At 39.9% G+C, this 130,168-nt stretch overlaps 1 protein-coding gene across 2 annotated transcripts; it reads left to right on the top strand.

Annotated features, from left to right (window-relative positions):
• The first annotated feature begins 10,994 nt into the window (after nt 1-10,994).
• On the top strand, nt 10,995-82,372 carry LOC115046495 (chemokine-like protein TAFA-2). 2 transcript variants are annotated; one of them, XM_029506918.1, is made up of 5 exons: nt 10,995-11,093; nt 46,602-46,702; nt 74,783-74,932; nt 77,999-78,123; nt 81,750-82,372. In XM_029506918.1, exons 2-5 carry the CDS (start codon nt 46,603-46,605, stop codon nt 81,759-81,761), a joined length of 387 nt encoding a protein of 128 aa, XP_029362778.1. In that variant the 5' UTR covers nt 10,995-11,093; nt 46,602; the 3' UTR covers nt 81,762-82,372. The 2 variants fall into 2 exon arrangements, with proteins under 2 accessions (XP_029362778.1, XP_029362779.1); XM_029506919.1 differs by lacking the exon at nt 10,995-11,093 and having other exon boundaries at nt 46,493-46,702.
• The last annotated feature ends 47,796 nt before the right edge of the window (nt 82,373-130,168 follow it).

Raw genomic sequence — 130,168 nt, 5'->3', positions numbered from 1 at the left:
GACTGTTTCACACTTCATTGAGATATGCCAGGAGGATTTATGTTAACCATTCAAATGCTATATGTTCAACGTGAGGCAGGATATTTTACATCAGGTTACATTCTGCCTCTCAGTTTATTCTTATTCACGAATTGTCATTTATATGCATTTTTAAGTCCTGAATTTAGCAAAGACCCTATCTGACATATAAAAGGCAGCAAATAATCTGTGGACGATTTGCTCACTCCCTTACTTCAGACTACCCAGTTTGTGATCGGGCAGTCGCTGACTGTCCATGAATGCAGCACGGTGTCTTGGGCGGGTTCTATGCCAGAGCTTGGACGCCATTGGCTGAAATGATTCAACCGTTACAAAGTTCCCGCCCCTTTACGGTTTTAGAAAAATGACATCACTCACAAAGAGGTGGCCAGCAATTTAAATTGTCATTACTTAGCTTTATTAGTTATTTCACAAATAATCTTTCAAAAATGTAACATTATTCAGAGTTCACCACTATCCGCATTACTACTGCTACCACGACCACGATTACTACTAAAAAAAATAATGTTTTGTCTACGTGTGATAAGATGAACTTTAATCCAAGTGCCTTTCCCTCACAGTGCAACAGGAAATCACACAACAGAGATTTGAACTTTTTAACATACCGTTCTCTCAGAAAGGTCATAAGTTCAGTCACCCTACAAGGCTGTAACTGAAAAAACACAGCAGCTCCAGGGTAAGGCGAACATTTCATGCTCTCCAGAAAATATATTATGAGGCATTCACAACCATATCAAAACACTTTATTTTCACAACAGAAACTTTTATTGTTCCCAAAGAAAAACACCTTGCAGGCAAAATTCTTGTATGCCAGTTTTGTTTCTCATGGGGAAAAACTGTCAACAAAGACTTATTTGTGAAATGGTTGAAGCCACAAGCATCCAAAACAAACTAAATGTATTTGACTTCTCTGCAACCTCGCTCATTGACAATTGATTTTGGACAGTTCTCTGCAGTTTCCATGGCAGTGCCCACATACTGTAGTTTCAGAAAAAACAATGTGCTTCAACACCCTCAAGTCCCATACAAAAGTGATGCTATTTCTGCAAGCTATCAGGGAAAGAGAGCTGCTGGCTGATGTGTGCTGACTGGAGAAAGATGAGTGTTTGATGTGGAGCCACAACTTCAGAGAAAAAATAACGTTGCATATGGATTTACAACATCCCTTCATTCTCTCTCTGTCCTTGTATAAACTGCTGTTTTAATGCAATGGCATGCGTTGCATCAGCCAGTTTTTAAACTTAAGTGGTTGCTCAGGCAAGGGTTGTTTGGAGACATAAATATTACTAAGGACTTCAAATATTTACTTGTATAATGATAGCGGGTTTTGGCCTGACTAAAAAACCTTTTAGTTTCATGTACAGTATTCTTAAACCAGTACAAATAATTGAAGACTAACTCTTCAATTCAGTAAGTTTCTTTTTTGCCGTCAAAAACTAATTGAAGGTGTTCACCATATCTATAGTGGCATATATAAATCCAGAAAGCAGCACACTGCATCTTAGTCATTCATAAAGGTTTGACAATAAGATCTTTGCCTATGACTGTATAACTTCCCATAAGGTTTTTAAAAGAAAAAAAAAAGAACAAAACACCTCCGTCCTTTGTGTCATGAGGGCAAATTCAATATTCAACTATGACATTTTAATTTTAAATATAACATTGGGATGACTGGGAGTCTAACAAAAGTTGCATTTACATTGACCTAAGCTTTTCATTGATTCATCAAAGCTTATATCATCATGTTCCCATGCTGGTGATTTGTGATCAAAGGCCACAGAGAAAATTCTGAATGGCTGCAGTGAACCATCGTCCACTGAACCACTGAATCCCCAACAGAGGTCCACCCATGAGTGTATCCACATGTCCTTAGGTCACCCTCCACTTGAAATGTGGGGAACCAATGCCATCTCGTGGTGTAGTCCACTTGGTACAACCTACACCCACGTTATTTTCATTACAAGATAATTTTCAGAAATAAAAAGATGCCTGGCCTCAGTTTCACGCAAATAAAGTCGTTACACAATCATCATCTATGCAGTTGAAAGAGCAGCTTCATCATCAATATCTTGACTCTTCATGTTAATGGTGTTCATTGTATTCTTCAGAAGAAGTAGTCTTATTAATTACAATAATTTTGTTAACTTCATAAATCAAAATTGAGCTTCTCTTGTTATATTCTGAATCATTTAATCAAGAGAGTAATTAACTTATATCAGAATCAATCCTTCATATCAAAACAATTGTTTGTGATGTTCATCAAGAAAAACCTAAAAGAAGCTATAGTTCTGGTAGATCAGATAATAATGAGTAAGGCCAGACTGCTAACAAGCCTCATAACGAACAACATACATGTCAGTTCATTTTAGTGTCTGCTACACAGTTAACACTTTCATAAAAAATGTCTGACCACTAGATGGCCCTGAATTCCCACCAATAGTGTGATTGACATCACTCCTCTGTATATTTTCTTTCTTTGTGATGGCGTAATAATCAATTTTATTTATATAAGGTGTGTTATGAGTATTTTTGGTCCGACATATCATTAAGCATCCCTGCCTACTATTTTTGCACACTACCCCTGTAGATGATAACTAAAGGATTTTTAAACTAGGTCAATACCAAATAAAAAAGGATCATATTTCTCCACAATATGACATTTATAACCACTGAGCTCATCTGTGATCCTCCTACTCTTACTTGGAGCCCATTTTTCTTCAAAATAGTGCTATTAGTAGCAGGGAATGTGGGCTCATTGGTTCCCTCCTCTCCAAAGTGTCTTTTATCACGGCTCCCTCTGGTGTTTATTTCCTTAGTAAGCTGGAGTCAGTTGAGTAAAAGACACTACTGGGAACAGAGAAAGAGTGAAAGAAAATTCCCCTGCTTCCTCTCAAATGAAATGCTCCCAAATCGCAGCCAATGGCCAGCATGGATGATCATTAATCATATGTAGGTGTTACCATCAGGTGAAAATAAGGAGGTCTGGGGAAGAAGTGTGAAAAAAGGGGGAAGCAGGTGGGAAAGGAGTAGTGAGGGAGGGGGGAGATGGGTGAATGAATGCACTGTAGTCACTCTGGCAGTGTATACAAATGGACTGAATTGCTTTCAGTGTCCATGCGATGCACACTGATGCCTTTGTGGGGTTAAAGACGCATCTGTATGGATGGGATATCTCTCTATAAGGCTATTTATGAATGTGAATCCAAGCTGGACAGCAGACCGTGTTTTGAAGGAATTTGAAAACAATCGCCTCCGTCTTATAAGGCTTTACAGGGATGAGCGAGACATGTTAACATAAAAAGCAGGAAATGAGGAGATAGTAAAAGTTTTATCCTATTCCATACAGACCGGATTTCCAGGGGTGCTGCTGAAATATGCAAAGCTCAAGGCATGCATCCGTACTAGTGGTTGTGTCAGGCCTTCTAATCCAGCTCATGTACAGTGAGCGTAGCTGGTGCTTGATGCAGGGATGGGTTGAGGACGTTGTATCTGCTTGGAATTTTCAATGCAAATGGAAGAAAGGTCTCTAAACCATAAGAAACATTGGTCTTTTTCTCTTGCTTGCTGTGTCTGTGCTCTTCATCTTCTAACTTTGTTCCAGTGCAGAGTAAACCTCACAAATGCATTCGCAGAAAACTTTTCTTTCTGGTCACCAAATAGAGCCTTTTCTGTCTGATCCCATCCTGATAAGAGCGAAAGCTGTTTACGAGATTTAGAGAAAAGAAAGAGAGCGACTGAGGCTGAGGCTGAGAGGGAAAGACAGAAAATACGAGCATGAGAGAGGATTAAAAAAAGAAAGACAGAAGGAGTGAGATATTCCTGTCCCTCAACTGGCAGCATGGAACATAATCCTGGATTTTTATGGCCATTGTTTTTCCGGAAAATCTTTTGGATTACGAGCGGTTGTTGTATTATAACGCCTGTATCTCATTGTGCTCTGACGATTATAAACATGACCCCATGGCCCTGCTGTTCAGATGATTTGATGAGAATGAGAGGCCAAGATACAACGAAAAAGAAGGAGATAGAGAAGAAAGATACCCTTTTCTCTTTTATTCACTTATGAACTTCATTAGTTCATATTGAATGTAGAAGCCATCTCATAAAAACAGCTTTTCTTTGCCATTGTAAGGTCAGAATGTCTCACAGCTGTGTCATTATGATAACCCTCACCACTGAATATTTTAAAAAGCCAAGGAAAAAAAATGTCTTGTTGCTGCCTCTCTTGTTGCACAGCAAGAGCTTTCCAGCTGGTGTGAATATCATCTTCCGTGTATGAGATAACTGACTCCCATCCACACGTGGATATCTGATAAGTTCAAAGATCATAATGCTGGATCTTCTTCTTCTTTCTGAGTGGCCTCGGAGGAACGCAGAGTTATTTTACCTCTTTTGAGGACAGACAGTTCGTGCAGCACTGTCCCTGGTGCAGTCCTGTTGCACCAAAGCAAATGAAAAGCCTGACAAGTAGGAAGGGTGGGGGGAAGGGAGGTCAGGATATGACATTTTAAGATGAGAGGAGACTAGACTAGACATCAAGGAACGAGACAATACTCCTTGTTTGCTTCTTCAAGATGAAATGTGGCACATGTGCTGGAGTTATCAAAGTTAACCTGATCTGAGCTGTTTTCCCCAATGTCTCTCTGTCTCCATGTGTGAGGATTTAACTCCCGTTTAGACATTAAATAAGGATTTGTAGCGTGGAATATGATCACATATACCTTTGACATCACTATACAGCACAGGGGATGAAGCTAATGAAATTGTTATGAATATCGTTGCATATATTTTTTAGTTAAGTATATTTATTCACGACTGTAACACATGTTGTAGTAACACAGCGATCAAAGGCGGCATTACAGTGGCACAAATAAATATTCATGGTTCAAATAACTCTCTGTAATGTGTGATGTGAAAGGGGCTGCTCATGCTGTGAACTCCCCTCTCCGCTCTTTAAATGTCCTTCAACTTTTTTTTTTTTTGGTCCATCATCTACAATTTTGCTGTTTTGCTTCACATCATCAGACCTGTTCACAGAAACACCATTCAGCTGTTTGGAGAACAACAGCTGGTTGTTTTGAATCAAACAGCACCAAAAACCTCCCTCTGTACTCCTGGTCCGGGATAATGAAGTGTGATTGATGCTGCAATACTCCTATTTGTAGCCTGTTGCTGTTCTTGGGGTTCAAGAGAGACACTACTCCAAAGGAATGCTAATGTTCCTCTTTGAATGAATGATTAAGCAGCTAAAACTATTACTATCCTCCCCTCTACGCCCCCTCCCTCCCTTTGATAGCATGTGGGAGAACCTGCCAGATAATGTAAAAACTTTTGCCTTCTCTACAGCCAGTGTTTGATTTGCCATTTCTGGGATACTGGTTGGTGTGCACTCTGGAAGACGCCCTGCTCCTTATACAATTAGAGAGCTCATTCTGAACAAACAAAAACACAAAGCTCATTAGTTTTGGTGAGTTTAGACCAATGAAAATACAACTGTGAATATATAAAATGTGTTGAAGGTCACCCAAAGCCCCATCTACTGGTAGAAATACAATTGGAATCACCTTTGAAAAACCATTCACTTCAACAAAATTTGTGAATGCAGCTTCACCAGCATTTTTCCTCACCCAACAGGACAACCAGAGCATCACAGATGTCCTTTTGTAAAGCAACATCCTGCAGCTATCCTTAGAGAATGTGCAGGTGCTGCCAAACCAGCTGGAAAATGTTGTCGGTGATGTTGCTGTTGAGTCTGAAATTCAACTGTCTATAGTCACATCCCAGCAGCTAATGGCTTCCCGCAAGCCAGAATCTTTTTGTATAGTTGAATCAGTAGTGGACAAAGAGCTGGTGTGTAAAAGCAACAGTTGTTGATGAAAGCTGATGAACCCCTTTCAACCCCATTTAATTTCCCGAGTTGAATCATTTGAAAAAACTCCATTTTGCATTTATAAGGGCACAAAAAAAAAAGAAAAAAAAAAGCAAAAGCTGCATTTACTGTATTTCTCCTGTAAATGTAAAATTAGCCTGTCCCGATTTTTGTGATGCTATCCTTCCAGTTCTGGTGTAATGTTACCAGTAAAAAGACTTTCATGTATTGTAAATGGCATTTAAAGTGAAGTAGTTATACGGAAGGTAGCAGAGGGTGTTTCTTTGGGTATCTGTTGTGTTACTTCAATGGAACTAATTCTAAGTGTAGTTACAGTTACTGATAATGACATTCTTGAGCACAGCTAATCCAGCTTTCATGCTGCAGTATAAGACCATCAATTAGCAATGAAGGTGGAGTCTGCTCTTTCATGCTCAGTGTAACTTTGAAGGAATTAGTCTGTTTGAACATTTAAATCTTTGAGTGAATGAGAGAAAGACAGATATAGGCTGCAGTAGAAAGAGTTCAGTTGGTAGGTTGCACCCTGCTGCTCTCTGATAAAGTGTTCTTTGCCGAGGGGAGCTCTGTCTTTCAAGTCAACTTACAGCTTGTGATAAGTGATCTACTTTAACTTTATTTTACACCATAACTCAGATCATTCGGAGTTCTAAGGGGCACTGTCTGGGTAAAGAAAGAAAAAAAAAAAAAGACTTCTTCTGCACTTTAAAATTTTATAAATGAAAGCGAGATTTCTAGTTTAGTGGAACTTACAGGACATAACTTTTAACCGTTCTTTAAAGGCAGCATATATTTTTACAAAGAAAAAGTACATTAACGTCTCAGCACTATAGAAGTATAGTCAGAGATACTGTATCAGTGTCCACTTTTCATGCGCTGCATGAAACTGCATGCCCTCTACATAACATTACAGTGTGGGAGGAAAAGATAAAAAAAAAACAAAAAAAAAAAACAAGCAAACAAACAAAGTGCATGACTGACAGAGTGAAGATGATGCACAGAAAGACAGGGGGGAGCGCTGTACAGAACATTAGTGAGACGAAGGATAGAACAGAAGAACTGCCATCCAAATGAATAACACAACAAGGAACAACACTGACTGCTACACTTTCCAGCTGCTGTCTTTCATATGCTAATGTTGGTATTACTGCCTGCCAATGCAACATACAAGACAATATGCGAGTCCGTGTGTGTTTGCCTGTTTTTGTTTTTTGTGTGTGTTTATTCCAAATGAAACGATGTGCTCAGCACTGTGTGCCACATGGTATTGGCAGCAGGAGTCATCTGGCAGTGTAAATGCACATGTGCACACATAATATAGTGTAAAAAGCTTTCATCCTCTCTTTGATGTTTTCACATAAAATGAAATGCACAGCAGCAGTCTGCTGGAGAAGTTGTGTGATGTCAGAGAGAATTTATTGTTACAGGTGGAGGCCAAGGGAAATCACTTTTTCACTGAAACAATAACTGATGATTTTCTGTATTCTTTTAAAGCACAGTTAACTTATCCTCAAAAGCAAAGATAAAGGTTCATACACTAAAGCTTTTCTGTTGTATTCAAACTTCTACTGTTGTCCAATAACTAAATAAATACAATAAAATAAATAAAAAACTCAATGACCTAGGCACCACAATTTATTCTGGGTCAATCCCGCAAACATACAGTCCTGTTAGAATAAATACTCAGGGCAGAAAATAGTTCCATACAAAAGCATTTCTCGCTACTGTGTGAGTGATGATTGCTAAGAGTGACAGTGGCCAGCTGGATTATTCAATTAAACTGTGGCTTGTTGTTTTAGATTTATATCTTCACGAGGAGCTGGTGGGCTCAGCTTCAGAGCTGCAGGCAGGCTGAGGGAGCTGTAAAGCACTGAGGGACACACTGACACAGGTTGGTTTTGATCTTTTCTTCACAGGATTTGTTGACTGTAACAAATATAAAGAAATCTAACAGCCTTATCCTTTACCTTGTTGACAAACTCCTTTTTTTTGTGCAAAAGCCTGAAAGACCAACCCAAAATAAATCGTTTTTGTTTTTCAGCCCTTTTGATCCCAGTCCTGATCCTCGTCTCTTTTCGAATGGAATGAACCTGGGGGGTTGCCAGATGATAAACAGGTGGGAAGAAGAAAAAAAAACAAAACAACAACATTTATTGTACATAAGATTATGAATTTTCTTTTTTAGGTATACATTTTTCGACTTGTGAATACGTGAATGTGACCTCTGGCTTCTAAAAATCATTTGCACAAAAACCCAAGGAAAAATTTCATTGTTTTGCTTTCCAATCAAACAATGAGGAGGGGTCATTTAGTATACATTGCTTCATTGCAAAAGGTCACAAGCCAAATTAATTTGAAAACCTTGGTGCTGCTGAACCATATTTACACAGACACAACATAGTTCAAATATATTTGTACATATATGTATTTATTTCATTTCTATGCTGTTGAGTTTTGCATGCTCTGCTACACTACTGTTACAACATGTTTTTGGGACCACGTGGATCACAGAGCTTTGAGCTTTTAAAGAGAATGGTTTGTTCAGGCTGAGGGAAGATTCAACTGTTCCCAAATTGGTAACTGGTTGTAAAGTGAGTTGACCATAATAAAACAAAAAACAAAAATCCATCATGAGGCTTATATGTCACAGCTGCCACATGGCACACTGTCTACAGTCATTAATTTCTCTGATTATACAGAGCCATGTGGCACTCTCCTCATGTCTGTAAGGATTATCTCATGGTCCAGCAACATTTTGTCTCAATTCCAGCTGTATTACTGAGCTGATTTATTATTCACTTTGGTAATTGAGGGACGTGTATGACAATAAATGTGATTAGACTATTTCGAGCTGCTCTATTAATATGCCCATGTGTCTGCATGTATGTGCACGTGTGTGTGTGTGTGTGTGTGTCCGCGCACAGATATGGGCTACTCCATGAACAGACAAGATCCAATGCAGTCATGGGATTGATCTGTACACCATCTCTCTCCAGAAATTGACTATCTATTCTGTGACAGAAATTCACAAAGGTCTCTGACTGGCACATGTTAAATCCATCTCTGTGTTGCTGGGACTGGTGTGTGTGAAAATGTGTGTGTGTGTGTGTGTGTGTGTGTGTGTGTGTGTGTGTGTGTGTGTGTGTGTGTGTGTGTGTGTGTGTGTGTGTGTAAATGCCACAGATCTCGAAGGAATTAGCTTGATTTTTTATGGCTTCCAAGCAGCCCTGGGATCTTGAATGCATGTGTGGTTCTGTTTGTTATCATACAGTCCACGTGATGAGTCTGAATGTGCTGCCAGTGAATGGCAAATAACATGGCTGGTTACCCATGATTCATCCATGGTACCTGAGAGAGCGAGGGATGAGGGAACAGGACAAGAGTAGGAGGATGCCTTCCTACATTGACAAGACTATCTAGGCTCAAACTATTACAAAGTAACACACAGAGATTGACATAAGGTAAAAAAAAAAAAAAAAAGAGAGCTGGGGCCCGGAGAAGAGAGGAAAGAAGGGTGCTGAAGACTCAAGAGGGAGAGGCAAGATCAGTAATGTGAACTCTTTGTCAGAGTAACAGATTAGCTCACTGGGTAAAATGATATATGACTGGCACCAGGCCTCCTCACATGCACTTGCACATGCACGAGCACACAATCACACCCCCACTGTGGATCAATTACCCTGTCTTCCATGCGCACAACCATACATCATCCCCTCGATTACATCTCACACAAACACACAGAGTGCCACTAGTGTGCTGACTCCTATATATACAATACACACACAACTACAACTTCAGCTGTACTGTTTTTCACTGAGCCTGGGTGTGTGTGTGTGTTTGTGTTTGTGTTTGGGAGTGTGTTGCCCTATGCCTTACTTTCGATTACTGTCCATATGTTTCTCTTGCACTACAAGGAAAAAATGCACGGCACATACACATAAATGCACAGTCACACACACAGTTACACCCCAGAGCCACTGAGGTTGCTTCCCTAGATGAACTGCACTGGTCAGAGTCACTGAGCCTGGACAAAGTTATTTGTGAGTAAACTTCTTTGGGCAGTTGAGGTCATTTCAGTAGGACACACACACACAGGCCGGCTTGGTTTGGGCATGATGTCGATCACCCCTCTGCTCCTGTTGGGAAATACCCATAGCTCAGCTAAAGTGAGTTCAATTTAATTTGAACTTCACACACACACACAGAGAGAGAGAGAGGTGGTGGGAGAGAGAGCCATTATTGTTTTGTCCTTCATGAAGTGACAAAAAAATGCCAGACTTGCTGCAAGTCCAGGATTTAGGCCCCTGAGAGGAAATGATGACGCATCCAGAGATGTGTGTGTGTGTGTGTGGGGGGGGGGTGGGTGTGTGTGTGGGTGGCTGGGGGTTGAGTGACTGTGCGTTTTTTGTACTGAGGTTTTAGCCCATGTCTCCTCCTGCTCGCCGCCCAATCTATGCCGACTAGATAACTAATATCATGTGTCCAACAGGTGTAGTCCATAAGGTCTTCACATTAGTGTGGCGTATCATTTGCCTCCATTCCCTGCGCCTCTCTGAGCGGCTGCTCTGTCCTCAGGCCGCCAGGGAGCGCTGCTCCCCTTCAGAGCAGCCGGTCCAGGCGCTCTCCTCCATCCCCCAGACGGACAGACAGGAGCGCACCAACAGTCTGCCTCACCCCCCGACCGCACCGCATCTCTGTCCCGCCACACTGGGCTGCTTTCTAATTACCATTTCCCACCTCCGAAGAGAATAAAGCGGGAATTAAGTAGAAGCCTGAATGAGGATTTTTCAAACTGGATGTAAGTAAAGATCAGTAAGTCGCCCCCCCCCTTCTGATCCGCTGCGCCAAGGAGGAGAAGAGCGCAACTTTGAGAGGACCTTATTCTGGCACCGGAGTACCAGCTGTGGGAAGCGCACTGGTCCCCCCCCTCCCTCCCTCCCACTCAGGAGATCACGTCTCCCTTTCTCTGTATCCTGGCTGCGGAGGTGGATGGTATGGTGTAACTTTTCCGCTCCAGTCGAACCCGAGCGGCCGGTGTGAGAGAGGAGCTGTTTTATGCCACCGGAGAGGAGATGCGAGCTGCTCCTCCGCGTCGGATAGCGGAGCGGCTATGAGGAGAGAGGTCTACCTGCTGGGCTAACGGATCGAGAGCACACCGCACCAACAGGTAGGGATCACCTTCCAGCCATCACACCTGGACAACACGACACTGTGGTGCATCATTACCCGCATGAAAAAAGTGTGGCTGATAAAAAGTAGATTACTGAGGCACCTGCCACGCACCCGTATGAGTGTTGTCTCTGGAAACAGGTTACACTTCATCCTTTCCATTTTAGAGAAATCGGCTATTTCATGCATGAAGACATTAGAGAGGCGCAGCGAAGACTGGTCCGGTTGGATTTGAGTTTTATTATCGCGGTGGTGATTTTAGAGCAAAGACAAATGATTGCGGTTGTTCCAGGTCTCTCTCCCTCCTTTTTTTAATCTCTCTTATTTGTGCTCGCGCGAGCACACGCGCGAGGGGCACGCAGGTCTTAGGTGTGAGTATCTGGGCATATGGCGGCGGGTACAGTGCGCTACTTTAGGCAGAGCTGATGTTTGAGGAGAAACAGCTGACTTCCTTCCTTATTAATTATTGACTCCAGCAGCCGGGATATTTCCAGTGGTACTAAAGACCAACGAAGTTGGTTGTCTCCTCGATCCAAACAACAGATTAAAGCCCTTGGGCCGCCCCAGCCTTTGACATGACGCACCATCAGGTTACCTGTTAGAGACCTGCGCTGAACACTGGTTTTCGGTGTTTTTACAAGGCGGGAACATGATGAGCTCTGCTCTTACACAGAAGCAATCAGGAGGTGTGTGTGTGTGTGTGTGTGTGTGTGGAGCATGTTGGGAAACTCATTAACCGTCGCTGGGCGTCATTTGCGCAACGCCATGCATCACCTGATGTTCAGTAGACTGTGATTCATACGTTATAATTTAATGATGACAAAATAGTGCATCACAGAGGAAGCTGGGGTGTGTTGCGGGTGTTAGAGCGACTTCTTATGTGCTTTCTATACATTACTGTACTGTCAGAAGTAGCAAAGGAACATTACTTATGACTGCTTCCGGTCTTTTCATAACCTCAGCTGTTTATGAACACAAGTAGGTTTGATTCAAACAAATGAGGTTATCCAAACTGAGAATATGCGCAGAACATGCCTCTGCTCCATCTGTCATTTGTCTCTTACTGCTCTCACCAGCCTCTGTGAAGAACATGGAGGAGGCAGGCAGAGAAGAGGAGGGAGGAAGTTGGAGAATAAGGAAAAAAAGGACTGACAGAGATCTGACTGACAAGAGAGAAAGATGCAGGGAGGTGCCAAGTGGAGCAGTAAGGACGATTGGATGTTAAGGGTTATGGCGAGATACATGGATGCATTAAAAGAAACAAATGTGTGGTCAGTGATTAGTTGCGCCTAGAATGGCTCTAAAATGCATTTTTAATGTGGCCTCAGGCTGATGAATACCATCATTGAATATTACATCACCAGTTGATGCAATAAATGCTTTGGGTTCTCTGCTCTCATCACTAATCGCAGATGTATAGATGTGACAGGGAGAGGAGATGGTAGGACGAACAAATGGGAAGAGTAAAATGGAGGAAAGTGGTGGATATTCAGGTAGTGTTTAGATTTCTATCTTCAATTGTGTATGCATTTGTGGAAGAATATTACAACAAGCAATTCAGCAGACATTTTCAGCCACTCCCCTGTAACATGATGCACAAATGCTCCATTAAACAAAACACAAGTGCGGCTCTCTACTACTGGATAAATTCAATTTCAGCTCCCCCCCAAAACAGTTCAAAAGTCCAACTGCAATCATATGAGAGTTAGAGAGGATGATATGGCGAAAATGATGCATTTTTTTTAATGCATTTGTGCATAAAGTGCATAAAGTTTAACACATTAAGAAGATGAGTTTTAATTTGTCCAAAGGCTTTGGCCATTGGTCACCTTTTTTACAAGATTTTGGCTTCAGGAGTATGAACAGTAAAAAGGCCTGTGTGCTTGATAATTCATGTTGTGGTTACTTAAATCTGTTGCCACAGGCACTATGATATGACTAAACTAACATCAGGGGAATACAAACTGGCCCCAACAAGGATAACACTACTTAGGGCCAAGACATTGTGGCTAAGTGTGTTTTTACAGCTGAGGGGTCAACCTGTCTTCAAACCTACAGCAGGAAGTCATTACCTTCTGATGTAAACCATAGCATCTGAGCAGCAGCAGGATAGTCAGGCTGTCATTGTCACTGTTTACAGTGTGGGACAGTCACAGTTAAAAGAAAGTATGCTGAGCACACAGGACACCAGGAGGCGTTTCCTGTTATATTTACTGCAGAGGCTGCCTAACAAGGAAACATGGCTGAGTTGTAATGGGCTGCTTGTACAGATGACTCATTTGGTGATTTTTTTATAGGAGGAATGGTTTTTCAAATGATTATTCTCTCTGGCCTTTTTTCTTTATTACACAACAATCAATAGAAAGGTGATTTAAAAAAAAGTTCTCTCAAGTAAACCAATTAATTGTTGAAAAGTATGGAAAAAGGCCATTACAGTATCCTTGAGCCTCCCTGGCAGGATATGAGGCCACTACATTAATGCTTTGTTGTGTCCAACCATCAGTCCAAAAGCCATGAATATCAAATATATTATAAAACAAAGTCTAGAATGGTAATAATTGCTCACATTGTAGAGCCTGGAAAATTAATCATTATTTAATTTGATTAAATGCACACCACACCATGTTTCCATTTCGCACAACTTGTGCACCTTAAAATGCTTCCATCGTTCCTGTGTTTCTCTCACTTCTTTTTAGCCTTCTCTTCAACCAATAAGCCCCATAGGCAATGGAAATAATGTCAAAGCTCCTGTACAGAGAGAGACAAAGAGACGAACCATCAAATATAAAAAGTACAGTACTTGTTCTGTAAAAGCCGATTTCTTGTTTCATGTGCCACCTCTTGTAGCTTTGAGTGATGAGAAGAGGAGAGAATGAAAAAGAAGGAACAAGAATGAGAGGCAGAGATCTAGACAAAGGGGGTGGGGGGCAGAAGGCTATTGGGAATAAATAAAAATATATAAAAAGCATGTTTCCTATAAAAGGTGTTGTGTATTTCACTGACCATCCTCAGCAGCTGTGTGTGGTGTGCTGAGGCCCAGGGGGGATGAGTAGCCACTCTAAATGTGTGTAACCCACATAAAGAAATTGTTTCTGGGAGATTGGGCCCCGTAAATTCATTCCTAGCCGCCAGCCCTGTTCTTATCCCTCCTCCCAAAGGTGAGTTATAACATCCAAACACATATATTTTTTAGATTCTTTCGCTCTCTTTTTATACACAAACACAAACACACACCTCTCAAACCTTACTCTATCTGTTTGCTCAGGTTTCACAGACATATACAGGATCTTTCTGCCTCACACACACACACACACTTTTTTTTTTCTGAAATTACACATTCACACAAACACATGCAAACATGGCTTTGCTCCCAAATGGCTTATGTGGGACAATAACAGTGACAGCTACAAAAATATTGGTAGCTGCGGTGGAACAGAACAGCAGCAGAGGGAAAGAGCGGCAAATGCTTCGCTCACAGCTGCAGGATTACCTTAGCCTGAACAAACTCCATTACTGCCTCTATTACCCAGGTATACACAGCGTGGCAAAAAGCACTTTGCTGAAACGCTGTTTGCCCAGCACCTCTGTGTCCCGCACACTGTTTCCCTTGACTACAGGGCAAGACAGGGGTGATACCTGATGCAGAGGAGACAGGAAAGACCTGCATGGAGAAAACATGAAACCTTCTATATCTGTCAATACCTGTCTCTGTCTCTGTGTGCAACAGCTGGTTCATTAATTCAGCCTGAAATGAGATAAAATTAATGATCAGTCAAGTCAGTGAGTTGATGGCAAAATGACTAATTCAGTCAACGCGGCCATTTCTCATTTCTTTAAATAGCACTGTTTTTGGTCAATGTTTCATTTTGTTGTTATGTTAAAAAGATATGAAAAATGATAAAGCTAACATATAATTGCAGTTATAAATAATAAATAACAACCATTTATATAATTAGCTTACATTTGAATATGTGATAGTATATGGCAGACAAATAAAGATTTTAACACATCACATTGAACTGTTACAGATATTTCAGAAACTGGGATAGTAGTCAGGACATTTATCAAATTAAAAAGGAATGTTAGGGTTTTTTTAATCACAGAAAAATCAGCAATTATAGGCTTTTGGATAGATTAAAAGCATATTCATCTAAAATTATGAATAAGTAATGCAACATAATCAGCAATAAGCACATCAATTTGAATGGTAGTCCCTTTTTGCAGCAGCAGCAGCAGCTCGAAGGAGGTATGAGGAAAAGGAACTAGTACAGTTATTAATGGAACTAAACATATTTGAAATCAGGTAATCAGTACAATAAGTTGACTGTAGGTTAACATGCACAACCCTGATGATAAATAACAGTGACAAGACTGCTTTGCTTCAGAAAAAAAAGCTCATTTGAAATGGAGAGACAGAGCGAACAACAGTGAGGCACCACAACAGAGTTTGGTGAAGAGAGATGGCTATTAACAGTGTAAATGAAGGGAAACGTGTAACAGCAGGACCCAAGAGTCACTGGTGAGGGTGATGGATGGCTTCTAACTTAAATACATGGCAGTTCATCACTAACCTTAGACATAAACACACAGACACACTCTTAGACACACTCATGCTCCTGCTCATTCTCTCCCTTATTAACCTTCTGCACATCCACTCGTGTTGTTTTGCACAAGCCTTTTAGCATTGCATTGCCGGTACAGCAATCACTTGTATAGACTTGAAAAACACTCATGACTAACCCCCCCCCCCCCAAACACACACACACACACACACACACACACACACACACACAGCATCACTCACCATTGCCCGATCACATCCCCTCATTAGTCCAAAGAGAGCAGTCTCCAGCTCAGGTGGCTTGTTCACTCCGCTGCCAGTTCAATCTGTTATGGCAGTTTCATACAAAGGAAGCAATGCAAAATGCATAACCACTCACACATTCATGGATCAGCAGCCGGCTATTTGAGCAATCACATAATGAATGCCACTGTACTTTTTCATACTGCTACTAAGTTAGCATTAGTTTTGCGTTGCACAACACTGGCAACTTCACTGAGATGTCATCAGTAATATTCAGAGAACATCCGATTGTGGTTGATTCTGAAGCATGAAATTAATTGGGTGCAGGTGAACTACTGCTGCTAATGAGTGGTATTGCTTTCAGCAGCAGTTAGAAACACAAACAATGACACTGTAGCTTTGGTGGCATCAGAGCTGACTCATTATGGTTGATGGTAAAGAGGAGCTGCTAGCCACAATTTAGAGCAAAACCACACAGAAAACTGGCTCTGGCAGCTTTCCTCATCGACAACAGCTAGAGAGCAATCGCTTTGGTCATTAGGCCAGCGTAATTAGGCTTGGCCTTGGTGTGTGCTTGTGTGTCCTAGCTTTCTTATGGCATGTCTGTGTGAATCTTATGAGTAAGGAAAAGTAGGTATGAACTGCAGAGACACTGATGAACTGAGCCGCTGTTGACAGAGTATAATAATAACTCAGTCACGCTGACTTTTCTTTCTTTGAATAATTTCTGCTCCTTTCTGCCAGTTTGTAGCTCTGAGCCTGTCCTACTGGCTGCCTGTGTTTGCCCTTTTATCTTGTAGTCTTTTATTATAGTCTTGCTAATAGCTAGTGGACCCACTAGCTATTTAATGGCTGCCTCATTAGGTTTCCAGCCAAACCAACTGCATATACAATTAAGTCTAAATATGCAATTATATATTCAGTATGAAGCTTTATATACTGAAGATTGGTATGTTTGAGTTAGAGCAGCAGTAATTAGAGCAGTTTTGCGGGTGCTTGTTGTGACATTCACTAATGGCAGCAATAAAGAAGATAATGAAAAAAAAAAAACATGCACCATCTCACACACACGTTAGCACTTGACTACCACATGACAAGGCATGGCAGATGGATGAGGCTACACGCAAAAAATGCTGGAGGGCAGTTTTTTCAAATGTGTGAATGTGGGGTGAAAGGTGAAATATTCAAACTGTAATAAACAGTTGAAAATAAAATATCTACAGTCTATAACCCCATCACATCATCTGGTGTAATTTGCCATGAGGTCTGGGGAGAGTCTGCTTTTAAAATTGGAAAGCAGATATTCAAAAAAAACAAAAAAAAAAACAAGAGCAAATGAAAAGCAGTGTGTGGAAACAATTGAGCTTCTGAAGTATAACTTGGTTCACCAACTTTTGACTCCAACTAGAGAAGACACTGTTTACTCAGCCATTGAGTTAAAACTACCAAACAAACTCCAACCAACACACTGAGGTTAGCTGTCTCATCTCTCACCAAACAGAAAGATCACAAACACACAATACGAAAACATTGAAATGTAAACAAATGTAAACATCACAATGCGACATAAAGGTCAAATATATTTAACAAAAATGTAGAAGATAAATTTAGAAATACCCTCTAAAAAATATATATAAAAATATAAAAAAAATATATATACACACATACATATATACATATATATATATATATATATATATGCATATTCAGAAACACTATGCATTAAGAAGTTTGTCACTTTGGCCTTAACCGTAAATGACACAGTCTTGTTATGGCGCTTGAGAGTGCAAGACTTTTTCTCCTAATCCAAATGCCTCACCCTCCAACCCAGAAATGCCGCACACCAGCACTTCAATAGATGGAAAAAAGACCAAAAAACCAAAAAAAAAAAAAAAAAAAACCCCCAAAAAAAGCCCACAGTGGAAAAGGGGAAGGAGCTACTGTAGTTGGTGTGCTTCAGTGCGTCATGTTTCTCAACAGATCCTATTGAAGAGAGCAGGCGAGGCTCCCAGTGTGTGTGCGAGACAGATCTGACAGTAATACAAGAAGCATCTGGCACCCCCTCCCAGGGATCACATCCTTAAGACGGTTTCTCTTACTAATCCCTTCCTAATATGACTAATATTATGACACTGCCATTAGCCATAGAACTGTGAGGGCACACACAAGAAGAAAAACTATAGCAGCTCTCCTGTGTCCTGTGGTGGATTTTAACTACAAATTTTAACTATTAATCTGCAACATTTTAACATAAATTATCATCTGTGAGTGCTCTATTGAGTGACCTAGCTTTTAAATTGGCTATTTGTCGACCAAAATATCCTGCGTTGCATTGCTTATTCCTGGTGAAACCCATTTGTAGGACAGGTAACAATGCCCTTTATATTTCCACCAGCAGCTGTAGTTGTTCATTACAGGGACTTGTTGCTCAGCTTAGACTCACTGTTAGCCCCAAGGGCAGAAAAGAAAAAGGTATGTGTCAGTGCCCAAAGAAAACGAGACTTAATCAACAAATAGTGAGAAAGATAAAGCAACAGTGATCGCAAAAAGATTAGATCTTTTGCAGTAAATGCAACATGAGCAGCACATTCTCCAAAGAGCACAAAGGATGACCTAACATTTTATGATAAATAAGAATTTCAGTATTTCTAAGTATTTAGCTACGTGCAGAATTAAAGTAAAAAAAAAAAACAATCCCTTACATGTTTCTAGATAACACTTCACTCTTTCAGCTCTAGTCAGGATAAAACTTGAGCTGTGTGGAAGACGAGACAGAGAAAGGCTCTGAATACAGAACAAGAATTCTAATTTTAAAGCCATGAATTACCAAAAGACTGCTTTCAATTTGATTGAATCCAACTTTATTAGCATTCTGCCTGCCTTTATGTGATGAGGCAGAGCCGGCCTTGTGTCCTCTCCCAGGCTGCAGCTGTGGCAGAGGAGAGCACAAAGAGGAGCTTAATTTGTAATGCTGATGGCTTTAGGGCTTTTGGTCTCAGGGAATTACTTTGTCAATTATTTTAGTCAATATGTCTTATACACATTTTCTCCTAATATCTCAAATATATATGTTCTTGACTTGACATGTCTGTCATAGATAAACAGCCAACAGCGATTTTTTTGACATTACTTTAATTCTCAAGGTTTCTTATGGAATGAAGCTTCGGAAGAGAAATTGAGATCATTAACTTAAGAATAACTAATAACAAAAAAAGAAAAAAATGTTCCATTACAAGCACACCAGTATGATGTAGGAAATACACTTTAAACAGCAAAAGTAAAAGTACTCTTTCTACTGCAAATGGCATCAGATATATATACATTATTACACTCAACTTTATTAACTTTATTTTACCCTTTATTTGTAAATACTGATGCAATTATGTGTAAGCAGGACATTTATTCAAGTTGCTCCCTAACGGTTTGGTCCCTCTAAAGCATCACAGTAAAGATCTGAAGCTTTGTGAGCTGATTAATCAAAAGAAAGAGAGATTGAAAAAAAAAAAAAGTTTTGCTACATCAAATCATTTTCATTCTTATCTTATCATTTTCAATCTTTTTTTGTATTTTACTGGACACTTTTACTTTCGTATATGATCATTTAAATGAATTAAAATCAGCTGTGAAGTTCAGAGGAGAAATGTCTCTGAATAAACTGTGAACAACTCAAGACATAAAGAGACAAAAAGGTTCAGTGCTGCAGTGACAGTTCGCAAGCCAGTCACTATAATCCCCTGTGTTTCTCACTCAAAGTTTAATGTAAAGAAATTTGTAACGATATCTAGAAAGAACAGTATTTCCCTCTGACGGTATTCCTAGTGTCATCGTTGTTTATCAGGTTACGCTCCTCGCTGTGTACATACAGTATAACATCTGTACAGCACCTTTTATACACACTTTCAAAGCATTAGTGAGATTCTCATCGATCTTTCTTGAATTGCTTAAAAGTAGAAAGGAGGTGGTCAAAAAGATGACAGTTTCTCTGTTGTACACTGAAGGCATTCGATTCAGCTGGGGGCATTCTTTCGATGGTGTGCTGAGAAGTGACAATGCTCTTTTGAATCTGTATATCCCTGGCTGCACTAATGAGGCCCCTGAAGGCCCCAGGGCCCCTCTTTGAGAATTGGGGAGCTGTCTGTGGTGCTGACCAGTGAAGCAGAACTCATTGACGGAGCTGTCCATGGTGCTGCAGCGATAGCACAGCGCACACACTGGCGTAGAGTCAGAACGGAAACTGTGTGTGTACACAGTGACAGAAATGCATGTACGTATTTCTTCTTTCTGTCAGATTTACAATTCTGAGCATATGTTCTGCTACGTATCATGAATATCAATCTTTGTGGAACCAGGAGCACATACCAGTTTTTAATTTTATATATACACATGACACTACTAAGTGGATGAATGCCAACAAAAATAATTAAAAGGGAGTAGAACTTCAGAACAGCTGCTATTTGCACAGCTGTTGCTATTTGTAGCACACCTACCACTGGATCACTGCATGCAATTATAAGCTGTTACTGTGCTAAAGTCGCCAGTATTGAAAGCCAGAAAGATGAACAATGATTAATTTATATTATTTATAATATTGAAACAGACATCACAAATTGCTTCACAATTAAAGATAATATTAAAACAGAGAGCTGTGCAAACGTCAAAAAATGATGAACCAATCAGTGAAACTGGCAAACAAGCTAAATAATGGTGTATTATAGGATTATATATCTCACCTCTATATTCACATCCTGTTGCCTTACGTGCGAAGGGACTAGAGACGAAGAGAGGTGTTTGCTTGGCATGAAGTTTGCCGTGTTTCAGATATTCACATTCACTCTTTATAAATACCAGATTATATTTACTGCACAGTGGTCCCTGTAGCCTACTTGGTGTGAGTGACATTAATGCTGAAGATCACAATCATTTTTAATGTGTCACCGCCCTAAATTCTGGGCACTCACATGACTGTGAGGATGCTGCCCTCTGCTTGCCTGTATGAGGCAGAGGTGGAGGTGTGTGGGAGGGTCACCTGCTTTAAGGACAGATTTGTTCACAGTTTAGACTTCACAGCATGGGGAGGTGGCTGATGGTTGAATCTCCTTGACATTACATGGTCCCCCTTTACCCCCAGAGGTGTTTGGAAAAGAGGGGATTATGCAATGAGGCATGGTGTGGAGAAAATCCATCTGACGAGGAGTTGTTTGCTCACGGGGAGAGAGGGGTGGGCAGTGGGTAGCAGCAAAGGAAATTCAAGAAGGAATTCTTAAAAGAGAGAGAATAAACAAAAGAAGGAGATTTGTGAAGAGAGCATTGCACGGTGTGTGTGTTTCATGCAGTATAAAAAAAAACTGCAGAATGCATGAGATTTGAATTCGCATTTTGTTCCTTTTTTGGAGGAACTCAGCGTCTCCCTGTGTCATCCCAATTCAATATAAACTTGAATTAAACTTAAACTTGAAAACAACCTGTTTAAATATTGAACGACTCCACTCAAACTTGCCCTCTCATTCCCTGAATTTCTGCGCGTCTGCTAATGCAAGTGAATGCATATGTGCATATACCCCCGCGCATGTGTGAGTTTGTGTCTTGGACCTCATGAATAGATTATAATTCTGAATGGACATTGCTGAGCTAATGCACTTGTTGTCCATTCTTCTCTTTGTTGTCACTGTTTCCGTCTATCTCACTCTCATTTTTTACCCATCTGTGTAGAGTGAAAAGGGCGCTGGGGAAGTGATGTGACGAACCTGTGTGTACGGATGTAAATGTGGGTGCAGGGGTGTGCACTTGTGTGTGCATGCAGGGTAAGCCTAGGTGTAAGCTTTTAGAGGTCTGAGCAGAAGGGTGAGAGTGAGAAGGAGAGGACAGATTTGAGCAGTTATCTCTCCCTGCAGACCTCCTGTCCTGCCTGCCCACATATCCACAAACACACACACAGCACACCATTCCCATCTGTAATCATATTTAGCATGGCTCTCTAAACACATACCCAGTCCAGTCTGAATGGACTACCACATCCAGCGAGAACGGAGTGCCTGTGTGGACTCTAGCTGTGTCTAGCTGCTCTGTATCGTTTGTGCAGTAACAGCAAAATTGTTCCACTGTACCTCCTATTGCTCAGAAGCCCTGAGCTGCAAGCAGACAGAACGCTGCCCAGGATTGTAGTGTTGATGCTATTTTTACAGCAAGTGTGATGAGTGCTGTTTAAAAAAAAAAAAAAAGGAAAGAAACTAACAAAAAAAAACCCTTCCATTCTCTCTCTCCAAGATACTTTAATTAGAATGATTGCACTTCCTGCTGTCTCACCTGTGACTTTGTTACATTAAGGAATACATGTTGGGGAAATAAAGGCAAACTAATAGACTGAGAATTAAATTTGCTATATTTGCTTAGTTTCCTGCAAAAAAAAACAAACCTTAGTGTATTTGTGAGTGTGTGTGTGTGTTTGTGTTTGTGTGAGTGCACATGCATGCTATAGAGCATTGCAGTAGGAGTGAAAATCAATGCAGAGAATATAGTGGCAATTACCACAGCAGCCTGAAAGTGAACCTAGTGGAGCAAACTAACTAATACATGAATAAATAAACTGAGTGAAATGGAGATGTGTGTGTGTGTGTGTGTGTGTGTGTGTAGACTGGTCTGTAGATCTAGGACAGTCTTTTGCTGTGCCAGCCAATTAACGAAGTGTGTAAACTGAGCTCATTAAAGAAACACAGCATTGGCCAGACACAAACCGACACTTTAATAGACACACGAACCCCCACACGCACGCGCGCGCGCACACACACACACGCACGCGCAGATATATAGTCTCAGTATCAAACCACACACTCTCCTGTTACAAACATACATTGCAGGGCAATGAACTGTTTTTTTTTTTTTTTCCCCACAGCTCAGTTTTCACTACAAAGTGTCTGGCATTATCTGCTTTTTTGTTCTTTCTGTTGTTTATGTGTCCTTTTGGTATCCACGTGTGTAAGTCTGTGTGTGTATGACTGTCTGTTTGGACAAGCTGTCAAAGATTGATTTAGAGTTTGTTTCTTTGAACCGACTGCCAAGTGCTGCCTCTCTAACCCTCCGTGATGAGAGTACAAAAGCTTTTCAAGGTCCACACCTACCAAACATTCTTCTCCATCTCTCCCTCCTTCTCTGTCTGTCATCCTTCTCCCAGTGACTCTCTCCTACTCAGCTTCATTTCTTGTTTTACACTTATCCATTTCAGTCTGGATTCTCTGAATAAGCCCTTCAAGTGGTAGCACAAATGTGAGACCTCCATTAGCACCGCTGTGTGATAACACAGGATGTTGTGAAGATGCTGTGTTGTTTTTATGCCCGCTGCCCATGTCTCTTAACTTCCCCTGCTGTGAAGAATAAGCATCCAGGAGGCTTTGGTGAACACATTTTCTCTTACTGTGCTTAGTAATCATGATTCATGGAACAGTAAGAACTTTTATGAACGTTAGAACTGAAGGAACAAGTATTACCACATTTACTGTAACTGGATCAGAAGGTGAAGTTTCTACTATTCATTCAGCGTTGGAGAGTTCAAAGTCATGTCTGTCTATTTGTAGAGCACCAGTGCTCTGTGTCTCAATTCAAAACAACTTCATTTAGTTTCATTCCATGCAGTGTGATTTGTTGGCATGAATGTGAATGAAGAGTGATTACAATGGTAGATAGAATGTCATGAATTTTACATTGGAAAACACTGAAGCACGGCCACGTTAGCTTTGTTAATCTTTTGAGTCAGTTGCCATAATAAATACGAAATATTGGCATCTAAGGTGTGTGTTGCATGTTCACAGTGGTAGATATGCGTATGATTGGATTTGTATGTGTTCCTAAAGCCACCCGGCAGATGTGGCTCAACTGATAAACCAACTTTATCTGTATGTTCGACTGAATGCAGCATTATTTCTTATTTACAAATTGAAATATAACGCCTTTGTAGTCATACATTCTTGGCTATGGACAGTTTACAAAGGAAACAATTGAAAGATGACAGTTGAAACGGGGTGACGGTGCTCCAGAGGGCGTGAGGCGTCACTAAATGGTTTCATGTTTAAGGAAATTATGTGAATCATATTCTATGGGCAGCACCAGATTTTAACAAAGCTGAACATATGAGAATTTGGACTAACACAGTCGATGTCTCAGCTAACTGACATCATACAAAAATCAAATACGGGAAAAATGGCGTCCGTTCATCCAGTAAAGCTCCAGAGACTTAATCAATGCCAAGGCTCACTGAAGCCGCTCTGACCACACGTACTACCAAACCACCAAAACGGAAATTGGTCACCGTCTGTATATTCACACAGGAACTGGAAGTTTATACAAGAGACATGCTTTAGTTACACCCTTTAAAAAATCTGTTTGTGGGGGTGTTGTAGAATGGGGACATTGTGTGGGTCTGTGTTCTTATTTTTGTTCCGTGTGTGTGCGTGCGTGCAAAGCCTGATAATGTGCTGAGTGAAGGATTTGGAGGATATGGAAATGAAGCTGCTGTGTCCAAATTTTTTTTATTGGAGCTTCCAGTTGGCTGTGCAATCCAGTGCAGCCAGTTACACCTCTGTAAATTACAGGGACGACAGTGATATTTTTATTTTTACATTGTTAAAAAAATAAAAGAAACATTTGTGCTCATTACATCAGCATCTCTTTGAAGCTGCACCATAAATGGTTAACCTCGCTCCCCATTCAGAAATATAAGACCGTTCTACAGCACACACATCTATTTACAACAAAGAAATGGCCAGTTAAGCCTTAAATGTTAGGTCATCATCCAACAGATGGGGGATTTAGCTACAAGCTACAGTACATGCTATATTGCTGACGGGGAATCCAAGAATTTTGTCATTTTGAAAAGCCCGACTACAGACTGGTAATCAAAGAGCCAAGAGCAAATCCTCCCCCGAGGCAAACATTCATGTATTCACATACATTTATACAGCAGTATAGCCTGTGGGCCACCAATGACTCCGACTGTACCCAGCATGCAGCAGGACTAATCAGCAGATAATGTGCTCTAACAGTTTGCTGTAAGAGACGGAGGTTCAAAAAAGCATCCACAGCCCACTTGCACTTATTTGCTCCATCCATCCATCCATCCATCCTTCCATCCAGTCATCCATTCATCCATCCCCAGCAGAGTATCTGTTGGGCTTTCATTTAGCTACATGACAGTGGGAGTTGCCAGAGTGGCGGCTGTGGGGTTTGGTGCGATGCCAGTGGAGCCAGGTGGTGGCAATCTGTTGGAGATTAAACTGCTTGGTGACCAGCTACCCCGCTCACCCAGGCCCCGACAGAGGCGATTCCCCTGGCTGATTGACCAGTGCGGCAGGTGTCAGCGGTATGGGTGGCGGGTCGAAGCTCAGCTGCATCCTCCTTTTCCATGGCTGGAGAGAGCTGTGGGAGGTTGTTGCCTATTTATTAACACTTGCCAAAACATCATGCCATGTCAGTGCAACTTCTCTGGATTGAAATAGGATGCATACAATGGAAACTGCACAATGAACTCTACAACCTGACTTTTTAATGCTTTGCCACTAAAAGACATGCGTATGCACTTTAGGATATTGATTAACCTATATGTTGGATATATAGCTGTCACTGGTATCTGGTTAATATAACATATATATACAGTACAGGCCAAAAGTTTGGACACACCTTCTCATTCAAATGAATTGGAAAGTGTGTCCAAAACTTTAGCCTGCACTGTATATATATACACATACATATATAAATCACTGCTTTTGAAGCTCACATCATTTACATGGTATAAATTCTAAAAAAATGTAAAGGGTTTTGACATGGGTTCAAATATAAAGGATGGATGTTTTTTTTTTTAACAAATCTACCAAACAAATTCCTAATCTTTTAACATTGCCCTGCCATCATGGAAGAAAACTGAGTGTATTTGCTCCTATGCTCTCCTGATGTAAAACAGTTTAATTACTTTCAAAACAGCCACTCCAACAAAGGATGTAAACGCCACACTGCTCTGCAGAATCCCTCTGTTGCTGATGATGCACGCTGATACTGGGACATTTATTTTCTCAATGACGCAGGAATGTGTTTTAAATGGGCCATAAAGCAGGGCAACCTAAGGACCTTCTTCATTTGTGAACATGAATTTGAAACCAGACATACATAGAAGAGTCAAAAGAAGATGCTGATACTAGTATGAAGCCATTTCAAGCTTTCCCTAATATTGTCTCACAGTAGGGACGAAGCTCTGAATGAGTGATCTTGAAATGAAATATGAGGAACCTACTTTTCGGTCTCTTTTATAAGGTTTTTATTGAAGGTATCTCCTTTTGTTCTGGTGCTTTAGCTCTTTTCCTCCCGCTCCCTGTCATTCTATTGCTCTTGTGTGTATGATCAAATCTATGCAACACACTGGAGAGCTGTAGACCTTTACCTGCTCTGGTCTGGCTGTGTTAAAGGTCAGATATGAGTGGATCCCATACACTAGTCTCAGATGCCGGTGCCTCCCTCCTCCCACTGCTTGGATTTGTGAGGCTAGAAGTGATAGCTTCCAGGAAATCACTTGTCCTCCAAGTCTGTCAGTACCAGTCTACATCTCTGTCACGGGCGGCATATGTGTGTGTGTTCATGTGTGTTTGAGTATGTATGAGCGAGAGCAGGTGTATGTTTGTGTGTTTGTAATATCAATAACAAACGGATCCTCATGTGTGTCTGCACATCTCTGACTGCCAGATGTGTTTATAGAGTCTGAGAGTGTATGTGTGCAGATTTATGTGTGGGAACCAGGTGTGTGTCTGAGTGTGTAAGAGGTCTCTATTGACAAGGCTGATGCTGTTTATTTTGGCAATATGCTGTCAGGGGCATTTGGACACTGGCTGTGTGTGTGTGTGGGTGGGTGGGTTGTGTGTCCAGGAGGTTTGTGCTGTTGGTGGGATGGCGTGTGCAGTGTGTGCAGTTATACATCTGAACTGCCGTCACACCCTGAAGATAGTGGAAGATAGTCTGCAATCGGACATAATGGAGGAGTGTGAATGGATGTGCATGGATGCATAAAATGTGTGTGTCCACCAGGAATCAGGTGAGATTATGGATTTTTCACTTTTCTGACGCAAACAGACGCACACTTACACGTGCACATCCAAATTCTTCCATGCAGCTTGGCAATACTAAAAATCTTATATACTGTTTTTCATTAATGCCAACTCTTTGTCAGCTGAAAAACAGACAGCTGCTTCTGTAATTCTTCAGTCTGCAGGATCACTTAATTGTTCGCCTGCTGTTGTTTCTAATGTAGCCTTATCTGTGAGATAGTGCCCAACAGCTAACTACAGCTGCTAGACAGTATAAGCAGTGAGGGGGCACATACAACACTTTCACTTATTGGACCCGCAAGAAATTCCTTTAGGTGTCTTGTGTGTGCTTTAGGTCCTCTGACAGAAAAGCACAAACAGCACATATGGCGATTAAAAAAAAAAAGAAGAAAAAAGAAGAAGACTTTACTTGCTTTAAAAGGCTTTAACATCCATCTTCTCTTTGGGGGAAGGTTCTGTCTAAGTACACTACCAGTCAAAGGTTTGGACACACTTTCCTATTCATTTGAATGAGAAAGTGTGTCCAACTGGGGAGAACTGGGGAGAACATGCAATAGTACTAAGAACTGTTCTGCTGCCCTGCTGTGAGTGGAAAAAACTGTCAATACATCGACTCAACCAAGCATCAGCCAGAAATTGGTGCAAATTAATTCTGAATGTTGTACAGAGGATTCCGCTGTCGCCTCAAAGCAAGAAGGCTCTGGATTCAAACTCAGGGATCTTTCTGTATGGAGTGTGTTGGTTCTCCTGGTGCCTGTGCGGGCCCCTTTGGGTTTCCACAGTCCAAATATCTGCACACTTAAGTTAAGTGTTGACTCCAAATTGCCCATTGATGTGTGTGTGTGGCTGTGAATGATTTCTTCTGTCTATGCATCGGTCCTGTGATAGACTGATGATGAGTTCAGGATGTACGTCCACTGTCAGCTGGGAATGGCTCCACCCCCGGTTACTCTGATGGATAGGTATAGATAATATATGGATAGAGTTTTAAATGTGTGTAACTGACAACAAATCACTGACTATCATTGATTGCCAATGAGGCTTTTCTAGTTTGTTTTGCTTAAAATGATCCTCCTTTTAGACTTTTATCCACCCATACCTATATCTGTATATAAGATAATAATACTTTTTTAGTCTCCTCAATGCATCTCCTTTACTATGCTATAATTACTATAATACTATATAATTACTGCACCATAATTTAAAATTATAATCTGTTTTAGGAGCTAATTAGCTCTACAGTGAAGCCAAACATCACACATTTAGTTAGTTATCTGCTTCATTTAGCCTCACATCTAAATTACATCTTTTGGAAGGATAGTGAAAAATATTTTTGATATTGATTAACCTCAGTAAATACCAAGATGTCCAGCGATTTAGTAGTTCAGAACAAACTTGATGCCTAATGGTTAAAAACAAAGATATACTCTTGATGTGTGAAGGTCCAGCTGGCGTAAACTAAAGCAAACACTCTCAAGCAACTTGCTGTGAATTTGAAAGCTTTGAGCGTATAGAAACACCACAACACAAGGTTTCAACTGCATACTATAGAGCGCACCTGAATATAAGCTGCACCTGCTAACTTTAAAGAGAAAAACAGTTTTGTACATATATAGACCGCACTTGTTTATAAGCAGTGTTCGACATATGGAAGGAAATGGCACATGGCAATAGTTATGTCACACATAACGCCAGATCGATCGCCTTTCACTTGAAAGCTGCATCATATGCATTGTTTTAAATGGTAAGGGTGTGTGCATGAAGCACAAAATAAATGACTGATCTGAAGAATTAATTTGCGTTTGCGTTTAATTTAATTCGAACAATTTCATTGGTCCACTGTGACCTGTTGGGTCTGATGGGACGCTAAATGTATTGGCGACATGATTGTTACCCGTAAAAATCCATAAATTAGCTGCATTGTTGTTTAAGCTGCAGGGTTCGAAGCGTGTGAAAAAGGTAGCGGCTTATAATCTGGAAATTACAGTATGTGTTTTAACTTTGCAGCGTGGTATACTTTCTGCGAGCGACAACAAAGTCTTTGAAGATAATAGTTTTAAGTACTGATGAAACTGCTGCGTAGCTGTTCATCACATCAGTGTTCAATCAGCGGTCTACACAGTGCTATCACACTGTAGGCTCAATAGTGGGTGGTAAATGTCTAAATGCATCCTCCCTTTCACAAATCCCAGGATTCCACATGCTAAGGAGCCACTGAACTGAAAATGAGATTTCAAACAGCCACTTGGTGTTTCTTTAACTGACAGAAGTGATGAGGAGCTATTTTCTCCATTTCTTTTCTTCTCTTTTCTCAATTATTCTAACACATGTTTGAATGCACCAGATCATTTTCAAAGGTTTTCAACCTGGCTCAAGCAAACCATTTTCTTCCGCCTCCAAGTATAAAGCTTATATAAGTGAGTGAAAATGAACCGTTTGAAGTGTGCCTGAAAATTAAGGCTGTTTGACGCCGAGGCTCACAGCTCTAAGTCTTTGATGAAAAATATGCGACCTGCAGCAAAAGATGAAAAATAACTCGTTGCTTCAATTACCACATACATCACACAATGAAACGAACTATGATGCAATTGTATCTCATAGTCTTGTCAAGCCAACTAAAGGCCAGCGACTCCAAGACATTCTGGAAATGAACCCATGCAAATATAAATAAAAGGATGTAAAAATAAGTGTTTGAATAAGAAGGGTTGTGTATGGCAAGATGAATAACATGAATACATTAGAGATGGGTGAGTGACGCATTTCACATCACTCGTGATGTTTGAGAATTATTTGTTCATCTGTTGCAGATGCAGATACAGAGGAGTCACCTATAAGGTGTCATACTGACTTGCGCTAATGTATTCACGTTCATGTATGTGTGTATGTGTGAGAAGAGAGCAGAACACAGTGCATTTCATTAAATTTATATAAATAATATCTAAACCCTGGAGAGGGGAAGCTGTCATGGGAATGCAGAAGGGAGGGGAGGAGGGATAGATTGCTGTGGTATGAGAAAAGGGGAAGAAATATATAGGGAGGAAAATCCCAAGTGAAAGAGCAGCCAGTTCATTAGCAGCATAGGAATGTGTGCCTGTATGTGACAGCAGCATGCCATGTGTGTGTTGTGTGTAAGCATGCACATGCACACTGAGCAGCAGGGTGCTAAATAGGACACATTTCCCAGAATGAAGAAAAAAATGATTTTTAGCAAGATCGTTGTTACCTAAGTATTTCATCGTCACTTTTTTTTTTTTTTTTACATCTGCATGATCTGCAGCATATCTGAATGCCGATCGGTCTCAGTGCTATTGAAGTGCTGCACTGCTTTAATGTGGGTACACAGCCTGTGTACTTTGACTTAGCACACTACATCACTGGCTTGTCAATTAGATGACTTCTTGATAAAAGCATGTTTCCATCTCAGCGTCTGGGGGAGGGGGGGCTAGTGAAAAGGGAAATTCAAATATAACCTGACAGACATTTGCTTTATATATATATATATATATATATATATATATATATACACACCTCCTTTCTCCCTATAACCCACACTAACCCACAAAATGTCAACCTCTTTTGTTTTTCCTGCTTTGTTTGTTTTGTTTTGTTTTTCGTTTTTTCGTTTTTCGTCATTTAAATTTTTACAGAATTCTTAAGAAACACATAAACGTGTACAGGTTCAAGGTACAGGTATTGTCTTGTTTTTGTTTTTGGTCATCAAAAATAAGGTTATAAAATCCAAACAAATATAACACATACAGAGAATCCACATTATAAGAGATCCAGTCCACAAAGTAAAAGATACAAGTTGCTGCCTTTAGTCTCTTGTCTTGTGTAACTCCAAACAAATTCCCAAGAGCTCACCCCGTCTTCCTCTTTGCCTTTCAGTCTACAGAGCATAGCTTCATAGGATGCCATCTCCACCATTGCATCCAACCACTCCCTCAGATTAGGAGTCACAGCTGATTTCCACTCTCTCAAAATCACTCTAGAGGCTGTAATCAGGCCCACCATGATAACAGAAAATGTTCTTTTAGATACATTTTGGAATCAAGACCTGTCCCCCAGTAGCATTACAGGAGTTTGGGGGATCATTGAACCAGACCATTCACTCAGGAAGTCCACAACTTTAACCAAAATGAAGCCACTAATGTACACTCCCATATACAGTGCAAAAAGGTTTTACATTCCCAACACTTATTGTCATTCAACAGTTTCATTTATGTAATGTCACAGAGGTGTGGTAATATCTGTGTATAATCTTGCAGTGTTCCCTTGTGCCTCTCTCACATACTTCCCACCGCCTGCCAATATATCCCGCCATTTCTCCTGTGCAATATTTGTTCCCGGGTCCCTCTGCCACAACAACTTCACATTAGTGAACTCTCCACTTACTGAAAAATGTGTTAGTTTATAAAATTGGGAAGCTGTGCAGCGCTCCAGTGGCATATTCATATAGTCCATAATATAATTCTCTGCAGAGTTAACAATTCGAGATTTTACACAATCCCTGATTTGCTTTGTTTGTTGTAAAATTTCTAAGCAGGCCAGGCCTGTTTTATCCATCCTCAGGCAGATTTCTCCGGTGGTTCTGAGCAAGACAAAAATGAACTCACACACACACACACACACACACACACACACACACACACACACACACACACACACACACACACATATATATATATATTCCCTCAGATTCTTTCAAATTTCATCCATGTTCTTGGGTGAGGTTTTACAGTGTCATTTTATAGGAAGATGATTGGATCAGACTCAAGGAAGCAAATTCCAAACAGAGATGCACAGGAATGACTGTGTGTGGGTCTGCATGTGCGCGTGTGTGTGTGTGTGTGTGTATACATGCCTGATAGTGTGAGCGAGGGTTGTGTTCCATTTGCAGAGACCAGCATTCTGTGATCACAACTCTGATAAGACTTGTGGGAAACCACACTAACAACAAACTACCGCGGAATACCAACTAGAGCTGCACACACACAGTTGTGGCTGTTTCTGTGACACACATCTACACTCAGACACACAGACATACTTGCACGCATACGTGACAGGAATGCACTTCACTCTTCCTATGGATGTAGTTCTGAATTTGATTAGGTGCCTTTGCTGTGGCCACATAAATGTGTTGTTGCTGTGAATGTAACGCATCCATGGAAACAGGGTAGTATGTGTGTGTATATGCTTGTGGGTCTGTGTTGGGGTGAGTGGGGCTAAGCAGTATAAATGATTTAGTCAACTTACAGTGACAGTGGAGGAAAATGTCTGCCCAGATTAATAGGATGTTGAGAACCTAATCAGTCTTAACCTCAGACACAAACACACACAGTCTAACTTTGCCCTTTTTCTGCTTCTACGACACACATTGATAACAAAGATAACAAAGTATGAAGCGGCTATAATCAATATATGTATAATAACAATGCATCAAATGACAACGGGGAAACAATGTCACAGTGTGAAAGGGGTTGGTCGTAATGTTGAACGTACAGGAGCACCAAAGTGCTTCTCCCCTCAACTCTATTGGGCTTTATATCGAGTTTCAGCTCATTGTTTATATGTCCGGTTAACAGCTCTTCTGTTGTGGTCCACTCTCACCAGTTTCAGTGTTGTTTGCAGCTGCAGCAGGCAGCTTTGTCAGTAAAAAAAAAACCCAATGTAATAAACCATTGTACTTGCTCAGCACCAAATGCAACTGGAAATGGATGATGATTTTACTGCATATCTGCTTTTTTGGATGTGGAGAGAGAACATCCGTTTGTTAACAAGGAGGCCACATCAACGCAAAAAGGCGATGATATTTCCCTTCTGTGCTCACAACCTGCTCTCTAAGTGGAGAAAACACTGATCTATATGTAAAGTGCCTTGATTTAACTTTGTTATGATTTAGCGCTATATAAATAAATCTGATTTGATTTGATTTAAGCTAAGCTTTGGCTTTAATAAATAATACCAGTGAACTGGAATAGCATCTTGTTTGACTGTTTTTTTGTTTTTGCTCCACATGAGTGAGACGGAAGAAGAAGAGGCATTATTTCACTCCCCCCCCCCAAAAAAAAAGAAAACTAAGCTTTGCATTTGGTCGTCTGTCTCCTTGCCAGTCCAGCTGCTGATCTGCTTGCCCCAGTGGCTTCACTTCTCCATTATCATGCCTGGTGGAGGGATGTGTGTAGAAGTCAATAGCTCACACTGATATCTTGGCAGTAACTTTGCTGGATCTGTGTTTTGGTGTGTCAGTGTGCAGGAGTGTGTGTGGCAAAGGCCCACATCTGCCAAAACTTGCTGGCAGGCTAAAAAGATTCCCGCTGGGCTGAGTTTGCTATGACAGGATGTACTGTAGTTAAGTGTTTAGATACTAACCTGTCTGCTCCCCTATGCACAGTTCCCCTGTGCAGAAATGGCATAATTAGGATGGAGACAAAGAAGCCATGCTCTCCATTCACACATACACACCTGCACTTATGAAGATTAGAATATGATATGCTACTTCTGTGTTTTTGTTACCTCAGCCCATGATAAATGGCATTTGAGGCAGTGTTTTTTTGTTTATGTGAATATGTGTGTGTGTGTGTGTGTGTGTGTGCGTGTGTGTGTGCGTGTGTGTGTGTATAGCCAGAGCCCATCTGTTGTTGTGCATGCTAATATGGCAACTGCATCTGTGGGGATCTGACAAACACATTCAGAAAGAACACAAAGACACAAAAATGTATACTCACGCACACACACAGATGCACCCACAAACACAAACACACACAAACGTTGAATCTCCACATACTGGACAGCTAACAGTTCATCTGACATTGGAATTAAAACCAGTGATTATGGATCTGTCACCACACCTCTCCTTCAGGCCGTTTACTGACCTCCACAAATACAACCATTAAACTGGGAGGGAGGTTGAGAAGGAGGGATGAAGATTGGAGGGGGGTGGGGAGCAGGGGTGGAGGGGTGGATAGATGTGCACAAAATAATGGTTTGCAAGCAAATACAGGAGAGAGTAGAGGGAGAGTGATATAGAGATTGGCAGCGTTTATAGGTATGGGAGCGTGTCTGTGGGAACTGATTCATTTGTGTGAGTGTGTGTGTGTCTGTCGGTTATGAGTCCAGGTAGTTCACCTTACACCACAGTCTCCTGTGTTGACCTTACCTGCTGTTTCACTGTTGCATCATTAGAATGAGTTATACACCATTACTGCCCTGCTGCTGCTGTTATATAGCTACTGGCTGCAAACACAACGCACACGGGCAGTCATGGCAACCTATATCAAAACAGCATGCATAAGTTATATGCACCACACCGTGAGGGGAAATGGGAAAGATATGAGGAGAATTATGGGGAGTCCAAGTTGGAATAATTCATGCAATTCCACAATATGCCAATTGTTGGTGTGTGTCATCAGGAAATGTAGTGAAAAAACATGTGAGAATCAATTGTAATCCACTATTAGACCCCCAAAGATTTGTTCGTGCATACAGCACACAGAACTGTGCCCAGAAGAACTGCTGAGGAAAGATATGAGAGTTGTCATCTCTCTTTTACAGGTAATTTTCAGCTTCTGTATTTTATTTTTTTCATTTTACTGCAGAATATGAAAAGAAATACCTCAAGTCAGTGTGTCAGTGTTGTGCAATAAAACCAACCTGCTTTAACCAGACTTTAAGCTGCTCCAGGAGCAGATTTGTGTTGATATGATTCTCTATTACGCTACTTGAATTACATTACTGTTGTTATGTAAAAAGACTGCGATGCATCAAAAGCCAGTTATGCTACTATAAAGACTATCCACAACAGCAGCTCTGTGTTGTTAACGGAACAGTTTCAGTACCAGAGTTGTGCTCTCCGACTAAGGCCTGTCTGATATTAAGAAAAACCTAAATACGGACTAAGTTTCAGTTCACACAGCAGCCCACCTTCCACCATTCTGAGTCATCATCTGCACAGCAACCAGCATGCTATTGCATTTCATCTAAACTTCCTGTCGCCACTTCAGTAATGTTTACCAAAGTTGTACACTCTGAGATATTAACAGTCCAATATAATTTCAGACGTCATTTCTCTCAAAGATACTTCCTAGGTGCTACATATTTTTGGGAACAGCTAGCAGAACAATTTTATATTTTAAGTGAGTCTTTGTGCTCTGCGTCAGACTCAGCCTGGTACACATGGGCTGGGACCACCCAAGCAGATGTTTCATTTACGAAATTATGCATTTAGGGCAGAGAAATAGGTCTGAACCAGGGGAGTTTTGGAGAGTTAGCGAATGAGACCAATGAGGAGTGAAGCCATCAATGAGACGCCACGTTGTGATCTCTGTATTGTTCCACAGAAACTCTTGCCCTGTGTGTTAATCTGTCAGAGACAGCGAGACAAAGATAGGAAAATAAAAAAATGGCAGGAAAGATGCACCAGTGCCCTTTTACTGTCTCTCATGCTCTTTTCCCATCAGAAGTTTTTAAGGGCAACTTGGACACTAATCATTACCTCCTGTCTCTCATCTACACACATCACTGACATCAGACTCCTCTCTCTTCCTCCTGCCCACATTTTCTCTCTAAAATGGAAAAACCAACAACAGGGAATATGGATTGTTGACTCCCCTGATATACTTTTATCCTGCTCCATCGCTCTTACTCTCTCTCTTGGCCAGTGTTGGCAGCCCTCCACTGACACACATGGATGAAGTTTTTCAAGCTCAGACTGAACATTCTTGAGTTTCCCAACTGGCAGCAGCTTGTCTTTTAACCAAACATGATGGGTCTAAAAAAAACTAAACTAAACTAAAAAAACAAAACAAAACACATTGTGTGCACAATGTGCTTTTAAGTGTGCATATGAATGCGTGTGTGTGTGTGTGTGTGTGTTTTCCTCTGTGGCAGATATTGATTTCAGAGTGTCTGAGTGTTGTCCTATAGGGACAACCTCTTAGTGTGTGGTCTGTGTAGGAAATCTGAATCTCCAATGAGGAACATGAGAGGCTTCCTCTAAGCAGGCCATGAATTTGAACAGAGTAACACATCCAAAGAAGAAGAGCTTCATATTCAGAAAGACCCAAAAATAAAAAGCCACAAAGCCCTCAAACAGAGGGAGAGAGAGGGGGAGGGGTGAAAACTGCAATGTTTGCCAAACTTTAATAATGTGGCCTCGTTTTTTTTTTTTTTTTTTTTTTTAAATCAAACTTTTTTTGTACATTTGTCCTTAAATCTAACCCAATCTTAACAACAGCACTGCAACATTACGATTAAATGAAGCATATAGTCACACACTGTCCTTCAAAGACTTTACTTTTTAAGGCTGGACAGCAAAGGAGAGTTAGACACATTGGACAGATTACAATCAGAAGGTCTTATCAGTATATTAATATCACATCACATGAAATTCTTGGATGTCAAAAGATGAGATGGCCGATCTTGTAGCAGCAGTTTTTCTGTTTTTTCTCTTCCTCGTCACTTAATTGAGGTCAATGCTGTTTTATTTAACAAACTAAACTCCAAATAATCAGTTCAACAAAAAAATGAATTTTGATCAAATATGCAGCTGGCAGTGTGTCAGCTGATGTTCTGCTGTTTGCGGTGTCATATTAGAAAACACCTCTTTTCAAGGTAACAGTTGCCTTCTTCACGATGACTGATGACTATTGTATTTACTCAGTTAATAGAGCAATTGTTCGCTTTGAAAACATCAGAATTACCTCCTGCTGTTTCTTGTTTTTTCATTGCATGCTATGAACCAAAACTTTGCAATATTAAATTGAAAAGGCAAAAGGCTTAAAAGATTAGATGATAATAAAAACTGTTCCAGTGTTCATTCGCATAAATCAACAAACTGATTCACTAGACCAAACGCTCCAACTCCAATAAATATAATACGTGATGTCAGTGATGAAGAAATGAATGATTGGTGGAGACATAGGACCAGGGAGAGGAATGGAGGGGGAAGAGAGGCACCATCGAAATATACCAGCTGGGGGCAGTGGAGAGGAGAAAAAGAGTCCTCTGAAAACCACAGTGTGATGAAAAATTAAGATGGGAAGCCCATCTGAAAGCAGAGAGAGAGAGAAAGTGCTTTTATTGCTGGTCACTTTCACCTGTCGGTCTGGGAGATGGACGGATGAAATCAGACTCCTATTAAAGGTAGCTGGGAAAGTAGGAGCTATATTCTTCTTCTGTCATTGAGTCCAGAAACAAAGGAATAACTTCAGCCTGCACAGTCCTGGAGGTGGCTACCTTAAACCATCTGTGTCTAAAGTAGTTCCATATTTTTCTTTATTGCTGGTTCAGCAACATTGTCACCTCTCTGGAATAAAACTGTTTTATTTTTAACTCTTGTTCTTACTCTGCAGAACAACCACTGCATTTGTCAACAAAGGCTTATGGCATTAGATGGATTTTCCCTTTCCTCATCTAGTGCTGTAATAATCCCAGCCAAGAGGCTACAAAAGTCTAGAAAACCTGTACTGAAATTGAATTAAAGAAGCCATTTTTCCCTCTGGATTATTTTTTCATTCTTCGCTCTCCCATGCTTGACGCCCTCCTCTCTCTTCATGTCAGAGACCACACAGTGGAAACCATTTCCATCTTGCTTTAATATATTTTCTAAATTCCAAAGCTGCAATAGATCCCTACTTTGCATTTGTTTATTTAGTTCAAAGTGGGTTTTTTTCCTGTTATTGTGGAAGAACCTTGCAGAAAATTAAAGCATAGTCAAAATGTGATGGTTAAATATGAAAGTGGTGCACTGTGTATTCAATGAAGAGAGGGACTTTGATGTTTTGTTTTGTTTTTTTTGCTTCTTTTGCAATGTGAAGCCAGTTTATAGCTTTGGTGTAGGTCGTGCCTGTAAGTGAGGCTAGCTGTTCCCCTTTTCTTTTATATTCTGATGCTGTTGGACCTATGGGTGATACAAAAAGCTCAGACAACATAACTGCATTTACCACCTGTGTCTGCACTCTCAGCAAATGCACACTGCACCGGCATGTTGTCTGTGTGTGTGTGAGTCTGCTTCTTTGTGTTTGACCGGAGGACGTTTTAGAGGTGGCTGTGTCATGTGTGGACAATGAATTTGTAGTGACATCAGGATTGTACCTCGCGGTGCGACGATTTCCCCAGGTTAACATGGTGAGCGGCGGACAGAGACAAAGCGAGAGGGGAAGGAGATAAATGGATTGTGACACCCTTGGGTTGAATCAAGCTTTAGGGATGTGTTGGGGACACACATGTAGCAACAGCAGGCAAAAGTTGATTTGAAAGATGGGGACGTCAAGTTTGTGATGTGCACTTCGTACCGTTAAACAAAGAGAGACTGATAAGAGGCTGAGGAATGGAAGAAGAGAGAGGAGCAAAAGCTTCCTATTCCCTGTTTTCTCTCTCGTGTCTCGCTTCCTATTTCCCCCAACACACACACACACACACACACACACACAGTGTTGAGCTTCCACAATGCTTGTTAAATTGGAGGGGCTTAATTTGGGGCCACTGGCTTCGTCCACGAGTCACAAAGAACAAATTTATCCACAAAGGCAAAACTATGGTTATATTAATGAAAACACACAATTAATGTAATATATACGTGTACACGGATAGAAAGATACACACACACACACACACTGTCCCTTGGCAGGATCAGGGAGGCCTAATCAAGCTGAAATATCTTGCGGTTGCAATTAGTTTTGGAGAGCTGTAGTCCTAATTCTGGCTCCAAAACGAATGTTTCCATTAAGCAAGAATGTACTGATTTCTTCTGACAAGTAACACTGTCTCCATCCATTTGCATTCATCTTCTGCTGTGACTACATCTCTGATAATGAAATATTTTCTTCTTACTAAACTTAACTGAGGTTCTATGTAACTAGTTACATGTTCATTTTTAACGTTGCCTGTTTGAGAGCTGGGAATAGTTACAGTCCTACAGGAGGATAACCGGCTGAGTTAACGTTCAGTCATTTCGAACTGAGATACATCAGAAAGAGCATCCTCAGCCACGCTCATACGTCTGTGAGGCTAATCTGGCCACAGCTGTGAGCTAACTGCTGACGTCAGCAGGCTAACGTGCCCGCAATGGAAAAAAACGAACAAGGTATCATTCAGGTCGATAGAAATATCGCAGAATCTGGTCACACACTAAACTATTAGACATGAACCAAAATTAATGGCACTACAAGACAACGTGAGCCTCATGATGGCACGGGAGGAAACATCATGAGCACTCTAAAATCTAAGTACCATGGCAATCCATTCAATATTTATTTGTGGACCGACAGACATCGTCCTCCCTCGAGCCACGCTGACACAGTGTGGCTAAAAACAAATCAGCATAAGTCAGCAGAGATTCTTTTTTTTTGCCTTGGCTGTAACTGAGTTTTATAGTGTTCTCCAGTGCCAGCAGATTTAAGCTTTAAAATGAAAACTGTTTCGACTGATTGATGAGGGAAAAGTAACCAACCTTTAATTCATTGCGACAACTAGTGTAAGGAACAAAAGTTTTTTATTGTAAACAACGTTGTATTGTATTCAACGTAGCACCTAATTTGTAAACTTATGACACTAATATTTTTGCTAATATGCTCTCCAATAGTTCAATTTTTCAAAAGCAATAAGTCCAATGTCACATAACACTGTTGGTGAAATTTATGTGGTGTGTGCTGTGTGCTGCTGCTGTGAAATCTTAAACCCAAATCTCCGATATACGTTTTACACATCCAGCTGCCAAACACACTTGTGCTGTTCTTCTTACAACGGCAATCTAGTATTATACCAGCAGCTCATCCCACAGATGGGATGGGTTCGCCTTCTTTGGCCTTGTTCCGTGGGGTTGAAGCTGGTGTCGACTCTTTTTTTTTTTTCCTCCTAATGTGTCGGAGGCACATAGCAGGAAGAACCCCTGACCAACTGTTCTGTCTCCTTCTGTTATCTGCCTTATTCTCACCATTGTGACAACAGATTACAGTCCTACTTGCTGCTCGACTGTAATGTCCTAAAAAGGCATCGGAGGGTGAAGTAACAGTTTGTTCCAACACTGCAAAGTCAGAGGTTTTTAAATCACCTACAAAACGATGAAGGAATTCCTTTTTTCTTTCAATGCTGCAAAAAAACTACAATACCCTTCTTTGACCTAAAGAAATATTGCTGGAAGTTGTTTAAATGTTGTTATCTTGACATTGTATGATTCAAAATTATTTACTGGGCCTGAACTGCTTGAGCTTCTACAAATATTAATGCCTATGAAAACTTTTGGCTTTTTGTGTACAAGATAATGGTTTGCAGGGACAATCAATTTATCCACTAATAGGTGCTGAAACCTTTCTAGCATTTAACGACAAAATTACAGTGAAGGCAGTATGACACAATAATGCAGTGGCAACACTTTAATGTGCTTTCACACATGTAATTCAATATGTTAGGACAAAGCTGAAGGAAAAATTAATGATGCGGAAATTTAGTGGCTAGTGTTGTTCATGTTTAACGGGCGGACAAGCTGTCGCCCAGCGCTTTAATACATGTCATATTTATTTTCTTTGGCGTCTCAAGGAGCTGAAAAGAGAATAACTAATGCCAAGCCCAGTGGTGGAAGGCAACGAATCACATTTACTTGCATTACAGTAATTGAGTAGTTTTTGTGTACTTCTTTTGTACTACTTTTTAAAGCAGTAGCAGTGGCATCGACCCAGCTGAAAGTCTGCTGAGCTGTGCCGAAGTTGAACTCAGAGGAAATGAAGAGGCCCCCTGGCCGTATTTAAGTGACCACTTTTGCTTCAAGTGCCAAAGTGTAATTTGGCAGGAAAGACAACAGCTTTAGTACGTAGTGTTAGCGGAAGAACACTGTGTCCTACAAATATTACCTGAATTGCTTCAATCAATGGATTTAAAGCAAACAGGAACAAAGGCATTCATGATGAAACTTTGCTTCTAGGATTCAATACATACTCAATAATATTCAATAATACTTCTCATGTTAAGAACAACACAATGAAGGTGCTCAGTCTCTATATGATCAATCAAACTTTGTACTGACTCATCTATAAGGACATAAAACCAGTTGCCTCATTTGAGAACTAATGGAATTTTAACAGTTTATTTTCTTGACTTAGCCATTTGGTTAGTTCACATTCTTAAGGCAGTAAGGAACGAAGGGTTTCAAGGGGATTTTAGATTTTGGGAGTCTGCTACTCAAAATTGATTTGTTTACTTTCACAAAAGCCTCCTATTCAGCCCAAAGGAATCACATTAACCAAACAGGCTAGGTGTGAAAACAACTAAAAGATGCTTTATGCAGTCTTAGAACCGTTTATTCCTCTTCACAGACAGAGATGTGACAAGGGATAATGCGGTGACAATGTACAGGATATCTTCTGGCAGCAAAATCACTCCACATTAATTGCTGCATTGACTGATGTAGAGTGCACAGGCACCCCATTTTCTAAATGGCAGATATCTCAGGCAATGGAAACTCCTTGAATATTAATATTTTTCCTCTTCATTTTTCTCTCCGACCGCTGGGAGCTCAGCCAGGGCTCACATGCCTGTGAGATGTCGGTCCAGCTTTAGCTAAGATGCATACAAACACACACACCCATGAGGGCACACACACACACACACACACACACACACAAACACAGACTGGAGCTATAGAGGGGAAGCTGATCAGCCATGTGGAGCAGGGAGGGCACTCCAATGGGATTAATTAAATGGATGGAACAGACTGCAGAGCTCATCGGAGACCACCACTCTTTCTCTAACTCCATCTTTTTCTCCTCTCGCTCTTGCTTTCCCTTTTGCTGTTCCGTGTTCACTAAATGAAAGCTACATCATCCAGGGTTATAGGATGCAAAACTGCTTTCTTACCACGATTTATGCCAGCGGATATGATCAAAGGTGTTGAGGAATTCCTAACTACTGCCTACAACACCTCAAGCGGCTGCTGGAAGCACTTTCCCAACACGACCATGGAGCAATTCACAACCAGATGTAAACAAGTGTAAACAGGATGTTTACAAATTGTAAGAACACAATTAGATCTTTGAAGTCACAAACTTCCCAGCTCACTTGGTACAGCATTTTTGGTTCATCCATGCATAAAAAGTAATGTTGGATTAGAGTGTGTGTGTGTGTGTGTGTGTGTGTGTGTTTGGGCATGAGTCACCATCAGCTGCTGTGTTTGATACTGACGGAGAGCCAAGCTGTTTAGATGCTATTGATCAGACACACACACACACACACACACGGCTGCCTTCACACCTTCCTCTTGCTCTCTTTCTTTTTTTGGCTACTTTCTGAATCCATTTCTGTATCACACACCCACTTGTTCTGCAGCAGACAGACCAAACAACCAGCCATAATGAAGTGGCACTGCATCATCACAAACACTGCTGTGTGTCTAAATGAGCTGGAGAGGAAGCAGGCAGCATCTCTGCTTTGTTTCCTAATTATTTACTACAAGCAGCGTATATGTGAGGACAGGGGGAAGGGGGTGAGAGTAGGAAGGAAAGGGGAACAGATATAGGAAGACTAAAGGAGACAAGAAGAGATGAATGAGAGAAATGAGGAAAGACCACAATTATGCATGTGCATGCATACATGCATGATTCTGTGTGTGTGTGAGAGATACCCTCTAACCAGGGAAAAGCCTTAGCTCAGCCCGTCTGGCTTTGCAGCTCCTCACAGCTCTAGAAATGCCAGGTTACATAGCCAAATGACTCATACACCCAGCTCAGAACTGGGCCCAGGGCTTAACACACAAACATCCTCATAGCAAAAGTGCTCACACACACACACACACACACACACATATACTGTATATCCCCAAATACGTGTGTGCACATATTCAAACCCAAGAAGAATTCTGCATAATCTTGTATGCACTAAACTAATCTGCACAGATTCTCACTCAAACTTGAAAAGTTTGGTTTGTTTTCTGTATATCATCACATTTTAGAGTTTTTTTTTTCTTGGTTTCCACTCACCTACTCAGGTTTAAGAAAAGTAAATCAACCACTATCATACGTCTAAGTATCATAAGTAAATACCAACTTAACATTAAATCCATGTTTGTTTTATGTCACTGAATTGTATGACCAGTTGAGTCTGTTGCCATTTTTAAGGCATTCGTTGCTCTGGCAGCTCTTTGTCTTTTTTTCCACTGTAGCTGTTTCCACAACAGCCACTCTGGAAGCGCAAGGCTACATCATGTTCACAAACGCAGAAAAGACAGAATTAAGCTGTTGCATGTGTGGAGAGTCAGAGTTGCCAAGAGACTGGAAGTCCACAAGCAGGAATGGCAGTGACTTTACAAAGTGAAGTGTTTGTTGTCCAAACTGCATCTGCTAATGCAAAAACAAAATGTTTGGCCTAAAATTCTTGTTCTTCTTGTTCTGTTTTAGTGCCACGTTTGCTTTTGTCTTGCTAGCCTTCTGTGGTTATTTATTCCCACACTTCCAGGCATACACACACACATACATACACGTGCTTACTTACAAACTATAGAGAAAAGGCTGGAGGATATGGTTGAAATTTATATAAATTTATATAATGATTGATTGGCACAATATAGTTGTGATATTGTTATGAACATTAGAAAAGTACCTACAAACCTCTGGAAAATGACTTTGCCAAGTCTATGAAACCCTCTTTTATTTATGCAGTTTATGTTCACCTTTTTTTGTATTCATCCTTCATATACAAACACTGATCAGGACATAACCATCCAATTAACGAAAACCATGGCTTTGTCAACATTAATATCTTTAAATTACAAAATAGGCTGGTTATCTTATTTTTGTGTAAATAGATTGTAAAACAAAAGGCGCTTCAGTGACGTTTGTTTCAGGGACAGGCTGCCTTAAACCTCGATTGTTCCTGATCTTCAGGCTCTCAGAATATTTCCTGGAGGTGAACTGCTTCAGATGTGGGACTGTTTTGACTTGGCCAGGCTGCTAGTTGGCTCCTCTCTGGTACATTTAGCGGGACACTGGAACCTGACGTTTATCGGCTCATTAATAGCTGAACCTTTAACACACCACTGAATTTGTTTTCATCTGCTTTATCATAACTCTGTGAAGGTCCTTCAGTCACATTTGTATTGCTGTCAGAGTTTCACATTTTCTAGAGATGGTTATAATGACTGTAAAACCTTTTGGGATTTTTCCAAAATCAAAATCTGTTTTCACTGCAACAACCAATTTCCTGTGTTATAAACTTATAAACAAGTGCTGACGTAATGTATTTCAGTGGTTCAATGAAATACAGTATGTATGAGTTGCAATATTAATTTAAAAACAGTTGTTCCACTTTTAGAGCTGGCCCAGTTTACAAGGACAATTGGAGCATGTCTAAAATACACATAAATAATCAACAAAATACTCCAAACGAAAAAGATTAAAGTGAAAAATAACACGTTCGGATTTCAGGTAGTTTCAAGTATGGCTCCTTTTTGTTAGCTAACTGGGCCTAACTGGGAATTCACACAATGAGTATTAGTACTAAAGAATTTCAAGGTGTTCAAACCGTCCTGTGTGACACCTGTCCCTGGTCTCCCCCATACGCATTATCCACAGAATAATATGATGCACTATTCATTTCATAAACATTTTAAGTTTTTGTTAAATCAGGAAATTTTTATTATTGTTTTTATTACTAGGTTTATTGCCTTGTTAGTTGCTTTGTGTATGTTCTTGTGCTCAGCAGACATTTGTCAGACCTGGGTTGGCTGTAAAAGCTTCGCATTGATTTTTTTTTCTTCTTCTGCTTTTTTTTTAGATTACAATCTACTTCACATAACAGATGCCATATATTTGCTGCCATTGAAAATACAAACACACAAGTTAATCACTGGACTGGCAGTGATGTGCGCTTTGAATATAATTCGGATCTTTTCTGTTTTGTTTTTTTTAATGATAGCTGCCAGGACAGAGAATTAAACACATAATAAATTTACAAGTGATAATAAGTCTCCTATTTTGCTGTCATTCTCTTCATCTCTTCCTTCTTGCCGCTTCTTCTCTTCCTCTGTGCCTTTCTTCTGCTCCCCTTCGGTTTCAATGTGTTCACAGTAAACAATCATTTTGCCTGTGTAAATATTTTCCCAGGGAGGAACTGAAAGAAGGCTCTGAATGCAGGTTGGGTCTGTATGTCTTGTTGTCGTTATGCTATCACAGAAAATTGTCAAAGGTTTATGTTTGTGTTCTTTAAAAAGTATGTCATGTTGATGCTTAGAAGATATAAATGACTTTGTATACCATATTTACAATCTCAGTGTGTTAAAATACTTGCATTTGCTAATTTGCACTAAGCACAAAGCAGAGAAATTACTTTTGCAGTTGGTCAAGTTAATGAAAGAATCAACAGTTTGCCCTAAATTCATCCTGAGGGAAACATGAATTTGTCTGAACCAAATTTCATTATAATCCAGCAGAGAGTTGAGCCAGGATATTTCACTCAAATAACACAAATATGAAACTCAAAGTGTTGCTAGAAGAAAAGTGAGAGGATTACCGAATATTAGAGTAATCCTCCGAAAACTATGAATGCCTGCATTCACTCTAGTGTTACTTTCATCACGAAAATGTCTTTGTCAAAATGGTCGTCAGCGAATGACCAAAACGAAATGAGGACTAATAAAAAAAACTAAGTGATGGTGACTCAAATGAAATCTAATGAGAGTAGAGAAGCGGTCTTTGCAGATTGCAATTTCATACACAATGACATTGTGGCTCCAATCTCTCAGCAGCTAACAAAGTACATAAACACAAACAAGTCTGTGTTTATATTATGTCACCCAACAATGAGCAAGTTCATAAGCTTCACAGTTAACACTTATCAATGGCACAATGGGCACAGACAAAAATCATGCTTTTATTGTTTGTGTTGATATGGATCTATTCATTATCTGTAGATTTTTTCCTCCACTATGAAAAAAAGTAAACGTGACTTAAGCAAATTATGTTCATAAGCTTTACAGATAACGCTTATCAATGGTACTATATGTGATCTGCTCATAACAAAATGTTATGAAACGTTGTTTCTCACTATAAACATTATTTTGCCTGCATTCCTTGTGTTGTTATGAATAATGTTGATGGCGTGATGTGCAGTGATGCGTGATGTGATTCTTAGAGCAAAACTTCTCATTAATTAACATACCAGAGTGTGTAAATAAATAAAAGGACTGGAGAAAAAAGTATTGCGAGTTTTTTCTCTTGGCACTTCAATAGGTAGAGCTTGGCTTTGCTCAGGGTCAAGGTCACCGTCAAAAAGGTTAATGGCCCCTGTATTAAAGGATGCATAGTACTTAGACTAGACCTTTTAGATTTTGGTTGACTAAATCTACCATAGATTTCGTCAGACTAAAATCACTACGTTATTTTGTCGACTAAAACTAGACAAACATGAAAGCACTTCTGATGAATGAAATATGACTTAAACTAAATGGCATTATCCTCAATAGACTAAAAATAAAAATAAATGAAAACTGCCTTTCAAAAGGAACTGATTCAGTTTAGATCACATCAAAGCAATGGATCAGCTGACAAAAAAAAAAAAAAAAAAAGACAGATACTGTTTGACCATCAGAACTGCTTTTTGTCTCTAGCAGATAATGTGTCTTTTTGTTTCTTTCTGACAGAATGCGGGAACGGGGCCCTTGCATTTGTGGAGTAGGTGTGTGGAGTCTACTGCTGTCCCTCTGTCTGGCCTCCTTGACACATGCACACAGGAGTCACACAGGTAGGTAGTATGTGTTCATATCGCTTCATGAGTGTGGGCGTCAAGCACACATTTCTGGCAGTCTGCTGGTGTCGGCGTATAGCATTGTCTGTATTGGATCTATCGTAGATTACCACTGCAGGCTGTCTTTGCAGCCAATTTCTTTTCACATGTTGTAAAATTGGAGTGAATAGGCTGTGCACTGCCCTGGGGAATGCAGAGGTCGGATTCTCAGTGAAATACGAGACCACAGTGGCAGGTTGCCAGGAAGAACACACAAAAAAAGTTCTTTAATAAAAGGAAGAGGAATAAGAGTAATCCAACAAAGAAAGGTCTTCTTAGTTCAGAGGCTTTTACGTCTTTGCAGCTCCATCAGGGCGGAGCAACTTTTTGAAAATGCCTGTACTTCACAGCACAGACAGCAAGCCCTGAGCTCCATGGATTAGAAATCCCTGGTCGCATTATACCCCTCCCATACGGGCCAAGTGGCTGAGTCACTTGCATGAATCAGCCCAGAGGCATCTTGCTGCTTTCCACTTCATTTCATGTCTGAGAGTTGAGCATCTTCACCTCTCTTTTTGACAATGATTACCTGTGCGTGACACTGAAAAGTGCCAACCTCTGGGAAAAAAAGCTTTGGTAGAGAACACATTGTCCCGGCAACCAGTACAGTGAATGAATGGATGCTCTCTGGGGTAGGCTTTTCATATTTATAAATGATGTGAAAATGCCAATATGAGCTTTTGAGATGCTGTCATTTTTTTAGAGGTGGTTTTGTACTTGCAGCTGTGTTGCAATGAGGAATCCTAAACAATTTTCCATACTTGTGTGCAGGGATGAGTGAGTACACCACTATCCGTATCTGTATCCGTTCAACCGTCTACATCATCTGTGTCCGTCTTTGTACTCGGATGGGGTGGGAGTTAAACCAGAAGTGGGTGTGGTTTATACAAAAGCTGCATTTTTAAGCCTGAAATCGATATGGGTTGGTCAGAAGTTGCTATATTTATTGTAAACCTCAATATATTTGTATTTACAGCTTAATTAGTATTACACTCAGGTAAGACGAGCGAGCCTGACCTGGTGAAGAAATAGTGAGAATGAGAAACTCGATGCAGCACCGCTTCTGTTACGAATCAAGTTTTTAGCCCATAAATTGCCATATCCGTACTGGGTACTCATTTCAGCCGAGTATCTCTCTCAACCCAACTTGCACAGTCATGAAATCCAAAATGACATGTGCTATTGGCACCTCACAGTAACATTTGGTGGCAGGACATTTGGCAACAATGACAACAATGTTTCTTTTACTCATTCATATATTCTTGCATCAGTCTGCTGGTATGTTCTGCCGACCACTCCTCATTGCAATACATTCAAGCAGGCTAAGCCTTGAGTCACATATTTGATGACTTTACTCAAGAAATTACTTGAGACTTGCTTGTGACTTGAGATTTGATGACTTACATGGACTCGCAATATATATTTCTGATGTAAGGCAATCGCAATCACAGAAACATTTTCGTTTATTTTCATCTGCTCTACGCTGCTCTCTGACCGGAGGTCACAGCTACTGAAAAACTGCGTAATGATAACACAATTGGCTGTCTCTCCGATAGGGCCGGTATATGTGTGAGTGCTTGTGTGCGTGTCAGTTACAGCAGCTCTGTCTCCATGTTTAGGTGAGAGCAACCTTAAACGGTATGCAAATGGCATCAATAAATCCTAAATCATGTTAGCTGTAGTACAAATGTTTGTTTTTTGACATATCCTTTGAGATTGCAAATGAAATGAAGGAAACTACTGTGTATTTTAAGTGTCAGACTTCAGATGTGTTTCTTTGAGGACACATGGATTGCTTTTTTTAACTTATATGTAGCAATAAATGTAATAATTCATTCAAAGAATAGATTCTTTTATTTATTTATAAATCTTCCTGACACTCTAGAATCTTAAAAATAAACTTGACAGTGACTTACTTCATCAAACTCGACTTGGATCCTGTGACTGACTTGAGTGAGGGGGACTTGGTCCCTCCTCTGGTAGTTTCTAAATCCCTTATGATTGGTGGCTACTCTTTCAACCACACTCGAGCTTTGCTGAATGTGTGATTAGGGTCGCTGGCCTGATGCTGGATAATTTTTCTTCTGATTCATCATACTTTTTTATACATTTGGATTTTTCAGTACCAGAGGTTGAATGTCCACCAGATCTCACTGCAGCTGCTTTTTTGCACCATGGACTTCATTTTAGCTCCAATAAATAAACAGCTGTACTGTATTTGAATTCCCACAGAGCATTATCCTACGCACACTGTGGCTTTTGTGGTTTTTGTTGTGTTTTGCCTTGCCTTAGTTTCGGTGTCTTCTTTTTCCTCCAATGGAGCCGTGCTTGTTTTAGTATGCAGTGTATGGTACAGGCTGAAACCACCACCATCCTTACATTGCTCCAGGTGAGCCTGAAGCTCTTTAGAAATCTTGTGTGCTATGTTTTTACACCCAGCACCTTCAAAAACATCTCTCATTGAGTTTCTTCTTAGCTACAAGTCCTGCAGGCTTTTAACAGTTTTACAACTCTGAAACTTCTTGATAACATAAACTGTTGAAAAGGGGATTTTAAGATTTTTTTTTAAGCAATTGGCCTCCTGTCCTTGAAAGGTTTTCCGATGCTCTTAGGCAGCTCTCTTGTCTGAGAAAACCCATCATTCATCTGCAGTTTAATCATCAGTCACTGGTTAGCTCAGTCCATGTCAACACAGAAGACAAAACACAAGCTGTGCTTGATTTTAAAAATGGTTCGAGAAAATCAATCAGTTCAAATTCATCTAAGTGAGCCAATTTCTGTGCTTATCTTAACCATCTTATTCTGAGTGAACGAAATTCATTTACTTACATCTTTTAAATTCTGTACTTCCAACACAGTTTTCTCAACCAGAGCATCTACCTGCTTATATGACGTTAATCAAACTAAACTGTGAATGAGGTTTTGAAGTTTTTGCAATATTCACTACTTTGTATGAGGAACACAAGGGTACTTTTATTTGAATAAACTGACCAGCAGTTTAGGAGTGGGTGGAAAAACGCTCAAATTTTAGATTGCGATGACAACATGAAGCCTCTGTCACTGGAAGTTTGGATGTTTAAAAAATGAGTGGGCGTGTGGGAGTGATTACATACTCCATGATATTTACATACATTTCTGTCAAACAGATCATGGCAACAAGCGTGGATAAATCAATCTGCTATTGATTAATGAAAAAAAGACCTCATGCTGACAGCACTGGCCCCAAAAGGAACATTAAGCATGTGCATCCCCCCTCTGAGTCTGGAATCGGAAAGCACCAAAGCTGAAACTCTTATTTTTTATACTCCTGTTGCTGCAGGGGAATAAAAATTTAATTGCAATGCCTCTCTTAAACACACGATCATTTAGCCAGAAAAAACTATTTCAACATTTGATGTGATTAGCATGTTAAAACAATACATCCCTGGAAGATAAGGATTTGGCCATCACAATGAACACCTGAGGATAAAACCAAGACGTAGTGATAGCGGACTTCGTGCTTTGTTTGACTACATGTGATAGACAGCGAAGGTTTGGAAATGTTAAGCACTGCCTTTGGCTTTCATTTCGTGATAGCAGCATCCGCTAGCTGCCCTTCATCTGAACTGATTGTCCTTCTTTGTCATTTTTCCTACTGTGAGTCTAATTTCAGTGATGTTTAAGATTTTGATACCAAAGTCATTAAATTGTGTCTCAACACTTGTCTCCTTTGGTCGATTTATCAGCAAACCATTGAAAGGGATATAAATTAATGAATTGGTTTTGTAATTTGTTTTTTTTTTTAAGCAATTCAGCATGTTAGACAGCTCTTATTGAGCAGGATTTGGATGTTTTCCTTTTTTGGAGACTATATGTATGTGACTTTATGTGCAAGAACAGTAAATGCGGGTGTACTTGTTAGGATGCGTGTGACCACAATCACAGCTTTGTGCATGCCGTGTTTGTCGGTGCGTAAGAATGACTCTGCTGTTCTCTGGCTGCCACGCATTATCTCCTCCTCTCATTTAAACGGAACGATGGTGAAAAGATCATCATGGACCTTTCAGTGCTGAGGTCTGAACAAACCAATGGAAACACCAAAAACATCTCATGAGAGAGACAACTAGCAGAGTGACAAGATGGAGAAAAGTTAAGCCGCTGCAGGTTTGTGTTTGTGTCACTGTGCCTGACCTCAGTACTCATACAAACCGAATCATTTCATAGAAAAACAAAATCAGAAATAACCTCTGAACACAATCAAGCCCCTGATAATTAGGGGCACAGTTCAGGTTTAATTGAAAATAATTTGTAGGAGAGCAGAGCTAGTCAATAGTTTTGGGTGGCTGGTTGTGTGTTTGTGTGTGTTCGCATATGTGTGTGAAGACATGCAAAGGGTCATTAATTGTAGAGTAAATTGTTTGTCTGAGTGGGGAAAATTCAGAAGCGAAATCTGATCAGAAATGACTAAATACAATCCCTCAGGTCACTTCAAGGTTAATGCTGTCACACCTACAACACACACGCTGTGTCTTTCACTTGTACATATGCATTAACACTCACATGGCCAGGTACAGAACGTTCTACTGTAATATTGCAGCGCTGACGGGAAGAATGAAGTCATTTGGTTCGGCTCTCATGAATACATACCAGGTTTAAACTAGTTATACCAAAGACAATGAGCATGTGTGTGCGGCAGAGCAAGGTGATTGATTTGAATTTTTTTGTGAGACATGTAATATGTAATAAATCTTGACTACTGCGATATTATTGTAGTCTACATAAAAAATTCATTCCTAGCAAGCCAGCTTATCTCATCTAACAACATCCTGTAAACTCGGGTATGAATTCTTTCACCGTAGATGTGGACCTGCTGAAGAAAAACAACTGATCTGGGCTCAGCCTGTGTGTGCTGACCAGGTGTTATCTCCTGTTAATAGAGGTGAAGCTGGAAGAGTCAATTGAACAACCAAACCCCAATGCCAGCGAGCTGTCTGCAGATATCAGCCTGAGGTCATGTCAAGAGACACAAACAGGAGGTGCAAAGGAATAAGTGTTCAGACTCGTATGCTCCCTCTGCTCTGAAAGTAATAAGTAAAGTGAGCATCCAAGCCCAACTTAGCTGAAGCATGTGGTGTCGCCGTAACCGTACGGGAAAGAGATGTGATGTCTCAAACATTTTTCTGGTTTCTTGCCCCTTACAGCCAACTGAAAAAATATGATTGCAATTGTGACATGTCCCAGTTTTTGGCCAAAGTGTCACCATATCAGGAGGCATGTGCTGACAAAACCACTGCGGTGACCTTCGAGGGAGCTGAGAGGTGGCAAAACAAGTCTAAATGTGTACGTGTTTTTGCGTGTGCGCCTTCGTACCTTCTGTTCACCTTTTACTCTCCAGATTTTTATCTCTCAGGCCAGAGGAGAAAACGTTTCCTCTCCTTTGCCGTCGGTGCTTCTCCATCTGTTAAGCCATCTATCCGCCTGTCTTTTTCTCTTACGCTCACGCTTTATTATACACATCACCACAGAGTTGTGTGAAAATTGCAGGCTTTGAACTCAGACCACAGAGCTCTAACGCTCTTAGTGGAGAGAAGAGACCATGAAGAGATCTTATTTGCAGACAAAGTCAAGGCCTCGGTGAAATGTCTCAGTGGCTTTGCCAATAGTCTTGGAGAAACAGCTTGGCTTGGATTTTGAAGTTAAGCGGAACAGCGATTATGCTGATCACTTCAGCACACACTGTCGAGTCATTGATTCTCAGTCTATACGCTGCAATCTCCATACATCGCCACTGATTAGAAGCTCCTAAGATCTTAACTTACTCTGAAAGGCATCCTGTCTGCCAAGAAGGGGAAATAGAGATGTAAGGACAAAGACGTATAGGGATGCAAAGATGCATGTGCTAACCACTCTCACACAAGCTCAGAGGGACATGTGCATTCAGTCAGGCACGCAGACAGGCCTGCTGTAAGCGCACAAGGGGAAGACACACATAAACACATGCACACCCACACACTTACATGCATGCACACACAAAAAGGTTCTCTAATGTGATGTGTGGAGACAGGCTGTCTGGCCTCCTTAGAGGCTGCTCCGCAGTAAAGCTGCACTCCACACTTGGTCTACAACAGGGCTCCATATGGCTTGTGAAAAATTCAAGGTGAAAATCACAAATGTGATATTTTTCTTCCTGACAAACATCCCAGACTTCCCTGCAACTTCCTGACTAATTCACTGGTTAAGACAAAATGAGGGAGTGTTTGTTTTTGTGTGTGCAAGAGAAAGAGGGAAAAATTAATGAAATTAATGAAATTAGCAGCCAAGCCAAATCGAGAAAAAACATTGGGAGAGAGATGGATAATCAATATGGCAATTGAAAAGAAAATGTACGCAGTAATTTCATCCATGTTACACCATTTTAAACATTTAAATATGCAAATCCTCCCAGAGCCATGTTTTGAAGAAGCTTTGGTATCTCACATTTTCTCACTCATTCACAAGAAAAACCACAAATATGCAAAACTATGACACACTAAGGAAGAAGAAATGTTTGCATTTCAGTTTGAGCAGGTCATGGTGTGTGAAATTACCATGTTGCTCATGGCTTTTTTGCTCATCACCATATTATAAATTCATAATTTTTCACATTGATGTCCACTGAAGATGGCATTTTGCACCATTGCCAACCATGGCCAGTAAACCTGTTAATTATGGTCTGTCCATTTGCTCATCATTGTGGATGCTGCCGCTCTGTCTCTGGCACCTCTTCAATCTGTGCTATTGAAAAATTCCAAGAAACTAAATTTGAATATACTCACCTTCACCAATCAGTGTGTCCTTGGTAATGCACATGTTGTTTTAACCATGATGTATTCAGTTATTAAGGTGCTGGCAGTGTATTTGATAAATGGCTACTGGCACTCTGACCTTTTGCAGTCTATCACAGGATGATCTACCTTCTCAGGCAGAATGTTTATTTCAAAGCAACCAAAATGGCTTCTCTACGAGAGGCGAGGTGTATTTATACCTATTATTTTCCACCAAGTGAAGAAAATTAATGTTTAGGAAATTAGAAAGGTGACACAAAACAACAAGATACACTATGGAAGGAGGCAGCGTGATTCATGGCTTATACCTGAAGGACCAAGTACACAGAAAAACAACAGCAGGCTGTGAGGCTGTGATTGGGTCCATCAGCTGCCTTTTCCGTCTGGTCACTGCCTAAGAGCAGTTATTCTCAATAAGAAGCAGCATCATGACAAAAAGAAATGTATGCATGGTTGACGTGGTTGACTTAAGTCTTTCAATAATATAAAAACATTTTACTGTCACAAAATAAAGTCAGCATGAATGATATGTAAACAAAAGCACATTGCGATTGTGATAGGAGTCTGGATAATACTTTGATTGAAAACAAATTCACTGCACCAAAGGCATGTTCCTTTGTTCCATTTATTCAGTATAAGTAATATTTCAACTTATTGTTCAGTCATGAAACAAAGTGGGATCAAGATTAAAATTTAGACGGTGGCGCTACAGAAAAATTCATTGCTCATTAAGATTATTATAATTCAGACTAAAGAGATTCTACAAAAAGAACATTTTATTGCATGGCAATCCATCCATTAGTCAGAGTGAATGATATTGGTCTTCTCATGCAAATGCACAATTTGACTTCCCACTTTTAAATACAGACTAAGATAATCTGTATGTGCAATAAGTCTCACACATAGTTTTTTTTACGTGGTGTTGTGCGTTCCCACAAAAACCGATACCGATTACGGACATGATATTCTGTCCTGTCCCAGAACTACAACACTTCTGTAGCTGGAAATGATCAAGCAGACAATACAGATGCTAATTTAAAATGGAATTTCCTATTTTGGTGTTAAAATCTTGAGGAAAATGTATTTCACAATGACCAGATGTGCCGTGGTCACTGTCTAATTATGCGTTTGCACTAATTGGTGTAAATAGGGAGCTTCCTCTGGCTGCACAGTCAGATTACATCATTGGGGCCCTCTCATTGCATTCATTAGTGCTAATCGTTACCTGTTAGCTTGCCAGCCAACCCAATCAGACCCAGCTTGGTACATCTGTATGGTTTCTAAGGCAAAACTAAAACCTCTATTGAATATCTGCCTGAGGTTAAGCCACTGCACTGAAAGCAGGATGGCAGCGACAGTTGCATGCTTTAACGTTCCAGCAAGGGAGTTAGAGGGAGGTATTATTGAACAGTAATGACTACTTAACGTTGATTGCAGTTTTTGCAGTCATGAAGTAATTAAATTTCCATTAAATCCATCTATTTTTGTTAGTCTTTGAGATTCTAAGTCTCCATCTCCCTTTTGTCTTTCCACTACATTCCTCTCTTTTGGCCTCTTTCATATTGGCTCTCTTCCCCCTCGTCCCAACTTTTTCTTTATTTCACAGCTATTAAACCAGGAAGTTTCAATCAGGTAGCACAGCGTGAATTTCTGCAGGGGCAGGGGAGAAAGTGTGAACTTTTATTTAATGCAGCCATTCTTTCTTTTCTCCACTCCACCTCCATCTCGTCTCTCTTTTCTTCCACAGCTGAACTCAACCTTGGCTCTTTGTAGTTTATGATTCAATTTTCAATTTGTCCTCCAGAGGTATTTGCTTGGTGGGTGGTGCAGCGGTTTTGTTCTTATGTGTTTGTACAATATTCGTTTTGGTATTCAAAGGAACACAGTCTTATGGAAACATGCATTTAAATTTCCAATTCTGAGTCTGTAATTCTTTAGGCTTTATTTTACATGAAAGTCAGACTGAGAGGAATCACCCTTTCAAGTAAGCCCTCAGCAAGAGAGCAGAAATCTGCTGAAATATGTATAGCCAATACATACCATTTCCTGTTATTAGAGTGAAGGATGACCAGGGGAGCTTACTTTAGGACTTGACGATTGTTGGTTCATCTCACGCTCACAGACAGCCAACTATAGAGGGCAGCAACAGCGTTCTGCTAGCCAAGAAACACTGGGTTTTTCTTCACTGCAGGTTTTTAAGCCTCACAGGAATAAATCCAAATCAAAGCAATGTTATTCTAATGGCTGACTTAAATATGATCACACAACAAATTTAATTGATGACAAGGTTTGCTTCATATTTCGCCAAAACTGATCAAAACTGAACATCTCCTCACCATTTAGATGACTGATTCCTCCTTTGGTTTCTGTCCTGCACGTTGGATTTCTTGTAAAATAAAACAAGCACAGGCCTTTTTTCTCTTCAAATTCCCAATATCAACCTAATATACAACTAATGGTAACGTAATGTAAACAAACTGAATGTAGTTTGAATTAGAGTAATGTGAATGCTATTAAGAATTCTATTCTCATTTGTGTGTATAAAAAAGGTGAACAGACTGTATTGGTCCGTGATGGTTATGGAGGTGTTTCCAATTTACTTTGAACCGACAGTGAAATTTCCATACAATAATTTCTTTTGATGAAAAACTGTCACTTCAAATATATGAGCTCTCTTGTCTTGAATGAGCAGACATTATTAGCAATAGGTCAAGCTTTAGTTGAGACCCAACCGAAGAAAAAGAAAAACATGTCGGTGACTTATTCCTGCTCACTTTTGCAAAAATGGGCAGTTTTAGAATCTAAATCAGTGGAGCTTTATGCTTGTTTTTGTTGAGCTATGTTGATATTTGTACAGTTAAACACAACTGCCTGAATGTTATTTTACATTCTGAAAAAAGTCAAGCTGAACGCACATCAAGGCTATTTGCTCTTCCTCCTCGGGGTTCATTTGCCCCTGTTTCCCCCTCCCCTTTCATTTTCCATGTACACTATTTCTGATTTACTGTCTCAGGAGGTTCTGCCAATGACCAGATGTTTGGAAAGGAAACAAATGGCTAGATGGCGCTGTGGAGCCAAAGCCTATTCAAGAAATGGATGAAACAAAATGCTACCTTGTTCCACGGACGAGGGGGGTCAATCCCCCACAATGCCTTAGCTTTTCAAAGCCATGTGAGAAAATTGTCACAAATCTTCAGTCCAGTTGTCACTGGTCACAGTATGACATGTGACACAGGTCCACAACAACCCCGTTTGTTTCTCCTCTCCCTCTCTTCCCTCTTGGCTCGGCTCCTCTGAGGCCTCTTGGGGATCCTGTCTCCTGGCTCAGAGGTCTCTCTTGGCTCTGACGCTCTCTGCAGCTCTTAACTCTCCTCCATGGTAGTGACATGAGCCCCGTCCTGTCTAAGACTCCTAAGAGTGAATGAGCTTAACTCCAGCAGATTTCACACAATATCTTTCTGAAAGGAATGAGCCTCAAGTTAGTATCAACTGCTGACTTAACAGCGGCACAATCAACTCGAGGAACTAAGGAATAATTCAAGTACTCAGACTCAGCTCTGGACTTTGGACTTGGACACAAGAAAGGACTGTTGCTTGTCCAAGGACTGGATAATGCTCACTGTGCCAACCAAGCACAACGCACTACACACACATAGATATTGCGCCATATTAGTACTTGTGTGTTTGTTTTGTAGTATATGCTTTTAAACACAACCACTGGTCTATTTATCGTCGGACAAGAAGGAATATTGCCAACCTTTTTCTGTTACTAAGTTAATTATTAATCAGAGATTTAAATAAATAGTATTTCATGAGACAGAATGGGTCATTTGGTTTTTGTTTCCCTGTTTAGGGTGGTGGCCACATCTGAACTTCGATAGTTGACTGACTTTGAAGTTATTATTTAACATTAATATTTTAAATATTAGTCATATGTTAATTTAATAGCCAATCACAAATGAGTTACTGATGCCTAACATCCATTTAGATTTTTGAGACAGGATCTCAGAGGAAGTGGGCTTGCTCGCCGTCACGTGTACAAGGAACAAATTGAGCAGGTGAATGCTTTGATATTGTGTATCAAAACCTTAGTTAGCTTTTTATCTAACAGATTAACCTCTTTTCAATGATTTTCCCTGCAGAACTGGCACGCTTGAAGCCATGTGAATAATGAATGCATACATACTTATCATATACAGGGGACTTCATATATGCTGGGTGGTCAGAAAAACGCAGCCACACAAATTTAAGCTGCCACTATCTAAAATAATCCAGTCAAAGCAGGTTTCATTTGTGTTTCCATTATGTTCATACAGAGATAATGGAATAATTCTGTCATTGGTAACGGTCACTGACGTGGAAATATATGCATAATAGAAAAGGTTAAATAAATAAAATCTAAAAATGCAAACAATTGCACAACAAAAGGCTGAATAGAGAGCTAAATGTAAAATTGCCCAAACCTGTGATTGCTATTGGGCATATGAGGCATTTGCATCATCTGGTACCATCTCTATGTGTAGTCTCCAACATAGGTGAATTTAATTGTACCTCTAATTTGGGAGACAAAATGCGTATGTTGCTATTGTAATCTGCATGCTGTATGATTGTGCTTTTGCGTGCATGCATGTGAGCTCTCAAGAGAGCACCTTTAGTATTCTTAACAGCAGCTCCAGAGACATGTGCTGATGGATGAGGCGCTCTTTACTTCACTGATGTACTGTGATCAATGCTGATGCAAAGAAAGTGAGTATGAGAGCAAGTAAGAGCGAGAGAGAGAGAGACAGAGAGAGGTAATGTGCCACCTCTGCAAATCTCTCTCTCTCTGCCAGTCTTTTTGCATTAATTCTCTCCTCTCACGGTGAGTTTCCCACTCTGTTGATCCTGCCAGTATCTGCATATGCTGCACCCTCACCAGCATCATCGCCTTAACTAATATGACACAGTGTTTCCATGTGGAGCATATGCTGCACAGGGCAATTTCCAGCAGATTACTAGATTATACATTAAATACAGAAAGTCGTGTGAGACAAAGTATGTGTGTTCGGGTTCTATGCACCACTCTTCCTGGCACAGGTCTTTGAAGAGGCTGCGTGTTGGTGTAACTGTCCAGCCTGCCCTCTCATGTTGCCTAAATGTGGTTAAGAGGCTTTTATTTTTAGTCTTTTACTGTTGTGAGTTATATAAAACAGCAGTAATGCAGCTTCACTAATCCTCTCACACAACTAATCCTAGCAGAACACCACTGTAAATACTCTGTGGGCTGCATTAAAGCACAAATCACTCAATCTCGCAATCTCAAGTGTTTTATTTTTGGTCAAATTTATAGAAATTCTTCCACTTTTTTATCGGCTAGATAGATGTCCTGGAACTAAATGGGCTTCTTTTGGACTTTTGTAATTTTCCATGAGGTGTTTGTGTATGAGTGTGTGTATTTTTAAAATATCTTTGTAGTGAAGTGTGCTTGAGCCAGCACATACATTGCTCGGTGTAAAAATCAATATAAGATGTGCTACCTTCAGACAGACAGGCAGTCAGAGATACCTTTGTAGCCTCAGTTACCTCTTTGCACCATGAGCACGGTACCGTAGATGTTACTTATTTTAGGAACGACGTGGGCTGCTTTCAATTATACAATGTATCATCCAGGAAAGGTTTGCATTTGTGCCAGAGCGGTGTTTGGTCTCCATCTGTTCTTTGTACCCTCAAAATTACTCACATTACTGTTGTGAAAATATCAAAGCAGGGTGAATTTCTCCTTGACTCAGCCATTTTGACCACCTACTGTGATCAAAAATATAATTACAAGGACGTGTACAGTATGGTAACAATGTAACCTGCTTAATCAGGAGACGCAGATGCTTGTTACTTAAAAAAGTTACCTCTTCAACATTTTAATTAACCGATTGCTTTCGTGGAATTTCAATTACCTTTTGACACAACTTCAGATTCCAAAGGAATCAGTGCCAGACTTACGTCGTATTGCTTTTAATTGCCGCTCACAAATGAACTAGACCCCTAGGTTCAACAACACTGGCCTTCGTGCAAGTGTGGATAAAATGTGACCACCGCTAGCAGGAGTGAAGATGAACGTACAGTTGCTTACATATAGGCCAACAGCTTTCCCTGAAGGTCCTGACTATACCTCTCTGAAAAATAACACACAAAGTCTGTTGTTATACAACTGAAGAAACTGTGAAATGAACATCACATAAATAAGTGTTTTTGTCTGTTCTTTTTTTTTTTTTTGCTTTCAAAGTGTAACTGACATTGCATTCTTTAATATCCACTGCGGTAGATCTGAAGTGAATTATACAAGTCTGCTTGAGGCAAATATTGTTGTTCAGCTACAACTCAGATGTTTTTTAACACAATAAAATACTTTCAAAACATAGGGCTTTGAGAGCCAGAGGGATATGCAAAAAAAAACAAAACAATGACAACAAAAGAACCCCTGCAAAGTCTTATCATTTAAATAGGCTTTTCTCACCCACACAGGTGTTTGCAGCTGTTGTCTGTCAAACACCCCCCCCCCCCCCCCAAAAAAAAAAAAACAAAAAAACAATAAAAATAAAACTTCTCTTCAAATGGGTGTTGACCAATTGGTTAGTGTTAGTGTTACAAAGTAGACCTACATCATGTCGCGACCTTTAAAGGCCCTGTACATCCACCAGAGTGTTTTCGAGTACTTGGGTCAGGGCCAACAGCACACTGCTTACCTCGTCTGTGTGTGGCAGTTAATTTTGTACCATTGCTGTAGTTTACATGTTAATGTGTCCAATGTCCTCCTTCTGCTGGTGCAGCCCCTTCTCTCCATAAGTCAAGATGACGCGCTGGAGGAGAAACGCTCAAGCTGTGGCTCAGACACGCAGCTAATGTAAGCTCTGCGGCTGCTGACATGTTTACATGAACACCATCATTGTCACACACAGATGAGGTAAACAGTGCTACCTGGGCCCAGTTAGCCCTGCAGACACGATGCAAGACCTAAACTGTTTTACTGCACCAACAAGATCGCTAGAGCTGTTTGAAGAAGTCTAATCACACAATATGAGTGTCTGCTGACTGTGATGTGAATCCAAAGAGGAAGAGGAGTTCTTTGTTATACAGAAAGAAAAACAATTCCTTAAATAAAAAGCAAATTGGCTGATATCCAAGTGGCAAAGTTCAATTGTAGTGCAGTGAAAGAGTCAGAGGTCAACATTTGACCCAAAATGAATGCATCTTGTCCAATTGTTTGTAGCAATGAATGGGAGGGTTAGGTTTAGGGTGACAAGATCTGAAGAGGAGAGCTAATCAGCTAGAATCAGAGGAAACATCTGTGCGGGTATGCAAACAATTTCACGCTATTTCTTTTTTAACATAAGAATTCAAAACTAGAGCAAGCAAACATTGAAATAACAAAGGTCATTTTTTTAAGAAACAAAATCTTGCTGTTATATTGTGAAATGTCCAAAATGGGTTTTGGCGAAGGCAAAGATTTGTTCAGTCAAACCTAATTGCGCAATATAGAGAGGATAGGTGCTCAAACATACCAACAGGAGCAGCGGCACTGAGCGTACAGCAGGTGGTTCTTCACACTCATTGTTTTCAGTGTGATTTTAAAAGTTGCAGCAGACAAACTCAGAGCTTGAGTTTCATCCTGCTGTGCAGTAATAGCCCAACTATGGTGCTTCTTCATTTCCCATCCCACAGAGTCCTAGCAGAGACTAATCATCGCTCCAGCACCAGCCCTCCTCTCACACCATTTACAGTCTAAACAGGCGCCTCCTTTTCTCCTATCCCCTTCTTTCCTTTTCCCCTCTCTTTGCCTTCATCTCTTCTCATCTTTCCACCTCTGGATCTGCTGCCAGCCAGCCTCAGACACACCAGGGTTTCCCTTTCATTTGGCCGTGAGGAATGGAACGAGAGTCAGAGAGGCAAGAATGAAGGGGAGTGCAGGGATGCAATGAGCTGTCCCAATGAGAGAAAGTGAAAGAGAGAGAAAGTGGTGACACAGTGTAAGAGAAGCTTAAAGAAGAGGTGAGCTTGATGCACCAATCAGAGCTCATCAGATCACCTCTCAATGATCAGTGGCCAATAAAAAAGAGAAATATGAATTACGAATCTTAATCAAAGCCGTACACTGAGTAATTATGTTCCAACATACTCCACCCACATTTTGCAGCTGAACACAGCAAACACTTGCTGCCTATTGTCCATTTGTCAAAGGAAAGGAAACCAAGAAATAAATGAAAATCTTTCACTCTCAGTCTTCTCAGATCAGAAGAATTTAGTTTACAAAAGCACTGCACAAGCTGCTAAGCCCTTTCCACAATCACATCTGTATTTCACTAAATCTCCATCTGCCATTAAACACAGCTCCCAAGGATTTGTAGATCTTCATCTAATGTCTTCACTGAAGCTCCTGATTCCTTTCCTATTCCCACTTTTCAGTATCACCCGACAGCAGATCAATCTGTCGGGTGATATTGAGTAGAAAGTGTCCTGTGACACCAGGGAGTGGCACTGCTGGTCACTGTATCTTGGAAATGTCTTCTGGTGAGTGCACAGTAGCTAATATTGTGATTGGCCAGTTTTGTTCACAGGAAAACACGAACAAAATGAAAAATTACATTGATGTTCTCTTTCAGCAGAGTGTTTCACTAAATCTCCATCTGTCATCAAACACAGTGTTCAAGGATTTGTAGCTCATCATCTAACATCACCACTGAAGCTCCTCATACTTTGCTGAAACGCTCTAAAGCTGCTAAAATTAAAGCTTCCTCTGACACAGACCTCTCTGATTCAGTCTGTTCTCTTGAAGTTCAGCCCCACAATGAAGTTGTATAGTTGGTGAATGGTGCCAGTATGCAAGTCAAAGTTAACATTAGTTAAATATTAAAGTAGCATACATATTTATTTCGGGACAGCTCTATCGCAGCAATACAAGTGAAACAAGTTATGAGGCACTGAAATGTCACACTTATGAAATGTAGATCTTTAGTTGATTAGACGTGTCACGATCAGTAAGGCTTAAATATGGTGAAGCCCATTTTATTCTTCAAGATTTATTTTTTTTCTTCTGTTACAGGTTATAATGGATTCCCTGCAACTTCCTCCCACAGTCTGAAGCTGAGCACATTTGGTTAATTATTGACTATTGCTGATTACATTTGTTAAAGATCATTAGGAAAAAAATATTTTCTGAAAGAATATTTCACGTCTAGATGTTTCAGCCACCTCGCAAAAAGCTTTGAGCATCACCATTTGCAGGCCGGCAGATGACAACAGCTGTGAGTGGAGTCGTAGAGTATGGTGCAACATATGGGACTGTCCGGTCTTTCACAGACAGTAAACAGGGTGATAGCAGGCCATTTATCTAGATCTGTGAAACGACACCTCCAGAGCACTGTGACATAAACAACAGCCATAACTCACACAAACGCACAAACATACACTCACATGTGCGCACGCACAAATACATCGCAACCTGTTAAAGTGAAATATGCGGAGCTTGACGTTTACGAGTGTCCGTCCTTAATCCTTCGACAGCAAGAGAATTCAGACAGAATGAAATCCTCATCAATGTAGCTGCTGCGCTATAGATCTCTCCTCTCACTTCACTGAGTGACAAAGCGACGGATGGGGGTGGGAGAGGAGTGGTGGTGTTTGGACAGACCACGATCATTGTGTTTCTGTCTTTATACCAGCTGGCCAGAATGACAGGAAAGGAAAAAAGGGAGATGAGAATAGACGAAGAAAGAAACACTCAGACACCAGGAATGAAAGGAGGCTGTCATGGCTCGGAGCTCTCCCAGCAACAATGCACATTAGAAAGCGCTGAAAGAGAGGGAAAGAGGATGCAAATGCTGCTGTGTGCTGGGCAGGTTTCTAACTTCAGAAGGAGTGATCAGGAGGGAAAGACGGAAAATACAGATGAGAAAGGAGACATGGACATTCCCTAAGGGCTTGTGAAAAGTCACCTCCAGTCAACAGTTAAGGTTCCCAATATATGGGCCTCGTGCACACAACACCACACAAATGCTACCACGGGTTAATGGTTGAGTGGTTACGTTGCGTTAATACATCTGAGCATATTAACAATTTATACCCAATTCACCAGCCTAATATCATGCCTGCAGCACAAATTACTACAAATTGTCTGCTCTGGGTTGGTAGCAACAGTAGTGGCGGGGTTACTAATATGTCAGGACACACCATGTGTCACAGGGCCTGGCTTGTCACATGAGCTAATATCTTGTATGGTGTAGCAGCGTGGGGGTGGTGGCAGTGCAGGGACATAATTCCCTTGTCTGTGCTGCATTTACAACGGCATAGAAACCAATGGTGGAGAACCAGAGGCATGGTTTGGGGGACTGGGAAGCAAGGAAAACTGGTGTCATAACTTTAAAGAAGATGAGGACAGGGTTGTGTGGATGAGTGGTGAGGCAGTTACACGGAAGAGGAAGGGTGTTGCAGATGGAGCAGTTCAGCAGCCGGCTCAACACATCCTTACTGACAGAATTGCCACTTCGTAAAGGTAAAAGGAAGCCAGCTGCATGACAGAACAGAAGGGAGATGTGAAAGCAATCAGAAAGAGCTGTTATGAGTATTTAATGAGGTTGAGGCTGTTTTTGTTTTTGGCACCGCATGACTAAGTATATCAGGGTGATTTTTGGCAAGCCATATTTTCTGACAGGGATGATCTCTTCTGTGTGCACGCCCACAGTATTTTGTTTTTTTCTTTTTAAACCTAAATTCTCTTGAGCTTGTTCCCAGGGTTTCTTCCTCTCGCTTTCACTCTTTATTCTTGTCACATCTTGAACAGGAACTGCCTCTGTGAGAAAACACTTTCCAACTGTGGTCACTCACTCAGGGATACTGAGCTGAGGGACAGTGTGCGATAGGACAAAGTGTGCATGAATGCTGTGTAGAGACGGCTGAGTCTGCAATAGATATTCTGTAAGAAGCGGTGCATTTTGTGGCTGATTGTTAGATTAAACATCACAGGAACCAGTTGCTAACTCTCACGAACACCATTTCTTCTGGTTGTGATCGTTTAGTTGCAATTATTAAAGGAATTTGGTTAATTACGTCAACTGTTTTTATGGTCAGTTACGGAGAGGAATCATAGAAACAATGCAAATCTTCCAAAAGTTAGAGATGTTTGATTTTTAAGACTTATTTCTCAGCCTGGCTGCACACAAGCTGCTGAAATTTCCTACTTGTTTCTCTTCACATATTTTTAATCCTCTGTTCTCAAGTGTTATAAAAACTGTTAGTGTCATTAGTGTGTCATCAGAGTCAAGCTCCCCAGTGTTTTCATTGGCTCATAGAAAGACAAAGCACAAAAAGTAGAGCACTGACCAAGTCCAAACCTATTTCTCTAAGTACTCAAAGTATTATATTTGGTTATTATAGTTGTCATGGAGAGTTTTTAAGCCAGGCTTTTTCCTGCATGGGCTATTATGAGGCAGCCAGCCCTGTCCAATTTTGTATCAAATCTTGACAAACTCTGGAGAGTCATTTTACAAGCGATGCACTCGGTGGATTATCCTTTGTCACTGCATATTAGGTGGCGCTGTATTGTAATCAGGACAGTGTGCCGAGGGGATGAGACTGCTGAAGAAGAAAAGAGCAGCATCTTCCCTCATGTAATTCCCTCTACACTGATTCTGTTTATCCCTTGCAGCAGCAGTGTGTCAGGTGGCTAATATTTTGTGGCTGTTCAAACAAGTAAATATCGTTTCTTCTGCACCCAAGCAGGTCCTGTGTCGTAATCTTCTGTATTAAGGTTACATCCTGAACAGTGATAAGGAGGATTATCATGAGGTTGGGTGAAATACTGGGGACATAACAAGATTATTACTACAGGCAGTTAAAATATAAGGTAGCATAAGATGAGATACAATAAATTTGCCAGGTCCAATGATCATTTTCATTCTACTTGGATTTATCAGTTCTTTCTTCATTTATTAATATTCACCAGAACTACTTGTTACTGGTAGTACTACTAGTTACTTGTGAAAAGTGTTTTAAGCTGAGGCACACACGTACACACGTCTATACTACCATTTGATCAGGACGGTACCACCTCTGCCTCTTTTTGAACCAGATAAAACGCTGTTAACTTTTCAGCAATAACCATTATAAAAACATGATGTGTGGCAATAGATGAAAAGAAAGTTGGGGAGGGGTTAAAAAATGTGCAGGAAGCATTCAGACATGGTGGAGAATAGAAAACAGGGACAAGGAATGAGGAGACAGAAGTGGTCGGCTTTGCATGCCTCCCCTTCTCTCCATGCTAATTTTCTTGGCAGCTTCTTAAGTTGAATTTTAATTTGCTTGGTGTTTACAATTCATAATGAATCGTACCATCTCAGAGGCCAATGTAATCTAATTATTAACACAAATGCATAGACGTACATGCACCGATGAGCACACATATGCACTGAGAAACATATATTTTAATCTAATTATCTTGACAAGCTGTGTGACCTAATTTTCCTAAAGGCCTTGAGAAAATACTTAAATATTTATACAGACTAAATATGTGTTAATGGATCTATATGCGCCATTAATGCTTTTCCGTGCGTCCATTATCTAGACTGTGCAAGAAGGTTAGATTGATGTTAGTGTGTCTTAACTGTGTTATTCCACCTGCCCACCAAGTCAAAGAGTTTATTTTAAATATTTGAGTTAAAATGACTGAGAAACTTCGAGAACACAAAAAAAATTGGAACATCAATTAAAATCAGAAAATTTCTCAACTTTAAAAGTGTGTACACAGTCATCAACTACAGGAATAAACAAAAGCCTGAGGGTGTGTTTATATCTCCAGTCTCTCCATCCATTTACTATGGCAGAACATTAATCAGACCTGACCTGACATATTCTTTTCGCTTTGCTCTGTTCTCACTTTGCCAACATGCTCTCCTGGTATTGAGGAAGGATATATAGTAATTGTATTTGTTTTGACAAAAACAGCCAACTGTGACTGTACTGCTTGGAATCTGTCAACACAGTGTACAATGAGTACAGAATCCATTCACTGTCTTCAATCTGTGACAGTGTCACTGCCACAATGTCTGTGTTTTCTTCCATAGCAGTCTTTTTAGGCGCTGGCAAATGTATTGGCTCAGCATAACTCAGGCATATGTCAAAAGATGATGAATCCAAACATGGCAGCTCATTCATTCTAATGAAAGAGGCTCACACAACATGTATGCGGAAAATGATTATCCGCCTTCCTAATGTGAATGTGGGCCCACACACGTTCACAGTGGCATTTGCTAATAGCTGCACCTGGTTTACTGCCCAGTGCCATGAATCACAAAAAGCCCAAGTCTTAGTACGGCTCTGTGGAGTTCTCAGGACATCAGTAGATGTGCAGACTGAGATTACAAATCATTCAAATAGTGATTTGTATTTATATAAATTCACAGTTTACAGTTATTTCTCGTGAGATAGATGCGTAGGATACAAAGTCTTTCTGGGTACATGTGTTGCTTGAGCTGAACATTTGTGGCTTTGATGCATAACCATATTGTGTTTCCGATGTCTCATCCATCTGGTGGGAAAACTGCACAAAGCTTGGTGGCATGGCTCCTCCCCACAGGCTGTATAGTGGCAACGTTTTACAGCAAAATGGATATGAAGAATAAATCTCAATCAGTGAGGTCTCATTGGGAGGAGACCACACTACAGTAAAAGTGGATGAGGCGGCATTTACATCCTCTTTCCTTACCGTTTCCTCAAACTTCCTGAAAGTATTGCAAGGCAGATTGGTCAACGAGCAATGTTGACCAATCTGCCTCAGCAAATTTTAGTGGCTTGTTTCTAGTGGTTCCATTAAAATTATGAGATTTTGTTGATGACTGCTCAGAAATAAGGATCTGAAATCTTTTAAGAGTAAAACTCTGATTGGTCAGATCGTGTTGATCCAGGGTTAAGACTTGTTTTAAGGTGTGGTATAGAATTAGGAAGAAGCTGGGGTTTGGGTCAGTCATTCAGATGTGATCGTGATGGTTATGATAAGAAGTCTACGGAGCACATGATGCCACTGAGTGTCCTTATTAAGATACATGACAGGTGGGTGGGGGGGAATGAAGTACTCTGCTGGGAACAGGAGAGCTATCTCTGTGTTTAATGTGTCTCATTGAGACCACACAAACACACACACACACACACACACACACACACACACACACACACACACACACACACACACACACACACACACACACACACACACACACAGCCAAAACTACTGTACTGGTTGTTCATAGACAGGGCAATCTGTTCATCGGTTTGTCTGTTAGTGGCACATCATCCTTAGTAAATGGGGTTAACAGCCACTGCTGTGTTAAGAGAGGCAAGTGTAACAACTCCTTGTGCCATGAAGCGACATGGGAGGGGTCTTAGAGAGGAAGAGATACATTGACTGGGAGAGACAGGATGAGAGAGGGTGCAAGCATTATAGAAAGTGTAAAAAATCTCTGATTTAAGGCCCATGATTGAGGATAATGGTCTGCTACCCTGCTGAGTTTGCTGTGCAGAGAGAAGAGCAAGAGGGAGCAGAAGAAAAATGATGTACTGGAGTGGCTAAGAGAGATTGAGGAAAGGAGGGGTCATTTTTGAAACAGCAGTAGCATGAGGTGAGATAGATGAAGCCGATGAAGAGGAGGAAAACGATGAGGAAAGGGGAGGGGAGGAGAAGTGAATGGAGGAAGTGTGAGAAAGAAATGGTGAAGAGGGCAGATGAAGGATGAAATAGAGAGGGGGTCATCAAGTCTCACCTAGTAAAACTGAACAAGATGCTTTTTAAGTGTAGTAGTATTACTCATATACACTCAGTTGCACACTGTGAGGCATACAATTATGAGGTTTCACACACTCGAAAGGATTTAGGTGTTTGAAATTGTAATTCCAAGCAGTGCATAACAAGTCAAGAGCACATCTAAAGTAAATCATCAAAAACTTTACACGGTTTCTATTATTTTCAGCTTCTTAAACTCTAGTGCTGTTTGCTAGCCCAATTTCTACTTTAATGCTTTTTTTAGACAGTTGCTCTGAATGATTAAGTAAGTTAAAGTTACATTAGAATATACAGTGATATGCAAAAATGCACTTAGAAAAAAGAGTCTGTGTTCTCTGTTTATATTTGTGTGTCTGTGGCAGTAATGCTCAATTTAGTTGAGTTTTTTAAGTTTATTGGAATTTGTAGCTGTCTGCTTGACTATTGACACTATTGACGTTTCAGCACAACACAGCTTGAAAATGTAGACTCATATCATTATATGTTTGTATCTAGAGTTGTGTTACAACTCTAGATACAAGTATAGGGAATCTAGCCAAAGATATCATTTAAGAATCTCTGACACATAACAGAGCCACACAGCTCACCGCCAAAAGCAACAATAACATGTGGTATTGACTTTTTGTTTTCATTTGGCCTAAAGTTGGACATCTCAGGCGGCATCACATATTTGGTTACTAGCTGGTTTAGTTCCCTGTGACATACAAATATAAGAGATGAAAGAGTGATGAATGGCAGGATTTAATTGGACTATAAAATGGACAATCACTACATACAATGAAATGTGCACGATTCAATAATTTTGTAGCTAAAGTTATATAATGCCACTAATAATGAAGAATATATCATCTAAAGGCCTAACAAGTCCCACCATACAAACAACAATAACAAGGAGAGAGAAAGCCCAAGATGAACCACATTCATGGCAGGCGCAACAGTAACAGTAACAGATCTGGATCAGGAGCCAGAAAGGTCACCAGAGAACAACGGGAGGAGAGGCGGGCGGAAGGACATACGTTGATTGCACAAGAGAGAGGGAGTGAGCAAGTAGATAGGAAAGAAAGGGAGACAAAACCGACACATCCATCAGTCATGACCAGGATGGTCATGATCCTGAGTGACAAACTAAACAAAAGCTCAGAGACTGAGGCCAACCTTCTGGATGTGGAATAGTGGGTATGCCGCTTCAAGGTGTATAAGAACAAGGAACTGACCAAGAGAGAAGGTGTAAAGACACATTTTAAGTTTGTATTTAAAGAACTGAGCCAGACAGTCTGACATAAGCAGGGCTGCTATTCTGGAGGAGCGGGGCACAATAGGAAAACACTCTGCAGCCAACAGACTACTTTTAAACTGTGGAGACAGACAGGAGCCGTCTGTTCTGGGAAAGATGAACAAGAGAAAAGAAAAACACGGGAACAAGCACGTCCATTTTGAACTTTGGTCATTAAAAATACCTTAAAGTTTGATTGGACATTTATAGGTTGTCAATAAGAAGGAAACAGAAATTTCTTTGTTATGGTACATATTTCAGGATTTGGGTAAAATTTTTGGTGCAGCCTCCTGAACCATTTGATGACCTTTGATTAAATGCAGAAAATGTCAAGACATCCAAGTTTTCACAGCAGACAGACTCGCTGGTTTAAGAAACGTCACAGCTCTTCTGACAGCATGCGGTAGTGCGTCATCAGCGAAAATTGACTTTATAACTGTGACTACTGCCAGAATGTGAAATGGAAAGAAAGAGAAACAGAGATACAATGCTCTCAAACACAGTCAAAACTTGGGCTTCATAGTTATTTTACTATGACAGAAAAATCTATAGACACACTAGACATCATCCCCTAATAAAGTAAAACTATAGCTTCTTTGCTTGCTACCTATTATCACAATATGTTGCACATACAAAAAGTTAAAAGGGTTGTCACATTTGTCTTATGAGAGCTATTCAACAGCAATCACAGGAAATGTGTAAATGATCTTTCAAATAATTTATTTTTAGTTACCAACAGAGTCTCTTTGTGTTATTCTGAGCTGCAGTGAAAGCATCACAACGTCAGGAATGTTGTTGCTGTTTACATAAATCTAGTTATTGACAGTTAATGCGTTACTAAACTACTCACAGGGTTTGATCTGACCCTCTGAAGTCAACCTGAGCTCTGTTGGTTACCATGATGATCTATTCCAGATGACAGTTACCCAGCTTTGTGATAACGGAAAGCCAAAGATGGAAACTGGTTAGCGAACTAATATTCATTTGTGTTGTTGCTATGAAGTTGGATTCAGTTTAAAACAACACGGTAAACATCAGCAGAAAGTTAAAAATCTATTCTCTAATCTTGACTATTACATGATGTCATGAAAAGAAAACCTTTGAAGCGAAAAAGCAATCGACACCAAGAATGAAAAGCAGAAACATGGGTCTATGTTTTCTGCTTTTATACTGTTTTATGTCCATGCTTACTTTTAAAATGTAAAAATCAAGCCACTCCTGTGTCGAATTTGCACATTCTCTTGTGGGAACATGTCAAACCAGGGAAGAAAATTACAGATTTAAAGTATGTGCTGCCTCTAGGAGCCTTCCATAATGCATTTCATTTTCATGTCACTCACAAACCAAAGAGCTTTGCTGCAACAAATATCACGGAACTGCTTTTAATGCGTCTTAAATATATTCAATGCATTCACCACAAATCCACCCAAAACAGTGTCATGTTGGATGATGGAAAATGGGACATATTGAGGTTGATGCTGAGGAAGAGTCAACCTATGACAGGATTTTCACAGTATGCCTGAAAGGACTGAATATTTCCACTATAGAGCCCTTGAAATGTAAAATCAGTATTGTTAACAAAGCTCTTTCAGCACTTTGTGCAAAGCATGTGTTGTTTTTTTTTAAATGGTCCAAAAATTACCTCAACCCAGAATGTATTTCAACAACCTGAATTTGTTTCACACGAAAAGGTGTCACGATCACCAAGAACCAAGGACACTAAATGCGGACAAACAAGAAATGACAAGACAGGCCAAGAACCTGACAACAGACAGTCTGACTTATCAGGTTAGTGCATTAAAACTATGGCCAACTCTCCGACAGGATGACTACCGAAGCCTGAGTTCTGGAGAAAAATCGCTGCAATTCAGAACAATTATGATAATCGTGCACTTTTGGACAGTTGGATCTCAGTGCTCAGTTTCCCATGTCAGAGCAAGACAGAGCGGTGCTTTCATGAACCTTTGAGTGAAACAGCTCAAACAGACAATAATTCAGCAGCAAATTGGAGTTGGAGAAAAATAAAGTGAGACGGTCTGCTGTGGATATCTACATATCAAGTAATGCCCAAATAATCACTCTACAATTCTGTCATATGGCTCCGGCGCACATTTATTTAACCATGCGCTCCATACCGCAGGAATTTACTGCCACCTGTTAATATTAATAAGTGTAATCACAATTTAATGAACTTTTACGTTCCTCTGGTAAATATTTCACCTCTGCATGCTCATTACGCCTCTGCTCCTGCTCAGCTCAGCGCTTTGTGCCTTTTACTAATGCTAAATCAATTACTACCGCAGGTGCCAAGCCTATAAACGGGCTGGGGGGTGCGTGTATGTCAGCAGGGGTTTGGGTTAAAGTGTTTACTGATTGTTGATTTTGTTGAGCTGTTTATCTGCCAACAGGGTTGTTGAGCCGATTGTGGTGGAAATTCTTATGATGTCTTGGTGAGAAAACAATCATGTTCAACCTGGTCAAACTTGAACATTTTAATAAAAAATTCTAACAGGGAATCATAAAGTAGGCAACAAAGCCAGATTCACAACCCCCAAAGTCTGAGAATTTTTACTGTCGTTTGAGCTCAGTTTTACATGTGTAGCTCCGGTAAGTGAAAGATTGCAAGTATTCTGCCTGTTTGCTGGAGGTTGACCTTGTCCCTCCTGTTTTGTGACCATGACACTTCATGACTGTCTTGTCAGTATGCTGAGGGATGATGGATGCTAGTTAATCAATTAGGACCTGATTTTTCTGGGGTGAGGGGGGTGCCTAATTTGATATTCAGGTCATTCAGTCCAGATTTAATCTACACCGATATGAAAAGAACAAGTCAATTAAGATGAAGAAGAGAAAGGGCTTGAGAGAGGTGAGGCAGCCTATCATGATCAAACAAGAACAGCTCTAAAGGAGATTAGCAGCTGCTTTAAGCCAGAGTTTGTGTTTTTATTGATGAAAATATTAGCTTTCATTCCTATTTTTTCACTGTTTACTGTTTATAATTGAAATCCTGGTGTGCAGGAGAAACAATTACTGACAGACAAACTTGTGACTTGTGTGATGGTTAGACAATAAAGAACTTTTGGCTGAATTTAAGAGCTGTGATGAATAATAACAACAACTTTAATGCTTCCTCACATTTTTCTACGAAAAATATCAATAAAACGGATGCATAGGAAATTAAAATAATTGCTTATTGCCGCCTTACAGTTTTTAATGCTGAAAACACAAGCAATATGATAAAACTAAGCTTTCTGAAACAATAAGCAAAATACAAAATAAAACAATACTGTTCCTCAAGCTAAATAATAAAACAAAGACATTTGAGATGGACTTTTGGGGCCCCTGGGCATCTGGGACTGCCAAGCGGTTGATCATGTTGCCCAACTGACAGTCCAGCCTTGGCTCCTGGATGAGCAAAATCAATGTGGTTGTCCTCTAGAGTTAATTAAAAAGAAAAAAAATCTCATGGCTAACTGAACTACTCTAGAAACTTTTAATGTCCACAACTAATTTTCCAGTATTTGCCAATTTGCCAGTGAACAGTAATGTAAGCGGTCCACCACAACACTGGAGGCTTATTCTGTAGGAAAGCTCCAAAATGCTGAGCATCTTCTGGAAACACATTTCACATCATATTCTCCAATGTAGTTTGTTCTGGTATAAATTGAATTTGTCGCCGACATTGATGCTAAAGACGAGTGGATGGACAAAATCACCGGGGGCTACAAATTCCATAATAATCTGTCCATTAGTCACTGAGTTATATTTTTTGTTGGATTGATGGATGGGCAGGTCAGACAGATCAGTCAGCCAGCCAATGCAGCCAAAGGGGAAGTCAGAAGACAACAAAGAATGATGAGAAACAGACAGTGTGAGTTGTGCCTTTCACTAAGATATTAATTGGACTGTGCTTTGCTGTATGATTGTTTTGTCTTTTTCTCATTAATGTGGCAACTTAAGAACTTTTCAAATTTCTGTTACTGTTTAACATATTCATACCGAGTTTTTCAGTTTGGCTTGCTTCACTTTTAAATACTCTTAAGACAGAGCAGAGTCATTGTTTGCTGCTTTAGTCTTCATTGCCATGCAGTCTGCACCCTTTGTTGTATTGTGGGTGGACTCTTTTGTAATGGAAATAGCAGTAACTTCCAACAATTGTGTGAAAAGCCAAAACACACAAATCAGATTTTGACTTTCACAAACCTCAAACTAAATATAATATGCACACCAACAAACATGCACTACATTAAAATTCAATGATATCTGAAGAAACGAGCAAATATGTGTTGGATGCATACTGTCACACATATACATTTTCCCCCTCTTTTAAGCACACACATACGCATACACACACACACAATAGCCTTGCATACAGTGCTCTCGACGAGGCGTATACTTTGTCCTTGACATTTAAATGAATTTGAAGAAAGGCTGGTATGAAAGGGCCATGTGTTGACATCACAAATCTTCAAAAGTAGAGTGATTTCTTTGTTCCTTCACTCTTAGCTGACTCAAGAGACTTCTGAGCTCGGGGTGGACTTCTTGTTAATTAAACGCATAGCTGTCTTATTGAAGTCTGGGTATATAGATGCACACACAGAGTGGTAGGTATAGAAGAAGTGAAAGCGTTTCCCACATGCATATTTTACCAGTATTGCAGTTAATTATTGCTTGTAATTCCACAGTGCCAACTGAGCAGTATATATTAATATAAACATTTTTATTTTTTTTTCTCCAAATAGCAAGTTACTATTTTATTCCCTCTATATTGAGGAAGGGCAACAAGGGTGGTAGCAGCCACGCAATAAAAAAAAAAATAATAATAATTCAAAATTTCATAGTTGTGTGATCACACCAGAGAATAAACAAGGCTGCAAAGAAAAAAAAAAATCGAATGCTTATTATTATGTTCCATATTTTAAAATATGCCTTTTTATGGCTCATTCTTTCTGATAATAGCCTGAGGTATCATCATTATTTCGCACAGCATCATGGTCATGTTTGTTTTTTGTAGATGACTTTTAGACTGTTCTCAACAGTAGCTATGTATTTTCTTAAATGTGTAACTGCAGGAAGTTAGCATAAAACCCAGCCTATCTGCACCGCTGAGGTCATTTCTGCCCCGGTGTACTCAAATGTGACTGTGCTTCTCTCTTTCACAGTGCATGTGAAGGCAGGGACATGTGAGGTGATCGCTGCCCATCGCTGCTGCAACAAAAACAAGATTGAGGAGAGATCTCAGACTGTCAAATGTTCCTGCTTCCCTGGACAGGTTGCCGGCACCACTCGGGCCATGCCCTCATGTGTCGACGGTATGCACCACTTTTCGAATGCATGAATTTCACAGGCATCTGCACACTCTCCCTTGTATTAATGGTGTTTTTAAGTACCTCTCACTGATTTTAATATTTTCATGCTGATCCTTTCTGTGAATAATAGAGTGCAGTGTTAGTTCAGGCAGAGGGCTGTATCATCCCTGTAGAGTCTACCATGGTCGCAAGGATTAATGTTTAGAATATAAGAATCAGAGATGTGGCTTTGCTGATATCAAACCTATGCAAACCAAATTCTGTATGCAAATGTAGCTTTGGCAATATTACACAATCACACCGCTGCTTGTTTTGAGTTCACCGCAAATTTCACATGCTGAAAGAAACGTGTGCAAAGCTATACGAATGTCTTAAGAATGGGCAACACTAATTAATCTGGGCCACGTGTGCTGAATAAAGTTACTGGCTCCAGACATACCTCCTATCCCTAACCCTGCACTCAGTCGTGCCACAGGATAATACTTAAACGCCTGCTCTGGCTATTCCCCAAATATTATGCAAAGCGATAAGAAAAAAGAAATCTCAAAAGTAAAAGTCATCTTTGCATCCAAAGAATTGTAACATAAAATTGAATATAAAAAATTCTGATATAACAATGGCTTTTTAACAAAGGTACTGCTATTATATTTAACACTTCAGTCAATGCTATGCGAAGATAAAAGCTCTGCCAACATGAATCCTGATAACAAATATTATAATCTGCAGGAAGTGTTATCTTTGTGGAGCTGCTTTGCTGATAACGAATGAAAGGTTGATTCCGTAGACTCAAATGTTTATTTCGGCTTTTACACATAAAAGTGCTCGGTCTCGTAGTGGCGTTGACAATTTGATGCTACTAAATTTACACTGGCTACACCTGGAAAATCGCCCAGGCTGCTGTTACTGTGTCCACAAAATCAGTAATGCACACACCCCTGCAGCCATGACGAGAGGAGAGGCGTTTGATGAAATCACAGCCTGAACAGCAGCCCCATTCCTGCTTATGAGAGAAATCAAGGCGGGATTAGCCTTTGTTAAAACTTAATGTGGCACACACACTAACACAACCCAATATTTTAAGGTAAAGTTTAAAAAGAAAAAAAAAACATCTTTAATGAAGCAGGTAAATGGAAAATTGCGGCCTGAGAATAACAGAATAATTGATGTATGCATGTGTCAATAAGATTAACCAGAAATTTAATGAATGTTTGTAATTAATTGGGGGTCCATCTGACAGATTGGACTGTAGAGAGAATTAGTCTGAAATACTGTAAATGTCCACAGCTCTATCATCTTAGAGAAGGTTCAATAACCACGAAAGGCGTGAATTCTTGGCTGGCACCACATCAGCACAGAGGTGATAAATTCTGCCAGATGATATGACGATGCCTTGATGAAATCATTTGTAAGCTTTGTGTAGCTGCATGCAACAACAGTTGATTAAGAAATCCTTTGAAAAGTTAGGCCTAACTACAAAGTTGGACAGTACATATGAAGTATCTGTCTGAGAAAGCATCACTAATCACCAGGGAATTACGGCACCGAATAAGGACTCTTTACGGATTTAGTATTTGGTTAATAATTACCTCTTAGCTCTTGAACATTTAATTACCTGGTAACGCACTGTTGCAAGCACCCAATCCTTAAACTGATTGTTAAAAAACAAAGAGTATATTATTTGTATAGTCACACATTCAGCTTTCAGAGAAAGTCTTCTCTGTATTTTTAGTCGTATATTTGATCATCTTGTTGTTTGATTTGTGCGGTCTTTCTACACCCTGTTCTCTCTGATGTTTGCTAAAGGCTCTTCATCAATTTCTTTTTATGTGAGTTGATGTGTTTGCAATAAATCCACGCAACACTAAAATTATCGGATTTCCCAGCTGTCTCATACATATCTTGCCTCCAGGTTTGCCCCCCCCCCCCTTCTAGCTGCATTTAAAATGTAGATATTATTTTATGCACTAATTAATTTCACATGACTCTAGTGCCCATGGAATCCATTCACTCAGTAATCATTTGCAGCTGAAAAATCTATCTCAATGTATTGATATAACGATATTAATGTGTAACAATGTTTACTGAGAAATTCAAAATTGTGGGTCACCTCTTTGGCCATTTGTCTTACTCCATATGAGGCAACCCGAGTTTGAATCTCCCTTTGCTTTATGTGACCCAAACTCTCTCGCCTCTATTCTCTCTCTCTCTGTCACTACTACTACGGCTAAATGCAAAATGCTGGAAAAATCACTTAACAAAAGAAAGAAACCTCATGGGTCCCACTATGGTGGATGTTTCTTATTCAAGTGGAAATGTTCTTCATGCATATTCTTCTATTTAATGTGACCTCACGATTTTGAAAAAGGGTCATAATAGGTCGCAATTGTAGGTTTAGATAGAAATTGGTGGTCTTTTCTAAAATGCTTGGTGAAAGCAGCATGACAAATTTCAGTAAAGTGCAGACCGGAATTGCAGGACACAGTCGTTTTGAACCTGACTGTGTGCGTTTTGTCAAGCTTAGAAATCATTTTTATTTCTTCCGAGATCTTTGAGATCACCACAAATATGTTGTTATTTTTGACAAAAAATTATGTCTGCTGCATAAAAGTTGTTGTATTGAAAAAAAGCATACATGGTACAACAAAGTCTAATGGAAATAGAGTTTATGAATGAATCATGACTGCAATGTAAATGTCTGAATGTCATTGCCATATTTTCATCACATTTTTGTTGATTTCAGATTCAACTGGTGCTTTTTAATTACATTATCTCTTTGCATCCTCTTCTTCTGCTGTGGCTTAATAGGCAGTCAACAGGAAAATTAAGATTTATTGCAATATGTCCAACTCCTAATATCAGAAAAATTATTGAAATAATTGAAATGCATTTCCTTTTTTGATTGTCTGATATTTCATTTTGAATCTGCTCTACATTTGGACGGAAATTGAGTCAGGGGAATCTTCTTGTCAAAATGTTTGTACGCTCTCGAAAACCCAAAAAAGCAGTAAAATGAAAGATGCCTTTAAACACTGAGCCTGCCTTGACCAAACAAAATATCTCCTTCTCCAGCTTCTATCGTAGCCCAAAAATGGTGGTGTCAGATGCAGCCATGTATGGAAGGTGAGGAGTGTAAGGTTCTCCCAGACCTCACAGGATGGAGCTGCAGCACAGGCAACAAAGTCAAGACCACGAAGGTTGGTGTCCGCATCCTTTCTTCGTCGACTTTTATTTCCCTCTCTCACACAGACCTTTCTTCCCATCCCTCGGTTACACTCAAGCATGAACACACATAGTCGGAGACCACCAAGTGGCCCATTTCTACCTCATTGTGTTAGAGCTCTGCTTTATTAGTTTCTATTCCCATTTCTCTCTCCTTCACACCCCATATTGTTCTCACCCAATTTCTCTCCTTACAATCTCCTCCCACCCCATCTTGGATCTAACATCAAACATTCGCTGAAAAAGCACAAGGCCAACAGGAACAAGGCAAATAAAACACACACGCACACACACACACACACACAGAGTACACAGAGGGAGAAAACACCACAATTCCCTTCGTTCCCACTTGCCCCGCTTCCCTGTGTCTGACTGGTATGCCATCTGACTCGCTGCAAAAACAACTCACCACATCAGACACACCAGAGCAGTAAATGTCCGCAGACAGTTTTATGCTCCAATATCCCTGTAATACAGTACGTGGTTTTGTGCACATCCATGGTGTTTTGTTTTTTTTGTCTTTGTCTTTATGCGCACATGTGGCTGTGTTGATGTATTGTATATATCTTCATACTTCGCCTGTTGGCTTCCCTACATTGTGTTGACCTGAGCAGACTCCTGTCTGTCATCGGAGAATTTGTGTGAGACTCATCTCATGTCACTGTATGCCTCTGTTTCTAACCCCGATCCTTCCCTCTCCCTTCTCACCCTCCATTATTCATGGCTGGCTGCAGACCTTTGTTTTCTGCCTGAATAATTGATTGAAGGCGTGGTCAGAGGAAGCAAAGAGCAATCGCCTTTGGTAACAGACAGGGATAACAGCTTCAGATATAGGTGGTCTATTCTTTCCCATTCTCACTTTCTCTGAAACACACAAGTCTGATTAAAAACTCCTTCACTACTTTTCCTTCTGCTCACCTCTCACTTACCATAGTGAATCCCGCCCCCTCAAGTTACACTCTTACTTCCTCAACAGCCTGTCCTCTTATTCCCACCCCAAAGTAGTGTTTTGTTATACTGGGCCCAGCTGATATTGTGTGAGGCTTCTCACAGTTGCAACTGAACTTTTCCAATTTATTGGCAAATATGGCAGACGAAGAGAGTGAGACTGGGAGAAAATGAAAGAGTGGACTTGGAGTTCAGAGTCAGCATAACTGAGCACTGAGATGCATGAGAGGTGATCAAATATGAGGATGATGTGATTTCTGAAAATATAAATGCTGTTAGAGAAGCATTTTTATATCCGATGCCATGCATTTAGATCTATCAAACCCAAAGTTTGCATCTATAATTTCCTCAACAAGATCAAAGTAAACCAGTTTCAGCTAGGCATCACTTTATCATTGACCGTGTCGTAGTTTAAAAGATCACAAATATTTGCTGTCTCTTGCATTCAAGTCTTTGATCAATGATCTGTACGCACTTGTGTGTATACACTATTTGAGAGTGTTTGCCTGATGATGATAAGAGTGATGTTTTCTTCCTCCTCTGATGTAGTAGGCTGAGGTCAAAATGCGCAGGCATCCAGATCGATAGCATCGAACGCACTCTTGTAGTCCCATTAAGACCAGCTCGTAAATTGAAATTGACGATGGAGTGAGAGAGAATGGGAGGATGAGAGAGACACAGAGTGGGATGCACACATAAAAAGCAGCAAAAAGCAAGACAGAGACAGGCAGAGACAGATGAGAAAGGAAAAGAAACAAGCTGAAAGTTAAGAGGAAAGGCTGAAGTCAAGTTGATAAAAAATAAAGAAAGAAAGAAATCGATTGAATCAATGTATATTCGGCGTGGTCAGATGACAAGGAGCTTCTGCTACACAGAATGGGCAAAAAAAAAATCACCAAAGAGGGCTTAGCTCTCTCCATCCTTCCTTCCACTCCTGGCTTGAAGCAGAGGAAGGAGGAGAGGGGGAGGGCAGAGGGAGGAGAGAAGGAGGGGATTGATGACATCTCGATCAATGCCAAATAATATCACATGGATGAGCTGACAGACACGGCTGGGCTGCCAAGCCAGTGAGCTGTCATAGACTGCAAAGCATGTGTGCGCATCGGCATTGACACACTAGCAGTGAAATGCATGTATTAACAAAGAAATGGCAAAAAAAAGTGTCGCCACTGTGCGTATATATTTTACTTCCTCTACAGCCAGTGTGCATCAAGACTAAACAGACGTGGCAGTTTTCAAGTGCCGTAAATGTGCTTAGGCAAGATATTCTGTGAGCATCTGCAATAAACTATAGAAATCACCTAAACACCTATAAAAACAATTGTTTATAATCATTTTTTCCACTTCTCCATCTTCAGAGGTGCAGTGAGAAAACAAACAAACAAACAAAACAAAACAATACAATTCAGTTCAAGATCAAGCATGTTAAGTAATACACTTCCATAGTTTACTCTTGTGTCACTAAGTGAGGCATGAAGAGTGTGGGGGTGTGATGTAGGAGTGAAGGGGCCATCTGCCTTGTGGCCATATGAGAAGCCACTAGTGTGGACAGTAAAAACTTGTATAATTAGCATTAGAAAATGTGATGCTTGCGGTACCCATAGAGACGACACTCTGTGTGCTTTATAAATTGATATAAAACTACCTAAATCCGTTTTCTAATTGGGTATGCAAGCCGCCACCTACAGGCATATTTAAACTGGCTAGGAGAAGAACACCTAAAGGGACGCCGAGTTCTCACCTTAAAGCAAAAAGAACCAGAAATGTGGTGTGAGGCGGTGTGCATGCATAGTGAACTGGCATGACAACAAACGCCTGCAGACTCTTTGATCAGGCACAGGAGTAGATGCCTGGAGGCAACGGGAGCAAACCCAGAAATGGTGGCCTGGAGCCATGGAGGGCAGATACAGTAGAACAGTCTCAGCTGCCAGCTTGGAGGAAATGCTGCTCTGAGCTCTCAGCGACGGCTGGCCTTCACACTTCCTATGCTGGCCGCTTGGTAGGACAAAAGACCAACTCCCTCAAGAGGAAATACAGGCATGACAGCATGTTTTGGGGGCTGTGAGGAGAAGCCACCAAGAAGCACAATGAGAGAGAAAAGGCATGCAGGAAATGAGGAAAACAGTCTTGGAGAGTTTGGTCTATTATATGCCCAAGAACTGGCAGTTATACAGCAATTTGTGCCTGTTTGGTCTTTGGCTGGCAGACAAATTCTCCTAATAGCTTGATACAAACCAAAAGTGAATGGATTGAGCAAAGAAAATGGAAAGATGGACAGAGAAGATAAAGTGGCCATGTGATTAGAGCTGCCGTCTTGACAAACAGACAAAATGACATGGCAGTACGCCAGACGCCTAGAGTGAAGCATTGTGGGCCGGCTGCCATAATTCAAGTTGTGTCTTGTTTATTATCTAGCCAGAGGAAATGGAGACAGTGCTAGCCATGTTGTTGGTGCTACACCAACAAGAATCACATCTGATTATTTCCATACAGCGGGCTACAGGGCACCACACTGCATTATTTAAGCCTTCGGTTGACATGTACAACAGCAGTGGCTTTGTGCTCTGCTCCGTGACCTTTACAAGTTTGGGTTATACGCTCACTTTTCCAGTGGACTGTTTTCAGTGACCTACTTCTTTTCTCCCTGTTTCAGGTGACCCGATAGTCTCTCCCATCTCTGGAAGAGAAGAAGAGGAACGTGGTGGCTGCGGTTAATCTGCACAGTGGACCTCATCAATGGTGAAGAAACGCACTCAGAAGGACTTCAATGACAAACCTGTATCTGTTTCCTTTTTCTGAGGATATCCAAGAAATTTGGCAGCTGAAGAGACAGGACTCTAATAATGCCTATCATCACCCTTAAAGACACTTGAGAGACCTGGGTCCCATAATGCAGATGACTGCATCACCCACAATCCTTTACTGCTACTGGAAACTTCAAAAAATGAACTGTGACCTAAACAGCACTGGAATAGATGACAAAAAACAACTTTATTTACAACAATCTGTACTCTTCATCTCTCTTCTATGGCTTAGTTGTGTTCTATATGCATACTGGGAATAAAGGGGATCTGGATTTTAGAGCGGCAGTCCTGTATTACAAACGTCACTACAACATGAGCAAGTGGATCCAGAATGGCTGCCTCTGACAACGACGCACTTAAATTTAACTGTGCCACACATGATACACTTGTCAAAATGTTTCTCAGATTTGAAAGGGGTTTCTTCTTTTCTTTTTTTCTCCCCAAGATTTTACCTCCATAATAACATTTTACCTTGAATAGTTTGTGGGTTACCACTTGCCATTTTTTAAAATGGGGAGACAACTTTATCAGTCTTCTTGTTTTTTTTTTTTTTCTTTTCTTTTTTTTTTTTTGACAAAGTTAAAAAAAAATCCTTTCAGGGTGAGGTTAGAGTAATTAAAAGTAGATGTAACGGTATATTGAAACATGTAAACGTGTAAAAAAAAAATGGTCCATCGAATCAATAAATTGACGCTCTAATGGTTTTAATATCTGTGTTTTTAAAAGCCTGTTAACCGCTATTGAGTACATGTGTCAGTATTATATGAAATAAATAAAACCTTCCAAAAGAAAAGACATCTCTGCATTTTGTTTCAGACCTACAAAGTCATCTTTGTAGATTCAAATTGTGTTACAATTTGAGTCTGTCAAGGTACATATTCTGTCACAAAATTGTAGCAAAACCAAAAGACTGTACTGTGACACAAACAGTGTATGGAGCTGTGGGCATTGTTGATAGCTGTGTGAGTTAATTTCCCATGACAGCTTGAAGTAACGGGAGATTCCACTGATGTTAATATTGTCGGCTCAAAGAAATGCCATAATTTTCTGTTCATTTCTTTTCTGTTATTTTAAAGATTTAATTTATCTTTTCTCATCTTTGTTTCCTGTGTAACCTATGCAACAACAACTTTGTCACTGAAAGAGGAACTGACTCTTCCCTCGACATCGTCTATGGCATTACCTAGATGGTTAAAGAACGGTTACTGACCTTGGTGTATTTCATGAGGAATGCAAGAATTATCAAAGGTGAAACCTTCACATTGTGAAGTTTTGATTCTTGAAATTTGAAATCCAATCCAATTCTATGCTGCACATTCCAGTGACGATTTAAAAAAAAAAAAAAAAAAAAAAAAAAAAGGAGCAAAACAAACCCCAGAATCGGCTGATAAACACATTTGATTACAGGATGTTGTGGCACCATTCCTGAAATTTTGGAAACTTTGATCAACAGGTGAGTGTGCCCAGGATAATTTTGTGAATCAAAAGTGACACCATGTTTGTTGTTTTCAATTAGTTTGGAAAAAAAAAAAAAAAAAAAAAAACACACACACACACACAACAGACTGATGATATAAACAAAGGTATGAGGGTTGACTCTCCATTACCAGCAAAACAACATGCGATGATGAAAGCGATCATGGTACAATGCACAATGTCAGAACTTTTGCTCAGAAGATTTTCTGTTCAAATTTTGGCTTTCATTTGCAATTTCTTTCAGTGCAACAAGTTTGCCTTGAGCTAGTATTAAGTAAGCTGTGCATTTAATATGTGGCTTTATTAGAGTGATGATAATTTTTTCTTGCTTTAGTTTCTATGGCTTCTGCAGCTGCAGTACAAACTCCCACTGAGGAGCCAAATGAGTGAAGACAAGGTTAATGATCATCACAGAACGGTGACTAAATGTGAGTTGAAAGCCATACAGCGCTTTAACACTGTAGAAAGCCAATGGATTAGATGTGATAGTTAATTACTGCAGTTTCTATTATAGTCAGTGTCATGCCAATCTTTTATGATTAATAAATCACAATTAAGAAGAATTTCAAATATAATATATACAGAGAAGTTGAAATTAGTTTTTTGCTTGGCTTTCATGTTACTAGTTTTCTCTTAAAATTTGTTTTTAAATGAAATGAAATGAGAACGTTTTCAGACTTGATGAAAACGTGGGATTTAACGAAAGTGGGATCAGCTTTTCAAAAATATTCTCTGTACAGCTGCTGTAATTTGGCCAAACAGGTCTTCTCCCACCTCTGTGACTGCCCTGTTTTCCCTGTTTCCCTTCCCTTGGTCCTGTGTGGACGGCCGTCTCTACAGAACTCCAGCAGCAGTTTCTGATCACCACTTGCTCGCCAGTACATCAGTACACCTGCTCCTGACCACCTCATCTACTCTGCAGTATAAGAACCCCGGGTCTCCTCACCATCATTTACAGATTGTACCTGGGCTCTGTGTTTACTCACCGTGTGCTTGGTTTCTTTGTTCTTCGGCTCATCCTGTTCTCCCTGAGTCCAGGGCCACGCTGTCTCTCGCATCTGTAAGTAAATAAATCCCACTTAAAATGCAGGTTGTCTTCTACTGTACATGGTCTCTATCTGTTGACAGGATTAGACACAGTCTGTCTAATATCTCAGGTGCACCGATGGTCTGTCAGCTCAAACAAACTTTACACGTATATAGTTTGACACAGCAAGGCTTCTCCGCTGTTTTTTTATTTTCGACCGTTCAAAGATCATTTGTCTCACAGTCTGACTGTGGGATTGTGCATGCCAGGGTGTGTTTCTACAGCATTCCTATGTGACCTATAATTGTTATTCTGCTGTGCCCTGATATGCACATGTAGGTAACACCAGGCAAGACAAAGGGATAACTGGGGTTATATCAGCAGTGGTGTAGACAAAAAAGATGTTTGAGTTTAACAGCAAACAAGTCTATACATTTCTGTATCAGTCTTGTTTCATCAATCAGTAAAGTGGCTGTGATCAGGAATTCAGGAAGAGATTGGTTGGCCACCTGTGCATGATGTACATGTACGTATACATATACATTTTTAATGCTGTTTTAGTTGTCCATTTGAACTTTAGAAGCTTTGATCTTTACATGATAGATGATACCAGTTTGAGGTCATTTTTTAACACCAGAGACAAGTAGAACATTTTATATGTTTACTGTAAAATTAAAAAGGTCTCACTGTGGTCTTTTCCAAAATTAGATTGGAAGATCCTTAACAGAGGATTGTTTGTTTACCATTTTCCAATATCAGAGCTTTTTCTTTTTTGTTTGTTTGTTTTTTTAAACCCCTCATACCAGGATCAGCACCTAAATCAAACAACCAGAGTTTCAGCACATATCCATCCACTGAGGCAAGGAGAAAGGCTTTTTGTGGTTTTAAAGCAGGAGATGAAAGACATTTCAACCATTCCTCAACTTGATGTTGCACTAGACCCAATTTCCTTGCATTCAATTCATCTGGACCACCTTAAAATGTGCAGAAACCTGACGCAGATGCTACAGTATGACTGTACCACAGCCAACAGTCACTATCACAGGAACACAACAAGCACCAATGACATTCTGAGTCAAAGCTATATCTGTATAGATGTTCTCTAGTCATAGTACATCTGCTCATGTTTCCCCATTTCCACTATCTATGCAAGTCTGACAAGTAGATGAAAGGCTCAACTCAGGAGAGCAGAATACTGTCAAATGAAGATATTGTGACAAGATGGGCTTGATGTAGGTTTATATATAGACCCATTGACATATGGTATACTGAAAGATGAAATCCAAACAAAGGGTGTGCTGTACTGTAAATGTGTCACTGACAGTGATGGATGCTGATGCTGAATGCCAGGATGCATCTGAAAAGCTGATGAAGAGGGAAATAAAACAGGAGGGTTCTTCAGACTGAAAACTCACAGACAAAATGTTAAGTTTGAGCCAGTGAACATCCATCTCCTCTCACCACGACACACACACACAATCTGTGTTGTGTTGCATTAAAGCTGCCTTTCTCTAAAATGCTTTTCTGAGTTGGTTAATCTCCTCAGAGGCCACAGCCTTCCACTGAGTCATTCTGTGTGTGTGTGTGCCTCATGGCCCGGGCTGTTTCTGAGCCTCAACACGTCGTTATTGCATGTCATTAAAAGATTACAGAGAATAAACCCACATACAGATTCTCACACGTACACGCGGGGAAGTGAAAGACGAGATGAGCAGAGAACAGACTGCTATAATTACAGAGGGAGGATGTGTAAAAGGGTTTTGACATCAGAATATGACAGCTTCAATTTTTGAGTATTCTTGTGAACTGCTTGCAAGCTTTCTCAAGCTGCATGTGTCCAATCATGGCTTGTTGGAATTCTTCTGCGGCGGCCCCTGATATCAGCCCACTCTCAGTCTCACACACACACTCGCGAAACATTTAACTGCGCTGTGGGCGAGAGGTATCAGGTGCAACTAACAGTCTCCTCATACGTTTCTGACAGTACCAAACATTGACACTGCCGGCAAACATTAATCTCGTCATCTGCCACTAGCTACGAGTAACCAAATGATGTAAAGATTAGTCTGTGCGCTCTCAGCTTAGTGGCAGTGGTGAAGAGGTTTGCTGCAACCAACAGATGCCAAAGCAGATGCAACCAAAGGGCGAATAATGAGACAGGTTGCCCTGGATGCTGAGGCATCACTTGTTGGACAATGATTAGACAAACATGACATGTTAATAAATTAACAGATTATTCACATTTGATATATTATTAAATTCTAAACACCTTTAAAAAAAGCTTCACCTGCAGGAATGTTCTACGGATCACTGAGGCGTGACCAGAACTTCTGCTCCAGAAGTAGGAAAACCTATCAAAATGAGTAAAAAGCTTATAGCTATGTTATGGCTAAAAGCTGCAAATTTTGATGCAACTAGCCAATAATGAAGTCAATTTCCCATAGGGCCTATACATTAGTGGGACAAACTTCATGGCTCAGATATGCCTGTAACAACAAAAATGCGCAAAACACCCTATAAGGCTGTTTTGGACTATGAACCAGCACTGCTGTGTTTATGAAGCGTTTTTATGTGTTATGTGAAAACTGCTGTTGAAATCACAAAGGAATTCATATGTTGGACGTAGACTTGTCTTGAAAAATGCAAAGTGAAGGGCAGTAAGACTCAAAAACAAAAACAGACAATGGAGCAGCTGAAGGAGAAATTGCATTGGGTAGCAGAAGATAGTGGACCAGAAACGAGCTGGTAATGCCATGATTTTAGGTCAGTATAACTAGTCCAATGAGACCGTTAGTGTTCCAGCAGGGCATGATGTGGACTGAGAAGCTGAGGCACTTCAATGTTAAAATGGTACCATTTCCTACAAGAGGCCCTTAGATAGCTTGGAATCCTGCCGTTATCTCCCCCACAAGAACACATACGCTCGCAGTTCAACTAGTTCGTGATGAAGAATGGTAAATAATGTTTTAGAAAGACAATTGTATTGAATTAACTGGTAAGTTGTGCAGAAAGGTTCAGTATAGAGAAGCTGGGTATAAAGTTCAGAGTTTGAATTAAATATTGTTCTTGAGTCATGTTGAGTCTTGCATGTCAACTTGAAAACAAAACATTCAGTATATTTTGGTCCATGGTGACAGGACATACAGTTTGTGTGTTTATACCAAAATGAGGCAGGACAAGAGGAAAACCTCTGGCAGTTGTTGGTGGGGGCTTTTTTCTTTTGACATTGCTGGATGTCTGAACACACAGCCTGTTTTCTTTCTTACATCTGTGTACTGATTACACTCTGCACCATTTAGCAATTACAACACCACAGGAGTGCACAGTGAATACTGCCTCCTTGCTTTTCTTTTTGTCTGTTGCTGTTGTCCTCATATCTGGCTCAGTCTTTCGTGGGACAATGTAATCTTAAATTAATTGTGACTTTTTAATGTTTTGTTAAGTTTGTTTTGTGAACACAGAACCCAGCATTTAGTTACAGATGCTCTTACCCAACAGATTTTCCCCCAGAGGAGATTCTGATACCTCTGTTCATGGTATCTGTCGGTGCCAACTACCGATCCAGTTCTCTCTTTTACCCAAAATTAAAATCGTCACAGTGGAATTTACTTGGATCATTTCTATCTAACATGAGGCTGGTGATTGGCTGTGTAGCCCAAAGCTGAGTCGGCTGCCTATTCCTTCCTGAATTACAATGACACTGGATTTGTCATATCATGTCAGTACAGAGTCGTTTAATACGATCAGTATCAGCACAGATATCGGCCCAGCGTTCAGCTCAGTCTGCATGCTTTTGGCTATTATTTGTACAATTTGGACCTACACAAGTTTATTTCTTACTTTTACTTCCCTCCTATCAGATTCACATGGCTGTGATGAAGTGATGAACTGAGATGAAATGAGATGAACTGATTTGTAACTTCTTTTGATTTATTTAGTTATCTGCCTTTCAATATATGTAGTTACAGATGTTCCTACTTTGAAAACATTAAGAGTAGCTGCGTTGCACTTAGGTGTATGAGACAAGACACAATGAGTCACTATCATGGCAACCAACAGGTCTATCATTAGTTACTTGATGAACTTCTTGAGGTATGAAAATGCTTCTGTGAGCAATTGTTTTTTTTTATCTGGTTGGCATTTCCCTACAGAAAGTTCCTACTGCACCTCCTCAAGTCCCTTTTCTGAGAGTTAGCAGAGATTAGGGCAGCTCTGTGGGATCATTGTTCACATAGTTGCCCCATAACAAGAAGGTTGTGGGTTCAGTTCCCAGCCTGGGGCCTTTCTGTGCAGAGTTTGCATGTTTCCTGCGTGGCTTCCCTCCCACCATCCAAAGACATCATGTTTAGAATAATTGGTGACTCTAAATTGTCCGAGAGTGTGAGTGGTTGTTGGTCTCTGTCTGTCTCTGTGTGTTGGCCACCTGACGTGGTCCTGAAATGTATAAGCAGTAGAAGATGAATGAATGTGTCAATTACTATTTCATACTTAATTATAGTCTGTACTAATTAGAATGACTGTAAATCATCCAGATTTAGAAAAATTCAAAGGGCAGGCAGGTCAACAACAAAAAAAAAGTAGTATGCAATGCTTATCAAGCATAAATACTAAATGCAAAAATTCTTTGATGCATTATGTGCTAACAGTGATGCTATCCAGAACACAAAGCCTGAGTGTCAGTTGACAGATGAAAAAATGAACAGCTGTATGTGGTAATCGTTCCTATGTGAGACATAAATCATACAGGGAACAACTTTATAGATGCTCTTTTCTGCTTTTGCCTTATTTCCAAGACAACTTTTGAAAGAATTAAGGGTGTATATTGATATTTGGTCCAGCTTTGCTTAGCTCAGCGCTGGCTCTCATGTTGACCTTGGCTTCACACTGTTGGCAACGAGATCTGGGAATGGTATAAAAAGATCAGCATGGCAGGCAACATTGGACAGGTTTATGTCCGCAGAGATTTCCGGATTTGACACATCACACACATAATCCAGATTTTTTCCAACCCAAATAGCATAAATGGGACCGAATGGCTTGGATAAGCAGTTAGAGCAGAGTTAACATGCCTACTCTATGCAATTCCATAAACAGCTTTGATACTTGGCAAAGTTAAAAACAGCAGTGCTGCCCAATAACACATTAAAGGTTTCTCAAGTGGTTTTGATTTATGGATTAGAATCAAGATAATGATTTTATGGTTTGAGTTTGGCCACAGTATTACCACAGTTGCTCATGGAAATGGCACTAAATCGACTGCATCCGCACAGTGCCTTTATCAAAGAAGTTCAAATTTGTCACTCATTCGCCAATTACACTTAACATTACACACAAATGTCAGCAAATTGCCATGCAAGACAGTAGCCTTACAAAGGATTCATTTGGGGTTCTGTGTTTTACCAAAGGAAATCTTCATGGATGCAGAAGCAGATACTATAAATATGATTTATAAATGTACATACCTAAAATGTTAGGAGCAGTGCTCAGCAAGCCTTTTTCTAACTTCATACAAACCAGTTCCTGAACACATCCATGCCAACTACGATTCAGTGCAGAACCCAGGTTGTGCGATATCCAGGCATACAACTATAACTTTTCCTTTTGGGTGATTCATCTGATCATGACAGTTGGATTAAGACATGAGGGAATTGTGAGAAAAGACGAAAGACAGGAATAATAGAGGGGGAGTCCAGTGAAGCTAGTGCAAAGTGATGGCCTAAAAATAATAAGGCTTCTATCAGGAGTCTTGGAGAACAGAGCAGGTCAGCAAAGAACGCAGGATATCAGTGTGACATAATTCACAGTGTGTGCATGCCCCGCTGAGCGTGCAAAGGTAGATGAGAGAGCATGTGTGAGGCTGATAAGACGCACAGGCCCGAGGAGCTAGTTGCATGGTTGTGTCAAACCTTCGCTTTACCACAATGCACTTGCTAATTTGCGCACGCACACACACACATCAATAGAAAAGGCAGATAACCCCAAACCTGACTGCACCATTCATGTCAAGGGAGGCGTGAAAGGAGGTGTGTGCTTCCCTTTCTGTTCCTTATGAGCCGCTCCTGAATGAGCGTTAAAGTGTCACGGTGACCAAGGTTGCACTGATGACTCACCGATAACATGGCCTTCTTCTTCTAACCTGCTTCAGTATGTGTGTATGTGTGGATCTGCCTGTCTGTGGTCCTGTGCCGTCTAAACCGTCCTATCCATGGCATCCAGACTCAGTAGCAGGTTGTTAACACACCATTGGTTCACAGGGTGACTGTTTGAGGTTCAAGTTAGGGTCAGTCCATGCATCCTGCAAGTGATCTACCGACGTACATTTGCTCAAATGCTGGTCTTAAGTAAATATGTGAAGTACTGAAGTATATGCCACTCAATATTTCTATCGCGCAACATTTCAAATACTATTTTAAAGCCACATGAAACAAACAGTTTGTAAAAGCTGATGCTTTTTTATGAATTAAACTAATCAATGGCAAATACAATTAGAGCTTAGACGACATTAGTTGTTTTTTTGTTTTTATTTTACTTTGTAATTATTTTACATTTACAATTACAAAGCTGTTAGCTGACAAAATAAGATGTTTAAAAGTGTCTCTTTGGGTTCTAGAAATTGTGTTTCCTTGTGTTTGTTTTTGTTGATTGATTTATAAAGAAAATAAAGAGCAGATTAATTAAATGGTTAGAACAGTCATTACTCATATGGCTCCAGACAGATTCACTGCATGACTTTCATTGGAGTTTGCGTTCACCTGCAGAGTTCAATCAATTCTCAGTGAATGCACTCTAGATTAATATCCTTTTAATATCATCCAGACAACGAACTAATTGTTACATGCTGTACAACCTGCATTTACCCATAATCCCTGTGCAGCATAATCATCTATTCTTTAATAAGGCAGATGTGCCAAAAGCTTTTATACCCTGGAGCCAGATGTGAAATATAGTCTGGGGACCTTCTTAATGACTGAGCAGTGTGGTGTATGCTTGCTTGACACCAATAAGGTTTTATGAATTTCACTCCTCAGTTAATAATGCTTGAAATGAAAAGAAAAAAAAAAAAAAAAAGGGAAAGGTGGGTAAGACTTGTGTGTTGTGTGTCAGATTGCAAAATGTCTGGCCTTGCCTCATCTTTTCAGCAGTGCAGGACTTAAAGCCCTCTGTGGCCACGGTTTTTGGTTCATGCTATTTAATAATATGTTGCTTCACTGCGATGAAGTGTTGGGATATTAAAAAAAAAAAACACTGACAGTTTTTTTGCTTTTTTTCCTGCTGCCATGTATCCTATATGAGAATGACAAGGCATCTTTGGGAAACACAAAAAGATTTCTTCAGGGCTTGTAAACCCGGCGGTCAACTATATTTATAAAGCAGTTTGACAGGGTAAAAGAATGTTGCTATAATATAACTCAGGGCCATAACCTATGAGTTCCAATAGGGGTGCTTGGCTGTAGACGGCTGGCCGGTTATGGTTTGGTCATCCCATTTTCTGTTGTTGCCTTCCCAGATGGAGTTTGTTGGACAGGTCATTCTGCTATATGACTGTGGGAGACTTTGTAACATACTAGTGAATTCCCCGCTGGATGGAGGTTTGCTGTGCAAACTCATGTGCTAAATTATGATGTTACCACTACAGTGAGCTTATTAGTGAGCATTGCTATAAACCACTGCTTGGAAGAAAGAAGAAAAGAAAAATGTTCTGTAAAAATCATGGAATATCAGTGCCAATATTTACCTTACTATTTGCATACCACTGCTGCTCTTTCATCTGCCCACCACAAATCTTCGTTTCATACACACACACACACACACACACACACACACACTTTGATTATTTTTTAGTACTGCTACAGAAAATCTGCAGTACAACGTTCAATTGGGCAAACAGAGAGAAAGGTTTCTGAACTCTTTAAACTGCTGGGAGGGTGTAGAAGCTGAATACTACAGGAAATTACTTTTCTAATGGTGGTTATTGGTAACAGGCTATCCAAATCTGCTGCTAATCAGTCAGCGGAGGGATGATGACAAAAATAAATAAATAAATAAATTCCCCTGTCCGGGGTGAGATTCAGGGAGACAGAGAGGAAGGGTGTCAGCGCTGTGATGAATATTCAGTTGTTGACATTTAGTGTGGAGCACTGAGGATGTGAGGGTGGAACGATGCCAAGTCTAAGCACGAGCTTTACAGAACATGGAGGCGATAGGGGGATGAGAAGAAGTAGAGGAGATTAGGGGCAAAGACGGGAACAGCGATTGGAAAGGATCTCTCTCTCTGACACACACGCACATGCACACAGGGGAGTTTGGGTCAATTTTGAGAATAGAGACCAGAAGTGTCACCACTGTAATTATTGAGACTTGTTGCTGATGATTGTTATTGCCACTTTGGATTTTCTAGGCAGTTTAGCAACAGTCTAGAAACAGGATCTGGGTCACACTGCTGTAGTCTACTCATTAAACCCATTCAGCTCCCATGCTGTGCCATCAGCTGTTTATTCAGTTATTGAGATGGTGCGGATGTTTTCTTCTCTCAACTTCAGACGCTTCTCTCAAAATCAGACGCTCATCATCAAGACTGAAAGACCCATGTGTTAAATATGGAGCTGCATAAAGGGAGAGAAGTAACAGACAGAGAGGGATGGAGCCAATTGAGAGACGGGGAGAAAAAAAGAGGAAGGAAGGAAACTGTGTCTTTGTGCTGTTGTTTACAGATACTGTTTATTAAGTTAATGACTCTTTTGCATAATTACAGTCACATACAGTTTGCGCGGAAGGAAAAGCTCAGGAGATTTTCTGCTCTAAACATAGTTTGGACCAAAGAACATGTCTGTGTTTTTCACTGAGCAAAGTTTTGTGGCGTGAAATACACTAACAGAAGCACACAGTTGAATTTATATGTTTGTTTTGTTTGTACACAACCACTCTAACAATGCCACTGGTTACGCCTGAGCTCGATTAAAATCTAACAGTGGCTGCAGTGGTGCGATGTGGAAGTAGATGCTGTTGGAGGCAGTTAAAATTAATCTGAAGACCAACAATCAGATGCTTTTGTAGTTGTGAAGGATTCAAAAAGCTCTTCTTATCTTTGAGACGATTCTCAAGAAAATGTCTGTGTGGATCTCCAGTGTTGCCAAGTGAGTTGTGGTGGGAGACAAATGGTGGTCTCGGCCTCTGAGGCTCCAAAGAGCTCAGTGTTACTGCATTGTGAAGACCTTTAAAGTGGTCCAGTCAAATCTGAATAATTCAATTTATTCCCCTTTACATAATCATATCTGACACACATTATCAATTTCACTCAAAAATATGGCACAGCATGGAAGCTAAACTGCTCACTTTTACTGGGACTTTTAGAGAAAGCTCTTAACAAGAAAATATACTTAATCACGCACACACATTCACACCCCTTGTTGAATATACTGTACATAAAAAAAAAAAAAGAAAATGGAGCATGCAAAACTGTACACACTTGAGTAACCCTCAATGAAAACTCACAGCTCTACACGCAGACTAATGAATACATTCCACAACACTTAAGCGTCACTGCAGATAATGAAGTCTATTTGCATAATTAAAGGGGATGAATTAAAAGGTAATTTACAGTACACTCTTGTCCCCTGTTAAACTGGAGTTTGAAAAGGAGGAAGGGAGGAGGTATTGCATACACTTACTTCCTCACCCAGGAAGTAAGAGTATGCAAGCATTAGAGGAGAATGAACCTTTGTACCTCCATTTGTTGCAAGTAACATTGATGGCAATCACCCTCAGAGTATTCATAAACACACTGACATGGACGCACGCGTTCATGCATTTGAAGAATCTTGCCTCCTGTTTTCATGCATGCAATCAATTTTTCCCCACCACTCTGCCTCCCTTTCATTTCTCTCTCCATCCATCCATTTCTATATCCATCCCCCTCCAAAGGCTCCAGTCAGCAGTCAGCTATAGAATTCCATTACAGCCTAGTGATGCAGCACCTCAATGGAGGGAGAACTGCATGTGCGTGTAACTCTGGCCACGTGCAATATCGTAAGTGAGACTTTTTTTTCCCCCTCTGCGCTGGCAATCTCATCATCGGGCTCATAATAGTGATGTCCCAAGACAATATTTATCCTGCAGTGCATGCAAACTGCTTTTCTTCTTTCTTAATCTGGAATCTGGCCTGTGCTGTAAGTGACTTAGATTCAACAAAAAAAAAAAAAAAAGTGTGATGCTTTGCAAAAGATGTTTGCTCTTGTCAGCAGGAGCAGCTGCGGCAGCGGCAAGCATGTACATATCTCCATCCAAGTATTTTATTTTTTTTTTCAACTTAGAATAAATAGAAAAATGTGAATAAATATGTTTGTCCATGAACATGAACTACAAGCGCAAAAATTTATTGGAGCTTGCTCCAAGAATAGATAGCCAATCATCTCTCCTATGCTACATCCCATCTAACGTGGTGTTCTCCCCAGGTGTTTCTTTCTGTGTGTGCCTTAAAAGTGCTGTTTTTGGCCTAAGATATTACTGTTTTTTTGCATTTTGGGCTCTCTCGTGGAGCAGAAATGGGATCTGGCAGCAGAATGGTGAGGGAGCATCCATGCTGGAATCAAAATACAACAACAACAACAACAACAAAAATTCTCCCTTTGCCAGATAACCAAAAAATATTTTGAAAGGCATCGCTTCTGCTCCTAAATTACAGCATTGAATGATAGAGATGAAAATGTGACCGTTATGGGTTCATGGTTCAGCCGATCTTTGGCATTTTGCATAAAGAAAGGTCATCAGCTCATAAATTTATTTAATTAAAGATTTGTGTTAAATTGCGTTATAATTAGCATACGGTTTCTTGAGTTACAGCCATAAACGTGTTTTATGATGTCATAGTGAGTCCAAGTGGACATTTATGTCAGATTTAATTAAACTCCCTGCTGGTCCTAATATATTTTGTCCAAAAGATGGGATAGAGGTGAGATGAACCACCAGCTCTAATCAGTTCATCCTTGAGTCCAAATGAACCAAATTTGAAGAAATTCCTTTGAGGCATTCCTGAGATCAAACTCAAAATACAGGACAAATGCACAAACTAAAACAAGGTCTCTGGAACATAAAAGTATATAAAGTCCATACTATTTTTTATTGATTAACAGCTTAACCTCAGTCAAGCATATAAACCTCTCTTTTTTCTTACTTTTGGATTTCCATTCAGGTTCTCTTAAGGCTGTAAAGACACTCTTCTAGCTGATGTAGACACAAGTCAATAAATAATTGGTAACAGATTGCATCTATTTTAGTATAAATTCAAACCTTGCTAAAAAATATACTTCGGCTTAACACCTATTTTTCATGATAATGTGGAAAGAGCTTGTTATTTAATGTTTTGGTAGCTCTCTCTCCCCAACTTCCAATAAGAAGCCACCAAAGTCATCTGCAGAGGTGTGAAAATCTAGATCAATACATTTTCTTCTTTATCCTTTAATGCACACCATTGCTAATTGGCCAGATGTTAAGTGTGAGATAGACAACATTTGCCTTATATTGTTAAGACTGTTGATGATCCAAACGGCTTACGAAACAGACACACTTGACTGAAAATACTAATATAAAGATAGCACTCCGATAAGTAACTTGCAGAGGAGAACTCATTAGTGTTGTGGTAATTGTGGACAGCTGCAGACAGCGAGCTTTTAGAATACAAAACAACGCTGACAATGGCGAGAGAATCTGACAACATCAGCTGAAAAGCATTTATAAAGGGAAATAAAGCAGTTTCGTCTCCGATGGAGATCCCTTCTCTTCAATTAGATTGTTCTTGCATTTCCACTGGTAAATAATTCACAGGCAGAGGCATCAGCAGACAGGCATGGCTGCATAAATGTTTTAGTGTGTGCGTGGGGAGGGCGAAGAGTGAGGAGGTAGTGGAGATAATGGTGTGGAGTCTGAGGATGGGAATAGTTTTAGTGCTGTTTCAAACATTTCCTCCTCTTTTGGGCTCACTCTACTCACCCACCCACCCCTCCATTCCTACCCAATGGACTGGACGAGGTAGATGAGGTTCCTCTTTCCATGTTTTCCTGAATGTAAATGGAAGGAGTCAGCTCCAATGAACGTCAACCACAAAGAGCAGAAAACAGGCAGTCAGAAATAGCTGCAACGTAGATTTGACATTGGTAGGACAAGAAACATGCTCAGCATTCCTACGCTGCCTCTCTTCACATTTTTTCCTGACCTTATGTGAGAAACAGATTATTTCTGCACACGCATTGATTGTGTATACAAATGTGTTTCATTGTGTGGACTTTTGTGAAGACCTTTTTACATTGTTAGGAGATTTTGTCCGGTCCTCACGACTTCAAAGGGCTTTTGGTTTTTGTGAATAAGGATTAGATTCCTGTCAGTTGTGATGGTTAAGGATGTAAGGAATGTATTTTATCAGTGTGTCCTTCCAACTATAGAAAGACCAATCTGTCTGTGAATGCACATGTGCCTGCATTTAAACAATTGTGTGCCAAGTTTGTCAGGTTTACCAACTTGCTGGCCCACTGTGAGATGAGGAATGACTGCATGTACTGTATATGTAGGTAAGATGAGCACAGCATTACAAGCTTCAGTTACTGGTTATTTTCTGAAACCAGATGCTCTGGGTTAAATGTAACAACCCAAATGTAAATGCAAGTAGACAAACAATTATTATATTGATAGAAATTAATTGAGGCATTATTTTGGCCGTCCTTTAAGTCAGTTTTCAATGAAAGATACCAAATATCTCATGGCTCTGCTTTCCAAATGTAATGATTTATTACTCCTTTTAATTATTTTAACAATTGATTTTTATTACCAGCCACAACAGCAGGGCCAGTACTGTGTTCACCTCAGAAGAATACATGTGTGTGTGTGTGTGTAAAATATGGTCCTGGAGACCACTGGTGCCAACTTCAGGTCAACATTGGGAAGTCAAAATATATTTTTTTAATCTTAAATTCAAGTAGGAACATTTATTTGTACTTATCATAAACAGTGTGTTAACGTTTGATTAAACACAGCTGAAGGGAGGAGATGTAGGCCTAACAGCCACCTTAAAGATGGTCAAAACTTTAAAATGAAAATAAAAATACTAAACAATAATTACTTAGTTCCAGCACTGCTTACCCTAAAACACTGCAAACATCTTCCTTCTTTGGTCACATGCACTGATGAACTCATTTGAAACTTTTTTCAAGTCGATGTGGTCTGTGCGTCCTCTGTGTGTGAGTGATTCAGTGGGAGTGGGCTCGGGCCTTTCTACATCATGAACCGCCACGTCCTGTAAAATGCCGCTCGGGGGTTCAGCACCTGCGAGGCCATCTGGATCCGCAGTGACATCCCGGTCTTTAGCCACTTGTCCATACTGCCTTAATAACTGACTAGTAGCTTCTAGCTGGCTGAGCTTGACAGATGCACAGAGACAATGGATGTCAAATTTGCGGTCAACCACCTGTCAATCATCTTGCCCTCTGCCAACCACTGGATTTCTGGAATACTGTGAGGTCATTGGTTGTGGGGGGCAGGAGGGAGGGGGATTAAATATAGGAGCTGTTGGATTTCAACAGCGCTCACCACCCATTTCAGTTTTGTCCAGGGGTTTTTGCACCCACATTTTAAACTTTGGAGGGACATAAAACCCCGTGACCCCCAGAGATGGCGCCTATTTCATTGGCAAGTATCACTGAGGTGGTTTTGAGAATAAGTCAGTGTTCACATGGTTCACAGTTTCTGAATTTTGCTCTCTTTGTTGACAAAAGGGTCTGAAGGGTTAAGGTCCTTTTGAGCACTGTGTTACTGATGCCTGCTGCCAGCGTTTTCTGAATTAGAAAAAAGAAAACAAAAAACAACCAATTAATTAGGAGAGAAAATAATCGGCAGATGACATCCTGTCTCAAGAGGATGCAGAAAAACTAATCCATGCATTTGTTACCTCGAAACTAGACTTCAGGAATTCATTACTATCAGGATGTCCCAACAATTCTTTGAAAAACCTTGAGTTGATTCAGAACGCTGCTGCACAAATATTAACTAGAAAAAGGACCACATTTCTCCTGTTAGCTTGTCTCCCTTGGCTCCCAGTGAAATTCAGAACAGAATTTGAACTTTTCTTAACATAGAAAGCTCTTAATGACCAAACTCCATTGAGCTCATAGTTTCTTATTGTTCCACTAAGTTGCTTTCTAGAATGTGGTTTGATTTTGCTCCCTAGAGTCTCAAAGAGCATCCTAGGGAGCAGATCTTTCAGCTATCAGGCTCCTCTTCTGTGGAAACAACTCCTAGCATTGGTCTGGTAGGTGGACTCTTTGAAGGTCTGTGTTTGTCTCTCCTGTCCTCGTGCTACAGGTGCTGAATCGTCTTTGCTCCATGTTCCTGCTGCTTTAAGAGTTACTATGAGTTATAAGTCAACATTGTTAACCATTTCCACTATCATTTCTTCTGCTAATAAACCCAATTTTTACCTACTAATATTAGATATCTGCATTTTGTGGTACCAGACATCAATCCCTCTCCTACATCTGTGTGTTTTGCTCTCATTTTTATTGTATTTTCTCTCCTGCTGCTCTCGTTCTGTCTCTATTAGTCCCATATGAAATAGTTAAGATTAGTTCCACTTCAAGCATGCAGTAAAATTTTACAGTAGTTTATCACCAGTGAGAAACTAATGATAACATATAAGGCAGTAAAATAGTCGTAGCCACTGTTTTGATAATTTTGACATACTATTCCTTTTTTCCATTTTCAATGCATGGCTTTTAGTTGTATTTTTCAGTGTAGTAGTAGAACCATCTGAAAACATCATTTCATATTTGTCATAATATGTATTTTGAATACACCGACCAAAAGTAATGTATCTTATACTTCTAAGATAAATGAGCAATTCTGTAGGATTTAAAAACTTATAGGGGGGCGCACAATCATCAGTTCAGTTTGTCAGAAGGGAGGATCTGTCGCTTTTCTCTTTTTAATTAATTTTTAAATAATTGAAAAAATCCAAAACGTGGATTTTCGTGTTGGTCAGATAAAAAGGATTATCTTATCTTATGTTTTGCACACACACAGTTTCACATCATTTAAAAACTGATTAACAATTAATCAAAAGCCTTCCTCTTCATTGGAGCTGTATATTTCAGTCATGCAATAAAAAGCACAGAGGACTATGAGAAAATGAGAAACTTAAACTACGAAGCTGTCTGTCTGTTACTCTTGTGAGGCCAGAAGGCAGAACCCAGCCAGACCAGGTCCCAGCCGTAAATGGGGTCTATTATCTTCACACACAAACAGGGTCAACAATCGCCAGCACAGTTCTAGGAGCCCCAAGAGGGCAACTTTTCTGTCATTTTCAAGAAAAGAAAGACAACTGGTCAGGTCTCATCAAACAATGACATGGTTATCTGTACAGACTCCACAGTATGAAACTTTTTAGATGCTTATCTATGTTTCATCACATTTAGTCTGTTTAGAATTATCCTTCATAACATTACATCAGCGATACAATCCGATCTTAAGTAAGCTCTCTAGGATTTGTTTTATGCACTTCTGCACTCAATTACAGTGTTATATTCCAGAAACAATGTGATTATGCACAGCACAGAATAGTCTTAATTCAGTCGTGAAATAAACTTAGTTTATTTCTCAAGCTAATTGAAGGAATCTAATTCAACTTTTTGTGGCGACCCACTCTTCAGCTCTGCTTTGGGTAGCGGTTCAAGGACACAGAGTTGCATTGTAGGTAATGTAGGCGCCAGATTTTGACAAGGAAGAAGAACATGTGGAATTAACAAGATAGGCAATATGTAGACTTGTAGTTGCAATGTGCTGCAGTCAAAGTGTTCAAACTGTGTGTGCATGCACACACACTGTATCTTTGCTTGAGCGCCCCAGATGTCAGCACTTATTCACATGCTATAAAACTACAAGTTAATAATTGGCTGCGTCAGCCTAAACAAGTTAATGCTAGCCTTGGAATATGGTGATTTGCTACAACAAATGCCAGCTGCAGGAGGATATTTGTTAGCACGCCTGCACTTGCTGCTGGTATTCCATGTGCCAATACTGTTCACTGTGCCCATTGTATTATTATTTAAGGTTGACGTCAGACTACGTTAACGGGTTTATCATAAAATAAATTCAAACAAATTCTGAAAATGCAACAACAAAACTACCATCACATTTTCAAATTTTGGCACCGACTTGTTAGTTAAGTGTCAGTTTTTGTGATATCCCTTCTCTGACATGGGCAGCAGCTATGGCTACTACTTTTTTTAAGAATGACATGGCAACACATCCATCTAGTGTTGCAGCGGGATGTAACCCTTCAATAGACACACCGCAAGCAGACGCTTGAAGATAACGTATCCAAATTAAAAAGGTTTGCTAGATTATGCTCTTTTTTTTTCCATCATTCACAGACTTATTGATTTTATCATTAGCTGTCTTGTTTGTGAGTAATTCACGTGGGCGTTAAACAACTCATTACAAGGTATTATTCAGATTAATACTTGGAACAACAAGACCAATAGTAACCTTGACAATGAGGAACAAAAAGTAATATGTGAATAGCAATACTGACTCAGTGAGCCATCTACAAAACTGACTAGTGTGGTATTATTTTTTTTCATTATTATTATTTTACTCTTTTTAATTGTTTGTTGATATAATATAAAGAGAAAGAAGGTAAATCAATCAACAAATGAATGAAGAGCTTTAAATAAAATGTTTACAAAAATACAGGACATACGATATATACTTTGAGCAGTTGTCAATCAAGCAGAACCAGTGCCTGTCCCATTATTGTGTTCTCTCTGTGAGGTTCATCTGGAAAATTCTATAAGACCTGACAACCTTGACAAAGTTGTATACAAAGTGCATGTGTAGAAAATGCTTCTGATCAATTGTGTATGAGACAGAATGACAGTATCTTTCCATTTCCAAGGGATTAGTCGGCGAGCCGTTTATAGAAAGCCAAGAAGTCATCCTGATATTTGTTTAAAGCCTAAAAATCTAAACATACTCCAAGGGCTGTGGTGAGCGATGATGGGGCAGGGGGCCATAGTAACCTGAAGGACCTCCAAAAAGTTTTCAACACAAAATCCTGGTATGGTGTCAGCTTAAAGCAGTTCCAACGTGCATGTAGTTCTAGTGTTCCTGAATGGGTGTATGACGGATGGGGTGATGACAGAACTAAGCTCCACTTAAAGTGATGCCAAGAGTCGTCGTTGGCGTTGAACATATGGCTTTCCCTGTACCTATTTCATTTCCTGGCCTGCCTGACAGGAAGTGACGGTTTGTTGGAACTACACAACTCAAACAAACAATGCATTTCAATATAGAAGCACGACAAACAAATTATTTGAATTATACATAAACATCACAAAATGAGACCTTATGTCTAATAGACATCATAGTAGATATACAGATGGAATTATTTTATAATGACTGCATGCTGGATCTATGCCCGGGAATTTCTCTGACAACTTCTCTGTGGTCCACACCAAGCCTGATGAGCCTGATGTAGTGTTTTACACTGGAGCAGCCTGTGTCTTGCACAGATAGAGGAGGTGTGGAGTGTTTTATTTGGTATAACCTAGCATAGATCCTGCTCCCATCTGTGTCTAATAGTGGCAGGAGATGAGGTGTTTTGGGATGATAATGCATTATGCAGGTTAGATATTACACCTTTAAATGATGGGACAGGTGTTGATAGGGAGTCAATATCAGAATCTGGGGGAGGTGAGGCTGCTGTATTCAGTAGAAATCATGCATGTAAGTACCAAAAGAAGTGTGTATGTGGGATAAGAAAATTAGTGTGCAGTTGTTGAAAAGAGGCAAAGAGATTGTCAATGAGGAGCTCTTGCAATGTCTGCAGGCTCCTATCCTGCCTTTGTGGAAGCACACACTCCCAAAGAGAGCAGATTACTCTCATTAATAAACCCTCTTTTACAATGCAATCATTTATATTTTGGAGCCAAAACATTTTATGCAAATAACTAATAAAGAGCCATGGTATAAGAATGTAAGTTGCACCCCCCCCCCCCCCCCCCCCCCATAAAAAAAAAAAAAAAAAGCAATGGATAATGCAGAGCTACAGCCACATGTCAGAATTCATTCTGAGCTGTTGCAGTGATCCTAAAATGTCTATGACTCAAGACCAAAAACATCGAGTGTTGCACTGCCAAGGCCAAAACACCCCACAGGTGTGAGAGTGTATTATATATTATATACAAGGATAAACATCAGTGAGAGAAATCGGGTCCTGAGCTATAAAACCTATCTGCTGTTGGGATCCCACTCTGCCAAACATAAATCTTTACATCGGCGTGTAATACAATGGGGACTGTTAGAGAGAGCATGGGTCACCACCAAGGCTAGCATCAAACATACTGTACATCAGATTTCTGAAAAAAAAAAAAAAAATCTGATTCATTATAAACGAGCACAATTTTATCGGTTTTTCTCTGGTTCATGCCCCAGCCCAGTCAAGCGCTTTACACAAAAACCTGTGCTCACAAATAAAGTCTAAGTTTAAAACAGCTTCAGTCCAGTCAAATAATAATGATCAGGAAAACTTTTTTTTTTTTTTTCAATGTAAAATTCCTTGTTATGTGCCAACATCAAAAGAAAAGAAAATTATGAAGTGACTGACCTGGTGATATATGATTCGTAGAGTGTTGATATCTAACTGAAAAACACTATATGATGTAACTGAAAACAAGCAATGTACTCCCGGGCCACAGGCATTACATATGGACATATTGCAGATAAAAAGAATACGGTATTTAAGTTCTTTTACCCAACAATGATCAGTTTCTGTGCTCTGCAGCCTGACTGACACCTGCCCAGTGCCCTAGTTGTTTGAGACAAGGCTATTTGTTTCAGCTGTCAAGAGCCAAGAGCGGTACAGACAGAGAGAAAAAGAGAAAGGAATTAGGACAGAAAGTGAAAAAAGAGAACAGAGAGGGCAGAGAAGGTCTTACAGAGAGGTGGGGAGATTCTACCCACTTTACAAAGTACAAAATTCAAAGATTTACCCACAAGTCATGCAGTTGTTGCAAAATAAAAAAAGAGAGATGCGCCGTAATAGAAATTGATAACGGCGCTTTTTTGTAGCTTTTTCTCCCCTCAAAACAGGGCACAACCAGAGCCCTCAGACAGACACATCGTAAAGTCAGTCTGTGTATCGATGCAGCATAATTAGAACAGACAGTTAATGGGCCATATTTTGATTAGTCAGAAGCCTGGGATGGAAGCACAAATGGCTGCAATTTGCCATTTTCTCGCCATATATTCAGCATTTTAATGTCTGCTATTAAAAGAATATCACTGAAACAGGCTATGAAAATGATTTTACCCTTTTTAATTGCATTGTCATAAGTTATCATTATGGCTACCTACCATAGCTCTTCAAGAATTAAAGCAGATGTTTGAGTGAATCCTCCAACCATTAACCATGACAGATGGTTGAGTCAATTTAGGATAGGAAGGAGGACAAACCGAGTTTAATTGCAGTTTTTTTCCCCTCATGTAAATAAAACCAAGAGTTAATTGTGAAAGAGAGGTCTAAGATACCGCACGTGTTAATAACTGTCAGAGTGTGTAGATCGAAGACGTCGATCAGAGCAGCTACCTCGTCTCATTGCATGTAAGCTGCATGTCAAATGGAGATTGAGGGTATCTAATACAGGGTCAAATGAGGGAATAGGAGTTAGATGCACACACTGACACACAAACCAAAACTTGCGTAATGTTTGCACCTACTTTCAAGTCATACCCTCCCACATATCATTTTTAACAGAGGACACCTAGATCCAGTGCTGTTAACTTCCTGTGTATATATCATGTATGTGGGTGCTGTCTATGTTTGCTCCATATTGGCTTCATCCTCATCTTGACATCTCATTTTCACCCATCAGTTGTTTTTTATATATCTATTTTTTTTTTTTTTTTTGCGCTGACTGAACACAGCTGTCAGATGCACCGCTCAACACACTTCACAAACATTTGTCCTTCATGTGCCGCCCATGTGAGTGCAGAAACCTTGAGATGGACTGAATTTGTCCCCCGTCTACTGACAGCTGAAGAAGTTTGTGTCCTCCTTTCCCCATCTTGCACAAACATGCACACACAAACACCAACGCACAATCATTTGTCTGTCTTCTCTCTCAAAACTTGTGATCTGTGTAAAGCCCTGTGGGTGGTACAGTAGGTGAGGTGTCAGCAGTGATCTGATAGCGCTGAGGTGGTCCAAATGGCCAATCTAAAGCTTGATCCTCTCACTGCATCCATCTCCAAACTCCTTCCATGTGTTGTCCCTGCAGCTGTAGAGGATGAGCTTCTAGTCCCCTGGCAAGGGACTCAAATGCATTGTGGTATAAGCAATCTGCAGCTTGCTGGCAGAACTTCAAACTTTAAATTCAGCGGCTGAACTACAGGGCCTTGTGGAAATAAATTTTAAAAACTTCAATTAATTCTAATTATCATTCTTCCTTGGAACTTATTACCAGGTCGGCCAGGGCCTGCAGACACAGCCAGTCAGGCCTGAAGATTGCTTGGGATGTTAGATTTGGGAACAGAGAGGTGGCCTTTGACATCAACTCGGAGATGTCGTCGCTGCAAGTTTTAACGAAGGGGTAATCATGCGGAAATTACAGATGAGCAATCATTGATTAATAACTCCATGTTTTACAAGGAGGTCAGGGATTGGCAAGGCTACAGTGGATCGCTCAGATTAACCACTTTGATTGGTTCAGTAAAAACCCAGTCGGCCGAGTGTGCAATGACTGGAGTTAGATAAATGGGCTCATAACTTCCCTAAAGTTCCTTTTTTTCCTCCACCCCCCAGCCCTTCTGCTTCATTTGTATGCAAAGTCCAATCCCTTAGGCTCCCTTTCCTTCTCTTTAATTTTCAGCCATCTTTTTTTTAATCAATTTTCTTTTATCTCGGGCAAGTTATTTTAATATTCCTACATCTTATTTCATTCTCAGCAAGACTGTGTGGGGATATCAATTATTCAATGGAGAGGGGGCTGGGGAATATGTTAATATTGATTAAGCTTTCGCCACACCTAAGAAGATTACACTCTCTTATCACGATAGCAGAGTGCAGCATTAGCCAGGCAAATTAAAGGACACAGATACACTGTGTTAGATACACAGTGTAAGAACATTTGTGTGTCTTCTATGTTTGGATCAGAGATTAAAAGCCTATTTATGCTACATAACAAGCACTGAAAGGGAGACGTGTTTTGCATTCATAATGACTCATTAAATGCTTTGAAGATTAACCCTTTTATTACAGCAAAAAATAAATAAATAAATAAAATAAAAAATTACCGATTAGCCTCGAGGGCAGAGGAGTTAAATTCATTGTGGTTGTGTTAAATCCACTTCATCCCAATGTCTACAATCATTTTGGTTTATGTATTGTGTATTATGTACAGTGTCAGCTACATTATTGGGAAAAAAAAAAGTTATATATATATATATATGGTTACTTCCCCCAAAACGTAACTGAGTTAGTAACTGAGTTGTAGCATTATAAAAGTTACCAGGAAAGTGACTATTGCATTTTTTTTTTTTAATTCCCCCATTAATGGAACTGAAATCCAACAGTTTATTGAATTATAGACAGGAGAAACTGAACATTGTATATTTTTATTTTTATGACTGAAAAGGACAACCAAAACAAATTACTAACAAAACATTTTAATGTCTAGACTTCCAAGTAAATGCTACCTTTGAATTGTCTCAACTCACCCTTGCTGCATGCCAGTTGTTTGTTTGTGTGTGTGTGTGTGTGTGTGTGAGTGAGAGGGTTTGTGGGTGTGTGATACTGCAGTTTCTCTCAGAGTGTCGGGGGCGACAATAGTTAATAGGCTCAGTTATACAAAAGCTCCACATGTAACTGTCTTTAACAGACCTTTAATGATGGAAACAGTAATTTCTTAGATTATCTGGTACTGAATAAAGCAACACTGTTTATTTTAATGCCGTTATTCCCGTCACTAATTATGTATTGCGTTGTCGAATCCAAACCATTGTGGCATTGATGCTGTTTTACTACCACAGGCTACAGCGCTGCTTTTGGGCAGTGATATAGCAGATACCGTGGCATTTGTATCTCATTTCCCCAGAGCCCTGCAGGGCAGCCAGGAGCTGTATATCTGTTGGTGTACAAAGCAGCCAGACAGAGGTCCAAGTGACAAAGGACCAGAACAGAGGTGGGCGTCAAGGGGACAGGATGTCATTGTGTGTTCCAACCGGGCTGTGAGATATGCAAGTGTTTAAGAGACAGCTGAAGGAGGCTTTAGAAGTTACAGGGCTGTTTGTGATTCGTGGATGCACGCACGCACGCGCACACACGTCCATGTGTGAACACATACTTCCATCCACACTAATGCACAGTATGTGCACTCAACATGAATTTAAGCAACTTCACCCTTCAGCACTTTACATTAACCCCTTTCACCCAACTTTTCCCCGAGTCACCCAGCGTGGAGCATTTTATTTATTCAGCCAAACATGTGCTCTCTGTAAGGAGCCCTCGCTCACATTTGCTCTCACTCATAAACACACACATAAACCTGCGCAGACAAAATCTCATGCATAGTGGATATTCAACTGCACTGCTGCAGTGCAGCTTCTCTTCCAATGTGTTCCTCAGGCAATTCATCTGCTTAGTCTTTAAATGCCTGAATGTCAGTCTTCATATTTGCTGTTTTTGTACTAATGAAGAAGCACCTGTTTTTTCCTGATACTGATTATGATAGACATCAGTACTATTAGATAAAATACAAGTCACTGAGCGATCAGTCAGGCCCTGTTTCATCAGCCTCTGCAGACAGTGTGCAGATGTTTTGTTTTTCATAAGAAAAAAAAATGATGGAAAAAGAGAGACAGAAAATGAGAGGGGAGGAGAAGGGCATGAGAGACAGATAAGTAAAGATTGAGACAGGAGGAGGGATAGAGGAGGAGAGCCCCCTGCTCTGCATTAATTCTCTGTTTGCCAGTCAGAGCATGCTCTCTCCGATGAGATTAGGCTGATAAAATGCATGTGTGTACCAGTGTGTGCATGTCCCCACACACTCTGCTGTGCACTTTCAATCACTGGTGTCTGTGTGTGTGTGTGTGTGGGTGGGTGCGTACTCAGGTGTGTGCATATGCACTCACACCCTCCCCAGTGAGATTGGGCTGATTTGTCAGTGATGCAGGAGTTCATCCATGATTAACAGCCCAGCGTGCTGGAAACAATGTTATTCTGCATTAGCTACCTGTGGGACACCCCCATACAATCATCTGTGTCTTCCAGTGCATGTGCGTGAAACAGCATGAATATCAATCCCGACATCTTGCTCCAGACGCATTAATGTTGTAAGTATGTTGGTACACAAGTTGACTATGTGTCGGAGCAGCTGTGTGCGGTGTGAAACCTTCTGGTGTGTATTATTTATGAATACCCCTGTTCAGTTATGCAACTCTGACAGGTCTGACAAACTGCTAGTAAACCTGGAGAAGCACTAAAGCTGTGCACAGGTGTGCCTATCACCTTTGACATTGTTGTGCATTTAGTTTGAAGTGATTTGGGGTTGGAAGAGGCTAGCTTCAGTAAATACCTTTCATAGCACTGTATTCACTGCATCACTAGGTTCCACCAGGTTTGTCACCCACTTATAGTTGTCTGTTATATTAAACTGTAATACAACACAGAAGGTACAAGATATTGCACATTCCTAACAAAGTTATCTCTTTGTTACCAGCTAAGGCAGTGGGGACAGTACCATTTTCTGTGTGTGTGTGTGTAACGGTGATCAGTACTTATAGGTGAGGGTTAGAGAATTCTTAGCAGGCCATTAAAGCTTTCGAGACAAACTGAATATAGTGCAGGTTGATGTTTTAGAAAATAATACATTGCAAATAGATACAAAAGAATGCAATCTTGCCAGGCAACCTAAATTGCCAAACACATTACTCAAAATCAAGTCTATTTTTGCAGCTATTTAACAGCTATGAAATCTCTCAGGGCTTGTATGGTGCTCAGAGACATCACAGACATGTTGGTATTAACCAGGGAACATATGTATTAACTGCTGTTTCTGATCTCAATGATGCATGCTTAATCTGTTAATTCTGTTTCTTTTATCTCTTAATGCTAGAGGTTTACTGGCTGTGACCCAACTAGTAATTTTGTCCACCAAACCATCAATACCATGACTGAGTAAGCATAAGTAATATTTGTAGATATGAGACAAAACTGAAAAATTCTAGTGTCATTACAATTATAGAGAATATTCTATTAAGTTGGTTAGCTAAACCTCCAAATGCCATCTTATTGTTAGAAGGTGACTTTATTATTCTAGATAGCACCATAAATAAATGGCCTCCTGGTTCACCAAACAGAACAAATACCATTCTCATTGCATTATTGATAAATTTAGCCTTGAAGGTATCTAGGGAGGAAAATATCCCAACAATAGAACATTAACCTGGAGGAATAAAGCAGGATCAAATCAATCAATACTTGATTTTTGGTTGATCTCCAAGGGCATTAACAAAAATAACATTGAGGTGGAAATAACCCCACTCTTCTTTCAGAACAGTAGGGTAAACACACACACCTACACATACCTACACACACCCACACACACACACACACCTCTCAATCATGTGTTGCCTGCTCAGCATATTGGAAAATTAACGACTCATTACGATTGCATTACGATTGCATCCAGTTTTACAGAAAAGAAGTGGTAGATCTGATTTCTTACTTTTGGTCTAAAACAAAAGAAAGAGAAATAGTTTTGTGCTAACTGGGAACTTTTACATTTTGAGTTTGGGAAATTTCTCAGAAAATTTTGTGTGAAACCAGAAGAAGTGAAGAATTAAATGTGGTGTCAAAGAAGACCAGTTTATCCATATGTGAAACCCCAGATGCATTATCAGAGGAGGAGGAGCTGGCGCCAGCTGATGCCTTTTTGGACTCCTGTTACAGTTCAGGAGGATAAAGATGCATAAATCTATCAAGAAAACTTCACTAGGTACTGATGGATTGATCTCAGAATTTTACAAGTTGAACAAGCTTATGAAAATGGTGAAAACTTTCTGGATTTTCACACTAAATAATACATTTAAGATTAATAATAATAATAATAAATACATTTAAGATTTGGATAAAAGAGATCTTCAATTTGGAATATTACGTATTCTAATTTTACTGTATGCCATCTTTCATAACATAAAAAACTACTGCTTTGTGTGAAGACGTTTCATATGTACTCATGAGATAAGTGCTAAAAACACCAGATAGTCTGTGATAGGTGTTAAAGACTGAAGAAGGATGTTTGTAATTCATGAATATCAAGCCGGTAATTTATTTGGTTAACTGGGGCTTCTGCTCAGTGCTACTCCTTAGCATGCTATGTATTTTTAAAATTGGACATATGGGCACATGTAACTAATTATTGTGCAAGGTGTTCTATTTTAGCAATGCATAATCACAACTAGGTAATGCTACGAAGTTAAACATAACAGATTTTTATCCTACTCTGTCCTTCATAGCTACATTTGTTTTTCTTGTACAGTAAAAGGAAGATCTCTTTAAATCTGTCCACATAGGGGCCTTCTGAGGTCACATCCATACCACTCGGAAGCACTTTAAATTATAATTTTTCTTTTCTTTCTTATCATAATTATCATCGTCATTATCTTATTAGCCTTGTTACTGGTGTTACAGTTCAGCCTTTTTACTAATTACACTAAATGTAGGTATCATTCAATCACTCAAGTTTATTTGCACAGTGCCTACTTTAGATGAAGAATAAAGTACACTTAACACGGTGTGACAGCATGGATGGATGCTATGTTTGAATACAGCTACTGTACAAGTCAGGCAACAAGCAGCAGCACCAGCACCTCCAGTAAACCGCCCACCTCCTGTCAAACCCAGCCTGTAGCAGCTGAGTTCTGCTGCAGTCATGTTACGAACGTCAATATGGCCAAATGGAGAGACATTTTTGGTGTAATTCTCTTAAACAGTGACACATTTTCTATCACAACACTCAAATCAGATGTGCAATGTTTTGTTCATTTGTCCACTGATGCAATGGAAATCTACTTTTACACTTTGGCTAAACTTTTAAAATCAGCCAGACCAATTTTAAATCAAGGACGTATCAGAGACTGGGGAGATTCTTGATCTAGTTAAAGTGTTGTGGTATGTCAGGTGGCTGTTGTTCAATTTATATCTAACCACCTGGATAGCCCTTTGCTGCCCATTTTGACTTATGTGTTAAAAACTGGCTAATGCAAATAATTAAAATGCAAAGCATTTTTAACACTGTATGCATGGCTCTTGTTTGCAGAAGTTCATGAGACAGAGCCAGGAGCTGACTGCAGGGACAACACAGGTACAGGCGTGCACACTAGTCCTCCACAATGTTAGGATTGCAGAGGCCAGTAGACTGTTTCTACGGGGAAGTTGTAATATAGCAGAATTATATTGCAGAAAAATGCAGGACAAATGTTATTATTGTAAGTTCTAGAAATTTACTGTAGAAATATGTTTAGTATTTAAGCTAGAGAGACAAAATATGGCATTAACAACTTTCTATACACCTCCCTCCGCTGGTTTCAATTATTGTTGTGAATGCTCTAGTTATAAAATGTAAATAATTAATGCTTTGTTTATGATGCCAGCTTTGTTGTGTTTTTAACACAGCCATCCTACTGTGGCGCTGTTCCCTACGAATGACAGTGTCGTGCAGCACACAGGGTACGATGCACGGTAGGATTCGCTAACCTTGAAAAACAGAAACAAATGTGCACTTCCAAACCTGCTGTTTGTCAATTACCTGCACAAGAACTCATTATTTCTCTGATTTTTTCATGAAAATGTCTTCAAAAGGAACAGCCAACACAAACAAGGTCAGGCTGACTGAGGTCATGCTTTGCAGACTGCTACAGTAGTGGACACTAATCACCTGAGATGGTGCTTACCTGTCATTCAAGGCTGCTATATCGTTAATTATGCAAAACGTTGATTTCAATTCAGTTGAAACTGTTTTGCATTCAGTGTTTTAGTGCAGAAAATCTCAGATATAATAGATAAATATATTATTGTGAAGATTAACACATTTCAGTCAATTAATTTCAGCAAATAGCAGGTAGGTCAGACGAATGAGTTGCCAGTTCACTAATTTACAAATCCATCTCTAATGAAGACAAATTGCTACAGTACTAACTGGCTAATTTATCATACTGTACTACAATGGAAATACCAATTAAACTTTTAGAGATAGCATAAAATTTAATATATTTCCAGTAGTGAATGTGAAATGTTTAAGGCTTGGTTGTATACTGGATTCACGCCAGAGTTAGTCTAAGTAATTAAACAAAGCCGAAAAGTGACTAAATCTGTCCAATTTAATATCCCCAGGCTTCGTGTTAGACTTCATAAAGAGGCATTATTTAATTGTTTATGAGCTTCAGGATATGTTTGTGTGTGTGTGTGTGTGTGTGTGTGTGTGTCTCCAACTAATAGAGACACTAGGAGTAGATGGGATAACTATGGGAAGCAGAGGCTGCGAAGCCAAGGAAAGAGGATCAATACAAAATGTACTTTGTGGAGAGAGCCGAGGTACACTGTAGCCAATTAAGTAGAAAGATGAGAGAGAGAGGAAACAGCAGTGAGACCCTTTTATTAAAGTCCATTATTTTCACTATGTGCAATATATTAATTCAAACATGACCTGCCTCACCCCATGTTTGCGTGTGTTGCGTGTAAATTTGTCAGTCTCATCAACCTAAAGAATCCTAAGGTCAACTACAGCAGATCCCATGTCTCTTTTACTCATGTATTACTGCTGCACACTCAGCCGATCCTCAGCTCGCTTGCTCTCTCACTCCTTCAGTCTCCAGGAAAGGACGACAACCTCCCCAGTCAAATTTATTTTACTCCGCTTTACTTAAAATGCCATGAAGCTACCTCGAATTTCTCACATTCAAAGCACACACAAAGCACACGTTATCACGACCACAAGTTGTCACGTCATGCACATTTCCTTAAGCAGCAGCTTGACTCAAAGACCTCTGTCACTTTCATCATGAGAGAGTATCTATTGAAATGACTAACTTCTCTCTCTCTCAACTTCTACTTCTTTCAGGCAGACGCATTCATTTTTCAGAACCTGACATGAATATTTCAGGGCTGAGTGACAGATTCAGTGAAGAATGAAAGGAGAGGAGTAGGTGGGATGGGGAGGGATGTCCAGAGAGGTATGTGTAATCATATTTGGTTTTGTCGAATCTCATAAATGACTTAAACCCTGCAGATATCAATCAGACTAGCTTAGTCTTCATCATCTTCATCGATTTCCACCTGTGAATGGTCCCTTTGCACCCCTGCCCCCCCCCCCATATCTTGGTGTTATGGTATCTTAGTCTATGATGAAAAAAAAAAAAAGCTGTGCTGCAGTTAGTCCACATCAGGAGCACATGGGATAAGAAAAGTTTCATCGCCCAATATCATACTGTCAGCAAACTGGGCACAAACTTTACATGTCAAGTGAAGGCATGTTAAATTGAACTTAATTCAGTCAGCATAGTCAATAGAAAGATCTCAAATTCAACTAACTTATCAGTCTACATGCAAATGAAATACTGAATTCCTTAACTTGGGGCAGGAAGATTTGCTATCACTCTCTTTGAAGCAAATCAAGAATGATGATGGGACAAGGTTAAAAAAATTACAAATAAATCCTTAGAAGTGTCAGGAAACAGGGTGTGTTGCACATAAATTGATTTATTCCATTGCAGCTGCACCAGCTGTAACAGGAAAAGAATGTTCCCAAGGCAGGCAGATAGGAAATCTGAGAAGTTGTAACCCATATTGTTGTGCTTTTACAAATACAGTCAAAGAGATAAGCGTAATACCCCCTGCTTTCTTGGAAATGGTGTTCTGAGTTACAAACACATAGCTGATATAAAATCCATTTCCCTGGAAATAGAGGGAATAATCTCTCCCCCTTTAATGCGGAGATGAAGGAAGCGGCGTTTGTGGGAAGGCAAATAGAATTGTTTGTGAGCTATTATGCATTGACTCAGTGCATGTATTTGCAGATGCTCCTTTTTACCCCTTAGTCAAAATTTCTTCATATCTGCCTGTTTGTCTGTCTGTCCATCAACCTTTCATGCAGCACACGGGGGTTCAATTTCCAAAAGAGTGCAGAGTCAAAAAGTATGTTGCTCTAGATCCTAGCAGTCTCAAAATGAGGACATCTGGACTAGATAAATAGACTCATTAGATACCCAGTTGGGCAGTAAACTGGTCAGAAGGAGACAGATGCCACAGGCCCTAAAGACCAGATTCATAGGTCAGTTCCACATAAAGACCACCCAGTACACAGTAGCAGCATGAAATATGCAAGCTGGGGTAGCATACATTCAGAGAATCAATCAAATCGCTTGGATATAAGAAATGCTGGTGGATTTCAAACCCATACGTCCCGATGGTACTCACCACTGAAAGTGGTTGAGATAAACAGAGCTAAGATCCTGTGGGGCTTCAAGATCCAGACTGCTGGCTAACCAAGAACACACTCTGGCCTAGGAGTGTCACACTTTAGTGACACTCTAGAGACAGGGGTTTGCAAAATCTAAACACAACTCATGACAGATCAAATTTGTAGGGTAACGCAAAGTAAAGAAAATATATCATTCATATGTGTTGCCGGTGTTACTTTCATCACTTCATCAAAATTGTTCAATGAATGATGAGGATAAAATGCAAACTAATAAAAAGCTAAGTAATGACTAAAACTTGATAAAACATGACTGACATTTGTGTCAATAAATAAAAGCTAGATAACTATTTGGAAAGAAAGCCAATCAGCATTTTTTTCATTTCAAAATCGGGCCATTGGAGCCTCTCTCTGGAAAAATGTTTTTTTTGGACTTGAGCTTAAGACTTCTGTAATTTAAGGTTTGTTTCAACTAACACTGATATCATGTTTCTGGGGGACCAATGGCATTGTGGGAAAAACGCGTACACCAAATGCTGGTGGGGCTCCAGACAGGCATTTGCTGCATGTCATTACTTACTGTCTCTCCCCGTATTTCCTGCCACCCTTAAAGCTGTCTGAATTTAAAAACAAAACACAAACAAACCAAAAAAAAAACAAAAACATTTGTATTTTATGTTTTAACCTTAATACAATAACAGATATTCCCAATAAGTGGGGATCCATGGGAAACGTTTTAAATAATGCATAGCACTTAAACTACCGTAATTTCCAGATACACGCTTTGAACCCTGCAGCTAATTTATGGATTTTTACAGGGAAGAGCTTCATGCCGCCAACATATTTGGCATCACATCAGACCAATGAAACAGTTTGAATTAAATTAAACGCACCCACACTAATTTCTTCAGATCAGGCATTCATTTTGCGTTTCATGCACACACCCTTATCATGGAAAACACACGAAGAAGTGCATATGATGCAGTTTTCAAGTTGAAGGCGATCGATCTGTCTGTCGAAGAAGGAAATAGAGCTGCTGCACTGTTTGGAAAAAAGCATTTACTTAAAGTTTAAAAAATTCTTTCTAGTGTTAACATCTTTCTGCGTTAATATCTCATGTAACAACGTGGACACCTGCGGCTTAGAGACAAGTGCAGCCTATATATGTAAAAAATTGTTTTTCTCTTTAAATTTAGCAGGTGTGGCTTATATGCAGGTGCGCTCTATTGTCCGCAAATTACGTTAAGTGTTTTAGATTTTAGTTAGATTAAAGTCATTATGGTATTTTGTGGGCAGCACGGTGTGATAGTTACCACTGTTCGGTTCGGTTCCCTGCCTGGGGCCTTTCTGATTTTCCGTGTCATCCCCGTGCCTGTGTGGGTGTCCTCCCCCCATCCAAAGACATCATGTTTGGGTTAACTGGTGACTCTAAATTGTCCGTAGGTCTGAGTGTGAGTGGTTGTTGGTCTCTGTCCTCGCCCAGAGTGAGCTGGGATTGGCTCCAGCACCTCCGCGTCAAGAGGCTATTGCCTGCCAAAATTAACACTGATATGTGCCTATCCTAAAAATGTTAATGATTTAGTTGTTGTGAACAGATACTGAGAAAACAAAATCCTATTTGCACCTGCAAAGATGTGTATAAGCATAATATCTGGGGCACAAAATTGCATTTTCATGTGTACTAATGTCTCTTTCTCTAGCAACTACTGGGACAATTTTCATAATGCAACAAATTTAGATTGAGTCATTTCTTGTGGTTACCTTATTTTTGAAAGTTGCAGTCATTTTGTTCATGGACTTGTATTGTCTGTGTAGCATTTTTTGATGTGCTTGAGATGTTCATGATAACTCAAGCTTTATTTTGATCACCCATTCAATGCATTTAGGACACTGCACTGAGTAACTGGGCAATTCGCACCATAAAAATACTATTGCAGAATTAGCAATTCAATGTGATCTGACAAGGCAACTGTACAAACAGCACAAAGTCAGAAGAGCCATCTAAAAATCCTATTTTCTCATGTTCCTCAAAGCATCAGAATGATCATTTTCATTCAGTCTTTCTCCTCTGGTAAAAATGAAAAATCTGATGAAAAAACTGCTTACAAATCAAATTAAATATCAGATGAAAGGTTCTGGATGTGTCATTTCATATCTTTACTATCTAAAAAACATGTCCCACTGAGCTTTGAGAGCTTCAATTTAGATAAGAAAATATTTTGTTGATTCTGAAAACTTTCCCCACTTTACTCAGTTTAAGAAATAATTCCACTGTCCACTTTTAATGAGTTTTTTTTTTTTCATATAGAAATTGTGAGAATCTCAGTGCTTTTGGTATCAGAAGAAGAAATATGAGCTGTGCCCCCTCCTGTCTCTTTGATTTAAACTGTCAAATGTGCATGAATAGCTTATCTTTGAAACTTTCTTGAGGCCTGCGTGTGCACAGTCACACAAATGGGAAATTGCATATGATTAGAGTGTAGTCCGTATTAAGCCTATAAATGTGTGTGTAAGTGCACTATTATATAGCGAACTGAACATATTGCCAACAAAAGCTGAAGACAGCAGAATACCTTTGAAGCTTTTAGGGTACGCAATAGTGAAACTGTCAAGACACTATCGGACAGCTTATACAGTGAAAGTAAGATCACATGGAAGAGAGCTGCTTAATATGTGGGGAAAAAAAATAAATAAAATAATTTTTACTGCAGATATTTTGATTGCATTATAAGACTCGCTTTTGGTGGCAATGATTGGTTTTGTATTTCCTATTCACATATTTGTATATTATGTATTTTCTTTTTTTTACAGATGGTGACATTTTTATTGGGGGCTGTACCTAATAAAAAGCATGTTCCCTTATGTGTGCTCCCCAATACAGCACAACAATTTTGTCATATATTTGACCACAATCAAAAAATAGTTCCTGTGATTTTATTTTTTTATTTATTTGTTTTTAAACAGTCATTTCCATTATATTTTCAATAACAGGAATCACTAAAGACAAAAAGGAAAAATGTCAAATGTTAAATTCAAGACCGTTAGTGGAGGGACTCAAATAGACTAAGCTGCAAAAGATGCTAGTTAAAAATGTTTCAGTTTAAGAATGCCCAAGAGGTCAGAAGTTGGTAAGTGGATAGACCGCCTAAAGTAACACCCTGGTCTTATAATTTAAATGCTGTCTGACCAAACACAATGTAAAATGATAACAGTGCACAGCCTGTCTGATTTCAAGCAGCACTTTGGAGGCAGAAAAATAAAGCAAACAGAATTACTCAAAACTGCAGTTTTTCAAATAGACACTTGAAGCTGGTTCCAGCGGCAAGTCATTCCACCTCAATGCCAATGTTACTTTTTCTCCGTCATTTTGAAGCAGCCAGTAAAACAATCAGACCTATGAACAACATCATCTCATTCATGTCTTGAAGCATGCAAAGTCTGTCTGTCCACTCAACTCACCAATACAAAAACCTGACATTCAGCGTTTGTTTTTCTTAGACTCAAAATTATTTGACATTCTAACAAAAACCTGACTGAGTTTAGTTCAAGATGGGGACTGAAATGTTGGGTGAAGGAATGCTGAGACAATGATTTACTCCAGAGGCTGGACTGAGAGCCCAATTCATTGAGTAGTAACAGAAATTCATTGGAAAATGTATGAACAGGTCTATACATGTCTAATGGCTTCTTAAACATTCCTGTTAAATAAAAATATTACTGGAGCCGCCCATTTGTTCCACCATTCTCTATGGACCATACATCGTTGATGGTGGCATGTGCATTGTTCTTGTACCATTCCCCATATGGTACACTTTGGACAGGTTGCCAGTCCATCACAGGGCCAACACACAGAGACAGACAGACCAACAACCACTCACACTCAGACCAACAGACAATTTAGAGTCACAAATGAACCCAAACATGATGTCTTTGGTCGGTGGGAGGAAACCCACACAGGCATGGGGAGAACATGCAAATTCCACACAGAAAGGCCCCAGGCCGGGAATCGAACCCATGACCACCTTATTGTGGAGCAACAGCACTAATTACTATGGCGCCGTGCTGCCCATATGGTACACATAATACTAAATTAATCATTTGAGAATATTGTAACTGAATGTAGACAAACCTGTGAAAGACAAAGGGTTTAAGTTGAAAACAGTGTGGGCAGGGCAATAAAATGACTATAGTCAAATCTTAAATGTTGTAAATACTTGATTTTGAGATATGCTGTGGAATTTCAAAATGCAGTGTTTAATTTTGCAGCAGGTAGATGACACTTTGTGTTTTAGGTGTACAGGTTTTGGATTTGTGTGCCACGTTTTGGAAGAGAAAGAGAGAGCGCTCAAGAAAAACAAGTGAATGCAGTTATAAAATAAAATGTATTGTTAAAGTCACAGAATATAATCACTAACAGAAAAGCAAGATGAAAATCTCTCAGCTCTGGTGTGGGTGTGTTCATAATTGTGTGTGACTGGCCAAGATCTTTAATGCATATTTGAGGATGTATTTTTGTTGAAAAGAATAGTTGCAGGACTGTGGCAACATGAGGGAGAGCTCTGCCGTTCTATGTGCTAGATGCTAAAACTGTTGACGAGTTGTCAGAGTCAAATAAGAAACGCATCAATTCAATGTAAAAATGCCTTTAGTGTGCCTTTATGTGCATAGACAGAATGGATGATTATACAAACCAAATGAGAAATGCTGATCTATGTGGGGAAAGAACGAATTGCACTGAAAGTTTTGAGAACATTTCAGATGAAGGAATTGCATCAAGTGATAGAAAAAAAAACTTCCAAATTTACAGCAGAGAAAGATTAGCCTGGTGTAACCTGTATGTTTATGAAGCACACTGAAAATGGCTTCAGATAAGTGTGTTTATAAGTGTGTTTGTTTTAACCTGTATGTTTATGAAGCACACTGAAAGATAAGTGTGGGTTTTTTTTTTTGATATATATATATAAAAAACTACCAACAGATAGTGACAACAGATAAAACTATTGTTAACTACTATATTTTGATTTTGAACGGTTAAAGTAAATAAAAGTTCCCATTTTATTTGTATTCAGCCTTCATATACAAACAAGGAACATGGCATTACCGTCTAATAACAAAATCTCGGTTTCTCCGATATTATCTTTGATCTTAAACTACAAAAGGGGCTAATCTTATTCCTCTGTAAAGACTGCCTCAGCCATGATAAGGATCATAAAAAATTCTTAGAGTTACTACAGAATAGGGAAAAAAGATTGAGCAACAATGCACACATATGCAGGACGGTGGCGATGTTTGGGAGACTGAGCATCCTAACATCCTACAGTGCCTGATCTTCAGGCCCTCAGAGTTTTCTGTCGAGGTTTTGATGCGTTTCCGCTGCTCATCGGCTCCACTCCACCAATTCTGAATGGATTGTGTCATTAATGCAGTTCAACTGAATCTATCTCCTGATGATAGAAAAACAAACAACTCTGATATTGAAGCTACGCTTATTTCAAATATAAGTGAAAGGCTAAACTGATCTTGACTCTGATCTGACTGCTGTGAAGATGACCACTCAACCATCAAAAAACAGAGATGAGTGATGGGGCATTTAAATTTAAAAAGCCTTTGACTTGGACAGAAACTTGCCAAAGGGACCAGCTCGATGTAGATAGCCTTGCAAGCAGAGCTGTTGAGGAACAGTCAAGAATTAGCAGTCCTGTCTCCATGGTAACTGCTGAGTGGAGCCGGCAGCGTTTTCACCGACCAAAGACCTAGCTTTGACATTATGCCCTATGTAGTTAACCCTTGATCTTTGGAAAACACACAGCGGGACATTGAGATGTTTAATCATCCAGCCAACTCCCCACCCTTCCACACACACACACACACACGCACGCACACACACAGTGGAGGCTGAGCTGGAGTTGACTGTGAGCCATCATTAAGCCTCTGACACGCAGCATACACCACCACAGCATTCCCGGAGGCCCTGACTGAAGTTAACCAGGCTTTTCACACTCAGTGTTGTCCTCATAGAGGGGTAAAAGAAAACTACAGTGATGCACGAACAAATCCTTTGATGAAATTCACTGTGGGAAGAGGAAATTCCTTTCAATAAACACAATGGTTCACGTTATGGAATCGCAATGAGTCGGATAAATTTAGGCAGCAAAAACTGCTCGGTTAGGTTGAAGGGAAAAAAAAACAAAAAACAAAAAAAGATGGTTTAGGTTAAGGCCTCATGACCTTCATCAGCATAGTGATGTGTATATAAACATGGTTCTCTTGTGAAACGACTGTTCTCTTTCAAGGAAAAAGAAGTCCAGCCGTCCTGCTCGTACTTCTTAGTTCAGCTTGTCACAACTACTGCAGCAACTAGAGTTCGTCTGACAATGAAATCTAACATGTCAAAATACTGTAAAGTGCTAGTTCAGATGATCTATGGGATTGTTTTTACTGGAAGACAGTCTCAGACAGACAGGACAATCCCGCCTGATGAGTGCCACTGAAATGCAGATATATATTAAAAAACAAAACAAAACAGGGTATTACTCTTTCTTTGCCAACTCTGAAATCTCACCAAGGATTTTTCCAATATTATTAATTTAGATGGTGTGGTGGAAAAATCAAGTGTGCACGCTGCGTGGTGTTTTGTAGGCTGATTGTGTCTCTGTACCCATCTTCTCCTCTGCAGAGACTTTCATCTTGAGCAGCTGAGTGATGAGAGAAAGGTAGATTCTGTCCTTTTGTTCCAGCTGAGCTCACTGGCTAAAAGTGGCGTGTAAATTCAGAGCGGATTGTCATATTTGCATGTGATTAGGGATTGACCAAAGATATTTGCAAAATTTGGGGTTAAGATTGTGAAGTGGAAGAGAAGGAAGACAGGTAATATACGCTAAATAGTACTGTAATAGTACTAGTCTATGGTAACCACACAGCACTTCTTATTAAAAGGAACAAAAATATAAAAAAAGGTTGAGCTTTAAAAAAAAAACAAAAAAAACAACAACTTCATTTTATTGCCCAAATCAAGCACAAAGCAAAGAATTAATACTATATAGAATAACAATAATAATAATAATTAACTCAATACTTAAGTATATATCTGTACACAATTTTAAAAGTAGTGAGAAATTTTCAATGTGTTTCCCTCAATCAGTTTTAGACCAATGGTGCAGCACACAGCCTTCACATTAAAATGAATTAGAGCTGCACTGGACTCATGTTACCAAGCCTGTTTGGTTTTCTTTCTATTTTACTATATGTCTCTTGTTGGTCGTGGAGTAATAATGTCTGAAAAGTAATTTGACATCACACCTATAGATTGCATTATGCAACATCTGAGTCAGTCATAATTCATATTAATCAATATCACACAGATGCTGGACAGAAGTACGATTCATTTCATATCTACCAACAAGTCAACTATTTTTTTGTTGTTGACTTGTTGGTGGATTTGAAGCAATTTGTCACCAATTCTGAACTGGCACCAATGATTATCTATTTTTACCTCAATCACCTAATCTGTAACAACATTGTATAACATTCAAAGACAGATGACACTAAACATATGGTTGTCATGGTGATACGATGTCCCTAGTGTGTGTGAGATATATATATATGAGAATTCCTTCACCAGTTGGGGTAGTATTTTGGCCACACACATTCGCCAGGTTTTTCCTGACACGAACACACACACACACATACACACAAACACACACACACACACACACACACACACACACACACACACACATACACACAAACACACACACGAACGAACACACGAACGAACACACAAACACACACACACACACACATACACACAAACACACACACGAACGAACACACGAACGAACACACAAACACACACACACACACACATACACACAAACACACACACGAACGAACACACGAACGAACACACAAACACACACACACACACACATGAATGAACACACGAACACGAACGAAAACACACACACGAAATAAATTAAAAAAAGATGGCACTAGTGGTGTGAGGATGTTCACTTTCATTCAATATATTCAAGTTTTATTTCATATAGTCACGTTTCATTTAATATAATCATTAACTTCCTAAAAGGCATGCCATAATATGTATATGTTCGTTTGAGTGTTTTGAAGTCACTATTTTAAGGTTGCTAAAAGCCCCTTGAAGTCATTTAGATACAGAAAATTGATCCTCCACATAATAAATCAAAGTGCACAGTCCAGCAATGGGCAAAACCTCTGAGCTCACTCTTACAGAAGGGGAAAAAAAAATTAATCTGCTCTTTGACCTTTTCTCTCAGTAAGAAGATCTAGAAGTGTTTAATAGCTTTATCCTGCCTCTCCTTCTGCAGCCATCTATTTAGACACACTGTCATGGAAAATTATGGTCAAAGCCCATCTTCACGTCAGCACTATTAGGTGTTAGAAGCCTGATGACCCATTAATAATGTCTCAGTGCTGCAGTGAGAGCGGTGCTGGGCTTTGCTGTATTATACTCAGGGCAGTGAAGTGACAGCAGGCGACAATTGTGAACTGCCAGTCAGGCCAGCTGTTGTTTGGAGCTGATCCACAGAGAATCCAGCTGGGGCTCAATTTCGCCAAAGAACTACAGTCAAGCAACTCAAGTGCCTCCAACTCCCAGCATCCCTCAAGGCTTTCCATTGAGAACAGTTTGTGAGCCTAGTCTCCCAGGGGTGATGAGGCCGACTTCTCTACTTTACTTCCTCTTAAACTGTCTCATTCATTAGTAATCTGCAGTCACAGGAGGGTTAGTCAGCCAGAGCACACTCCAGTCCCAGACAGCTGTGGACTGGCAGTGTATAAACTATCATATAAAAGACTTGTGTGTTTAATCAAACTGAAAAGCTCATTTCTAAGTTTTCTTCTATTTGACAACCTCGGCAGTCTCTCTTGGCCACAGACATCTAAACAAATACCATTTTAAAAAAACAAAAACAATAGACTTTGCGACAGGGGGACCGGAAGTGATAAAATACCAACTAATTCTCAGCTTTTAGGACTTGCTCCAGCGGCACTCCATTAATCTTTGATATGCCGTTACGCTCATAAACTCTCTTCCACAGGCAGTGAAAGGATTCAGTCTGTACCAACGGTATTACGCCAGCTATACAAGGCTTTGGTCTGCACACACAAACTGATATTTTCATGCAGTGCACATACATCATTGACAATTTTCCCACTGTTAAGCTGTTCAAACATCCAGGGAGGGAAAAAAAAGGGTTAAAGCTGCAACTTCCTCTACAGAAAGAGCAAATCTCTGGGGTGAAACGGTGGAAATGTGGGCTAAGAATGTGGGTCATGGTGGGTGCATTCGTGCCTGTTAAAAAGTGTCTGCATGGTGGGAGAAACTCCCGAGTGTTAGCAGAGCCAAGACAAGTCTCTAATGCCAAGAAGTAGAAAGAAGGAACAAGAAATTCCAAAAAATTTTACTTCAATTAAACATCTGTCAGTCAAATGGCCTCCGTGTGGTAATAATACCCAATGTAAAAACCATGACCAAGCCACCAAGATTGAACACACACACACACACACACACACACACACACACACACACACACGTAAATTCACTCTGGATGGGTAATATTAAGTTGACAACTTTATCACTGGACAAACTCAGAGACACCAAAAATTCCCACACGGCCTTCTTATTAAAGGATGTAACTCAAAAAGCTGGTAAAAAGCAGCAGACATCAGCCTCATGGCGGACAAACAGACAGATACATTCACATGTGAACCTATATACACACACAACATGAACTCAGGGTGAGCACAAAATGAAAACCAGCCACAATACTTTTGGTTTAGCATAAATCAAGCTGCATGACCAGAGACAAGCACACAGCTTCTAGTCTGGTTGTGTCTCTCAAGTCATGATACAGCAGGAGCCTGAGCTAAATGTCTGAAATATAAAATGTTGATGGGTTTTCTTTTTTTTTTGCCCCCCCACAGAGTGCAAGCCTAGTACTTTTGTTAAGGCTTTGTGTGCATGTGTGTAAACCAGTTTGCTTTCCCAGCCACGTCATCAGACTACTGTACAAGTCTGTGCTTTGCAAATTCTTGTATCAAGCACAACAATGTCACCTCTTTCACTCAAAGTGTTTGATTTGAGACACGTTGATGCTGACAATCAGATTCCTCTTCTTCCTTGGATAAGGCAGTCTAGCTTATTTTCTTTTAAATAACAGCAGACTGATGTAAATGTTGTTTCCAGATGAACAATATGTTGGTTTTCCTGAGTCAGTTCTGCGGCTGGCTGAGATTCGATTAGGTGCTTGAGTTTCATACTCAGCACTGCCTCTGCAAATTGGAGCAGGGAATTCAGTCACTCAGACACATTGTTTTCTCAAACTGCTTCATAATGTGAGTGACTAGTGTGAAGCCAAGAGAGTCTCTCAAACTTATGGAAAGCTTTTTAATAGAGCGAATACTGAGGGCATCTGTCTCCTTTGCACTCGTTTTATTAACTTTTCGAAAAAAAATATGAATGTCTGGCTTTGGTGGATGACCTGTACGACTTTTAAGTTTCATAGATGATTGAAATGAATAAAGGCGTGGAATTAAATATGTTGAAACCATGTAAAAGGAAAACCATTATCTCTGGACATTGGAAGCGGGATACTTTGGCAGCAGCTGTGTAGGGCCCCTTCAGGTGTAGTGAGGCAGTGTGCAGCGCAAAACCCAGCTCTTCCATTATTAGGATGATTGTTCAAGTCCAAACAAACGAATGAAAAAAATCTAAAAATATAAGCTAAAATGTGCGTGTGTTAGGAAGGGTTCTTTCTATGTTCTCAGGATGTCATTTTCAAAAGAATTTTGAAGGCCAACTGCTGAAGTGAAGACTAAAAAGTGCTCAGAGCAAAGGACTACTCCTGTGTTATTATGCACAGGAGTAGCATATATTTGATATATTTTGATCAACATCTATGAAACCTTTCCAAGTAGTTTAACAATTAATGGGACAGAAAATATTAAATAAGTCTTTTTTTTTCCTTCTTTTCTTTTTTAATGACTAGGCATCATGGTCTATAGCACAGTCCTCCAACTCCAGTCGTGGAGAGCTACTGTCTATGTTTTAGACGTTTCCTGCTCCAACACACCCGATTCAAATGAGCAATTCCTGATCAGACTTCAGCAGAGCTTGATGACGAGCTGATCATTTGAATCAAGTGTGTTGGAGCAGGAAACATCTAAGACATGCAGGACAGTGTCCGTCCAGGACCAGAGCTGGACACCTGTGGACTACAGAATCCAAGAGAAATAATTGGGAATGTGTCTCTGTGACAGCTATTGTCAGCTGCGACCCTAAAAATATTTTACAACGTTAAAAAGTCCTTTTAACCATTAGAAAGATTTACCTAAACAAATACAACAAGTGAGGATAGGTCCTAAAATTGAAGTAAGTGAACCCCAGACTGCTCTGCCAACATGTTCAGTCGCAGAGATAAACACACTCCATCATCCTCTACGGAAATAAATCAAATGAAGTATAAACAGTATAAATGAGGGGTGAAAAACCAGTCTGTGCAGTTAATGGTATTTTTTGGATGATTAAATGATCAACTAAATATTTATTTTTAATAGCTACGGATATTAGGAATATTGCGTAAATAATTTATCAGATCCGTTTGTAAATGATGGGTCGGCTCAGCTCTCTTTAAAATCTTTACCAGCATGCCAATTCAATCATGCTCCCATTCAAATCATTAAGATTCATAAGGCTTGTCTCTGGTTTGCTGATGTTTTCTTTAAGTAAAAACTCTGTTTATCGTGCTTTCGTTGATTTATTTCACGCATGCCGAATTTCACATAAGACAAAACAGAAACTGAAGGCGACTGACTTCTCGATGATAGTACACTATTTCTTCAGATCGTCTAATCACTGTGTACTTTCTCAAGACTCTGCAGCCAGATTTCAATATGGACCACCAAAAAGGTAAATACAGCACCAAAGCCTCTGGCAGCAAGTACAGTACAGTCATGCTCAACACCCCCACTATCAGGCCCCACAGCCCAGAGACACATATGACCAACAGCAGAAGGTAAAATGTGTATAGGTGTTGTCTGTGGTAAGCAGACCACATGCTCCAGGAAGTATTTCAGCAACATCTGGTCCCAAGGGTGCTGGAGAGAGGTGAGAAATTTGTACTTTTCTCTCTGCCCTCAACATCAACAATTTGTGGGAGAATCAACTTGGTAGGTTGGCACTTTACGCTTTGCCAGTATCTTCCATCTGTTCATCATAAGACAAGGGCACAAAACACTGTACACCTCCACTACACACATGCACAAACATGGGCACAGTGTATTAGAGAGTTTACAATCATTTTTTAAGGTGGCTTCAAAACAGTTTCTGTTGTCCAATCACATGTGTTGACAGGAAGCACGAAGACTGCTTTAAAACTCAATTCTACTGCTGATCTGTTACAAGTAGCATATCTACAAAAAAGTATATGGTTCATACTTCTAAAATAACAAAAATATTTTTTGAATGATTTAGTAGGGCACAAGTTTACAGTATTTCCCTAAAACAAAAATCTGAAAAGTAAACATGGTTGTCTGCAGCAGTACACATTTGTTTATTTTCCCTATTTTTGACCTGGGGCATCAGCTCATGAACCCTGTAACAACATCTAACAACTAACAAGCAGGCAGCAATTTGCTACGAGGCAATATTTACCCAAAGAGAAAACCAAATGCCTCCACTCATCTGGTGCTGGATGATGTAATATAATAGGCTTCCATTCAATCTGCCAATTGCTCCATTTATTGCACAGAAAGAGGGGCTCCAATTAAGGCAAACACTGCACCCTCATAATGTTATTGTTGATGAAAGCACACCTCTAAAACTACCTCACCATGTTTTTGCATCATTAACTAAAACATGAAGCAATACATCTTCAGCAGGCTCAAAAATCACCAGATGTGAAAACTGCATGTTTATGGGATGGTGATGGGGTGAAAATTCCAGCCCAATGTGGATTTTCACCTTCCCCGCTATCTAAGAGAAGAGGAGGTTTGGGATCATGAACAAATTCTCCACAACAGAAACTGTGTTTAGGAAGGGTATAAAAGCAAAAGTGAAGGTTTACTTTTTAAAATATCTACAATAAATACCTTTTTTTTTTTTTAAGAGCGAAAGAAAGAAATAGAAGAGGCACACCTGTGGGCATCACAACCAATACCTACATTTTTGAATGTTTTAGTCATCACATATATAATTAAGCAATAGGTCACGACAGGCCAAGGAACAGACTTATTATATAATGTACTGTATAATACATCTTATTTAAAGGCTCTCAAGGTTACCTTGCATGGCTGAATAGAAAGCAAAGCAATATAAAACTTAATTTATACAAAGTATATATCAGATATGGGGTGTTGCACCACACAATTCCTGAAATTTAAACTGACTCCTTTCAAGTTCAATGTTTGTCCAAACCACCCCCAAAAAAAAAAAAAAAAAAAAAAAAAAAAAACGTCACACGTGGAAGAACAATTAAAACAATGTCAACAAGTGGGAAATGAAAACATTCTATTGAAAATGCTTAGTAGTTAGCATCTGATTGCTATGTGTAGGTCAGAGTGTGACTATGTGGATGTTTGTACACCCATATGGAGTCAGCTGCTCTCTGTATCGTGCCGTTTGTACTCTCCTTATCGATCGCATGTTGCTGTGGGCGCACACACACAGGTGAAGGGGATAATGAGAGGCAAAGAAAGATGTCATATTGATGAAAAAGGGGAGTGTGAAAAGGAAAAGATCATCACCCTCATACCCTTAATGGAGCCGTGCAATAACCTATTTTCACCCTGCAATACACATACGTGAATAAAGGTGGCTCCTGTCTAATGGATGACAATGTGGACGGGGGGTTAAGGTGTTGGAGCATAACGGATCTGACCTGGATGTAACGTACTGATATATTTAAAATCAGAATGCCAATTTGGCTCCAGGAGAACATTTCCAAGCACAAGATGAAAATAAGTATTTACGATACATTAGGATTTACAAATTCTCACATGCAGCATTCACTCTAGGTTACACAGCCATGCTAGCTGGCAGAAATCTGACCACCCAGTGAAGCAAGAGAGGGGAGAAGAGACAAGAATGACCTTTTTCATAACAAGAGAAATGGAAGACTTGGCAGACTGTGTGTGTGTGTGGGTGGGTGTATGACTGTGTTTGTTTTGTGAGTGAGGCCTCTTACAATCACTTAGCTGCCTGGTGCTGACAGTGCTCTACAGCTGAGCCACAACAGAGCGACCTGGGACCTGCTTTGACATTTTCAACTTGATTCATTAATTCATGGTTGGCAGCTCTGGTGACATGCCCCCTTAAATGAGCTACACACCCCGGCTGTGCATCCACTTGAAATGCATAGTTTATATTTCCCGAACTCATTCACAAAGGCCAAAAGTACACATCTTTGCATCCAAGATACAAAGCTTAACGATAAACTGCTAACCATAAATCCACACTGTGTCTTCCTCCTTTTAGCGCTCTTCTCAGGAGATTACTTATGTTGAGACCATGTTATGGAGACTCTCAGACAATCTTTCACAATCTTAAATGAAAAAAATGAATCCTTCTGCATATGAATGTGTCTGAGAAAAGCGTGTGCTTCCTGCTTTGGTAATATTCCTGGAGCAGATGTGTTCGTGCTAAATACAGATTTGGCCCATGGGCTCCACTTTCTAAACCCTTGGAGTGATGCTCGTGGGCAGAAGTGGGGTGTGGAGGGGGAAGGGTCAAGGATTATTGCAAATGCTGTTCTGTTTACAATAGCATTACGTGAATCTGTATGCGGGCAGAATTCAGTGTCTGTGATTAACAAAGGGGAGGCGGCTCATGACATGGCACAGTTACACTGCACAATGCTGTTTTAATCTAATGCTGTCTCCCTAAAATGATATTAATATGCAGCTAATCTGCAGGAGAAGATATGTTTTTAAAAAGGAAACAAGACCATACATGCTTAAAAACCTTACAAATAAGTGAAAAGTTCAGTCACACTGTATTTATTTTGTTTCTGCAAAAATATCCAGTCTTGCAGTATATTATATTTGTGTATCCATGTTCTTTCCTTCTTAAGGTCATGCCAAGGGAATGGCTCTGAAATGATCATCAAAAACCAATCCCTGCTTCCAGTTTCACAGTGCTGCATTTTTCACTTTTGTATTCCGGTTTAGAATTTATGTACACAATTTTATGTATGTCAAGGTTATGTCCATTGTTGCTTGCTACACTTATGATATTCTTATACTTGTGATTTTCATGCTCTGCTTAATACTTACATGTTTGTTTAATTTTCTCTTCTTTTTTAACTGTCCACCTATGCATAACACTGATTAGATTTGGCATTAATATGATATAGTGGAACCATTTTTCACAATATGCACACATTTCCTGATTCATTGAATTATATTGTGGCATACCATCAGCTGCTTATTTTTTTGTCCCAGAATGAATTTGTTAGGATGAACTATAGAGAAAAAACCTTATAAAGCTGTACAGTTCAACAGCAGCACAAACTATATCATCCAAATGTGTCACACATTGGAACCAACACCTCTGCAAAACCCTTTCAATGAAAAATGAACATCATAACCTTCATGAATGAATGAGAATTCGTTGCAGCATTGTTATATTAGAACATTCGTTTTAACTAGGTGAACCTAATAAACTGGCAGCTGAGAGTGGAAATGTAATTTCAAGAAGAGAGGGTTGTTTTAATCACATGAATGCACAAAAAAATAAATTACATTTCAAGCAGATACTGTACTGATTGTAATATTGTACAATCAGACAGCACCGAAGAAACTGTTGAAATATTTCTGGTAGGTCATTTGTATCACTAAGTATTCGTACAGTATTTCCTGAAGCTATCATCGTAATGTATAGTTGAATATGTTTTTTTGCATTCATCATTGTGATGCACTGACATAAAGACACATTCAGCCTCTCTGCCCACTGTGCCACATACACTTGCAGTCTTCTCCTGTCGTGCTTACCAGAGTTTCAAATTCAAAAGTGATTGTGGAGACAAGAGTCATAAATCTATGTCCCCTGGGTCCACATCAAAGAGAGATATATAACCGAGGGCTATTACATTATGTGTGTGTTACTTTGTGTATATCCCTGTGTCTATTTGTGTTTTGTACTTGTTCAGTTTAAGTGTGTGCACTTGCATGTGTGTATGTGTGTGAGAATGGTGAAAAAAATACACAGCTCTGTTTT

Source organism: Echeneis naucrates, chromosome 7, assembly GCF_900963305.1.
Source record: "Echeneis naucrates chromosome 7, fEcheNa1.1, whole genome shotgun sequence".
NCBI lineage: Eukaryota > Metazoa > Chordata > Actinopteri > Carangiformes > Echeneidae > Echeneis > Echeneis naucrates.
The sequence above is the reverse complement of the archived record's forward strand: the minus strand, read 5'-3'. Positions and strand labels throughout refer to the sequence as shown.

Bases quoted from the DNA above. Each gene is read 5' to 3' on its own strand.
- LOC115046495 (XM_029506918.1), top strand. From the start codon at position 46,603: ATGCGGGAACGGGGCCCTTGCATTTGTGGAGTAGGTGTGTGGAGTCTA. The intron at 46,703-74,782 runs GTAGGTAGTATG...TCTCTTTCACAG, and splicing joins TGCACACAGGAGTCACACAG to TGCATGTGAAGGCAGGGACA. The intron at 74,933-77,998 runs GTATGCACCACT...CTCCTTCTCCAG, and splicing joins CATGCCCTCATGTGTCGACG to CTTCTATCGTAGCCCAAAAA.